Source organism: Scyliorhinus canicula, chromosome 7 (genome assembly GCF_902713615.1).
Source record: "Scyliorhinus canicula chromosome 7, sScyCan1.1, whole genome shotgun sequence".
Lineage (NCBI taxonomy): Eukaryota > Metazoa > Chordata > Chondrichthyes > Carcharhiniformes > Scyliorhinidae > Scyliorhinus > Scyliorhinus canicula.
The window spans coordinates 45,061,195-45,205,373 of record NC_052152.1 but is presented as its reverse complement, the minus strand read 5'-3'; the positions used below and the strand labels follow the sequence as shown (position 1 = coordinate 45,205,373).

The following is a 144,179-nucleotide window of genomic DNA, read 5'->3' as shown; positions in this document are numbered from 1 at the left end:
TCCGCCATTCAATGAGATCATAACTGATCTTTTGTGGACTCAGCTCCACTTTCCAGCCTGAACACCATAACCCTTAATCCCTTTATTCTTCAAAAAACTATATATCTTTATCTTAAAAACATTTAATGAAGGAGCCTCTACTGCTTCACTAGGCAAGGAATTCCATAGATTCACAACCCTTTGGGTGAAGAAGTTCCTCCTAAACTCAGTCCTAAATCTACTTCCCCTTATTTTGAGGCTATGCCCCCTAGTTCTGCTTTCATCCGCCAGTGGAAACAACCTGCCCACAGCTATCCTATCTATTCTCTTCATAATTTTATATGTTTCTATAAGATCCCCCCTCATCCTTCTAAATTCCAACGAGTACAGTCCCAGTCCCAGTTTTGGAACATAAACAAAAACTTCGGCAACACTGCCATCTTTACCGTCTGGACCCGACCCGCTAACGACAATGGCAGCACATCCCACCTCTTAAAATCCAACTTCATTCCCTCCATCAATTGAGCCGAATTCAACTTATGCAACTGGGCCCAATTCCACACTATCTGTATCCCAAGGTAGTGAAAATTCGCCCCCACTAACGAAAGTGGCAGTTCCCCCAGCCGCCTCTCTTCTCCCAGTGCATTAATTGGGAATACACTTCTTCCTATATTCAGCTTATACCTTGGAAAGCAGGCAAACTCTCCCAAAATCCCCATGATTCTATCAAAGCTCCCGACCGGGTCCGAAGTATACAACAGGAATCATCTGTTTACAAAGAAATTCGGTGCTCGAACCCCCTCCCCTCGCTAAATACCCCTTCACTCGCTCAACCCCTGTCAGCGTCATTGCCAGTGTCTCAATCGGCATGGCAAAGAGCAGTGGAGAGAGCAGACACCACTGCCTTGTCCCCCAGTGCAATCCAAAATAATCCGAAGTGACCTTGTTTGTCTGAACACTTGCCTTAGGTGCCTTATACAGCAACTGAACCCAATCCACAAACCCCTGTCCAAACCCGAATTGCCCCGACAATCCGAACAAATATGTCCATTCAACCCGGTTGAAAGCCTTCTCTGTGACCATTGCCACACCATTTCCACTTCTTGGCCCTCCGCAGGCATTATTATAACATTAAGCAACCTATGTACATTCGCCAACAACTGCAACCCTTCCACCCTTCACCATCCCTGTCTGCTCCTCACCTGTCACCCCCAGCACATAATCCTCTATCCGCGTCACCAGCATCTTCGCCAATGACTTTGCATCTACATTCTGCAGTGAGATCGGGCAGTATGATCCACATTGCTCTGGGGTCCTTGTCCTTCTTTAGAATGAGCGATATCGAAGCCTGAGACAACGTGGGGGAAGCTCCCCCCTCAACATCAACTCATAGCAGGGCCGCCAGTTCCAACCCAAACTTCTTAGAGAACTCGACTGGGAACCAATCCAGACCCGGGGCCTTCCCTGCCTGCATCGATCCCACGCAATCCATTACCTCCCTCAGCCGATCAACGCCACCAGTCCCTGCACCTTTGCCTCCTCAACCCTCAGAAACTCCAACCAGTCCAAAAATCGCCTCACTCTTTCATCCGCCACAGGAGGCTCCAAATTGTACAATCTCCAGTAAAAAGCCGAAAAAACCCATTCACCCCCTTCGGCTCCGATACCACAGTGTCCCTATCGTCTCTCAGCCTCCCAATTTCCCACACCACCGCCTGTCTTCTCAAAAGGTGTGCAAGCATCCTGCTAGCTTTCTCCCTATGCTGATATACTGCCCCTCTGGCTCTACGCAATTGCCCCACAACCTTTCCTGCGGACACCAACCCAAATTCCATCTGGAGCCTCTGCCTCCCCTTTAGCAACACCGCCTCAGGCACCACCAAATATCGCAAATCCACCCTCAGAATATCCTCCATCAACTCCAACCTCTCAGCCCACTCCACCCTCTACCTATGGGCCCGACTCTATATAGATTCCCCCCTTACCACAGCCTTCAGCACCTCCCACAACATAGAGGCGGAAACCTCCCCCATCTTATTCTGCTCCTCATAATTCTGGACAGCCATCTTCACCCTTTTGCAAACCCCCTTATCCGTCATCAATTCCACATCTAACCTCCATTGGCGCAGCCCATTCTGTAAACTCTATGAGTCGGATGACTGCGAGATCTTGCAACTGTTGCAGTTCTGCATCTACCTTAAGGAGTAACCGTGTCGCGTCTTTTCATCCGACGTCACTTCGTCCAACGACACTTCGTCCACGTCTTTTGGTCCAACGTCTTTTTGTCCGCCCGTCTTTTGGTCCAACGTCACTTCGTCCAATTATCCAATTACAAATTAACTCCGTATAAAACCATTTAATTGATAAAATACAAGTACAATACAGCAAGTGAATTTAATTGCTAAAATGCAAGTAATTGATAAAATGCAAGTAAAATGCAAGTTGAAAAATGCAGTTTAAAAATCTAAAAATGCAGTTAAAAAATCTAAAAGTTTACTAATTACTTAAAATTCCCGAAATTACTTAAAATTGATGTAAATTGTAAGCAACATTCCTCAAGAAATCAATTTTTTGAGGCGTTCAGTTATTTTCTTATATCGCGTACATGAAGTCGACTGATCTCCCCGAAGAATTTGAGCCTTTTTGCCTATTATGAACCCTTCCTCTTCCTTCAGAGTTTTGATTAACCTCCAGATATTCAAATGAGCTCCACCCGCCGAACGCTTTATGGCAGAATGAAACCCCTCAGCAGCATTATTTGTTCTCGGTAGATCTTGTAGAACACGCTGATTAACATTCCATACAGCTGTCGGGAATGCAGGTGTTTCTCTCCTTCGTCTGGCACCACGTCCTCTCACAATGCCTATGTAAGTCAAGTCGAAGTAAACGATGAATTCAGCAGGTATTTCTTCATCGTCTATCAAATCTTCATAAGCCTCTTCGACATCTTCAACGGGGAGGAAAGCTAATGCTGAAAAACATCGAATTTTAAGATAGAATTCAGAGTCTGTATTGTATTTTTCTTTGAGGCCTAAATCGGTAATTTTTCGAAACACAGATTGGCTCAAATGAAACAAACATGCCACGACAGATGAATTAAGGAATGATGAATCAATTGCCTTGTGAACTGCAACTTCGAAATCTGCCATGATATCAATCGGATCTGCATTAGGTTGCGTAATTTTCAATTGGTCAAAGAATAATTCGTATGTCTGCTTTCTTTTATTCGGCAGTAATGCAAAGACCCGTGGAAAACTGCTTCCTTTAACTTGTACATGAATGCAGAACAGTTGAAACCACTGTTGTGGCACAATCTTGAATGTCCCATCGCATGCCCAATGACGATATGATGCTAAATCCTGAAGAGCACTTTCTTTTTTTTTTAATAAACAATTTTATTGAGGTAGTTTTTGGCTTTATAAACAGTTACAGACATCATCAGAAAGGAAGCAAAAAAGGCAAAAATGTGCAAACATCCACGTTCTTTCAATACTTCCACCGTAACATATTGCACAAGCCCGCTCCCCTCCCATCGGTACTACCCGCCATATTTTCCCTCCTACTCTACTCTAACCCCCCCCCCCCCCCCCCCCCCCCCCTGCTGACGCTCACTCTCCCGCAAAGAAGTCAATAAATGGTTGCCACCTCCGGGTGAACCCCTGCACAGAACCCCTCAAGGCGAACTTGATTTTTTCCATCCCCAGGAAACTCGACATGTCCGCTAGCCACCACTCCGTCTTCGGGGGCTTTGAGTCCCTCCACACCAATAGTATTCGTCGCCGGGCTATCAGGGAAGCAAAGGCCAGCACATCGGCCTCTTTCTCCCCCTGGACGCCCGGGTCTTCCGAAACCCCAAAAATTGCCACCCCTGGGCTCATCACCACCCTTGTTTTTAGCACCTGGGACATGACCCCCGCAAATCCCTCCCAGTACCCCCTCAGCTCAGGGCATGCCCAAAACATGTGAACATGGTTCGCTGGTCCTCCCGCACACCTAGCGCATTTGTCCTCTATCCCGAAAAATTTGCTCATCCGAGCCACCGTCATATGGGCCCGGTGAACGACCTTAAATTGGATCAGCCCGAGCCTAGCACATGTCGCGGTCGAGTTTACCCTACTCAGGGCCTCTGCCCACAGCCCATCCTCCATTTCCCCGCCTAGCTCCTCCTCCCATTTAAGTTTCAGTTCCTCTGTCTGGGACCCTTCCTCCCTCATGAGCACCTTATAAATACCCGAGACTCTACCCTCCCCTTCATCCCTCCCAGAGACTATTCTGTCTAGGATCCCCATTGGCGGGAGGCGCGGGAAAGATGGGACCTGTCTACGAACAAAGTCCCGCAACTGTAGGTATCTAAAATCATTTCCCCTTACCACCCCAAATTTCTCCTCCAAGCTCCTCAAACTCGCGAAGCTCCCTTCCAGGAACATATCACCCACCCTTCCCGCCCCTGCTCGCCGCCATACTCGGAACCCCCCATCCATACTGCCGGGGGCAAACCGATGGTTGTCGCAGATTGGCGCCCAGACAGACGCCCCCATCTCCCCCACATGCCTCCTCCACTGGCCCCATATCCGCAGGGTCGCCACCACTACCGGGCTGGTGGTGTACTTGGCCGGCGGCAGCGGTAGAGGAGCCGTGACCAGGGCTTCCAAACTGGAGCCCCTGCACGAAGCCGCCTCCACCCGCTCCCACATAGACCCCGTACCCACCATCCACTTCCTTATCATAGCGATGTTGGCCGCCCAGTAATAATTGACCAGACTCGGCAAAGCCAGCCCTCCCTCGCTGCGGCTCCTCTCCAACATCGCCTTCTTTACCCGCGGAGACTTTCCCGCCCAGACAAAGCTCATGATCAGCCCGTTAACTCTTTTGAAGAAGGACTGTGGGATAAAGATCGGGAGGCACTGAAAAATAAACAAAAATCGAGGGAGGATTGTCATCTTTACAGTCTGCACCCTCCCTGCCAGCGACAGCGGGAGTGCATCCCATCTCCGAAACTCTCCCTTCATTTGCTCCACCACCCTGGCCAAATTTAACTTATGCAGCCTGCCCCAGTCTCGTGCCACCTGGATTCCCAAATACCGGAAATTTTCCTCAACCAGCCTAAACGGTAGCCCTCTCAATCTATTCTCCTGGCCCCTTGCCTGGACCACAAACATTTCACTCTTGACCGTATTTAATTTGTATCCTGAGAACTGGCCGAACTCCCTCAGCATTCCCAGTATAGTTCCCATCCCGGCCACTGGGTCCGACACGTACAGGAGCAGGTCGTCTGCATAAAGAGAAACCCTGTGTTCAACCCCGCCCCTCACCATCCCCTTCCAACCCTCTGCGGCTCTCAGCGCCATCGCCAGCGGCTCTATGGCCAGCGCAAACAGCAGCGGGGAGAGCGGGCAGCCCTGCCTGGTCCCTCGGTACAACCTAAAGTACTCCGACACTTCTCTGTTAGTCCTGACGCTGGCCCTCGGGGCCTGATATAATAATTTGATCCAATCCACCAATCCCTCCCCGAACCCAAACCGTCCGAGCACCTCCCATAGATAGTCCCACTCTACCCGGTCAAAGGCCTTCTCGGCGTCCATTGCCACCACTACCTCCACATCTCTACCCGCCGGGGGCATCATTATCACGTTGAGCAATCTCCTCAGATTGGCCGCCAGCTGCCGACCTTTAACGAACCCAGTTTGATCCTCCCCAATCACCTCCGGTACACAGTCCTCCATTCTCCCCGCCAGTACCTTTGCCAGGAGCTTGGCGTCTACATTAATCAGGGAGATTGGCCTGTAGGACCCGCACACCTCCGGGTCTTTACCCCGCTTCAATATCAGAGAAATGGTGGCTTGTGACATTGTCGGCGGCAGGGTCCCTCTGTCCCTTGCCTCATTGAAAACCCTCGCCAAGACCGGGCCCACCAGCTCAGAGAACTTCCTATAAAACTCTACTGGGTATCCATCCGGCCCCGGGGACTTCCCCGATTGCATGGCCTTTAGGCCCCCCAATACCTCCTCTACTCTAATCGGGGCGCCCAGCTCTTCCACTTGCCCCCCCCCAACTGTTGGGAATGTTAACCCGTCCCGAAACCTTTTCATCCCCTCCGGTTCTTCCGGCGGCTCCGAAGTATACAGCTTACGATAGAAGTCCCGGAATACCCTATTCAATTCTGCCGGATCCTCCACTTTGCGCCCCCCCTCGTCCCTCACTCTACCTATTTCCCTGGCCGCCTCCCTCCTCCTGAGTTGCTGCGCTAACAGCCTGCTAGCCTTTTCCCCATACTCGTACACCACTCCCCTCGCCTTCCTAAGCTGTTCCACGGCCCTGCTCGTGGATAGTGCCCCCAGTTCCGCCTGTAGCCTCCGCCTTTCCCTGAGTAAAACCTCCCCCGGGGACTCCGCGTGCTCTTCATCTATCCGGCCCATTTCCCTGACCAATCTATCCATCTCTGCCCGGTCTGCCTTGGCTCTGTGGGCCCCAATTGAAATCAGCTCCCTCCGCACTACTGCCTTTAGCGCCTCCCACACGGTCGCCGCTGAGACCTCCCCAGTGTCATTCACCTGCAGGTAATTTTTTATACATTTCCGAAGCCTCTCGCAGATCCCCTCCTCCGACAGCAGTCCCACATCTAGCCTCCATTGCGGGCGTTGATAACTCGCTCCCCCGAACTGCAGGTCCACCCAATGCGGGGCATGGTCTGAAATGGTAATTGCTGAGTATTCCGTGTTCTTTACCTCCCCCATACAGTCCCTGCTTATTACAAAGAAATCTATCCTGGAATATACTTTATGGACGTGCGAGTAAAACGAGTAGCCCCTTCCTGTTGGCTGTCCCTCTCTCCAGGGGTCCATTGCCCCCATTTGCCCCATAAACCCTTTCAGCTCCCTTGCCATTGCTGAGAGTCTACCCGTTCTGGGACCCGACCGATCCAAAGTCGGGTCAAGGACCATGTTAAAGTCCCCTCCCATTATTAGCTTGCGAGAATCCAAGTCCGGGATCTTCCCCAGCACTCTTTTAATAAAGTCCACATCATCCCAGTTCGGGGCATATATATTCACCAGCACCACCCTTCTCCCCTCCAGTCTGCCCCGTACCATCAGGTATCTGCCCCCCCTGTCTGCAGATATGCCCTCTGCCTCAAATTGCACGCGCTTGTTGATCATGATTGCCACCCCTCTGGACTTCGAGTCCAAGTCCGAGTGGAAGACCTGGCTAATCCAGCCCTTCCTTAGCCTGGTCTGGTCTGACACTTTCAGATGTGTCTCCTGCAACATAATTACGTCCGCCCTCAGGGCCCGCAAGTGCGCGAACACCCGCGCCCTCTTAACCGGCCCATTCAGTCCCTTGACGTTCCAGGTGATCAGCCTGGTCGGGGGGCACATCCCACCCCCCCCACCCCGCCGGTCAGCCATAGCCTTTCTCGGGCCGGCCCCTGACCCGTGCGTCGCGCCATTCCTGGCCAGCCCTTTGGCTGCCTCCACCCTCGACCTCCTTTCCAGTGCCTATTTCAAGTCCCTCTCCCGTCAGCAGAACAACCCCCCCCTCCCCTAACCCCATCCCCCGATACCCCCACCCCCGCCATCTACTGGCTGTTACTTCCCCCCCCATCTGACTTCCTTGACTAGCCAATCTGCTAGCCCGGTGACTCAACACTCCGGCGCCTTCCTGTCCCATTCCCCTTGTTTCCCCGCCCTCCTCCCCACCCACTGGGGCAAGCCAGTTCCAGTGTCTTCCACGAGCTGCACAAAAAGCCCAAACAGGAAAAAATAAAAATAAAAAAAAAAATTAAAAAAAAACCCCCATAAAAAGGGAAAAAAAAACCACAGAAAAAAGAGAAAAAGCACATAAATGTCCATGAACAAAGGAAAGAGTCTCAAATGTTCCGCTTGGCCCCTTTGGCCCAGCAAACCGTTGAGCAGCGGTCCAGGCACATTCGGCGTTCCTTCCCACAGAAATCCTCGGGCCCTAACTCGCGTCCTTGGGGCCTCCTTTCGGGACCAGCCCCAGGTCCCTCACAAAATCCATCGCTTCTTCGGGCTCGGAGAAGTAGTGGTGTTGACCCTGGTGCGTGACCCATAACCGGGCTGGGAACAGCAGACCAAACTTCACGTGCTTCTTGAACAGCACCTCCTTGACATTCTTAAAGGCTGCTCGCCGCCGAGCCACCTCCTGGCTTAGATCCTGATAAATGCGGAGAACACTGTTGTTCCACGTGCTGCTCCTGGCGCTCTTTGCCCACTGCAGCACCCGCTCCTTGTCCACGAACCTGTGGAACCTAATCACCATCGGGCGGGGGGGTCCGCCCGGCCGCCCCTGCCTTGCCTGCACTCTGTGTGCCCCCTCCAGCTCCAACGGTCGTGGAAAGGCTTCGGCTCCCATCAGCTGCTTCAGCAGGTCTGCTACAAACGCTGCAGCATCAGCTCCCTCCGCCCCCTCCGGGAGGCCGACCATCCTCAGATTGTTCCTGCGGATTCTATTCTCCAGCTCCTCCACTCTGTCCAGCAGTCTTCTCTGCCGCTCTTTCAGGCCGTCCACTTCTACCGCTGCAACCGTTTGCGCATCCGCCTGCTCCTCCACCGCCTCTCCCAGCTCCTTAACTTTCACATCCTGGGCGTCCATCCTCTGGTTCAGCTGATCCACCGCTTTCTGGATTGGGTCCAAGCTGTCCCGCTTCAGCGCTTCAAAACTGGACTTCATTACCTGGAGCATGTTATCCAGCGCCAACTGGATTGCTGAGTCCGGGGTCCGTGTGTCCGCCATCTTAGGTCCCAGGTAATTTTCTTCAGGTCCTTGTCTCTGTCCCTTTTTCTCCTTCTTCTTCTGCCTTCTGGAATCCCGCTGTTCCATATGCCGCAGCCCGCTCCTCAGCGCCTTCGCTGCCGCTTTCCTTTGCCCAGCACCTTAAATTTTTACCCCCTCCTGGGCATCTGAAGTGGGTCCAAGCTGTCCCTCCTCAGCAACTCCAAACTTTTTTTTCCCTTTGTCCTGGAGGAAGGAAGGTCCGTGGGTCCGCCATCTTACCCTGCAGGTCAGCTTCCTCCTTGCCTCCGTCTCTCTCTCTTTCTTCCTCACCTGCTGGCCTCCCACACTTTCATTTTCTGCAGCCCGCTCTCCTCTTCTGTTCCCGGCAGCCTTTCTGCCGCCTCCGTGGTCCCGCTATCGCGGGGAAACAGCTGTTCAGTCCCGCCGGAGTGAGAGCCCACCGAATGTGCGGCTCACTCGGACATCGCCGCCACCGGAAGTCCCTGAAGAGCACTTTCTGATGCGAATACTAGTAAGCGCTGTTGATCCTCGGCGCTCGAATCGTATCTCAGAAACTGTTCGCCATTGTCAAGTCTACAATATTTTTCAGGTATTTCAAAACCGTGTCTAGCCGCTGGATTAGTGGGAAATCCAGAATTTTTTTGTCGGCACCTTTGAATAGTTCTTGAGACGACGGGCAACCTAGGGAGTTGAGAGCCGGTATTTTCTGATAGCTGCGTAAACTTGGCCGCTAGTATGCTACGCGAACTTGCTGCTATGTTTTCCACTGCTTCATGCTTTATTTCTGCAACTGCTTTTCTAGCATTTAACGAATCAACATCAGCTGGATGAAGGTGCTCATTAGAGAAATAAATAATTTTCGGCTCATTGTTTTCCGTTACCGTGTGAATCCGCACTGAACATAGCCTTCTTTTCTCACATCTCCAGTATTCTTTTCCTAGGTTTGGACTGCTCGAATGAAAATCGTAGATATAGTTATTTCCATCAGCTACTTTCCTTTTACTCTTCATTGACACAATGAACTTTGCCATTTCGGGATGGGCGAATTAAGAAAGAGAACGATAATATCTATCCTTTAACGAGGCTCGTTAAAGGAAAGAGACCGGTAATAAAAATCCTTTATTGCATAAAAAGCTAATGTGGGGAGTGGAGTGGAGTGCTACAAGTTACAAAAAGTCAAGTTACAAAAAGTCTTAGACAAAAAAAATTATTAGTAAACTTTTAGATTTTTTAACTGCATTTTAAGATTTTTAAACTGCATTTTTCAACTTGCATTTTACTTGCATTTTATCAATTACTTGCATTTTAGCAACTAAATTCACTTGCTGTATTGTACTTGCATTTTATCAATTGAATGGTTTTATACGGAGTTAATTTGTAATTGGATAATTGGACGAAGTGACGTTGGACCAAAAGACGGGCGGACAAAAAGACGTTGGACCAAAAGACGTGGACGAAGTGTCGTTGGACGAAATGACGTCGGACGAAAAGATATAGCACCGGAGTTATGCACACAGAAGAGACCTCGCTCGGAAGTACCTGGGTTGAGCAATAGGATAATCCTGCCCAGACCTTCTTGAAAAACCTCTGAATATTTGTTCAACATGTCATAAAGATCGCCAAAGCCCATTCAAAAGATTTGCTACCCATCGAATCGAAGGACCCTTAACCAGCCTTATGCCAGTAAACTTGTACCCGGACCATGTACAGCTACTCGGGGCAGGCGGACCACCTGCTGTCCATATGCCACCCACCAGTGTCACAGTGGTCCCCATATAGGTGGCCTGTCAAGCAGCCGTTGTCTCCTGGGTATCTCCATGCAAAGCCCTCATCTGGGGTGATTGCTGCTGTTGTTGTGGGAGGGCATCCTGCGTCACACAGGGCAGCCCTGACCCACATGAGACCTTCGACCACAATAGAGGCACGGCGGCCTGCTCTCACTGTCATCCTTGGGCGATGTATCCCACTGGACTGCACCTGCAACTTGGACTCAGCCAGTAATCTGCCTCGGGACCCAACCAGTCATGGGAATTCTGGCCAGACCCTCACTGTCCCATCACCGATATGGAGTCCAAACGGAAGGGCGACCCAAACTATGCACACCATAAAGGAACTACCTTTGTAGTTTCTGAACACCCTTCTCCACATGTTCGCGAAAGAGGGAAATTTCAAGGGCACACTTTAAATCCAGTGACGTTTCCGTTAACAGCTTGCGTCGAGCGGCCGAATTATTGATACCACACACGAGTCTGTCCCGTAGCATTTCTGAGTGGTCAGCCCGAACTCGCAATGCTCAGTTAAGCACCACAAAACGAGTCAAAAGTCAGTAACTGACTCACCAGGAGGTGGCACAATGGTGCAGGGGTTAGCACTGCTGCCTTACAGTGCTGAAGACCTGGGTTTGATCCTAGCCCCTGGCCACTGTTCGTGTGGAGTTTACACATTCACCCCGGGGGCAATTCTCCGAGCCCAGCGCCGGGCCGGAGAATCGCCGCAACCGCGCTAGGATGCCCCTACGCCGGCACGCGATTCTCCGAGGTGCGGAGAATCGGCGCCATTTGTGCCGGCATATTTAGCACGGCCCCGGCCACGGGCCACTGGAATTGGTGGGGCCGCCGATTCTCCGGCCCAGTTGGGCTGAGCGGCCGCGCCGATACGACGGAGTCCCACCAGCGCCGTTCACCCTTGGTCGCTGCCGGCGGGAACTCTGCGGGAACGGTCGGGGGCGGCCTGTGGGGGGGGGGGGGGGGGGGGGGCTCCTTCACGGGGGGGGGGGCTCCGATGGGGTCTGGCCTGCGATCGGGGCCCACCGATCGGCAGGCCGGCCCCTCCCCCGGGCCTACTTTCTGGCGCGGCCGACCCTTGAACACTGACTCCATCTTGAGTCGGAGCTGGCGTGCTAAAGAAGTCCCCCGTGCATGCGCAGGATTGAGCTGGCCCAACTGCGCATGCGCGGGTTGGCACGGCGCCAAATGGGCACTGCGAAAGGAGGCTGGAGCAGCGTGAACCGGTCCAGCGCCGTACTGGCCTCCTATAGGGGCCAGAATCGTACGGAACCGTGCCCAGTTCATGCCGTCGTGAAACGTGACGGCGTTCACGATGGCGCAAACTGTTGGACCCAATTTTGGAGAATCGCCCCCCCCCCCGTGTCTGCGTGGGTTTCACCCCCACAACACAAAAAGATATGCAGGTTCAGTGGATTGGTCACGCTAAATTGCCCCTTAATTGGAAAAATATAATTGGGTACTCTAAATTTATTTTTAAAACACTGACTCACGGGGCAGCATGATGGCACAGTGGTTAGCATTGCTGCCTACAGCGCTGAGGACCTGGGTTCGAATCCCGGACCTGGGTCACTGTCCGTGTGGAGTTTGCACGTTCTCCCTGTGTCTGCGTGGGTTTCGCCCCCACAACCCAAAGATGTGCAGGTTAGGTGGATTGGCCACGCTAAAATTGCCCCTAAATTGGAAAAAATAATTGGGTACTCTAAATTTAAAAAAACATAAAGAAAAAAAAAACTGACTCACCAGGGGAGTGTATTTCCATGTTAAATCAGTACCTTTGCATAATCATAGATATTTGAGGTCGTAGTAGTCCGAAACCATTGCCACGAGTTCATCAAACCTGGAAACCGGTGCAGCCTGTTTGCTCTAACAATTCCAAATGTTTGGGCCCATCAAACCTGCACCAAACCCTCTGAAAGAGCGTCCTACTCAGGCCCACTCTCCCACCCCATCCACGTAACCCCACCTAACCATTCTGCACTACGGGGCAACATAGCACAGCCAATCTACCTAAGCTGCCCATCTTTGGATCGTGGGAGGAAACCAATGCTATTGAAGGAAACCCACAGAGACATGAGGAGAACATACAAACTCCACAGTCACCCAAGGTCAGAATCAAACCTGGGTCTTCGGTGCTGTGAGGCAGCAGTGAAACCGTACTGCCTATAGGTCAGAAGGAGAACTTTTTGTCAGTCTTCCATCAATGTACCATTTGTTTGAAAGAAGTACCTCGTGCGCTCTGCATACAGATTCCAATCCTCCAGCCCTACATCGAAGGCATCCAAATGACAAACAGCGGCATTTTAAACGATACAGCGTTCCGCACTCAATACCAGTTTCCGGTCGATAGGAAATGTAGCCATCTCAGATGGGCACCTGCAAAGGATCATGGGAATTATGGCCAACCCAGGACTCAGACGGACTCAGAGCTTGTGTGTGTATTTGCAACCCAGAGAGCTAGATGCGATCGAAACCCCCGCTCGTTTGCATTCTAATGGCCCATTTCCCCAGAATAAAAGAACTGTACTCAGTTAACCGATACAGATACAGACTATCGGCGCCACTCCCATTACTCAGGAAGCCCAAACAGCCACGGTCAATGACCGCTAAGGACACACCCAGCCATCAAGGCACCCGCCCCTTTATTGGCCAAAATCGAAGGCAGTGATCGAAGCCTGTCGAATTATTGGGTCCAATTTAAGGACCGCCCCAATGAGTGCGAAATCCCAGAGGGATAAGAAGAGACACAGCCATGTGCTCGGTCTCTCTTGAATCTGGCCTATGCCAACCCAAGTGCAGCATAACGACCAGACAGACAAGTTCAAGACTGACGATCGCTACTAGACGGATGAGCCCAGCAGAAACAGAGCCACTTCTTCCACCCAGCCACGCAAAATCCGGACAAAGGCCTTGTCCATCTGCATAAAGCCGGTTGCCCTGAAGTTAAGTATAGGTTATTGTAGTTGTTAGGTGTAGTTTAACTTGTAGTGTTTTGTGTTGCATGTCAAAGTAATCCTTCTTTGAACTTGAACTGACTAACTGTTGTGTGGTCCTTTGATCGATATCTGGTAAAGCCTTGTGGTGGTATCATTTGATACCTGGGACTCTAAACAGCATAATTATTAATTGGCAACATTATTGGTGACTCTGGTGGCGATTGGCAACAGCAAATCAACGGATGAGTCCGAAGTTTCTGTAGATCCTCATCGGCAATATAATATCTCATAAGGAAGCTGTCGTGAATGAAGGTGAATTTGTTTTACATATTTACAATGACGTGCTTGGGACAGCATCTCAGTCCCAGTGCAGACCTTGCTGGGTGAATAGATCTGATCAGGCCCTGAGTTAAGCCTGCTTTTATCCCCTGTCTGAACAAGCCCTAGGTGGTTGGCCTCCGCCCCTACCTAGGGAGCTCGTAATCCATGAGTCCCACAGGGAGATCAATTATTGTTACCCCATGGTCCTCATGGGGGTTATAACTGCTGTGTTATGTAATTTGGAATAACATAAGCTGCCACTTGATGCAGTTTTGAGTATAAGATGCTCCAGACTTTGAAGTGAGTTCAATGTGTTCTATTGAACTATTAGCACAGTTCTCAATGAGTCTGACTCTCTGCTAATCTAAATGTAGTAACTCAGTCTAACTGAACCAGCCTTGCTCTAAGCCACGTGCTGGGGTGTGATGCTGAGGATACACCCTGTCTCACTCTGTAGATGTTGGTCTGTAGAAAGAGGCGGGGTGTGAGTGCCTCATCCCTTTTATAGTGAGATACCACCCCTGAGTGTCCTGACTGCTCATTGGTCGTGCCTATTTTATGTGTTCATCAGCTTCATGTTTGCATATCATGACAATAACAATAATCACTTGCTGTACCTGCATAACAACTTCCTAACTTTTGTGATTCATGTACCATGTTCTGCAATCTCTTTCGATTTAAATAATATTTTGCTTTTCTATTCTTCCTGCCAAAGATAAGCTTACATTTTCCCACATTATGCTTCATCTGCCCAATCTGGTGTGGCGGGATGGAGAAATCCACCCGTTATCTCATGTTAACAACTTACCTTCCTACCTTTTCTTGGTGTCATCATCAAATTTATATATTATGCATTTGATGTCCTCATCCAAGTCATTAATATAGATTGTAATTAGTAGAGGCCCCAGAACTGACCCCTGTGGACTTCACACGTTACATCTTGCCAACCTGAAAATGAGTCATCCATCCCTCTACTTCCTGTTAGCCAACTAATCCTCTATCCATGCCAATATGTTACTCCCTACACCGTAAACTTATATTTTGTGAAACAACTTTTGATGCAGCATCTTTTTATTTTTAAAGTATTTTATTAAGGTTTTGCAGAATTTTTCATAATAAAACAGTAGTAACCATAATAAAACAAACTAGAGAACATTAACATAGTGCAGAAAGAGAATATACAATAACAATTAAATAGACATTACCCCACATGTCTTCCCACACCATCCCAATTAAGCATTCACGCCCCCCACCCCCCCTACAGATTGCTGCTGCTGACATTTTAATTTTCCCCGAGAAAGTCGACGAACGGCTGCCACCTCCGAGAGAGCCCTGGCGTCGACCCTCTTAAGGTAAACTTTATTTTCTCGAGGCTGAGAAACCCAGCCATGTCAGTAACCCAGGTCTTTACACTCGGGGGCTTCGAGTCCCTCCACGTTAATAAAATCCGTCTCCGGGCTACTAGGGAGGCAAAGGCCAAGACGTCGGCCTCTTTCGCCCCCTGAACTCCCGGGTCTTCTGACACTCCAAAAATCGCTATCTCTGGACTCGGCACCACCTGTGTGTTAAGCACCTTGGACATTGCCCTCGCGAATCCTTGCCAGAACACTCTAAGCTCCATGCATGCCCAAAAGATGTGGACATGGTTTGCAGGGCTGCCCTTGAACCTCGTAAAACTGTCTTCTACCCCACAAAACGTGCTCATTCTCGCTGCCGTCATGTGTGCCCGGTGGACCGCCTTAAATTGAATTAGACTGAGCCTGGCACATGAGGAGGAATTAACCCTGCCCAGGTCCTCTGCCCACAGACCCGCTTCCAAGTCTTCACCTAGCTCCTCCTCCCACTTGCCCTTGAGCTCCTCCACCGGGGATTTCCTGGTAGATATCCGACACCCTCCCCTGCCCACCCAGGTAGCAGAGACCACCTTGTCCTATATCCTCAGTGGCGGTAGCGTCGGAAAGGCCATTACCTGTTTTTCCAGGAAGGCTCGTACTTGCAGATATTTAAAGGTGTTTCCTGGCGGCAGATTAAATTTGTCCTCTAGCGCCTTCAAACTGGGAAAGCTTCTGTCTATGAACAGATCTCCCATCCTTCTGATGCCTGCCCCCCGCCAACTCTGGAACCCACCATCCATCCTACCCGGGACAAACCTGTGATTGTTGCATATCGGGGTCCAGACCGACGCTCCCTCCACCTTCTTGTACCTCCTCCACTGTCCCCAGATCCGCAGTGCCGCCACCACCACGGGACTTGTGGAGTAACGGGTCGGCGAGAACGGCAAAGGAGCCGTTATCAAAGCTCCCAGACTAGTACCTTTACATGACGTTGCCTCCAGCTGCTCCCCCCCCCCCCCCCCCCCCCCCCCCCCCCCCCCCCCACCATCGGCCACTTCCTAATCATAGCTATATTGGCTGCCCAGTAGTAGTTGCAAAAGTTCGGCAGCGCCAACCCCCCCCCCCCCCCCCGACTGTGCTCCAACAGCGACCTCCTTACTCGCGGGGTCTTATCCGCCCACACAAAGCCCGTAATGATCCTACTCACCCGCTTAAAAAAGGCCTTGGGGATGAAGATGGGGAGGCACTGAAAGACAAACAATAATTTGGGGAGGATAGTCATTTTCACGGTCTGCACCCTTCCTGCCAGTGACAGTGGGAGCATGTCCCACCTTTTAAAGTCCCCTTCCATTTGCTCCACCAACTGGGTCAGGTTGAGCCTGTGCAGGGCATCCCATTTCCTGGCCACCTGTAGACCCAGGTGACGAAAACTTTTCTCTATCATCCTGAGCGGCAGCTCTTTCAGTCTCTCCTTCTGCCCCTTGGCCTGGATAACAAACAACTCGCTCTTTCCCATGTTCAGTTTGTACCCTGAAAAACTACCAAAATCCCTCAGGATCCGCGGAACCTCCCCCATCCCCTCCACAGGGTCCGAAATGTACAGGACCAAATCATCCGTGTATAGCGAGACCCGATGTTCCATCCAACCCCCCGAACCAGTCCCCACCGGTTCCTCGAGGCTCTCAGCGCCATAGCTAGTGTTCAAAAGCTAGGGCAAATAGTAATGAGAAGAGGGGACACCCTTGCCTCGTTCCCCGGTGAAGCTCGAAGTACCCCAACCTCAGCCGGTTTGTACATACACTTGCTACAGGCGCCTGGTACAGCAATTTCACCCAGCCAATAAAGCCTTCACCAAACCCAAACCTCCCCAGCGTTTCCCACAGGTACTCCCACTCCACCCGGTCAAAGGATTTTACTGCGTCCATCGCTGTTACCACCTGCGCCACCCCTCCCTCTGAGGGCATCAAAATAATATTCAAAAGTCTCCGGACATTGGTATTGAGTTGTCTACTTTAACAAACCCAGTCTGGTCTTGCTCTACACCCATGGGACGCAATCCTCAATTCTTGTGGCCAGAATCTTAGCTAGCAATTTGGCATCCATGTTTAAAAGCGAAATCGGCCTGTATGACCCGCAATTTTCCGGGTCCTTCCCTCGTTTAAGAATGAGTGAGATCAAAGCCTGTGACATTGTAGGGGGGTGGGCTCCTTTCTCTCTAGCCTCATTGAAGGTCCTCATCAGGAGCAGGCTCAGTATTTCCAAAAATTTCTTATAGAATTCTACCTGGTAACTGTCCGGCCCGGGGCTTTACCCGATTGCATGCCCTCTATACCCTTGACAATCTCCTCCAATTCAATCGGGGCCCCCAGCCCCTCCACCAGGTCCTCTTCCACCTTTGGAAACCTTAACTAGTCCATAAATTGCCTCATCCCTTCCACTCCCGTCGGGGGCTCCGACTCGTATAGTTTACTGTAGAATTCCTTAAAGACTCCGTTAACCCCCTGGATCCAAGACCGTGTTCGCTGGCCGCCTCTCTCTTTCGCAGTTGGTGTGCCAGCATTCTACTCGCTTTCTCCCTATACTCATAGACTGCCCCCCCCTGCCTTCCTCAGCTATGCTACCGCTTTCCCTGTGGTCAGCAGTTCAAACTCCGCCTGCAGACTCTGCCGCTCCCTCAGTAGCCCCGCCTCAGGGGCCTCCGCGTATCTCCTGTCCACTCGGAGTATCTCCTCCACCAGTCTCCCCCTCTCGGCTCTTTCTCTCTTTTCCCTATGGGATCGAATTGAGATGAGTTCCCCTCTGCCAACTGCCTTCAGAGCCTCCCAGACCGTTGCCGCTGCTACCTGACCCATATCGTTTGTTTCCAGGTAAACCTGGATGTTCCTGCTAATCCGCCCGCAAACCTCTTCGTCCGCTAGCAGCCCCACATCCAGTCTTCAGAGTGGGCGCTGCCCTCTCTCCTCACTAAGCTGCAGGTTCACCCAGTGCGGGGCATGGTCCGAGACTGCGATTGCTGAGTATTCTGTCCCCGCCACCTTTGGGATTAACGCCCTGCTCAAGACAAAGAAGTCTATGCGGGAATAAACCTTATGAATGTGGGAGAAAAAAGAGAACTCCTTCGCTCTCGGCCACACGAACCTCCAGGGATCCACCCCCCCCCCCCATCTGCTCCATAAAACCCTTCAGTTCCTTAGCCACTGCTGGTCGCTTCCCTGCCCTGGACTTCGACCGGTCCAGCCCGGGCCGATGACTGTGTTAAAGTCTCCCCTCATGATCAGGTGGTGTGACTCTAAGTCCGGGATTTTGCCTAACATGCGTCTCATAAATTCCACATCATCCCAATTTGAAGCATAGACGTTCACAAACACCACCCGGACCCCCTCCCACTTTCCATTCACCATTATATACCTGCCCCCCCCTTATCTCCCACAATTCTCCCAGCCTCGAATGGCGCACCCTTACAGATGAAAATTGCTACCCCCGCGTGGTCTTCAAATCCAGCCCTGAATGGAACACCTGGCCTACCCACCCCTTTCTCAATCTCGTGTGATCTGCGAGCTGTAAATGTGTCTCCTGAAGCATTGCTACGCCTGCCTTTAACCCCTTTAGATACTCGAACATGCCGCGTGCTCTTTTGACCGGCCCATTCAAACCCCTCACATTCCACGTGATCAGCATGGACGGGGGACTAAACCCCCCCCCCGCCGACTAGCCATCGCCCTTTCTTGGCCAACCTTGAGCTCGCGCCCTTCACTTCCTCGAGCCACTGCCCACGACCATCAATTGGTACCCCAAAATTGATACCTCCTCTGTCAGTAAAGCAGCATCCCCACTCCCCTCCCCCCCCCCCCCCCCCCCCAACAGCCCCACGACCCAAAACCCCCCCACCAAGCACCAGCTGGGCACTTGCTCACCCCCCACTACGCTCCCGAGAGTCAGCTGACCCATGCTGACCCTGGCAGCTCCCGCCTCTGGTGCCGATTATCCGCATCCTTCTCCTCACGTGAATAAACCAATTAATTAAACTACCTCTCCAGCCCCAGTGAGTAAATAATAATACAAAACAAAAAATAAACAGAAGACACTAACATTGCCCCGTGAGGAGACACTTGTTGAACCAAGGCTCAAACTCCCCAAACATTCGCACTAAGTACAGGGCACCCCCTCCGTATCGCAACTTTGCCTAAAATGCTGCACCCTCCAGCCACCACCACAGCCCTTACCCGCACCCAACATTGCATACAATCTTATCTTAGAAACGGTACCGTGTTACCCAGCCCCACCGCCGCATTCCACCAAAGCTTAACTGTCCTTTAATTCGAGTCCAGCTTTTCATGTTTGACGAATGACCACACCTCGTCCGGCGTCTCAAAATCGTGATGCTGTTCCTTGTACGTGACCCATAGCCTCGCTGGGTGTAGCATCCCAAATTTCACGCCCTTGCTGAAGAGGGTCGCCTTCACCCGGTTGAATCCAGCACGCCTCTTGGCCAGCTCCGCACCCAGGTCCTGGTAGATGCGTATCACGCTGTTCTCCCACCTGCTGCTCCGTTCTTTTTTTGCCCACAGCAAGACACGTTCCTTGTCCAAGAAGCGATGAAATCTCACCACCATGGCCCTCGGTGGTTCATTTGCCTTGGGCTTCCTTGCGAGGGCTCTGTGCGCCCCGTCCAGCTCCAGGGGTCGAGGGAATACCCCCGACCCTATCAGCATCTCCAGCATCTTGGACACAAACGCTCCCACATTCGACCCTTCGGGGAGGCCCACAATTCTCAAGTTCTGTCTCCTGGACCTGTTTTCTAGGTCCTCCAGCCTCTCCTGCCACTTCTTCTGGAGGTCATCCTGTGCCTCCACCTTAAGGGCCAATACAACCAACTCATCCTCATGGTCGGATAGCTTTTTCTCCATCTCCTTAATCGCTTTCACTTGTGTTGCCTGAGTTGCAATCATTTGGTCTATTGATGCCTTCATCAGCGCCAGCATGTCCTTTTTAAGATCAGCAAAGCAACCCGTAAGGAACTCCTGTTGCTCCCGTGCCCACTGCGCCCATGGACCCTGGTCTATACCAGTCACCATGCCGTGCCTCGGCGCCCGCTCCGCACGCTTCTGTCTGCTGGGACTTAAACACTTCACCCAGCCACTCCTGGTCCAGCTATCCATACAACAGAGAGGGAATCCTTTTGGCAGTGTTCGCTTCACCAATCTGCCCCAAAAAGTCCGTGGAAACTCCTGAAAAAGGTCCGAGAGTCGGTTCCAGACGGGAGCTGCCGAATGCGCGACCTACTCCTCCATAGCCGCCACCGGAAGTCTCGTCACCACTTCTTCAATGGTCTTGGCGAGATCTTTTCACAGCTGTTCCCTCTGCTGCTAGAATTCAGCTTTAAGAAAGGCCCTCAAGTCAGTTTGAAGCTTTAAGCTCACCCTTCCCCCGCCTGCATGCTGGAAGAGGCTTTTTTCTTTACTGCAGCTCCAGCCAAATCTCTCACTGTTTCTGCCGGGTCTGGTAACTAAGAGACATACCATTCCTGTGGGAAAGTACTCCTCCAACATTCACTACGTCTTTTCATTAAAATTCCACCCCGTATTGATTAAAAAAGCTCTTTTCTGTAACCTTGGGCAGGAGCTGCCTTGTGTGTGACCGCTTACTCCATGATCCACACCGGAAGCCCTTGATGCAGCATCTTAACAAATGCGTTTTGGAAATCCAAGTACAGCACATCTACAGATTCCCCTTTGTCCACATTGCTTGTTATCTCCTCAAAGAATTTTAATAAATTAATAAAACATGATTTGCCTGCTGAATTGCTATGCTAATGTGATTCCATTAAGATTTTCTCTGTAGCCTGCGATAAACTCTTTAATGATGGGTTCCAGCACTGTCCTATGAGAGATGTTTGGCTAACTGTAGTTTCCTGCTTTCTGGCTCCCTCTTTTCTTGAATAAAGGTGCTTGGCTGGATTCTCCGCAGCCCCGCACCAAAATCGCGTTTGGCACGGGGGTGGAGAATCAAAGTTCCCGACCTAATCGGACCTGGCGCCGCTCCCGCGATTCTCCGGGCCCTGGAGAATCGCACGTCTGCGCATTACGCCGCGCAGCTGGGGGGCCATTGCCAGAGAGCCTCCCATGATACTCCGCACCCGACCAGCCGAGTTACAGATGGCGTGTAATTAATGTGGTATGGCCGGTCAGGATTCTCGCGTGACAGCTGCGGACTCAGTCCGCGGCTGCCCTGGTGGCCAGGGCAGCGATCAGGCCGGTCCGATGCAGCGGTGCGCGGCCGATCGGGGGGAGGGGCCTACATTGTCTGTGTTGGTCCGCGGTCCGAGTCCGCCGCTGGACGCCGCCGCCGTGCGGAAGTGGAACCGGAAGTGAGGGGGCCTGTATCTGCAGCCAAAGCTGTTAGCTTCACCACGGTCCCTGCTAGCCCCCTGCAGGTAAGTGAATCCAATTTATTCTTTGCAGGAAACTGGGGAATGCAATGCCGGCGTTTTTACACCGGCGTGGGGACATAGCCCCATTTTGGGAGAATCCAGCCAGCTATATTTCCTACTTTCCAATTTGATAGGACCCTTCCAGAATCTGAGGGATTTTGGATGGAAGTTAAAATTTGATATTCTTGATTCTGTGCCGATGAATGTAAGACAAATCGCTTTGACAGGATGTCTCTATTTCTGCAGCTATATTATACTGTTGCTAGGTCATTTCTGATGTGTTAGGCAGGTTGGTTCGACGTTGACTGCAACTGGATGCAGTGAAACTAGAAACAGACGTCTGACACAGGAGATGATCCAACACTGTTTTATTTAACTAGTGGACTGCTGTACATGTTCAGCTCTGGGTTGGCACTCTACTAATCTAACTGATGACCTCTTACTGGCTTGACCAGACTTACTAGCTACCGCATGGTAATAGTGCTCACTAGCTTGTGCACTCTGACTGTCTCAGTAGCTGGGTCCTGAGAGTGGGAGAGTCTTAATGCCCTGTGGGCTTTATAGTGGTCATGTCCTGTCTGGTGATTGGTTGTTCTGTGTTGTGTGTTCATTGGTCATCCTGTGTGTCAATCACTGCCTGTCTGCATCTCGTTATATACATGATATACAGTGGATATTATGACAATTTCCTTGCTTGATAAATTTTTTTCATGCCTGAATTTTGAAACTTGATAAATTGTGAGGCTCTACCACTTGAAAGCAATTGTTACAGAGGCAAAAGATAGCCCTGTACCTGATCAAACTACCAAACAGGAGTTATTGTTCATTTTCTGAGGTGGCACAGTAGCACAGTAGTTTGCACTGCTGCCTCAGTGACAGGGACCTGGGTTCAATTCCGACCTTGGGTGACTGTGGAGTTTGCACAATCTCCTCATGTCTGCGTGGTTTTCCTCTGGGTGGTCCGGTTTCCTCCCACAGTCCAAAATTGTGCAGGTTAGGTGGATTGGAAATGCTAAATTGCCCCTTAGATTGAGGTTACAGGGGAGGGGATGGGACCTAGGTGGGGTGCTCTTTCAAAGGGTTGGTGCAGACTTGATGGACCAGATGGCCTCTTTCTGTACTGTAGGGACTTTGTGATTCTGTGAAGTTTTAGAGCAAGACTTTCCTCACAAGCTAATGTTATATTACAGCCCTGCTTGGTATTGCATTAGTCGAGCCGTGAATTACTGCCAATATATGACATATTGGAGATGACCTGTAGGGGGTGCCATTGTGTTATGTCTGTAACACTTGTTCCTCTGGCTATCCAACAACCGAAGTATTCAAATGAACAATGCACACGAGGGGGAACAAAATCGTTTCAATTTGCACAACATGCAGATATATTTTTTTCACGTGTTATCTAGCAAGATAGTCTGTGAATTTCTATTGTCGCATTGCTTAATGGATGTCTTTTTAATGCATAACGTTATTCAAATAAACTATATCAGAAGATTTTAAGAAATGATCAACTAATTCGTGTCATTGCTATGTTAGAAAGGGAATTTATAATTTACAAAATATTCAAATTGCTTAGAATCAAATTTTAAGCTTTCCTTGTGATTTCTGAGTAGCCTAGTTTGTGGGTTTGTTAAAAATAATAAATCCTGTAAATATCAGTGATGGCTCTCTGAAGTTACCCATTGAATAGGTCAGCCATAGCCAGTAAGATAACTCGGGGTGAAATCCCACTCAGGTGAATGTAAATGATCCAAAATCCAGGTTAATTCAACTGCTGATCTCAAATCTTGTAGGCTGGTGTTCAAATTCTCTTTAGAATTGGAGGGGTTAAAGTTATTCCGTCCCTTCAAATTAGATCTCACCTGGATCCTTGTTTCCAAAGGAAACCTTGCAGCAATCTAGTGATAATGATAGGGTTGTTTATATAAATGAGGAAATGTGGACTTAGTTCCATCCCGTGAATACACCTCATTTGCTCAGCATGTTGCAATGGATAGGAATATAACTTGTTTCAGTAGAATTTTTAAAAACTTTCATATGTTAGTGCTACGCAGCATTGCAGCATGTCACATTGTTGTGATGGTGTCACTCAGCACCATTTTATAAAATCTATTGCTCTCCAGTCTGTTCAAAAGATAATTCTATTTATAGTCGATATAGATTATTTTTTTCTTCACCTACCAAGAAAGCTTTTGCTGCAGGAATTTATCTGGGGCTGTTCCTGTACAACCACAGTAAACCTCTCTTGTGTACAGAAATGGGGTTTCTGCTGAAATTTCACCAAAAGGTACAGTAGTGGAATGGATGAGGTCCTGGGAACATTTCTAGCACACACCTTTCCCAAGAACCGTCTTTCCCACTAACTTGAGCACAATCTTGTTCTCTATGATTACTATACTTGATTTTCTGTAGTATTCTAGATTTCATTCTTTCCAAAAGCTGCCCTCTCTCTTAACAGCATAGTAAGAGCCCATGCACTGATCTTGCAGGTATTGATCAAATTCTCTCAGAACAGTCAGAAATTTTATCCACTGAGCTGGCCCATGTTAACCAGGAAGGCCCCAGGTTCACTCATAACAAAAAATTTGCATTTATATCGTGCCTTTAACGTAATCTAACATCCCAAGATGCTCCACAGGAGTGGACTGAAACAAAATTCTCAGTCTGTGCTGAATTAACTGGTCCCTGTCAGTTCAATGGTAAATGCTCAAGAAAGGGCCTTGAGGCCCTGAGTAAAGGAGAAAAAGATGCTCATGGCTTTTATCTTGTAAATCCACATGGAAATGCATAAGTATGGACAACAGAGGGGAACAAGTTCAAAATTGCCATGATGCTTCCCCAGCCCCAGTATTGAATAGCCTGTAAACTGTCACTGTCGAATCTTATACATGAGAAATAGGCATTAGGGTGAAGAGCTGGAGGCAAGTGACAGTTGCAGAATTGCACCTAGCAAGTAGACAATGTCTCAGTTTAATATAATCATATATCTCAGATCCAGAAGTGTATGAAATCATGTGAAAAGACAGAGGGTATATGTCTCAACGACATCGCACACTTGCGGAATATTTCAGTCGACGGCAGGTGAGAGAGTCAGAAGCACGCCCGCCAACAATCGTGCAGGCAATTTAGCCTGTCTGTTTTTACGTTTGGTGGGCGGGTCAATTGGCCAAGTGACCTTCGTTTTGGCTTCTAACCTCAATCCAGGGCAGGATAAATTGTCCAAGCGAATAACATTTAAAAAAAAGACATTGGGCTGGATTCTCCGCCGGCGGGAGGCTCTGTTTTGCTGGTAGCCCAGGGGTATCCCGACGGCGTGGAGCTGCCCCTCAATGGAAAACCCGATTGACCGGCCGGCGTAACGGAGCGTCCCGGCGTCCTGAACCAGCAATGTGGCACAAAGGTCTGCAACTCCCCTACACAGCTCGGGGCTGTCCCCTGAGGGAGCACATTAGAATTGCCAGCCCGCAGCCCTCCCTTTTCTCTGCACCCACCCTCTTGTCGGCCTCTACACCAGCGCCAAGCCTTTCCCAATATGTGTTTGATGCTGGCTGCTGTCAATTGGCCGGCCAATGAAATCACGTTCTGGGGCTAACTGTGGCCAGAAGTGTATTTTGCGCCAACTTCCAGGTCCACCAAGTGTGCACATCCGACAGATGGAAAATTCAGGCCTATAAATTACTGCAACACAATTTAAAATTCCCACCAGTGTTACCTTACACAAGTCGGGATTAATTAAAAGTTGCAATGTGAACCATCGTTCTCTTTATGCAGGTATAAAGTTAGAAATACACAAACAATGATGTTTAAAAACCTTTCAAGTCATTCGGCAAATTTGAATTTACGCCTCCCCTTTACTTGAAGAAACTTAATCACATTTATTATGGCACAATTTAACGTACTGCTGGGCTGGTTTCAAAAGTAACTGGGACTACAGGATTAGTACAGATTTGAAATTTGAACTTTTAGACAATTGAAATTTAAAGTTTGAAACTAACCCAAGGTTACCACTGGAAACTGACTTTAATAATTATTTTTATAAATATACAATATCACAAAAGAACCCTCATTCCTTCACATGACTGACCTTTTAGGGAAGGATCCAAAAGTATTCCTCTCACTGTAACAGAATGTCTTCTCCCTCTATATTGAGCTCCCCATTCTTTGAGCTATTGAGGCAATTTACAGCATTTTAGTTACCAGCCCCACGACAGACTTGGTACTTGAACACACACAGTACAAAGCAAGTTGTCTAATAATACCACAACCTCTTTTATAAAAAAAAGTAATATACAGTGTAATTCTATTCATCTGATCCTGTCTCTTAACTGAATCAAAATGTTATTGTCATTATCATATTAATTTTTGACTCCACCTTTTAAGTTAAGCTCTTCTGATTTCTTTGGCAACAACTGCAACCTGCTATTTTGTGTTACGTACCCTGTACACCTGTAATTTAATGAGGCACTTATCCCCAGTGAGTACAATGGCTTACTTAAACCTCCCACAGTGGCAGATTCTAATAGAATGCATAGGCTAAGCGGATAAATTACAGCAATTTTGTCAGTTTAATATTATAAAGAAGAACAATCTATTTAACCAGTCACATTTCATGGAAAATACCACAAGTCAAGCTCCAAACATGATCTATGCAAGTTATTTTTCACATTCCCTGTCTATATCTAATTTCAGAGTTAACCTTGTAGAGTCTAAGTTGATGTTTGGATCAGAATTGAGAATGAAGCCTAATCTTACAGTAATTTTGACTTTGGGCATTAGTAACAAATTGTGATATTGATTCAGCCGCCACTGTACATTTCATTTGAATTTAATTTCTATTGACTGCAATGTGTAATGAAAATCAGGAGAGATATATAATAGGCGGCTGAATCGATATTATCCATTTTACACTATTCCCCCAAAGTCAAAACTATTCTCAATGCATTCAGTTTGGATCATTTGAGTTTGGAATGACTTATCCTCTCAAAAATTGTCGGTAACCGTATGTTACATAAATGTTCTTTAACCAGTAAAGTTTCTTTAAGGGAACCTTTGTATTATTAGAAACATTTCTAAATGTTTGGATTCAATAGTGCCATCACTGCCAGTTTAGCTCAGTTGGCTGGACAGCTGGTTTGTGATGCAGAGCAAGTCCAACAGCACAGGTTCAATTCCCATACCAGCTAAGGTTATTCATGAAGACTTGCCTTCTCAACCTGCTCCTTGCCTGAGGTGTGGTGATCCTCAGGTTAAATCACCACCAGTCTGCCCTCCCCCTCAAAGGGGAAAGCAGCCTATGGTCATCTGGGATTATGGTGACTTTGCCTTTTATTGCCCAGACTGAGGAGCTCATGTAAGAACTTTAGATATAAATGATAAATACCTGCAACTAAGCCACATAGGTTGAGAAAAATGTCAGTATGAATGCACAGAAGATCAGCTTGTATTGCTATTATTTTCTAAAATGAAGTGGTTAACCTTAACTGCAAATGTTCTAAACTGGGCAAAGTCTGACGACCATGAATTAATCAGAATTGCCCTATTTCATGTTATTTTAGGCTTGCAGGTTGTTTTGATTCTGATCCAAGTATCAAATTCCAATATCTTACTTAGTTCTCTTTTTAAGTTATTACATTCAGCCGACAATCAACAGTCTTTGCTTGTAGTTGAGGGGCTTCCTGTATGTTTACATTTGCCTAAGGGAATACTATTTGTTCTGCCTAGGTGGCTACCATTCGGTACACTTGCAAAGCACGCGAGTTCTGGATATGTTTTTTGCAATGTGTTATTCAACATATTATGGATAAGAGAGCAGAGCAAGTGAATGAGGTCATTTGGCACCTTCTGGCTGTGTTGACACTTTACTCAAAAAATTAAAAATTAACCCTATTGTCCTGCTTTCTACAGCCCTCATTTATTTTCTTTCAAATCTATATGCATTTTTAATAAACTGCAGTGGTATCTACTTCAGTTACTGTGGCAAAGCATTCCAAGCTTGAACAACTTTCTGGTTAAAGCACTTTCTCCTAACCTCCATATTTTTCAAGTGACAGTTTTAAATTTCTGACTCTCATCACTGGCTGCCCAATCAAGATCACAGAATCTCTACAGTGTAGAAGGATGCCATTTGGCCCATCTAGTCTGCATTGATGCTCTGAAAGAGCACCCTAATTCCGCCCTATCGCTGCAATCTTAACCCCACCTTACCCGCACAACCCTGGACACTAAGGGACAATTTAACATGGCCAAACAGCCTAACCTGCACATCTTTGGATTGTGCCCACACAGACACAGGGAGAACGTGCAAACTCCTCACAGACACTCACCCAAGGCCGGAATTGAACCCGGTCCCTGGTGCTGTGAAGCAGCAAGGACTATGCCAAGTGTCAGCCACAGAAATATTTTTTTCCGATTTCTTCTATCAAAGTCTTCCATAATTTTAGCAATGATAGAAAATGTTTGAACATTTGTGTTTCTGAACATGAGTGATGGAAATGCTGGAAGACGACTGTATCTATCACGAGGGGTGTCATCAAGTCTTTGATGTCAGACACAGTTTATCTCAGTCCTAACCTTTTAAACATTTATCAATTTTCACATATGTGAATGGAGTTTCCATTCACAATTTTCACATATTTGTATGGCTTCATTGACCGACATGCCAAATTAAAGTCAACGAGAGATGAATTTTTGTGGTGGGTTAAAGGATAACTGGGGAGTGGATGAATACTATCCAAACACATTTTAGATAAAAGACAAGACTCTCTCGAGGGAGAGTTCATTGAATGTATTAGAGATTGTTTCTTGGAACAATATGTTGTGGAACCAACCAGTGAGCAGGCTACTCTGGATTTGGTATTATGTAATGAGGAAGGATTAATTGATGACCTCATGGTTATGTATCCTCTAGGGCAGGCATTGTCAAACTCGGGGGCGCGGGCGGGTGTCGAGAGGGTCGTGGAGCCGTCCGTTACGGCGTTCCCGATCTCGCAAATCTGCACGCAACAGCCGCAGCAACCGGCTGTTAATAACGCTGCTGCAAGCGGCCTTCAAAATGGCCACGAACATGTTAAAAAAATGCAGCCGCACTGCGTATGCATGCCAGATCATCGGTGCGCATGCGCAAAAACTATGCGAATGCGCGCCGATGATTAGGCACGCGTGCGCAGTGCGGCTGAAAACAGTCGCAGCTATTGTTTTACAAGTTCGGGGGGGTTTTATTCATTTTGTTTTATTCATTTATTTTATCTATTTAATTTTTTTTTCATTTATTTTATTCATTTTATTTTTACTTTCTTTTACAAGTTCGGAGGGGGTTTCTGATAAAACTTTACAGGAAAAAAGTGCAGAACTTCCATACTTTCCGACACTGGAAGGCTTCACCTTCATCCCACAGGTTCCATTGGAGGAGCGTGTACGAGTGGAGTGTGGAGTCCCACACTAACATTCTGGAATTAAAGAAAGGTAATTACATAGGCATTGAGGACAGATTTGTCCCGAGTAGAGTGGGCAAGAAGACTAAGCAAGCAGGTTAAGGACAAAATAAAAAGGCAAATGGAATGTTAGCGTTTATTGCAAAAGGATTGAAGTATAAAAGTAGAGAAGTTGTTGCAGTTGACGAGGGTGTTGGTGAGACCACATCTGGAGTATTGTGTCCATTTTTGGTCTCCTTATTTGAGGAAGGATGCGGTGGCATTGGAGGCAGTCCAGAGGAGGTTCACTAGATTGATTCCAGGGATGAAAGGGTTGACATACGAGGAGAGATTGAACAGTTTGGGCTTATACTTGCTGGAGTTTAGAGGGATGAGAGGAGATTTGATTGAGGTGTAAGGTAGGTATAAAGTAAACATAGACCAAATGTTCCCCCTTGTGGGGCAATCTAGAACAAGAGGTCACAGATATAGCTTGAGAGGCGGTAGATTTAGAACTGAGATGAGGAGGAACTACTTCTCGTAGAGAGTGGTGAATCTGTGGAACTTGCTGCCCCATAGTGTGGTGGAATCTCAAGAAGCAGATTGATATATTTCTAATAAAAACACGTTAAAGGAATATGGGCAATGGGTGGGCAGGTGGATTAGAGACTAGGAAGAGATTAGTCATGATATGATTAAATGGTGGAGCAGGCTCGAAGGGCTGAATTGCCTACTGCTGCTCCTAATTCTTATGTTCCAATGTTCGTATAAAGACAAAAACTAAGGTATAACATGTTGCAAAGGCCAATAGTAAGCTGGAAGGTTGGGGAACTTTCAAACATAGACAAAGGGTTAGTAAAAAAAGGAATACAAATAGCAAAGGTAAATTACAAAAGAAAGTTAGCGCAAAATATCAAAAAGGATAGCAAAAACTTCTATAAGTACATAAAAGGAAAGAGTCGCTAAAATGAATGTTGGAAGATGACACTGTAGAGTTAACAGTGGGTGATACAGAAATGGCAGAGATGTTAAATTAATATTTTGTCTCAGTTTTCATGGTGGAGGACACTAGTGCCATCCCTGTATGAATTGGTAATTCAGAGGTAATGAAAACGATGGACCTTAGAACCACCTGCTTTAATAGGGAAACAATATTCAACAAACTATTGGGATTGAAGGCAGACAGGTCCCCAGGGCCTGATGGCCTACATCCATGGTGTAAAAGGAAGTTGCAGCAGAGATAGTGGATGCATTAGTTATAATTTTCCAAAATTCCCTGGACACAGGGAAGATTCCAGTGGATTGGAAAAATGCTAATGTAACATCCTTATTCAAAAAGGGAGGGAGATAGAATGTAGGAAATTACAGACCAGTTAGTTTAACATCTGTTGTTGGGAAATTGTTAGAATCCATTATGAAGGAAGTAATATCAGGACATTTGGAAAGTCAAAACACTATTCCTCAGAGTCAGCATGGTTTCACGATAGGTAAATCATCTAATTTGCTAGAGTTCTTCGAAGATGTAACAAGCAAGGTATATACTGAGAATCCTGTAGATGTAGTATATCTGGACTTCCAGAAGGCATTTGATAAGATGCTGCACAGAAGATTAATACACAATAAATGTGATTAATTTTCTTCAAGTAAAGGCGAGGCGTAAATTTAATTTTGCCGAATGATATTAAAGGTTTTTAAGAATCTTTGTATGTGCATTTCTAATTTTTCATCTGCGTAAAGAGAACGATGGCTCACATTGACTTGCAACTTTTAATTAACCCCGGCGTGGGATTAGAGGTAATTTTTTGGCTTGAATAGAAGACTGGCTGATGGAGAGAAGACAGAAAACTGGAATAAATGGGTCTTTTCTGGATGGCAAGATGTAACTAGTGGGGTGTTATGGGGTATGGTCCTTGGGCCCCAACTATTTACAATCTATATTAATGACTTGGATACAGGGATAGAAAGTTCTATTACTAAATTTGCAGAAGACACAAAAATAGGTGGGGCAGTAAGATGTAACGAGGAAATAAGAACCTTACAAATGGATATTGATAGGTTAGATGAGTGGGTCAAATTGTGGCAGATAGAGTTTCATGTGGATAAGTATGAGGGCATCCATTTTGGTCAGAAAAATTATTACCTATATTGGGAGAGACTTTGGGGTGCTCCAATGCAGAGGGATCTGGGTTTCCTCGTGCATGAGTCACAGAAAACTAGCATGCAAGTATAGCAGGTAATGGAATGTTGGCATTTATAAAAGCATGGAAGTGTTGTTGCATTGGTGAGACCACACCTGGAGCATTTTGCACAGTTTTGGTCCCCTTATTTGAGAAAATATGTAGAGGCATTGGAGGCAGTTCAGAGGAGGTTCACTAGATTGATTCCAGAGATGATGGGCGGTATTCTCCGCTAAGGCCAAAAATCGCGGAGGCCGTCGTGAACTCGGCCGTGGTTCACGACAGCCTTGGGGCCCGCTCCCCGCACCTAATTCACCCCCACCCGGGGGGCTAGGAGCGGGCCCCCGTCATTCCCGGCCGCGACCTCGGCCGCCAGAAGTGACGCGCGAACGACGCTTTTCATTATGTCATCAGCGCATGCGCGGGTTGCCGGTTCCAACCCGCGCATGCACGGATGACATCACCGCGCAGACGGCACGAACCCGCGCATGCGCAGTGCCGTCTTTCTCCACTGCCGCCCGGCAAGACGTGGCGGCTTGATCTTGCCGGGCGGCGGCGGGGAAAGAGTGCGTCCGTTTTGGACGCAGGCCTGACGATCGGTGGGCACCGATCGCGGGCCTGTGTCCTCCGGAGCACAGTCGCGGTGCTCCCGTCCCAATCGGGCCCCTGGATGCCCCAAACCGGCATCTGGCGCCTGTTTCATAAATGCAGCGACCAGGTGTGGTTGCTGCCGTGGTGAAAAGGGCGTGAAGGGCCGGCTGCTCAGCCCATCGGGCCTGGAGAATCGCCGTTCGCCATGAATAACGGCGAGCCGCGATTTTTCCGAGAGGAGGGGGGGAGAATCGCGGGGGGGGGGGGCAGGGAGGTGTAAAAAATGCCGGGAGGCCCTCCCGCGATTCTCCCAGGCCGCTTGGGGAGCAGAGAATTCCGCCCGATGGGTTTGTCTTATGAAGCGTGATTGGGTAGTTTAGGCCTACAATCTCTTAAGTTTAGAAGAATGAGGGGAGAACAAATTGAGGCACATAAGATGATAAAAGGTATGGATAAAGTAGATGTGGAGCGGATACTTCCTCTTGTGGGGAATTCTGGAACATCATCTCAGGACAAAGGGTAGTAAATTTAAATCAGAGATGAGGGGGAACTACTTCTCCAAAAGGGTCGTAAATCTGTGGAATTTTCTATCTCAGAGTGTGATGGATGCTGGGACAGTGAGCAAATTTGAGGAGTTAGACAGATTTTTAATTAGTAACGGGTTGAAGGGTTATGGAGTGCAGCAGAACGGTGGAGATGGCACCATGATGAGATCAGCCATGATCGTATTGAACAGTAGAGCAGGCTCGAGAGGCTACGTTCCCTGCTCCGCTCCTATTTCTTATGTTCTAAGAAAGAGCTAATCTGTCTAATTCCACCTTGCAACTCTTGGTCTGTAGCCCTGTGGGTAACAGCACGCCAAGCACAAATCTGGTGTTCTTGATTAATAAGGAGATCAGGGGTTATGGGGAAAAGTCAGGAGAATGGGGATGAGGAACAAATCAACCATGATCGAATGGTGGAGCAAACACGATGGGCTGAATGGCCTGATTCTGCTCTTATATCTTATGGTCTTAAGACATGGAAAACTTTCTGTAATAGCCTGTAGTAACCTGCACAGGACTCATCTAGCTGGGGATGATTGGACTGAGTTAACCCAGCACTAGCATAAAAGGCAGGCAGCTGTAGAGTCAGCTAAAGAGGAATGAGGACCCGGTGAAAGCTAACCGGGCCTTGTGAATGTATGATACTGTTGCTGAAATAAAGGACTTTTAAAAAGCTCGTTAGACTCCCCTGGCTTTATCACACTTTCCTTCATTGGAACAAGAACTAAACCTGGGTTCCAGAGATAAAAAGGTTTCTATCGACAAAAGAGTTTAATGCAGTAAAGCAATTGCTAACAAAAACTATACCCTCAAACAAAATGTATGTTTTAAGGATTAAAAGAACATCTTGTTTCAGAAGTTAATTTACGTTTATTTTTTATGTAAACAAAACACTTTTATAGATGTCTCCCTTCTTCCAGTCTCTAATAATTCTGCACTGCCTTTCATCCTCCCACTCAATCTCAATTCCACACATGCAGGATCAAAAGAATCTACATAGGCTATAGATTTGAGTAAGATTCAACCAACATAATTGGTGATTTCTGTTCCATTATGCCTCACTTACCTTTCATCTCTCGTGAAGAAAACTCCAGAACACCTGTTGCAGCTGAAGGGGTACATTTCATTAATTTGCAACTAATGGGAAATATTTTATGTCATTTCATTAGGTTATCAAATACTCTTCTTCAAAGTTAAACTTCACTTGAAGGAAGTTCTGAGGGAAACAAGAAATGTGATGCAGTCGGGGTGAGAAGCTTTAATGTCCACCATCACAAAACATCGAGCTTACTTCTACTGATCAAGTCTGCTGAACCCTGAAGGTAAAAGCTGCCGGAGGGGGTGGGGGGGGGGGGGGGGGGGGGGGGGGGAGGTAGTAGTGGTAATGTCACTGGAATAGTAATCCAGAGGTTCAGGTGACTCCTCTGGAGACAGGGGTGTAAGTCTCACCACAGCAGCCGGTGGACTTTGGATTCAGAAACAAATCTGGAATTGAAAAGCCAGAATGGCGACCATGAAACCATCATGGTTTGTCATATCAACCCACCTGGTTCACGAACATCCTTTAGGGAAGGAAATCTGCCATCCTTGCCTGGTCTGGCCTACTTGTCACTCCATATCCACAGCAATGTGGTTGACTCTTAACTGCCCTCTGAAATGGCTGAGCAAACCACTTAGCAAACAGCAACGAATGCTGATCTTGCCAGCGATGCGCCCATCCCATGAACGAATAAAGACTGAACCTGTGTTGGACAGTATGGGAATCAACATAAGGAAGTATCCTATTTGGCCTCACCCTCACCACATTAGCTGTTGCAGATATAAATGGCCACAATAGTACTTGAAGGAGTGACCATCATAAAATCCTTATGAAGACATGTTGTGCAGTTATGAAGTAAAACAGGTCAAACAACCTCCAGCTGTAGTACTGCCAACCCAAGTAACTGGTAAAAAGGGTAAGGTAAACAATGCACAATGGCTAATTGTCAACTGTTTTTTAAAAATAAATTTATTGTACCCAATTCATTTTTCCAATTAAGCGGCAATTTAGCATGGCCAATCCACCTACCCTGCATATCTTTGGGTTGTGGGGGCGAAACCCACGCAAACACGGGGAGAATGTGCAAACTCCACACGGACAGTGACCCAGAGCCGGGATCGAACCTGGGACCTCGGCGCCGTGAGGCAGCAGGGCTAACCCACTGCGCCACCGTGCTGCCCAAATTGTCAACTGTTAATCATATCTTTTGCGAACATACCTGCTGTGGAGGGGGCCACGGCTGAGCCAAAAGTTTTCCTCGCATTTTCTTTTAAGTTCTTCCCCCACAGCTTTAATTGTGCTTCGTCCCATTCCTGTGCTAGAGAAGGCAAACCTCTACATTTTCTAATGAGCTCGGATTCAAAATACTGGGTTGGAGTCACAGTGCATTGGGGCAGCCAGCAGAAAGCCTGCCCTTTCTCAATTCCTGCCGTAAAGCCACCCTGGGGAATATCCTGTACTCTGAGAGTGATGAAACATTAACTTTAATGTCTCATCCTGTACCATTTTAAAAACATTTTATTATAGTCTGTTTAAAAATGATTGTCTATAATCTATTTTAATTTTCAGCTATAGTCTCCTTATACATTTAAAAAAAAAGTATTTTTATTCCAAAGTCTCAACATTTTTACATTTTACAATAGCAATCCACCCAACACATTGAACCCCCCCCCCCCCCCCTCCCACACACCCATAACTTTCCCTCTCTCCTCCCTCTCTCCTCCCCCACCTCTCCCTCCCTCCTCCCCCACCCCTCCTTCAACAGTCGATGATAACCAACTCTCCAAAATTCAGAATGAACAATCCCCAGCTTTTGTGGAACCCGTCACTCACCTACGCGTGGAGCAAATTTCATCTTCTCCAGGGCTAAGAACGCCAGCACAGCCCCCGGCCACACTGAAGCACAGGGCGGAGAAGCTGACTTCCACTCCAACAAGACCTGCCTGAGAGCAATCAGCGAGGCGAAGGCTAAAACATCTGCCCCACACCCATCTGCAACTCCAGCTGGCCCGACACCCCGGATATGGTTTCCCAGGGCCCGGGCTGTACTTCAACCTGCGAAACCTCTGAGATAGTGCTGAAAACCACCCTCCAAAACCTTTCCAGCTTTGGGCAGGACCAAAACATATTCACATGATTCACAGGGCCCCTCCCACATCGCTCTCAGACATCCTCCATCCCCTCAAACAGCCGGCTCATCCTTGACTCTGTCAGGCGCGCCCTGTACACCACCTTCAGCTGATCAACCCCAGCCTTTGTCACCTTATAAATGGCGGGTCTGATTCAGAACAGTTATATCCCGGCTTCAAAGGTGATAGACTTCACCTTTCAAAATACCAGTTGAAGGTTGCAGATCTTATTGAAATATTCTGGACCAGTCGCTTGCACCCCAAGTGAGAACATTACATGGATGCACTGTTGCTGCTATCTTGGAGTCATTTCCAGAATCACTCGGACTCATGCTATTTTTTGAAGGCAAAACATTCAAGCATGCTATTGTGACTTTTAGCCTAGTTTCTACATTGTTTGTTTGGAGTTGACCACAAATACAACAATATTGCATTTCAAGGTTGAAGTCTCAGAAATAACATAATTATGCCAATCCTCAAACATAAGCTTTGCCTAAAAACAGAAAGTGCTGGCAAAACTCACATCTGTGGAGAGAGAGAGAGAGAGAGACACACATAGAGCTAATGTTGAGAGTCTAATATGACTCTTTGGAACTCAGAAGAAGAAAAGCCGTCATATTGGACTCAAAATGAAGGAAATCTGCCATCCTTCCCTGGTCTGACCTACATGTGACTCAAGATCTGCTAACGGGAACAGGTTCTTGCTATTTATTCTGTTTAGACACCTAATGATCTTCAGCATTTCCATAAAATCTCCTCTCAAACTTCTCTGAGAACAACATAGGGCAGCACGGTAGCACTAGTGGCTAGCACTGTGGTTTCACAGTGCCAGGGTCCCAGGTTCGATTCCCCGCTGTGTCACTGTTTGTGCGGAGTCCGCACGTTCTCCCCGTGTCTGTGTGGGTTTCCTCCGGTTTCCTCCCACAGCCAAAGACATGCAGGTTAGGTGGATTTGCCATGATAAATTGCCCATGGTGACCAAAAAGGTTAGAGGGATTATTGGGTTACGGAGATTGGGTGGAAGTGAGGGCTTAAGTGGGTTGGTGCAGACTCGATGGGCCGAATGGCCTCCTTCTGCACTGTATGCTCTATGTTCTAATCCCAGCTACTCCAATCTAACAACATAACTGATGTTCCTCAACCATAAAGCCATTCTTGTAAATCTCTTATGCACCCCTCTAAAGCATTCACATCACCCCTAAACTGTGCAGCCTAGAATTGAACAAAGTAAACTAGTTGAGGCCAAAGAAATATTTTAGAAAGGATCATCATAACTTCAATGTTTTATGTACTTAATTAATCTATTTATAAAGCTCAGGATCCCATATGCCTGTTTAATCACTTTCTCAACCTGTCCTGCCAATTTTAATGAGCAGTACACTCAGGTTTTGTGTCACCTGTACATTTCCACTTGTCCCCTGTGCATCCAAATCTAAAACATTAATATAAATCAAGGAAGGTGACATCCGGTTGCGGCTATGCAGAGCTAAGTCACACATTCGGCAGCTCCCGCTTAGAACGGACTTTTGGGCTCTTTTCAGGGCCCCCAACGGCAATTTTTCGACGTTTCCCGGTGTGGGAAGAAGTTTGCAGCATTCCCCCGACAGTGTTTGGCTTGGACCAGGAGCGGGGCGAGTGGTGAAGCCAAAGAAAGTGCGAGGGAAGAAAAGCAAGATGGCGGCGGGCGGAGACCAAGCAGCGTGGATGCAGTGGGCGGAGGAGCAACAGGAGGGTCTCCAGCGCTGCTTCAGGGAGCTTAAAGCGGACCTGCTGGAGCCGATGAAGGCTTCCATTGATAAGTTGCTGGAAGCCCAGGCGGCCCAGGGGGTGGCAATCCGCGAGGTCCGATAGAAGGTCTCGGAGCACGAAGACAAGATCTTGGGCCTAGCGGTAAAGGTGGAGGCGCACGAGGCGGTCCTCAAGAAATGGCAGGAGCGGTTCAAGGAGATGGAGAATTGGTCGAGGCGGAAGAATCTGCGGAACCTGGGCCTCCCGGAGGGTCTGGAGGGGTCAGACGTGGGGGTGTCTATGTGCTCACTATGTTAAACTCGCTGATGGGAGCGGGGTCCTTTCAGGGGCCCCTGGAGCTGGAAGGGGCCCATAAAGCGCTGGCGAGGAGGCCCAAGGCTAACAAGCCGCCGTGGGCGGTGCTGGTGCTGTTTCACCGATTCGCTGATCGGGAGTGTGTCCTCAGGTGGGCCAAGAGAGAGCGGAGCAGCAGGTGGGAGAACGTGGAGGTTCGAATTTATCAGGGCTGGAGTGCGGAGGTGGCGAAGAAGCCGGCCGGGTACAACCGGACGAAGGTGGTGCTGCACAGGAAGGGGGTGAAGTTCGGCATGTTGCAGCCGGCGTGTCTGTGGGTCACCTACAAGGACCGGCATCATTATTTCGAGTCCCCGGAGGAGGCGTGGACCTTTGTTCAGGCCGAGAAGTTGGACACAAACTGAGGGTCGGGGGGGGGGGGGGGGGGGGGGGGGGGGGGGGGGGGGCATTGGGATGGTTGGGGTGCTGAGGTTGTGTTACACTTCGAGTGGGGGTTCTTTTTGTTCGTTCTCTGTTCTTATTTTTTCTTGTTTTTTCGCAATTTAGGGTGGATGGTGGGGGTGAGTGGGGCACTGATTTGGTTAGATCCGTCGGGTGGGAAAGTGAAGGGAGGCAAATAAATGGAGTGGGAGGTGGAGGGTCGGTAGGGGGGAAGGGGCCCCACGGGGGAGAGGAAGGCCCGAGATGGGGGTGAGAGGACTGGGCCTGTGAATAGGAGCTGCGCCAGAGGAGGCGGGACCGGGCAGGTGGAAAACGTGGGCTCTTTTCCCAGGCTGAAGACTGGAAGGGGCGGGGCCAAAGCAGGGAAGTGCGGGCTTTTTCCCGTGCTTGGAATGAAGAGGGAGGCGGGGACCCTGTGGGTGGGCAATGGAGGGGGAGGGGACGTCCCACAAGGGGAGGAGTCGAAGGAGGGGCGGGAGCGGCCGGGGTCAGCAGGAGTCGGCTGACTTGCGATAGTGCAACGGGGGGAGCAATGCAGCTAGAAGGGGTCCTAGCTGGGAGGGGGGCGGGGGGGAGAACCGGGTTGCTGCTGGTCAAGGGGGAGATGGAGCGCGTAGAGGGGGTCGGGACAGGGGTCTGCCGCCGTGGGGAACGGGCCAAGTGTGGGGTGTGGGCGCGTGGCTGGCCACGGAGGGGTTATGGCTAGTCGGCGGGGGAGGGTGGCGGGCAGCCCCCTGGTCCGGCTGATAACCTGGAATGTAAGGGAACTGAACGGGCCGATTAAGCGGGCCGGGTGTTCACGCACCTGAAGGGCTGAAGGCGGATGTGGTCATGCTCCAGGAGACGCACCTGAAGGTGGCGGACCAGGTAAGATTGAGGAAGGGGTGGGTAGGCCAGGTGTTCCATTCAGGGCTAGATGCAAAAAGGCGGGGTTGCCGATTCTGGTGGGAAAGAGGGTTTTGTTCGAGTCGTCGAGCATTGTGGCAGATAATGGCGGCAGGTACGTAATGGTAAGTGGTAAGTTGCAAGGGGAGAGGGTGGTGCTGGTTAATGTTTACGCCCCGAACTGGGACAATGTGGGTTTTATGCGGTGCATGCTAGGCCGAATCCCGGACCTGGAAGTGGGGGCCTAATAATGGGGGGAGACATCAACACGGTGTTGGATCCGACACTGGATCGCTCCAGATCCAGGACGGGCAGGAGACCGGCGGTGGCGAGAGTACTGAGGGGGTTTATGGACCAGATGGGTGGGGTAGATCCTTGGAGATTTGAAAGGCCAAGGGCTAGGGAATTCTCATTCTTCTCACATGTTCATAAGGCCTATTCCCGGATCGATTTCTTCGTTATGAGTAGGGCGCTGATCACGAGGGTAGGGGATACCGAGTACTCAGCGTTAGCCATTTCAGATCATGCCCCGTATTGGGTAGACTTGGAGCTGGGGGAGGAGAGAGACCAGCACCCGCCGTGGCGCTTGGATGTGGGACTGTTGGCAGATGAGGAAGTGAGCCAGCGGGTTTGCGGCAGCATAGAGAGATACCTGGAGGCTAACGACAACGAGGAGGTTCGAGTGGGGACGGTCTGGGAGGCGCTTAAGGCGGTGGTCAGGGGCGAGCTAATCTCCATTCGGGCCCATAAGGAGAGGAGAGAGCAGATGGAGAGGCTGGTGGGGAGATGGTGAGGGTGGACAGGAGGTACGCGGAGGAGCCAGAGGAGGGACTATTGCGGGAGAGGCGCAGCCTCCAGGCTGAATTTGCCCTGTTGACCACCTGGAAGGCGGAGGCGCAGTGGAGGAAGGCCCAGGGGGCGATCTATGAGTATGGGGAAAAGGCAAGTCGGATGTTGGCGTATCAGCTTCGGAAGCGGGACGCAGCTAGGGAGATTGGGGGAATTAAGGACAGGAGGGGGAGTGTGGCACGAGTAGGGTTGACATCAATGGGGTCTTCAGGGACTTTTATGAGGAACTGTATCGGTCTGAGCCCCCACAGGAGGAGGGAGGAATGGTCTGCTTTCTGGACCCACGGAGGTTCCCGAAGGTGGAGGAATGACTGGTGGTGGGTTTGGGGGCTCCGATTGGGCTGGAGAAGCTGGCCAAAAGGATAGGGAGTATGCAGGGGGGAAGGCACCGGGTCCAGATGGTTTCCCGGCCGAATTTTACAAAACATATGTGGATTTTCTGGGCCCATTGTTGGTTAGGACCTTCAATGAGGCAAGGGAGGGTGGGGCTTTGTCCCCGACGATGTCCAGGGCACTTATTTCCCTGATCCTGAAGCAGGACAAGGACCCCCTGCAGTGTGGGTGTTACAGGCCAATTTCGCTGTTAAATGTGGATGCTAAGGTGCTGGCGAAGGTCTTAGCCTCAAGAATTGAGGATTGTGTACCGCAGGTCATTCACGAAGACCAGATGGGGTTCATGAAGGGGAGGCAATTAAATGCGAATGTGCGGAGGCTCTTGAACGTCATTATTATGCCGGCAAGTGAGGGGGAGGCGGAGATAGTGGCGGCGATGGACGCCGAGAAGGCCTTTCATCGGGTAGAGTGGGGGTACTTGTGGGAGGTGCTGAAGAGGTTCGGGTTTGGGGAGGGGTTCATCAGGTGGGTCAGATTGTTGTATGAAGCCCCGGTGGCGAGTGTGGCTACGAACAAGAGGAGGTCTGAGTACTTTCGGCTGTATCAAGGGATGAGGCAGGGGTGTCCCCTGTCCCCCCTGCTCTTTGCACTGGCGATTGAACCCCTGTCTATGGCACTGAGGGAGTCGAGGAACTGGAGGGGGCTGGTGCGGGGCGGGGAGGAGCATAGGGTATCGCTCCATGCGGACGACCTGCTACTTTATGTCGCGGACCCAATGGGGGGGATGCCGGAGGTAATGAGGATCCTCAGGGAGTTCAGGGAATTTTCAGGGTATAAGCTCAACATGGGGAAGAGCGAGCTGTTCGTGGTTCACCCAGGAGACCAGGAGAGGGGGATTGGTGAGCTCCCACTAAAAAGGGCGGAGAGGAGCTTTAGATATTTGGGGGTCGAGGTGGCCAGGAGCTGGGGGGCCCTGCATAGACTTAATTTCACGAGGCTGGTGGAGCAGATGGAGGAGGAGTTCAAGAGGTGGGATGCGCTACCGCTGTCTTTGGCAGGTAGGTAGGGTGCAGTCAGTGAAGATGACGGTGCTCCTGATGTTTTTGTTTCTGTTCCAGTGCCTCCCCATTCTTATCCCGAAGGCCTTTTTTAGACGGGTCAATAGGAGCATAACGGGGTTTGTATGGGCACGTGGGACTCCGAGGGTGAGAAGAGTATTCCTGGAGCGGAGAAGGGATGGGGGGGCTGGCGCTGCCCAATCTCTGTGGATACTACTGGGCCGCTAATGTGGTGATGGTGCGCATGTGGGTGCTGGAGGGGGAGGCGGGGGCATGGAAGAGGCTGGAAACGGCGTCTTGTGAGGGTACGAGTCTGGAGGCGCTGGCAACGGCGCCGCTGCCGCTCCCTCCAACGAGGTATACCACGAGCCTGGTGGTGGCGGATACCCTCAAAATCTGGGGGCAGTGGAGGCAGCACAGGGGGGAGTTGGGGGCGTCGGTGGGGACCCCGATATGGGGAAACCATCGGTTTGTCCCGGGGAGGGTAGATGGAGGGTTTGCGGGGTGGCACAGGGCAGGGATAAGGAGGTTGGGGGACCTATTCATGGATAGAAAGTTCGCGAGACTGAGTGAGCTGGAGGAGAGGTATGGGCTCCCCCCAGGAAACGCCTTTAGGTACCTACAGGTAAGGGCGTTTGTTAGGCGCCAAGTGGTGGGATTTCCGCTGCTGCCGCCACGCATGGTACAGGATAGGGTGCTCTCGGGGTGTGGGTTGGAGAGGGGAAGATTTCGGCAATATACCAGGTGATGCAGGAGGAGGAGGAGGCCTCGGTGGAGGAGCTGAAAGGTAAGTGGGAGGAGGAGCTAGGGGAGGTGATCGAGCAGGGTACTTGGGCAGATGCCCTTGGGAGAGTCAACGCTTCCTCTTTGTGTGTGAGGCTCAGCCTCATACAGTTCAAAGTGTTGCATAGGGCACACGTGACCGGGACAAGGATGAGCCGGTTTTTTGGGGGTGAGGACAGGTGTGTTAGGTGCTCAGGGAGCCCAGCAAACCACACCCATATGTTCTGGGCATGCCCAGCACTGGAGGAATTTTAGAAGGGCGTATCGAGGGTGGTAGGGTCCTAGGTTAAACCGGGCTGGGGGTTCGCAGTATTTGGGGTTGCAAAGGAGCCGGGAGTGCAGGAGGTGAAAGAAGCCGGTATTCTGGCCTTTGCGTCCCCGGTAGCCCGGCGGAGGATTCTTCTTCAGTGGAGGGATGCGAGGCCCCCAAACGTTGAGGCCTAGATCAATGACACTTCGGGGTTTATCAAATTGGAAAGGGTGAAATTTGCTTTGAGGGGATCGGTACAGGGGTTTTTCAAGCGGTGGCAACCGGTCCTAGACTTCCTGGCAGAACGGTAGACAACGATCAGTGGCAGCATCAACCTGGGGGGGGGGGCGGTTATTTCAGCTTTGTTTCTATATATTGGAGGTTTTGACTGGGTGTATATATTTGCTATGTGTTTGGGCGGGCGTTAATTTATTATTTTTGTTACTGAGTTTCCTTTACATTTTTTGCATTTTGTACTTGATACTTTTGTTGTTGATAATTTGTGAAAACTTCAATAAAAATTATTTAAAAAAAAAAAATAAATCAAGGAAGGTAATTGTCCTATTCAACCCTGAGGAGCCCCTACTCTATGCCTTCATCCAGTCTGAAAAACTACCAATAACCATTACTTTCAGTTTCCTGTATCAGTTCCATGTATCCATGTTGTTATTGTCCCTTTAATTCCATGGGCTCCAATTTTCCTGATAAGCTTATGTTCCATTTTAACAAATGCCTTTTTCAGGTCCAGAAAGACCACTATATTATTCATAATCAACCATATTGCCCTCATCAACATTTGACATTCTCTAATTTATTCACATTTCTCCTGGTGACTGTTGATTTTGTCCTGGATTGCTTGCTATGGTATATGGCTGTTCATCTTGTGATGTTGCACTTTTAGAAGGAATGAGGTTCTCGCTGAGGAATTGTCACCATGCACATCCTGTAACATTTGCTGAATGTATAAAGGCCCTGAAAGACAAAAGCAAGGTCTATGATTTAGTCGTTGTAAAGTCTCAATCTTGAAAATCCCCCTCCATCTTTTCATTGTTCAGAGGCACTTCCAAAGAATCCCTACAGTTCAGAGGGATGCCATGCAGCCCATTGTGTCTGCACCAATTCTACTGAGAGCACCCCACCAAGACCCACTCCCCGCCCTATCCCCATAACCCCTCCTGACCTGCACACATTTGGACACTAAGGGGCAATTTAGCATAACCAATACACCTAACCTGCACATCTATGGGAGGAAACCCATGCAGGCATGGGGAGAATGTGTAAACTCCACACAGAGAGTCACCCAAGGCCAGAATCAAACCCAGGTCCCTGGTGCTGTAAGGCAGCAGTGCTAACTATTGCGCCACCTTGCCTTCTGTCACCATCTATGTGATTTCCTGTTTCTTGCTCTTAGACCGCGGGGGACACAGATGTTTCACTTAACTCCAAAGCTGTCTTCTCTGCAGTTGGACTATTTGTGGTAGGCCACTCTGGTTCTTTCCCGCTTTCTTGCATTTTGCACTCTGTTCTTCTATGAGGGGTGAATAAACAGATATGAGTGAATATTCACATTATGGATGAAGTACACTTGGTGAGGGTGACTAGGAGACAGATGCATCATATTGCATAAGGATTGGAGGTGAGTGATGACAATGGATCGAAAAATATGGAGGAGATGAATCACTTGGAAAATTAAGGTTGGGTGCTTCTGAAATTTGGGGGACTGTGAACATGATGGAGAACTCTTAGTAAGGTAGAGTCATAAGGTCATACAGCACAGAAAGAAGCCCTTCAGCCCATTTGTGTCTGCACTGACCATCAAACATCTATCTACTCTAATCACATTTTCCAGCATTTGATCCATAGCCTTGTATGCTATGGCGTTTCAAGTGCTTATCTAAGTGCTTCTTAAGTGTTGTAAGGGTTCACACCTCTACCAATCCCACAGCCAGTGAGTTCCAGATGCCCACCATCCCCTGCGTGAAAAGGCTTTTCCTCAAATCCCCTTACCTGAAATCTGTGGAAGAGGGTGAGGCTTAAACTAGGGGATGTAGGTCACTCAGCAAATATACTCACTTTTCCGTACCTGGTTGGATCATTAAACCACTTTCTGCATTGTTTCTAAGACCTGGCCACCATGGGTGGGATTCTCCGACTCCCCGCTGGGTGGGAGAATCGCCGGGGGGGGGGCTTGAATCCCACCCCGCCTCGACGGCGGCTGCTGAATTCTCTGGCGCTGGGGTTTTGGCAGGGGCGGGAATCGCTGCTGTCAACCTCCGCCATGGCCGGCGCAGAGAAGAACCCCCCTGCGCAGGTGCTGGGATGACGCCAGCACACGCTGGCGCTCCCGCGCATGCGCCAACTCGCGCTGGCCAGTGGAGGCCCTTCGGCGCCGGTTGGCGCAGGCGCCAAGCCCTTCCGCGCCTCCAACCATATCGACGCCAGCCTAGCCCCTGAAGGTGCGGAGGATTCTGCACCTTCCGGGCGGCCCGACGCCGGAGTGGTTCATGCCACTCTGCGCTGGTACGGCCCGCCCCATGTTACTGTTGCTCACTTGCTCAATTGCCTTCAATCACATCTTCTTGGTGAGAGCCATAGGTTTCTTCCTCCCATTGCTGGTGATAAATATGTCCCTTCTGTTGCTGAAGGCACCCATCAGAAATGTCTATTGTGAACACCTCCAATTCCCTATTGGAAATTGTCCTACTAAGCTGAGTTCACATTATGTGGTTGCACATCATAGGTCACTGCACCCAGAAGTTAAAATCAATTGGTTCAATTGAGATGTGATCATAAACTTTTGACTTGCTTAATTGGCTTCTGGGTGTCGCACACTGAAATCTACCTCACTTCTTGGTAGCTCCCAATATTCTGCTTTCCAAATTATATTTTTTCAGGAATTTAATGTGAATGAAGGAATTATTACAAATTCAGATTGTTTGTTCAGCGGTTGTTAGTAAAAAAATAAATTCTGACAATGAATTATAAAAAAATTTTAAAATGCATATTTTGGGGGCAGAATGGTGGCACAGTGGTTAACACTGCTGCCTCCCGGCACTGAATGCCGGCCCTGGGTCACTGTCCGTGTGGAGTTTGCACATTCTCCCCGTGGGTCTCATCCTCACAACACAAAAAATATGCAGGGTAGGTGGATTGGCCATGCTAAATTGCCCTTTAATTGGAAAACAAAATAATTGGGTGCTCTAAATTTATTTTTAAAAATGCATATTTTGTTTTTTAATCCCATTGCTCTTCATTTTCAACAGAATGGTCCACTTGCATTATATGTTCAGCCCTGTTTCTCACATCATCCCTTCACATCTCAATAATGGAACAGCTCATGTGAGACAAATGAGATACATTCACGAGTTAACATTATGCTTTAATTAGGAATCTTGCAGCTGTCAGATTAAAAAAAAATGTGATGCAAGATCATTCATTTCTTGCAGTTGAATTTCATGATTTTTGTCAATTCCCAACCATCAACATCCTATGAGTCAACATTGGTCAGAAACACGACTGGACCAGTCATGTAAATATAGTGTCTTCATATAAGAAATAGGAGGAGAGTAGACCATGCAGCTTCATGAATCCATTCTGCCTCTCAGTTTGAACATGTCTGATCTGCCTCAATGGAGGCAGGAAGTGGGATAGTGGGAATATATGTGGGATAGTAGTAAAATATGTGGGATAGTGGGAATATATGTGGGATAGTGGGAATATATGTGGGATAGTGGTAATATATGTGGGATAGTGGGAATATATGTGGGATAGTGGGAATATATGTGGGATAGTGGTAATATAGGACGGATAGTGGGAATATGTGGGATAGTGGGAATATATGTGGGATAGTGGGAATATATGTGGGATAGTGGTAATATATGTGGGATAGTGGGAATATAGGACGGATAGTGGGAATATATGTGGGATAGTGGGAATATATGTGGGATAGTGGGAATATATGTGGGATAGTGGGAATATAGGACGGATAGTGGTAATATAGGACGGATAGTGGGAATATAGGACGGATAGTGGTAATATAGGACGGATAGTGGGAATATATGTGGGATAGTGGTAATATATGAGGGATAGTGGTAATACAGGACGGATAGTGGGAATATATGTGGGATAGTGGGAATATATGTGGGATAGTAGGAATATATGTGGGATAGTGGGAATATAGGACGGATAGTGGTAATATAGAACATAGAACATAGAACAGTACAGCACAGAACAGGCCCTTCGGCCCTCGATGTTGTGCCGAGCCATGATCACCCTACTCAAACCCACGTATCCACCCTATACCCGTAACCCAACAACCCCCCCCCCCCCTTAACCTTACTTTTTAGGACACTACGGGCAATTTAGCATGGCCAATCCACCTAACTCGCACATCTTTGGACTGTGGGAGGAAACCGGAGCACCCGGAGGAAACCCACGCACACACGGGGAGGACGTGCAGACTCCGCACAGACAGTGACCCAGTCGGGAATCGCACCGGGGACCCTGGAGCTGTGAAGCATTTATGCTAACCACCATGCTACCGTGCTGCCCCCAAATGTCCCCATATATGTGGGATAGTGGTAATATAGGACGGATATTGGGAATATAGGATGGATAGTGGTAATATATGAGGGATAGTGGTAATATAGGATGGATAGTGGTAATATAGGACGGATAGTGGTAATATATGTGGGATAGTGGTAATATAGGACGGATAGTGGTAATATAGGACGGATAGTGGTAATATAGGACGGATAGTGGTAATATAGGACGGATAGTAGTAATATAGGACGGATAGTGGTAATATATGTGGGATAGTGGTAATATAGGACGGATAGTGGGAATATATGTGGGATAGTGGTAATATAGGACGGATATTGGGAATATAGGACGGATAGTGGTAATATAGGACGGATAGTGGTAATATATGTGGGATAGTGGTAATATAGGACGGATAGTGGTAATATATGTGGGATAGTGGGAATATAGGACGGATAGTGGTAATATAGGACGGGTAGTGGTAATATAGGACGGATAGTGGTAATATAGGACGGATAGTGGTAATATATGTGGGATAGTGGTAATATAGGACGGATAGTGGTAATATATGTGGGATAGTGGTAATATAGGACGGATAGTGGGAATATATGTGGGATAGTGGTAATATAGGACGGACAGTGGTAATATAGGATGGATAGTGGTAATATAGGACGGACAGTGGTAATATAGGATCGATAGTGGTAATATATGTGGGATAGTGGTAATATAGGACGGATAGTGGTAATATATGTGGGATAGTGGTAATATAGGACGGACAGTGGTAATATAGGATGGATAGTGGTAATGTATGTGGGATAGTGGTAATATAGGACGGATAGGGGTAATATAGGACGGGTAGTGGTAATATAGGACGGATAGTGGTAATATAGGACGGATAGTGGTAATATAGGACGGGTAGTGGTAATATATGTGGGATAGTGGGAATATATGTGGGATAGTGGGAATATAGGACGGATAGTGGTAATATATGTGGGATAGTGGTAATATAGGACGGATAGTGGGAATATAGGATGGATTATGGTAATATATGAGGGATAGTGGTAATATAGGACGGATAATGGTAATATATGTGGGATAGTGCTAATATATGAGGGATAGTGGTAATATATGAGGGATAGTGGTAATATATGTGGGATAGTGGTAATATATGAGGGATAGTGGTAATATAGGACGGATAGTGGGAATATATGTGGGCTAGTGGTAATATATGAGGGATAGTGGTAATATAGGATGGATAGTGGGAATATATGTGGGATAGTGGTAATATAGGACGGATAGTGGTAATATATGTGGGATAGTGGGAATATAGGACAGATAGTGGTAATATAGGACGGATAGTGGTAATATATGTGGGATAGTGGTAATATAGGACGGATAGTGGGAATATAGGATGGATTATGGTAATATATGAGGGATAGTGGTAATATAGGACGGATAATGGTAATATATGCGGGATAGTGCTAATATATGAGGGATAGTGGTAATATATGTGGGATAGTGGTAATATATGAGGGATAGTGGTAATATAGGATGGATAGTGGGAATATATGTGGGATAGTGGTAATATAGGACGGATAGTGGTAATATATGTGGGATAGTGGGAATATAGGACAGATAGTGGTAATATAGGACGGATAGTGGTAATATATGTGGGATAGTGGTAATATAGGACGGATAGTGGGAATATAGGATGGATTATGGTAATATATGAGGGATAGTGGTAATTCAGGACGGATAATGGTAATATATGTGGGATAGTGCTAATATATGAGGGATAGTGGTAATATATGTGGGATAGTGGTAATATATGAGGGATAGTGGTAATATAGGACGGATAGTGGGAATATATGTGGGCTAGTGGTAATATAGGACGGATAGTGGGAATATATGTGGGATAGTGGTAATATATGAGGGATAGTGGTAATATAGGATGGATAGTGGGAATATATGTGGGATAGTGGTAATATAGGACGGATAGTGGTAATATATGTGCGATAGTGGTAATATTTGAGGGATAGTGGTAATAAATGAGGGATAGTGGTAATATATGTGGGCTAGCGGCCCAAAGGCCAAAGTGAATGCTCTGGAGACATGGGTTCAAATCCCACCATGGCAGCTGATGGAATTTAAATTAAATTAATAGCTCTGGAATTAAAAGTGAGCCTCAGTAATGATGACTGTGGAAACCATTAAAAAAAATCTTTAGAGAAAAAAGTCTGCCATGTTTACTTGGTCGAGCCTACATGTGACCCACAGCAATGTGGTTGACCATTAATTGCCCTCTGAAACGGCCTAGCAAGCCACTCAGTTGTATCAAGCTGCTGCAAAGTCACAAAAAAGGAATGAAACTAGATAGAGCACATGGCATCAACCTAGGCACCAGAAATTACAATGGAAACCCAGCCCTTTCGACCCTGCACAGTCCTCCTGACTAATATCTGGAGACTGTTATACTCCTCTTGCTCAATGTGGGAGCTCAGGGAGCTGATGTCCCTGGCTCATTCACGTGTGGGAAGTGTGTCCAGCTGCAGCTCTTGTTAGACCGCATGACGGCTCTGAGCTGCGGATGGACTCACTTTGGAGCATCCGCAATGCTGAGGAGTTCGTGGATAGCACGATTAGCGAATTGGTCACACCACAGATTAGGATTGGTGAGGGAGACAGGGAATGGGTGACCAAAAGGCAGAGAAAAAGCAGGAAGGCAGTGCAGGTGTCCCCTGCGGTCATCTCCCTTTAAAACAGGTATACCGTTTTGGATACTATTGGGGGAGATGGCTCACCAGGGAAAGGCAGTAGTAGCCAGGTTCATGGCATCGTGGCTAGCTCTGCTGTACAGAAGTGCGGGAAAAAGATTGGAAGGGCTAGAGTCATAGGGGATTCAATTGTAAGGGGAGTAGATAGGCGATTCTGTGGTCGAAAACGAGACTCCCGAATGGTAAATTGCCACCCAGGTGCACGGGTGTGGGATGTCTCAGATCGGCTGCAGAACATTCTGAAGTGGGAGGGTGAACTGCCAGTTGTCGTGGTGCATATAGGCACGAACGATATAGGGTAAAAATGGGATGAGGTCCTCCAAGCAGAATTTAGGGAGTTAGGAGCCAAGTTAAAATGTCGGACCTCAGTGGTATTAATCTCAGGATTGCTACCAGTGCCACGTGGTAGTCAGAGTAGAAATGAAAGAACAGGCAGGATGAATGCGTGGCTTGAGAGATGGTGCAGGAGGGAGGGGTTCAGATTTTGGGACATTGGGTCCGGTTCTGGGGGAGGTGGGACTACTACAAATTGGACGGTCTACACTTGGGCTGGACTGGAACCAATGTCTTTGGGGGTGCTTTTGCAAATGCGGTTGGGGAGGGTTTAAATTAATGTGGCGGGGGATGGGAACCAAATGAGGAGATTAGTGGACTGTAATGAGGTAGTAACTAAAGCCTGTAAGGAACTAGATCATGAAGTCAGCGTGACTAAGAGGAAGAGTAGGCAGGGAGCAGATGATGAACGCAAAGGGATTGGTGGTCTGAGGTGCATTTGTTTTAATGCAAGAAGTGTAGTAGGTAAAGATGAACTTAGTCTTGGATTAGTACCTAGGAGTATGATGTTATTGCTATTACTGAGACTTGGTTGAGGGAAGGGAATGATTGGCAAATAAATATCCCAGGATATCGATGCTTCAGGCGAGATAGAGAGAGAGGTAAAAGGAATGGAGGAGTTGCATTACTGGTCAGAGAGGATATCACAGCTGTGCTGAAGGAGGGCACTATGGAGGACTCGAGCAGTGAGGCGATATGGGCAGAGCTCAGAAATAGGAAGGGTGTGGTAACAATGTTAGGGCTGTGCTACAGGCCTCCCAACAGCGAGCGTGAGATAGAGGTACAAATATGTAAACAGATTATGGAAAGATGTCGGAGCAACAGGGTGGTGGTGATAGGAGATTTTAATTTTCCCAACATTGACTGGGATACACTTTGTGTCAGAGGTGTAGATGGAGCAGAATTTGTAAGGAGCATCCAGGAGGGTTTTCTAGAGCAGTATGTAAATAGTCCAACTCGGGAAGGGGCAACTGGACCTGGTGTTGGGGAATGAGCCCGGCCAGGTGGTTGAAGCTTCAGTCGGGGATTACTTTGGGAATAGTGAAAACAATTCTGTAAGTTTTAGACTACTCATGGACAAAAACGAGAGTGGTCCTAAAGGAAGAGTGCTAAATTGGGGGAAGGCCAACTATACCAAAATTTGACAGGAGCTGGGGAATGTGGATTGGGAGCAGCTGTTTGAAGGTAAATCCACATTTGATATGTGGGAGGCTTTTAAAGAGAGGTTGATTAGAGTGCAGGACAGACATGTCCCTGTGAAAATGAGGGATAGAAATGGCAAGATTAGGGAACCATGGATGACAGGTGAAATTGTGAGACTAGCTAAGAGGAAAAAGGAAGCATACATAAGGTCTAGGCGACTGAAGACAGACGAAGCTTTGGAAGAATATCGGGAATGTAGGACCAATCTGAAACGAGGAATCAAGAGGCTAAAAGGGGTCATGAAATATCTTTAGCAAACAGGGTTAAGGAAAATCCCAAAGCCTTTTATTCATATATCAGGAGCAAGAGGGTAACTAGAGAAAGGTTTGGCCCACTCAAGGACAAAGGAGGAAAGTTATGCGTGGAGTCAGAGAACATGGGTGAGATTCTTAACGAGTACTTTGCATCGGTATTCACCGAGGAGAGGGACATGACGGATGTTGAGGTTAGGGATAGATGTTTGATTACTCTAGGTCAAGTCGGCATAACGAGGGATGTGTTAGGTATTCTAAAAGGCATTAAGGTGGACAAGTCCCCAGGTCCGGATGGGATCTATCCCAGGTTACTGAGGGAAGTGAGAGAGGAAATAGCTGGGGCCTTAACAGATATCTTTGCAGCATCTTTGAACATGGGTGAGGTACCGGAGGACTGGAGAATTGCTAATGTTGTCCCCTTGTTTAAGAAGGGTAGCAGGGATAATCCAGGTAATTATAGACCGGTGAGCCTGACGTCAGTGATAGGGAAGCTGCTGGAGAAGATACCGAGGGATAGGATCTATTCCAGGGGTGGGCAAACTTTTCCGTGCAAGGGCCACATTCAGAAATTCACAATTCACAAAGGGCCGCATAGTATATTAAGTAAAATAATTACTTCACCCGGTTATGATTCTGGGCGCCTCATATAGAACATAGAACAGTACAGCACAGAACAGGCCCTTCGGCCCTCGACATTGTGCCGAGCAATGATCACCCTACTCAAGTCAACGTATCCACCCTATACCAGTAAGTAACCCAACAGCCCCCCCCCCCCCATTAACCTTAAAAAAAAATTAAAAAAAAAAAAAAAAAATTAAAAATTTTTTTTTTTTTTTTTTTAATGACTTGGTGGGCCGCAGAAATACCTTTGGCATGCGGCCCGCGGGCCGTAGTTTGCCCACCCCTGATCTATTCCCATTTGGAAAAAAATGGGCTTATCAGTGATAGGCAACATGGTTTTGTCCAGGGAAGGTCATGTCTTACCAACTTAATAGAATTCTTTGAGGAAGTGACAAAGTTGATTGATGAGGGAAGGGCTGTCGATGTCATATACATGGACTTCAGTAAGGCATTTGATAAGGTTCCCCATGGTAGGCTGATGGAGAAAGTGAAGTCTCATGGGGTCCAGGGTGTACTAGCTAGATGGATAAAGAACCGGCTGGGCAACAGGAGAAAGAGCATAGTAGTGGAAGCGAGTTTCTCAAAATGGAGAACTGTGACCAGTGGTGTTCCACAGGCATCCGTGCTGGGACCACTGTTGTTTGTGGTATACATAAATGATCTGGAGGAAGGTATAGGTGGTCTGATTAGCAAGTTTGCAGATGACACTAAGACTGGTGGAGTAGCAGAGAGTGAATACGGGCAGCACGGTAGCATGGTGGTTAGCATAAATGCTTCACAGCTCCAGGGTCCCAGGTTTGGTTCCCGGCTGGGTCACTGTCTGCGCGGAGTCTGCACGTCCTCCCCGTGTGTGCGTGGGTTTCCTCCGGGTGCTCCGGTTTCCTCCCACAGTCCAAAGATGTGCGGGTTAGGTGGATTGGCCATGCTAAATTGTCCGTAGTGTCCTAAAAAGTAAGGTTAAGGGGGGGGTTGTTGGGTTACGGGTATAGGGTGGATACGTGGGTTTGAGTAGGGTGATCATTTGCTCGGCACAACATCGAGGGCCGAAGGGCCTGTTCTGTGCTGTACTGTTCTATGTTCTATGAAGGGGACTGTCAGAGAATACAGCAGAATATAGATAGATTGGAGAGTTGGGTGGAGAAATGGTAGATGGAGTTCAATCCGGGAAAATGCGAGGTGATGCATTTTGGAAGATCCAATTCAAGAGCGAACTATACAGTAAATGAAAAAGCCCTGGGGAAAATTGATGTACAGAGAGATCTGGGTGTTCAGGTCCATTGTACCCTGAAGGTAACTGTGCAGGTCGATAGAGTGGTCAAGAAGGCATACGGCATGTTTTCCTTCATCGGAAGGGGTATTGAGTACATGAGTTGGCAGGTCATGTTACAGTTGTACAAGACTTTGGTTCGGCCACATTTGGAATACTGCGTGCAGTTCTGGTCGCTACATTACCAAAAGGATGTTGATGCTTTGGAGAAGGTGCAGAGGAGGTTCACCAGGATGTTGCCTGGTATGGAGGGTGCTAGCTATGAAGAGAGGTTGAGTAGATTAGGATTATTTTCATTGGAAAGACGGAGGTTGAGGGGGGACCTCATTGAGGTCTACAAAATCATGAGAGGTATAGACAGGGTGGATAGCAAGAAGCTTTTTTCCCCAGAGTGGGGGACTCAATTACTAGGGGTCATGAGTTCAAGGTGAGAGGGGAAAAGTTTAAGGGAGATATGCGGGGAAAGTTCTTTACGCAGAGGATGGTGGGAACACATTGCTGGCAGATGTGGTAGAGGCGGGCACGATAGCGTCATTTAAGATGTATCTAGAGAGATACATGAATGGGCAGGGAGCAGAGGGATACAAATCCTTAGAAAATAGGCAACAGTTTTAGATAGAGGATCTGGATCGGCGCAGGCTTGGAGGGCCGAAGGGCCTGTTCCTGTGCTGTAATTTTTCTTTGTTCTTCTTTGACTGGTGCAAATATTGGGAAAGCTGTCAAATCACAGCCTGACATTGTCATACTCACTGAATGATACACAACAATGTGCCAGACACCACCAACCCTGGGAAAGTCTGGTTCCACTGGCAGACAGACCAAACAGAGGTGGCTGCATAGTGGCGATTCCTCTTGCCGATTACTATCTACTGTCTCCACTGCCACCCCCCCCCCCCCCCCCCCCCCACCCCCAGCTCCCGCACCCCCACAACTTTCTCAGTTGAGAATCAGTACTGCTCCATGTTGAAACTGTTGTGGAGAAAAGTACAGCTGTTCAGCCTTTGTGTAATTCACTCATGAGAAACCAGATGGAGACTCTTGGAGTAAAGGGTCCAGTTTATTCAACCTGTAGCTAGGGCCTCTGGCATTCCAAGTGGGACACCGGGGAAGCCCAAATTTAATGATAGTACCGACAGTTATACTTCAAGATTTGATTACAAGAAATGAGCATATACCAATCATTTGTTACTAGGTATCTATGTTCAATCAGGAAATCAGGATTAATGATTAAGGTTATCCAGCAGAGGGCAGCAGAGCAGAGCTACTGATCAGCTGTTCTGGGGGAATTTGCATACGTGCAGTGCGGTCAGCCTAAGTTGAAGGTGGTTTGTGGAGGGGCTGTTGGCAAGCGGGAGCAGGGTTTGAGGTAATATCAGGTAAGCTCTTCCTTTCTTTTTCTTTTTCTTGTTTTTTTTAAATCTAGAGGTGATGTCAGGGAAGGCAGTACAATGCTCCTCCTGCAGAATGTTTGAGGTGAGGGACGCCGTCAGTGTCCCTGCTGATTTCATCTGTGGGAAGTGCACCCAACTCCAGCTCCTCAAAAACCGTGTTAGGGACCTGGAGCTTGAGCTGGATGAACTTCGGATCATTCGGGAGGCATAGGGGGTCATAGATAGGAGCTTCAGGGAAGTAGTTACACCAAAGACTGGAGATAGATGGGTAACTGTAAGAGGGACTGGGAAGAAGCAGTCAGTGCAGGGACCCCCTGTGGTCGTTCCCCTGAGTAACAAGTATACCGTTTTGGATACTTGTGGGGGGGACGACTTACCAGGGGTAAGCCATGGGGTACGGGCCTCTGGCACGGAGTCTGTCCCTGTTGCTCAGAAGGGAAGGGGGGAAAGGAGTAGAACATTAGTAATTGGGGACTCAATAGTCAGGGGCACAGATAGGAGATTTTGTGGGAGCGAGAGAGACTCACGTTTGGTATGTTGCCTCCCAGGTGCAAGGGTAAGTGATGTCTCGGATCGTGTTTTCCGGGTCCTTAAGGGGGAGGGGGAGCAGCCCCAAGTCGTAGTCCACATTGGCACTAACGACATAGGTAGGAAAGGGGACAAGGATGTCAGGCAGGCCTTTAGGGAGCTAGGATGGAAGCTCAGAGCGAGAACAAACAGAGTTGTTATCTCTGGGTTGTTGCCCGTGCCACGTGATAGTGAGATGAGGAATAGGGAGAGAGAGCAATTAAACACGTGGCTACAGGGATGGTGCAGGCGGGAGGGATTCAGATTTCTGGATAACTGGGGCTCTTTCTGGGGAAGGTGGGACCTCTATAGACAGGATGGTCTACATCTGAACCTGAGGGGCACCAATATCCTGGGGGGGAAATTTGTTAGTGCTCTTTGGGGGGGTTTAAACTAATTCAGCAGGGGCATGATAACCTGGATTGTAGTTTTGGGGTACGGGAGATTGAGAGTATAGAGGTCAGGAGCACAGATTTGACTTCGCAGGAGGGTGCCAGTGTTCAGGTAGGTGGTTTGAAGTGTGTCTACTTCAATGCCAGGAGTATACGAAATAAGGTAGGGGAACTGGCAGCATGGGTTGGTACCTGGGACTTTGACGTTGTGGCCATTTCAGAGACATGGATAGAGCAGGGACAGGAATGGTTGTTGCAGGTTCCGGGGTTTAGGTGTTTTAGTAAGCTCAGAGAAGGGGGCAAAAGAGGGGGAGGTGTGGCACTGCTAGTCAAGGACAGTATTACGGTGGCGGAAAGGATGCTAGATGGGGACTCTTCTTCTGAGGTAGTATGGGCTGAGGTTAGAAACAGGAAAGGAGAGGTCACCCTGTTGGGAGTTTTCTATAGGCCACCTAATAGTTCTAGGGATGTAGAGGAAAGGATGGCGAAGATGATTCTGGAAAAGAGCGAAAGTAACAGGGTAGTTGTTATGGGAGACTTTAACTTTCCAAATATTGACTGGAAAAGATATAGTTCGAGTACATTAGATGGGTCGTTCTTTGTACAATGTGTGCAGGAGGGTTTCCTGACACAATATGTTGACAGGCCAACAAGAGGCGAGGCCACATTGGATTTGGTTTTGGGTAATGAACCAGGCCAGGTGTTAGATCTGGAGGTAGGTGAGCACTTTGGAAACAGTGACCACAATTCGGTGACCTTTACGTTAGTGATGGAAAGGGATAAGTATACCCCGCAGGGCAAGAGTTATAGCTGGGGGAAGGGCAATTATGATGCCATTAGACATGACTTAGGATGTGTTGGTTGGAGAAGTAGGCTGCAAGGGTTGGGCACACTGGATATGTGGAGCTTGTTCAAGGAACAGCTATTGCATGTTCTTGATAAGTACGTACCAGTCAGGCAGGGAGGAAGGGGTCGAGCGAGGGAACCGTGGTTTACCAAAGAAGTGGAATCTCTTGTTAAGAGGAAGAAGGAGGCCTATGTGAAGATGAGGCATGAAGTTTCAGTTGGGGCGCTTGATAGTTACAAGGAAGCGAGGAAGGATCTAAAGAGAGAGCTGAGACGAGCAAGGAGGGGACATGAGAAGTCTTTGGCAGGTAGGATCAAGGAAAACCCAAAAGCTTTCTATAGGTATGTCAGGAATAAAAGAATGACTAGGGTAAGAGTAGGGCCAGTCAAGGACAGTGGTGGGAAGTTGTGTGTGGAGGCTGAGGAGATAAGCGAGATACTAAATGAATACTTTGTCAGTATTCACTCAAGAAAAAGATAATATTGTGGAGGAGAATGCTGAGACCCAGGCTATTAGAATAGATGGCATTGAGGTGCGTAGGGAAGAAGTGTTGGCAATTCTGGACAAGGTGAAAATAGATAAGTCCCCGGGGCCGGATGGGATTTATCCTAGGATTCTCTGGGAAGCCAGGGAAGAGATTGCTGAGCCTTTGGCTTTGATTTTTAGGTCATCATTGGCTACAGGAATAGTGCCAGAGGACTGGAGGATAGCAAATGTGGTCCCTTTGTTCAAGAAGGGGAGTAGAGATAACCCCGGTAACTATAGGCCGGTGAGCCTAACGTCTGTGGTGGGTAAGGTCTTGGAGAGGATTATAAAAGATACGATTTATAATCATCTAGATAGGAATAATATGATTAGGGATAGTCAGCATGGTTTTGTGAAGGGTAGGTCATGCCTCACAAACCTTATCGAGTTCTTTGAGAAGGTGACTGAACAGGTAGATGAGGGTAGAGCAGTTGATGTGGTGTATATGGATTTCAGTAAAGTGTTTGATAAGGTTGCCCATGGTCGGCTATTGCAGAAAATACGGAGGCTGGGGATTGAGGGTAATTTAGAGATGTGGATCAGAAATTGGCTAGTTGAAAGAAGACAGAGAGTGGTAGTTGATGGGAAATGTTCAGAATGGAGTTCAGTTACGAGTGGCGTACCACAAGGATCTGTTCTGGGGCCGTTGCTGTTTGTTATTTTTATAAATGACCTAGAGGAGGGCGCAGAAGGATGGGTGAGTAAATTTGCAGACGACTCTAAAGTCGGTGGAGTTGTAGACAGTGCAGAAGGATGTTGCAGGTTACAGAGGGACATAGATAAGCTGCAGAGCTGGGCTGAGAAGTGGCAAATGGAGTTTAATGTGGAGAAGTGTGAGGTGATTCACTTTGGAAAGAATAACAGGAATGCGAAATATTTGGCTAATGGTAAAATTCTTGGTAGTGTGGATGAGCAGAGGGATCTCGGTGTCCATGTACATAGATCCCTGAAAGTTGCCACCCAGGTTGATAGGGTTGTGAAGAAGGCCTATGGTGTGTTGGCCTTTATTGGTAGAGGGATTGAGTTCCGGAGCCATGAGGTCATGTTGCAGTTGTACAAAACTCTGGTGCGGCCGCATTTGGAGTATTGCGTACAGTTCTGGTCGCCTCATTATAGGAAGGACGTGGAAGCTTTGGAACGGGTGCAGAGGAGATTTACCAGGATGTTGCCTGGTATGGAGGGAAAATCTTATGAGGAAAGGCTGATGGACTAGAGGTTGTTTTCGTTAGAGAGAAGAAGGTTAAGAGGTGACTTAATAGAGGCATACAAAATGATCAGAGGGTTAGATAGGGTGGACAGCGAGAGCCCTCTCCCGCGGATGGAGGTGGCTAGCACGAGGGGACATAGCCTTAAATTGAGGGGTAATAGATATAGGACAGAGGTCAGAGGTGGGTTTTTTACGCAAAGAGTGGTGAGGCCGTGGAATGCCCTACCTGCAACAGTAGTGAACTCGCCAACATTGAGGGCATTAAAAAATTTATTGGATAAGCATATGGATGATAAGGGCATAGTGTAGGTTAGATGGCCTTTAGTTTTTTTTTTCCATGTCGGTGCAACATCGAGGGTCGAAGGGCCTGTACTGCGCTGTATCGTTCTATGTTCTATGTTATATCATCCATAGTATATGAGAATAATTAACCACTCACATTCATGCTTAATTAAACTATCCAATCATTACAAACGCATGTATATATTTGCAATTAGTGGTATTGGTGGTCTGATATCAAGGGTGTAGCTGTCGATCACCTCACCTCTGCCATTTTAATGGTTCCTGTATGCTATCCATCTATCCTCCCCGCTGTTATCAGCAGACAGATTAGAGCCACAGCAAATGGTACATTTGCCCACATTGAACAACAACCTTTGAGACTTGCAAATTCCATCCCAGGAAAATGGCCTGTTCAGAGACAACTTGTGCCCTTGTATTATTACCCTTAGCAGTTTGTTTCTAACTGTGCAACTCTGTACCTTCTCACAGTATAATGGAACTACAGGTTTTAAACTGTCTTCAGTGTAACATCTATCATCTAATGCAGCCCAAATAGCCCTCTTCAAACACTAATTGGAAAAAGGACTGAGGTGGAAAAGGTACTGAATGTACTCCGGTGGAGGGCTTCCATCTCCATCTCCAAGTGGCTTAATACTGACCAAACTGGCTAAGTCTTAAAGGACATAGGTGCTAAACTGGGTATGTAGCAGGTGGTGAGACAACCCACAAGAGGAAAACAAATCACTTTACTCACCGCTCCGTTGCAAGTGTATCTGTCAATGGCAGTATTGGTATGAATGACTATTGATCAGTCCTTGTGGAGACATTTGGGCTTTAAGTTCCGAATTCCCCAGTGTTCAGTGAAGGGAGGGGTGGGAACCCCAAAGATGCGCGAGGGAATCCCTCTCAGAACTTTACAGGTAAGGGTTTGCATGCCAATTGTCTAGAAATGCTAATCAGTGCAGTAAGAAAAGGGGACGCAGCCTTCTTGAATCTACAACTGCCCTGGGGTTGAGAGGAGTCTCTCAATGCAGGCCCCAAGCAGCCCCAGCCATCAAAAGTTTCAGCGCAGTTTTCAAGACCAAGGAAATGCAATAGATTCTTCTATTTCCTGCAAGCCATCTCTTTCCGATACTTGTCAGAAGTGATGGGTCAAAGTCTTCACATTGAGGATACCCTCTAACGGGTTGCGGGGCACTACTACCATGCCAAATGGAATATGTTTTGAAATATATCCAGCAACTCAAAACTAAGAATCCATGAGACACTATGGGTCATTCGCAGCAGTAGAATTCCACTCAACCACAATCTGTAACCTTATGCTCAGCATATCCCCATTCTACCATTATCATGTCGGGGGATCAATCCTGGTTCCATGAAGAGTACACAAGGGCATTCCAGGAGCCGCACCAAGCATACCTAAATATGAAGTGTCAACCTGGTGAAGGTACAACAGAGGACTATTTGCATGTCAAACAGCAGAAGCCAATTAACAGCCTATCAGTCTACTCTCGATAATCAGTAAAGTGATAGAAGAGATCATCAACAGTGCTCACCAATAACCTGCTCACAGGCACTCAGTTTGGGTTTCACCAGGACCAATCAGCTGTTGGCCTCATTACAGCCTTCAACCAAACATGAAGAAAAGAGCTACACTGAAGAGATGAAGTAAAAATGATTGCCCTTGACATCAAGGCTGCATTTGACTGTGACATCAAGGAGCTGTAGCAAAACCAAAGGTCAATTTGAATCAGGGGGACAATTCACCCCTGGTTGGAGTCATACAAGGCACAAAGGAATATGGTAGTTTTTGTTGGAGGCCAATCATCTCAGTCGCAGGAGTTCCTCAAGGTAGCGGCCTAGACCCAACCATCTTCATCTGCTCCATCACTTACCTTCCCTCCATCATTAGGTTAGAAGTAGGGATGTTGGTTGATAATTGCACAATCTTCTGAAGTAGTCAGTGTCCAAATGCAACAAGACATGGACAACATTGAGACTTAGGCTGACAAGTGGCAAGTAACATTTGCATAATGCAAGTGCCAGGCAATGACCATCTCCAACAAGATATAATCTAACCATCTTTCCTTGACATTCAACGGCATTGCCATCTCTAAATCCCTCAATAGCAAGATCCTGGGATTACCATTGACCAGAAACGGAACTGGGCTAGCCATATAAATACTGTGGCTACAAGATCAGGTCAGAGTCTCAGAATTCTGCGACAAGTAACCCACCTCCCGTCCCACCAGAATCTGTCCATCGTCGACAAGGCACATTCCAGCAGTTTGATGGAATACTCTCTACTTGCGTAATGAGTGCAGCTCTACCAACAGGCAAGAAACTTGACATCATCCAGGACAAAGTAGCCAGCTTAATTGTTACCACATCCCACCGTCGCACGGTGGCAGCTGTGTGTACCATCTACACTGCAACAACTCACCAAGGCTCCTTCAACTGCACTTTTCTAACCTGTGATTTCGACCACGGACAAAGGCAACAGATGCATGGGAATACCACCACCTCTAAGTTCTTCTCCAGGTCACACACCATCCTGATGTGGACATATATCATTGCTACTTCACTGTTACTGGATACCACCGCATACCAGGATACAGATCAGGAGGATGATTGAATAGTCTCTACGACAGATTTGGATGAGTGCAGCTCCAACAATACTCAAAAGGCCCTTTCAATCCTCTTGATCAGCACCTCATCCACCACATTAGCCATGCACTGCATCCGTCTAACAGAGAAACGCCACGGCTACAATGTTCATCATCTACAAAAAGCACTTTTCCCCAAAACACTTGACCTCTACCATCTAGGACAAAGGCAGCAAGTGCATAAAAGGACACAGCCTCCAAATTCCATCGTGACGTTGACGTATTTCCTTCACAATTACTCGGTCAAAACTCTGAGATTCCATACCTAACAGTACCGTGAGAGGGTCTTCACCGCACTGTTACAGGCAGGAGCAGAGTTAATTTAAACAGCACCAATTTCTCCTCCCACCACCCACCCGTAAACAGAAAGGGGTTTTTGATTTGTATCCCTTTTTATAAGCGGTGGCCTATTTCCCAACCCTTCGCTTTTCTTGTGATCCGATTTTCTAGTAATAATCCCACAGCAAATTTGAGTTGGGATGAACTAAAAAAGGATTAGTTTATTGCATACATTCAAAATGTGAGAGGGTCGTAACGTTGCCATCTCACTCAGACAATAAAGAGAGAGATAGAGAAAGGACGGTTTTACAGTGCAGAGATCACAGAGAAATTAGACATTGGAACAGGGTGTCAGAGTCCAGAATCAAAATCCAATGAGGTATTTGTTCATGGAGGTCAGCGGGCTGAAAACCAATGTTGTGGAATTCACTTTTCTGGTGGTGTGGACTTCACAAGATGGGATATGCACGCATAGATTTGTCTTGTAGGTGATGGTACAGAACTTCCAGCAGAAGCTGGGTAGATGAGGAAAGGGCAAGGGTGGCCTGCTAGTCAGCTGTAAAACAGCAGACTGATTTATGCAGTTTATGGAGCAATATTACTTGCTCCATAAGCCAGATGCCCATGTCACATGACTCCTATCCCACCACAGGTCTTTGACAAAGGATTTATATCCATCACCTGGATTCCAAAGCCTGTTAAATGTCTCAGCCATTAGGAATTGACAGCAAGGTTTCTGGAGCTTTTGTCTTATCAGATAATCCATCTCCTTCTGACCAGCCTCGGTTATTAAATGTAGATGACCTTTGTATAGCTTTCTTTGAAGACAGGCTGTTGTTTTGATCCCAGTTGATGTTACTACTGGATAAGCCAGATCCCAGGTGGAACCTGGCTTGATAGATCCTAACTTATATATTTTGATTAGGTACATTGAAGAACAGTCATGGACTGCCGATAAACTTTTAACAAAAGAATAAAACATTTATTAAACATAAGATGAACTATAATACACTACCCCTTCACCCCAACTATACCTTCACAGATATATACAGATATGTGAGTATAACACAAGTTACATAGTTGAATAGGGGAGATGGTGGTGTAGTGTTATTGTCACTGGACTAGTAATCCAAACACCCAGGATAATGCTCTGGGACGTGGGTTCAAATTCCGCCACGGCAGATGATGAAATTTAAATTTTAAAAAAGAAATCTAGAATTAAAAGTCTAATGATGACCATGAAACCATTGTCAATTGTTGTGAAAACCCATCTGATTTGCTAATGCCGTCCTTACCTGTCTGGCCTACATGTGACTCCAGATCCACTGCATTTTTTTTCATGTGGGGTCCCTTTAAGAAAAGTGTGTGTTATCAAATGGCTGCAGTGATGTCATTGTGTGGGTGGAGCTGGAATGCGATTCTGCTTTTTACTTTCATTTTGAGCTGCAAGATCTTTCTAGCTCTGTGTTTTAGTTACGCTTTCAGTTGGAGAGCTGCATTCAAACCAAACAGATATATACTGGTCTCTCTCTATGTTAAACAAGGTGTTTAGATCACTTGATAATTTAAAAGTGATAACTGTTTTCTGCAGAAAGTTCAAACCTACTGTCTTTTAAAAAGTGTTTTGGCTTTCGGATGTTGTGAGGAAAGTTACTAAGGGTTACCTATAGAGTACTGTATCTTTTTTTTGGGGGGGGGGGTTATCAGTGTTGGTAGTTGGTAAGATGTTTAGTGTGGGTTTATAAAATGTTAACTGGATTCATAGAATAAACATTGTTTTTGTTTTAAAATACTTCAATTCTCTGTTGCATCGCACCTGTAAAGTGGGCCCTTGTGCTCCCCATAACCAAAATCTATTAAAAGTTGTGGATCAGGTGAATTCCAAGATATACTTTGGTATTCTCTAAACCCTGGCCCATAACATGTGGTTGACTCTTAAAATATGCCACTCAGTTTGAGGGCAATTAGGGGCAACAAATGCTGGCCTTGCCTGAGACGTCCACATCCCATGAAAGAATAAAGAAAAAAACACAATCTACCTCATAGTCTAATGATCACAGTAAGTACACAGTCCATGTAAACCAACAGGTGACATGTAACCAGACCCCCACACTCTGAAACCAAGTGGCAGATACCACCCAAAACAATTCATATGGCTTTCTTATTAATTTCCCCAGAGGCTTGTCATACCATGAGCTAACCAGTCTCACTGAAACTCTGTTTTCCACACGTGTGTTGCCAATCTCTGCTCTCTAAGAACATGCCTTGGAATCTTCCCCCAAACAAAACTTTCTCTCAGATACCTTCACCAAGGATCCACCTGTAGGGTTTCAACCTCTCCTTTCAATATCCCTCTGCCCTAAATCATCATATGCATTCAAGATTCAGCTTACACAGGTACCCATCTATGCCAACAAGCTACCACTGTTTCAGAGGCCCTCTATAAGGAGTCACCAACCTTTAGATTACCTTGGATTTCAGGTTTCTCACAAGATGGTTCCTGCAGCTGTCTCTTTAATTCAGAGTCCTTTCTCTGCACTTTGATTTCCCTGAACAGTACCTTGTTAATACTCCTGCTCTTTGTTCCTGGAACGCTCTTTTGTGCCATTCCCTGGTCCAAAGAACTTTCTATTCTTTAGCTTGGCCCTCTGCAGTCTCTCTTCATGTCTTCCTTTTTCCAGCAATTTCTTTTGAGAACTAGTTTCTCCTGGGTAATCTAATTCCAATTGATTAATATGCACTTGCCTATTACGTAGTTTACTATGTACGTACTGTGTACGTTCCCTCGGCCCCAGAAATATACTTTTCACTGTACTTCGGTACATGTGACAATAAATCAAATCAAATCGAAATCAATCAAAAACTTGCTGTTTCAATGTGGCCCCTGGTTGATAAGCAACAGCCTAGTTTTTCTGAAAACCCTGTTTGCTTTGATAGAATCAGAGAATCCATAGAACCATAGACTCCATACAGTGCAGAAGGAGGTCATTCAGCCCATCGAGTTTGAACTGATCTTCTGAAAGAGCACCCTACCTAGGGCCACTCCTCCACCATAACCCTGCAACCCACTGAACCTGGACTCTCAGGGACAATCTTATCTCACCAATCCACCTAACCTGCCCATCTTTGGACTGCAGGAGGAAACTCACGCAGACACAGGGCGAAAGTGCAAAGTTCAACAGTAAGTTACCCAAAGCTGGAATTGGATTGGATTTGTTTATTGTCACATGTACCGAGGTACAGTGAAACGTATTTTTCTGTGTGCAGCTCAAACAGATCATTAAGTACATGAAAAAACGTAATAGGGCAACACAAGGTATACAGTGCAAATACATAGACACAGACATTGGGTGAAGCATACAAGAATATAATATTAGTCAGATCCATAAGAGGGTTGTTTAGCAGTCTGGTAATAGCGGGGAAGAAGCTATTTTTGAATCTGTTTGTTCGTGCTCTCAGACTTTTGTATCTACTGCCCGATGGGAGAAGTTGGCAGAGTGAGTGAGCGAGGTGGGAGGGGCCTTTGAATATGCTGCCCGCTTTCCCCAGTCAGCGGGAGGTGCAGATGGAGTCAATGGATGGGAGGCAGGTTTGTGTGATGGACTGGGTTGTGTTCACGACTCTCTGAAGTTTCTTGCGGTCCTGGGCCGAGCAGTTGCCATACCAGGCTGTGATACAGCCAGATAGGATGCTGTCTATGGTGCATCTGTAAAAGTTGGTAAGAGTTAATGTAGACATGCCAAATTTTCTTAGTTTCCTGAGGAAGTATATGTGCTGTTTTGCTTTCTTGGTGGTCGTGTCGACGTGGGTGGACCAGGACAGATTTTTGGAGATGTGTACCCCATGGAATTTGAAACTGCTAACCATCTCTACTTCGACCCCGTTGATGCTGACAGGGGTGTTTACAGTACTTTGCTTCCTGAACTCAATGACCAGCTCTTTAGTTTTGCTGGCATTGAGGAATAGGTTGTTATCGCTGCACCAATTCACTAGGTTCTCTATCTCCCTCCTGTATTCTGACTCGTCGTTATTCGCGATCCGGCCCACTATGGTCGTATCGTCAGCAAAGATGTAGATGGAGTTGGAACCAAATTTTGCCATGCAGTCGTGTGTGTACAGGAAGTATAGTAGGGGGCTAAGTACGCAGCCTTGTGGGGCACCGGTATTGAGGACTATTGTGGAGGAGGTGTTGTTGTTTATTCTTCCTGATTGTGGGCTGTGGGTCAGAAAGTCGAGGAACCAGTTGCAGAGTGAGGAGCCAAGTCCTAGGTTTTGGAGCTTTTTTATGAGCTAGGCTGGGATTACGATGTTGAAGGCGGAACTGTAGTCAATAAATAGGAGTCTGATGTAGGAGTCCTTGTTGTCGAGATGCTCTAGGGATGAGTGTAGGGCCAGGGAGGTGGCGTCTGCTGTGGACCAGTTGTGGCGGTATGCAAATTGCAGTGGATCAAGGCGTTCTGGGAGTATGGAGGTGATGCGCTTCATGACCAACCTCTCGAAGCACTTCATTACAACTGACGTCAGGGCCACCGGACGGTAGTCATTGAGGCACGTTGCCTGGTTCTTTTTTAGCACCGGTATGATGGTGGTCTTCTTGAAGCAGGTGGGGACTTTGGAGCGGAGTAGGGACAGATTAAAGATCACATCTGCCAGCTGGCCCGCGCAGCTCTGAGTGCACGACCAGGGATCCCGCCTGGACCTGTCGCCTTCCGAGGGTTCACTTTCAGGAATCCCGATCTGACTTCGGAAGTTGTGATGGTGGGTATGGATGTGTTATGGGCTGCTGGGGCACTCGACAGTGGATCATTGATTTCCTGCTTGAACCGAGCATAGAATGCATTGAGTTCATCGGGGAGGGGTGTGCTGCTGCCAGAGATACTGCTCTGCTTCGCTTTGTACCCGTTAGGTTGTTTAGGCCTCGCCACAACTGCCGAGAGTCTCTAACCCTAATCTGTGACTCTAGCTTGATTTGATATTCTCTCTTGGCATCTCGGATGGCTTTGCGGAGGTCGTACCTGGATTTCTTGTATAGGTCAGGGTCGCCTGACTTGAACGCCTCAGACCTGTCCTTCAGTAGGGAGTCAATCTCGCGATTGAGCCATGGCTTCCGGTTCGGGACGTACGTACTGCTTTCTTTGGCACGCAGTTGTCCACACATTTGCTGATGAAATCTGTGACGGTGGTGGCATACTCATTTAGGTTGATCGCTGGACCAGTTTATGGTCTCTAAGCTTTCTCGTAGGAGCTCTTCTGTTTCCTCGGACCAGCACTGCACGACCTTCTTAGATGGATTCTCCCGCTTGAGTTTCTGCTTGTATGCCAGGATTTATGGGCTGATTTTCCAAAGTGCAGTTGGGGGATGGACTGCACCAGATGGACTGTAAGAAAGCAGCTCACCACCACCTTCTTAAAGCAATTAAGGATGGGCAATAAGCTAGTGCTATCCATATTTCATGAACAAATAAAACAAGGTACGACCTCTGTAAAGCCATCTGAGATGCCAAGGGAAAATATCAGACCAAGGTAGAATCACAGACTCGGCGGTTGTGGCAAGGCTTAAACAACATTAGAGGCTACAAAGCGAAGTCGAGCAGTATCTACAGTTGTATAAGACTTTGGTTAGGCCACATTTGGAATACTGCATACAGTTCTGGTCACATTACCAAAAGGATATGGATGCTTTGGAGAAGGTGCAGAGGAGGTTCACCAGGATGTCGCCTGGTATGGAGGGTGCTAGCTATGAAGAGAGGTTGAGTAGATTAGAATTATTTTCAATATAAAAGACAGAGGTTGAGGGGACCTCATTGAAGTCTACAAAATCATGAGAGGTATAGACAGGGTGGATAGCAAGAAGCTTTTTCCCAGAGTGGGGGACTCAATTACTAGGGATCACGAGTTTAAGCTGAGAGGGGAAACGTTTAACGGATATATGCGTGGAAAGTTCTTTACGCAGAGGGTGGTGGGTGCCTGGAACACATTGCTGGCAGAAGTGGTAGCGGCGATACGATAGCGTCATTTAAGATGTATCTAGAGAGATATATGAATGGGCAGGGTGCAGAGGGATACAGATCCTGAGAAAATAGGCGACAGTTTTAGATAGAGGATCTGGATCGGCGCAGGCTTGGAGGGCCGAAGGGCCTGTTCCTGTGCTGTAATTTTTCTTTGTTCTTTGTTCAAAGTGGTGTCAAACAGTTCTGTAGTTCTGTTTTCTCCATCCCTCCCTCCCTTCTTAAATAGTTGGGTTGCATTTGCTACTTTCCAGTCTGCAGGAACATTTCCTGAATATATAGAATTCTGAAAGATAACCACCAATGCATCCATTATCTTTATAGCCATCTCCTTCAACACTCAGCGATGTAGCTCATCTGGTCTAGGGGATTTATCGATTATCTATCCAATAAATTTTGAGTAATACCTCTTCATTGGTACTAATTTCTTTCAGTTCCTCATTTTTTACTAGCCCCTTGGTTCCCTGGTATCTCCAAAAGATTTTCTGGACCTTCCTCCATGAAGACAGACACAATAGGCGAGATCCATTGGCCACGCTGCACCTAAAAAGTAGCTCGCCACAGTGTAGCATGGCCGTTGAAAGCCGGGATGCCCGCTCCCGGGATTTACTGGCTTGCAACGCTTCGCGAGATTCAACGCAATCTCGTAAGACATTGCAATGGGAATCATTTTTCCGCAAATCTGCATATTGGAGCGAGGCCTTACTCTAACGCGCAGATTCCTGATGTGTTGAGGCTTTGGGATTCAATTCCTTTGGGCGAGCACTGTTTGTACTGGCCCCCACAAACGGGGACCAGACGGGGACCTTTCCATGTTGCATTTGGGCTGGGGGAAGTGGAGGTCGGGGATTGGGACGGCATTTAAAAGTGGCATCCCGATCTCTCGCTACAATGGGGAGTTCCGGCGTATGGAGCCAATTGCAGCTTCGGCCCCACATTCCCTATTCAAAGTGAGTGGCGCTGAATAGCCATGTGTTTCTCGGCACTGCGAGTGCCATGCAGCTAAAGACGCTCGTTCGAGGACTCTGTTCCCTTTTGGGAAGATCACGCCCAAAGTAATTGTTTAGTTCCTCTGTCATTTTCCATTTCTCCATATGTATTCTCTTGTCTCTGTCTCTAATGATCCACATTTGTCCTTGCTAATCTTTTCCTTTTCATATATATCAAAAGAAGATTTAAAAATTCACCTTTATGTTTCTTGCTAGCTTGTAGTGATATTCTCTTTTCCCTTTCTTTATCACTTACTTGGTCATCTTTTGCTGGATTCTAACTTGCTTCCAGTCCTCGGACATACCACTTTTTGAGAACCTTATAAACCACTTCTTTTGATCTGATGCACTATTTAACTTCTTTTGTTAGCCATTGTTGATTTACCTTCCCTGTTGGACTTTTGGGTCTTGAAGGTATGTATTTATGTTGCAGACCATGTAATACTTGTTTTAATACAAGCCATTGCTTGACTACGATCATATCTCAATGTATTTTCTTAGTCTACCATAGCCAAATTTCCCCTCATACCGTCATAATTTATTTTGTTCAATGTAATATTCTAGTTTCAAAGCGAACTATATCACTTTCAAACTTAATATAAAATTTCATCCTATTTATGGTCACTATTTCCTAAAGACCCCTTTACATCAAGGTTATTAATTAGCATTTTCTCATTTTTTAATACTAAATCTAAATTGGCTTGATCCCTTGTTGGTTCTTCAACATATTGCTTCAGAAACCTATCTTGCTCACGAGGGAGATAGCACAGGTGAAGGGTAACAAGGGCGGACTGGCATCCAAACCAAAAAAGGTCACTGAAGCATTCGAGAACTTCTACCGAGAGCTGTGGACATCCCCCCCCCCCCCCCCGATGGGTACTCGGGGATGAAACTATTCCTCGATAGACCGGACGTGCCAGTCGTGAGGGATGATAGGACAAGGGGGGCTGGAAACACCACTAGGACGGTGAGAAGTCAGGGAGAGTATCAGCTCCATGAAGGTGGGGAAGGGGCCTGGACCAGATGGATTCCTGGCGACCTCTATAAATAATATGCGGCAGCACTGGCCCCGCACTTGCGGGAGATGTTTGCGGACTCACTAGCAAGGGGCACCCTGCCTCCAACGTTGGTACAAGCCACTTTATTGTTGATACCCAAGACAGACAAAGACCCAACCAAATGCAGACCCTACAGACCCAATTCGCTGCTCAATGTGAATGCGAAAATACTCACAAAAAGCCTGGCCAGGCAACTGGAAAACTGTGTACCAGAGATGGTTACAGAAGACCAGACGGGCTTTGTTAAGACAACTAACAAGCGAACATCAGACGACTGCTAAACGTGATAATGACCCCATCTGGGAAGAGAGCACCAGAGGTGATCACCTCCCTGGACGCAGAAAGAGCCTTTGACATAGTCGAGTGGAAGTATCATGTCATGTGAGAGTACCTTTAAGAAATGGGTGTTTATAAATGGGTGTGTATGTAAGTATCTGTAGTGAGAGTACCTTTAAGAAATGGGTGTTTACTACTGCAGTGATGTCAGAGAGCGGGTGGAGTTGGGCTGTCAGCTTTTTACTTTTGTTTTAGGCTGTTTACTGCAGGGTGTGTTTTAGTTTTGTTTTCAGAGCTGAATAGCTGCAGTCACAGCCAGAAGGTTTTGGAGCCTTCTCAGGCTGCAAGCTCAACCTGAGCAAGAGTGAAGTCTTCTCTGTGAACCCGAAAGAAGGAGGGACAGAGCTGGGGGGGATTATTATTCAAGCAAGCCCAGTGCAAATTCCATTATCCGGGGATCCAGATTGCCCTCGCCTGGACACGGATCCACAAGAGCAACCTGACCAGTTTGGTGGATGAAGTCAAAAAGGACTCCTAGGTGAGGGTACAGAAAATCAAGATGAACTTGCTGCCCAGGTTCCTCTTCCTGTTCAGATCTATACCGATCTATATCCTCAAGGCCTTCTTTAACGCAGTCAACAAAATTATTATGCCGTTTGTGTGGGGAAGAACCCAGGGATCCCCAAAAATGGTCCTACAAAGAAAAAGAAGATGGGAGGCTTGGCCCTCCCAAACCTACAATACTACCACTGGGGCAGCCACACCGGAAGGGTTAGGGGATGGATGGAAGAACCGGAAACGGAATGGGAGAGGATGGAGGAAAGTTTGTGGACAGGGACGACCTCCGAGCCCTCTCCACGGTGGCACTCCCATCCAAAAGACTACAAGACATAGGAGCAGAATTAGGCACTCGGCCCATGACTGATACTTTTCTCTTCCCCATTCTCCTGTCGTCTCCGCATAACCCCTGATCCCCTTATTAATCAAGAACCTATCTATCTCTATCTTAAAGACACTCAGTCATTTGGCTTCCTCAGCCTTCTGCGGCAAAGAGTTCCACAGATTCACCACCCTCTGGCTGAAGAAATTCCTCCTCACTTCTGTTTTAAAGGATCGTCCCTTTAATCTGAGATTGTGCCCTCTTGATTCAGTTTTTCCTACAAGTGGAAACATCCTCTCCACGGCCACTCTATCCAGTCCTCACAGTATCCTGTAAGTTTCAATAAGATCCCCCATCATCCTTCTGAACTCCAACGAATACAGATCCAGAATCCTCAACCGTTCCTCATACGACAAGTTCTTAATTCTAGGGATCATTTTTATGAACCTCCTCTGGATCCTTTCCAAGGCCAGCACATCGTCCTTTAGATACAGGGGCCCAAAAATGCTCACAATACACCAAATGAGGTCTGACCAGAGCCTTATACAGTGTCAGAGGTACATCCCTGGTCTTGTATTCTAGCCCTTTCGCATGAATGCTAACATTGCATTTTGCCTTCCTAACTGCCGACTGAAGCTGCACGTTAACCTTAAGAGAATCGTGAACAAGGACTCCCAAGTCCCATTGTGCTTCTAATTTTGAAAGAGAAGTGTTGGGTGAAAAATTCCATTTGAGTTTGAGACTCCAAAGTCAGTTATGAACTTATAGCTGACTCAAAATGAAAAAGACTTTTCTGTTGTACCTGACCTGTGACAGTACATTAAAAACACACCAAAAGTCCATGAAGCTGTCAGCATTCTGCAGTGGCATCTACCAGGACCATACAGTGTTGAGTAAACATTTTTTTGCTATTGCTCGACAACTTACATGTGCAAGGTTTTCTATTCTCACAACGGTGAAGACGGCACAAAGGAACTGGCTGAATTCTGCGTCTGATATGCGCAATGCCCTCTCCTCCTGTGAACCTGATTGGACTGAGATTGTGAGGATTAAAGGTAAGCAAACGTAGAGTGTGTCACTAAGGTTGGCTGGCATGGGTCCCAAAGGTCGACCAGTTGGCAAAAATGGGTCCCAGGAGAATATGTGTGGCAAACAGTGATCTAAATTGTTACGTCTGATGATGGTTTCAGAAAGTAAATTAAAGCACATTTAAAAATAAACTTTCACAAACAGATCTATTTAGAAAACTCCCTGAAAAATGTATCTTTTTCAGGCGAACATTGCTGATCTCAGTGATATTGTAAATGTGAAATCAGTAAGAACTCTCAAAGTATCATCTATTACACACAACAGACAGAGCTTTCCAGCCCCTCGCACCACTGGTATTTTCCAGTCCTGCCAAAGTCAATGGGCTTTTGAACGTCTCGCCGCCATGACAAATTCCGTCCAATTACATACATATGCATTTTGGCAGCTTCACTTTAGCAATATGCGTACATTATGGTGCAACCTGGGAGGCAAAAGATGATCCAATCAAAAATGAGCAATGGGGGGGGGGGGGGGGGGGAGCTAACAGTGCCACAAAGTCTCTGCTTCAAACACAATCTACATTTAAATATAATTAGATTTTTTCTTTGCTGCGAGTCACTTTCATGTGTCATTTGATTTCATTTACAGTCCCAAATTTTAGAAAATGGGTTAGTATGTAAAAACATGATCAGAGTAACCTTGATAAAGCCAGGGCACTTCAAAACTCTTGACTTAGTTCACAAAGTCACAGAATAATACAGCACAGAAGAGGCCCTTCGACCCATCGAGTTTGCACCGGAGTAGTGAGGTCTTGCTTCAATCGTATAAGAGTTTGGTTAGACCCGATCGTGAATACTGTGTGCAGTTTTGATCCCCTTACCTCAGAGACACTGTTATTGCCATAAAGGGAGTGCAGTAAAAGTTCACCAGACTTGTCCCGTGATGTTGGGACTGTCGTTTGGGCACACTGTATTGTCTATAAATTTGAAGAATGAGAGGTGATCTGACTGAAACCTACAAAATACTTAAATGAATAGACAGGGTAGATGCAGGTGAGATGTTTCTCTTGGTTGGGAAAGCGACAGACAAGGTGCACAATTTCAAAAAATAAGGAGGAAGCCACTTATAATAATAATCTTTATTATTATTGTCACAAGTAGGTGTACATTAACACTGCAATGAAGTTACTGTGAAAATCCCCTAGTCGCCACACTATGGCAGCTGTTCGGGTATACCGAGGGAGAATTCAGAATGTCCAATTCACCTAACAAGCACATCTTTTGGGACTTGTATGAGGAAACCGTATGAGGAAACCGGAACGCTGGGATGAAACCCACAGAGGGAGAATGTGCAGACTCCGCATGGACAGTGACCCAAGGTAGGAACTGAACCCTGGTTTATGAGAAATTTCTATACAGAGGGTTGTGAATCCTTGGAGTTCCCTACCTCAGAGCACAGTAGAAGTTCAGTCATTGAGTATATTTAAGGTAGAGATTAATAGATTTCTGATTAACAATAATGTAAAAGTTATGGGGTTAGTCTGGGTAAACGACATTGAAGTGTCCAATCAGCTATGATCGTATTGAATGGCGGAACAGGCTCGACAGGCTGAATGGCCTACTCCTGTTTCGACAGCCAGATCAAGAAGAAAACCTGAAAAGATTAAGGAGCTATTGGTTAACAAGAGGATTTTTGTTTTCACGTTTTGACCGACTTTGTCCAAAAACATCAGTGTAAAGGTGCCGCATTTTCTGCTGAAGTCAGTGAAAACACAGCAATAAAATTGGTTGAACCACCACACTATAATCTAACCATGACCGGGGGCAGAATGATTCAACCTTGGTGTTTAACAAAGTGACTATATTGTCCCAGTGCAGAAAAAAAGGCAGCAACTGAACAGCCTCCTACAGAAAGAAGTCTTACAACACCAGGTTAAAGTCCAACAGGTTTGTTTCAAACACGAGCTTTCGGAGCACGGCTCCTTCTTCAGGTGAATGAATCTGAATTCTTCAGATTCACCTGAAGAAGGAGCCGTGCTCCGAAAGCTCGTGTTTGAAACAAACCTGTTGGACTTTAACCTGGTGTTGTAAGACTTCTTACTGTGCTCACCCCAGTCCAACGCCGGCATCTCCACATCATAGCCTCCTACAGGCCATTGATTTTATTGGGCCACAGGCCTGCGTGTTGTTGGGAGAAGATAATAACTTAACTCATCATCACAAATAGTGGTTTCATCAATAATCTGAACATCAGGATAACAAAATGTTGATCGGTTAATTCCGTGATCCTGCACTCCCAGTGTGGTGGTGGTGGGGGGGGGGGGGGGGGGGGGGGGGTGCGCTACACCTTACGAGGATTGAAGCCTTCTCACCAACCTCAACTTCAAAAGAGAGGGGCCCCGGCTTGGAACAGAGGATCATGGAATTACTCCTTTTTAGTTTTTAAAACGTTTCCAGAATATTTCAAAGCATAATTCGTAACTTTTATTCAGCTCTGCAGTGAGCACCGTCAAAACCATTTATTATGGCTCCAATCACCTGACAGAATTTGTAGACAAATTGATTCCTGTTTAATAACATCATGAGACTGTTTTCTGCTGCTTAACTATAAATACCTGAAAAGCGACCTGCGTGGGCAGAATTCAATTCCCTCCACTGGAAGTGAGGCATTTCAGTGGGTGGGAGGGTGCCAGATGGGAACTCCATCATCATCCCACCTCTGACTCGATTAAGTCCAGGGTACCCAGAAGGAAAAATCAGTTCGGACCAGTATTCCTACTTCCCTGCTTTACTGTTGTTCAGCTTTAAAGTATACTAGACCAGCTGAGACCAGTATTCTTATTTCCCCAATTAACTGATTTTTCCTTCTGTGCGGGCAGGCTATTGGCGGCTTCTATGGTCCCTCATACAAAAGCACTCGAAGCCACCCGGAATCAGTGAGGACGGAGTGGAGGATTTGAGGACTGAGAGCCACCCCTCTGCTCCTGCTCCTGACTTCCCTTCCTGGCATTTCCCACCCCCGCATCCCCATCCTGCCTTCACTCACCTGTGGCTTGAAGGCCCGTGCTGTTCCTGGGCCTCTGGTGGGTGCATTGACAGCAGCTCCCATTGCTCTTGCTCGCACTGTCTGCAATGGAAATGGCCTCTGACTAGCCTGCAGTTCTCGGGGGTTGGGATTTCCAGGGTCCTTGATCCTGATTGGCACTTTATGTGGTGAGCCTTCCCCTGAGGAGGAGGTGCAAGGTTCTTTCCGGCTCGCAAAGTGGCAGGCGAGGCAGCCTCACTTGGATTAAATATTACCAGTGTTTCAAACCGAGTCTAAAGGCCAGATCTAATAATAATAACCTTTAGCCCTCTCTGGGGCTGAGAGCAGATGCGGGTGGGCACTAATACTACGTTTCAGTTGGCGATTCAGTCCCCCTTCAGAGGTGGTGCATTGGGAAGCCGGACTAACCAACTAGACATGGCAGAAAGCAGATCATGCCTGTTTATGGCCATTTAAAGGAGGCAAATTTGAATTGCTATCAGCCTCCAGGTTCCTATAGATGGCAGGGGCCAGTTTAGCAGCCCAGAGATCGCCTCCAGATGGCAGCACCCCAGGCAGGCTAATGGGCCCTCTCTGCCTGGCTGGGTGCAGCAGCAACTGCAGGCCACCCTGTAGAGAGGACTCCCAACCTCCCCAAAAGCAGTGGCGTGGCTGCAAAAGCCAATTTTTAAATTTATTTTCAAAAATATGGAGAAAAGACTTATCCATGTAGAATCTCTCTCTCTCTCTCGCTCTCTATTGGTCTTTCCAGGGAAAATCACATTGAGTGACTGTTTCCCACGCAGTGTGAACTTCTGACCCTATGGACTTCTGACCCATGTGAACCTGACAGCAGGGTTCCGAGGCCAGATGGAAAAATCCTCTTCTAACTCTGTTCAAAAACGAAAATCACCCACGCTATGAATATATCTGTAGTTAGTTACTTTGTTTATTGGTGTGTATTTTGAACCAAACAGAATAAATGAGTTTCTGACAACAGAAAAAAAGCTCCGAATCCCAAACAACACTGCCTTCAGTATTCAATCTCCTAAAATTCCCATCCTGTTATTAGCTTTGCACAAGTATCAACAAATTCACTTTCCATTAGAATGAGCTGTTCTTTAATCTCATTTGTACCATGTTTGGAGGAATTCCCTCACAGGACCCCATTCGTTCTTATAAGCAGCTAAATTCTGGCATTAGAAAATGAAAGACCAGCCCAGCTACAGACTAGAAGGCAGCCACCACCCCTCCCACCCCAACCCATTCATTTTAACAGCACTGGATTAAATTTAAAAACAAACTGTAAAGCTCAGAACACACCAAACACATTTTTGTAATTTATCAGAATTTCTACAAGATAATTTTGTATTTCACAGCAAAGGGCACTCTTCCAATGGTATTCAACACCAGGTTAAAGTCCAACAGGTTTGTTTGGAATCACTAGCTTTTGGAGTGCAGCTCCTTCATCAGGTGAATCAGCTGCCCTCAGGTAAAGGAAGGAGCTGCGCTCCGAAAGCTAGTGATTTGAAACAAACCTGTTGGACTTTAACCCGGTGTTGTAAGACTTCTTACTGTGCTCACCCCAGTCCAACGCCGGCATCTCCATATAATGGTATTCAAGTGATGGGGAGTGTGCCTCTAATCTCAATAACTGTTTCAGGTGGCTGATAGGCCTGTTAAAAACATCAATGTAATTCTTTGAATCTGTAAAACATTCCTGCCATCCCAAACTTACCTAAACTCTGAAGAATCCCAAATCCTTTCAAACCCCAAGTATGAATAATAAATCTTGTGACTAGAATTTTAAAATCGGAAAGGTGACCACTGTCCAATTCCTCTTAAGTAGTTTGTAGCTGTGTAACCATATCCTTAGCTCCAACGCCTTCACTGTAGGTGATTATCTACTTTATCACATTCCCTCTGATTCCATTTCTAACTTGGTTTCATTCCCTTTAATTTCATTAGTTATGCTCAAGTTTCACAGCTCTGAACAGCAACCTGAATGGTAACGTGGGATTGAAAGGGGGGGGGGGGGGGTTCGGTGCAGGGGCATCACTCCAAATATAGGAACTCTTCTCACTTATAATCTGCTACTCGCGTCAGAAAGCAGTTGTCAACTAGAATTCTCATAATCAACATGGTCTAACAATTCAAGCAGAGAACAAGACTCCCACTATTTAATCCAGCTGTCAAGTGCCTTCCTACTTGGCGTTTTTTAACTTTACATACAGAATACCCTTAAAAAAAAAACTTGTCTCATCAAATGCAAATATTAACCTTTCAAATGGAACAGATACAGATTTGGTAATTATTATACATTAAAGCAGTGCTTGGTACAATATTTTAAAAGTATGGTTATTCAAAATAGCTCTTTGCACATCCAATATTAATAAATACCAGACTACTTCACAGTTACTGGCATAAAAATATAGTGCTTTAGTACAAATATTTAAGAGTCCATGATAATACTCAAAGATTATGAACACTGTACAATCCATTATACACAAAAGCTGATATGAAGGTCTGAACATTACTGTAATAGCAGTAAGGATTGTAGTCAACAAGACCCTGGTTTGTTGGATTAGGTAAATTCAAGTGTTCCAGGACTACAGTGACCCAGTCTTTACAGTGGATTTGTTTACTTCCCCAAGCATTTAACCAAGGAGCACTTTTTGCATCCGGTGCCGTGGAACGTTGAATTCATCTTCAGAGTCACAGTCACTCTGTGAATTTGAGCTGCATGGTGAGAAACACTGTGGGGAGCACAGGTAGTGCATGAGCGGGAGGCGGTACTTGCCACAGAAGTCGACAAACTTGATATGACGAACACAAGAGTCAAAGTAAACTCCTAAGAAGTAGGAATAAAAAGCACAGTATAATTGAAGTCAAACAATGTTTATTTCTGCCACTCACCCACCCACAGAGATCTCACTTTCTTCTATCGCCGGTGATACCTGTAAGATTTGTAAACTTCTATACGCCCACTGAGAATTCGACCCTGAAACTGACTGATTCAAGACTCTTTACGTTAGTCTTATCTTCTTCATCACTTGAGGTGCAGTAGATATTAAATAAAGCAAGTGAGCTGAAGATTCAGCGGGTTTCCAATCTACATGAGAATCTAATGCTAGAGCTCCCTGTGGTTTAAACAATACACTAACTATAAGACTCTGGTCCACATCACTGGATACCCTGGATTGGAAGTCACCTTCCAAGCACACAAATCTTTTATCAGAACCTACATTTGAAGACCTTGCTTAAACATGTGGCCCATAGGGTGACACAGTGGCACAGTGGTTAGCACTGCTACCTCACAACTCCAGGGACCCAGGTTCGATTCCGACCTTCAGTGATTGTGTGAAATTTGCATGTTCTCGCCCCTCTGCGTGGATTCCTCCAGGTGCTGCAGTTTCCTCCCACAGGCCAAAGAGGCGGATTGGCCATGTTCAATTGCCCCTTAGTATCCAACAGTTAGGTGGGGTTACAGGGTTAAGGAGGCTTGGTGCAGACTTGACGGGCAGAATGGCTTCCTCCTTCACTGAAATGATTCTACGATTTTGACCCTATGATATCCATTATATTGTCTGTTGAAAAGCTGATATTGACCCTGACATTTATGATGACAATTGCTAGAAATTATTACCTGCCAGCCAGGTATGTCAGCATGCAGCCTCGTGTCCAGGGACTCTGATTAATACTAAATTAGCTCGCAGAAAAAAACAAGTATTTCTGAAGCTCTGCCTGATGTTCCATGAAATACATTATATCTGTGCTGTGGTAATACTGGTGGAGGAGACCAGATGGACATGGGAGGAGGAGCTGGACATGGAGATAGGAGAAGGACTCTGGATCAAAGCACTCCACAGGATCAACTCCATCTCCTCTTGCACTGGTCTAAGCAGCTCATGCACAGAGCACACCTTACTAAGACACGTATGAGCGGGTGGTGGAGTATCGGAGGTGGAGGATAAGTGCGAGCGAGGTCAGGGGGCGCCAGCCAACTATACCCACATGTTATGGTCCTGCCCAGACTCGGAGTTCTGGATGGCCATTTACGAGGCCATGTCCAGGGTTGTAAGAGTCAAGATGGAGCTGTGCCCATCTGTGGCGGTCTTCGGGGTGTCAGAGCATCCAGAGCTCTGGAATGGGATGGGGGCGGGTGCCCTGGCCTTCGCCTCAGCAGGCGGAGACTTCTGTTAAGTTGGAAGTCGGCAGTGCCACCCAGGGCCTCAGAGTGGCTCTCAGAGCTGGCCATGTTTCTGAAACAAGAAAAGATAAAATTCGCAATACAGGAGTCCAAGGAGAGATTCCATGACACATGGAAGAAGTTCACAAACCTCTTTGCCGACCTGTTCGCAACTAGCAACTAAGCGTGTGGAGGGGGGCAGATATGAAAGGGGGTAGTAGGAAGGGGGGTTGGAATGGGGATTGTGTATAGCAGAGGTGAAATGGGATGGAAGGCCATTTGCAGGAGGAGACATGGATCCATCACACACATATCAAACCGGGAAGGCGGACCATCCTAACGTCTCTCGAGAACTCGGGGGGGGGGGGGGGGGGGTTGGAGAGAACATGACATCCCCCCTCCCCCCCCCCCCCAGCAAAACAAATGTAATTATATAATTTTTGGCATAATGCTAAATATGAAAGTTGTGTACAATTCCTATTAATAAAAGTTTAAAATTCCAATAAGAACACTTAAAAAAAATGTCTGATACACACTAATGTAAATAATGTAAGGAAATTATATGACTGGGACCATTGTCACAGACGCAGTGGCAAGTTGTGATACTTGTGTTGGTGCTGTTATTGTTTTGGTTACTATTATTGTTTTTATATTATTCTGCAAAGTTTTGATATGTGCGAAAAATCTGCTAAAAATATTTCAAAAAGAAAATACTGGTGGTAATGCATTCATACATTTTACAGTCAGCTATGCTGCTCACCATATCATTTGCAAGTGTTCTTTAAGTTTCAGCTGGCCAAGACAGACAGAATGTGACGTGTTGCCTCTCAGGTTGCTGCTTTAGGCAGCCATAGGTAGTTAAAACTAACCTCTAAATTTTCTATGGTACTTGAAAAACTAGAGAAATCAATGCATACTGCTCGGAATAGGAAACATAAAACAGGAATAGGTCATTTCGCGCCTCAGGGTTGTTCCATTATCCAAAAGTTGATTTACCCATAACCAATTTTAACCGCCTTTGCCCCTCCCTATCTTTGATGAACAAAATGTATTTGTCTCGGATTTAAATATAACAATTGATCGAGCATCAATTGATGTGTCCAAAGATGTACAGGTTAGGAGGATTGGCCATGCTAAATTGCTCCTTCGTGTCCAAAAAAGATGTGTAGATTAGGTCAAGGGGTTATTTGGATAAGGCAGGGTCGAAGCTTGGGCGGTGTTCTTTCACATAGTCTGCGCAGACTCTTTTAAAAAATTTTTTAAGTCCCCAATTATCTTTTCCAATTAAGGGGCAATTTAGCGTGGCCAATCCACCTATCCTGTACATCTTTGGGTTGTGGGGGTGAAACCCATGCAGACACGGGGAGAATATGCAAACTCCACACAGACAGTGATCCAGAGCCCGGTATTCGAACCTGGGTCCTCAGCACCGTGGACAGCAATGCTAACCACTGTGCCACAGTGCTGCCCTAGTCTGCACAGACTCGATGGCCGAATGGTGTGCTTCTGCACTGTAGATATTCTATATGTTTGGAAGAGAGTTCCAACCTTCTCCCACCCTCTGTGTATAAAAGTCTTTCTTACAGAACTGTTTTACTCCTGAAAGGTCTGCCTCTAATTTTTAGTTAATACCTCCTAGTTTCAGATTTCCCAAACCTGCAGAAATAGTTTCCCCTTATCTATCTTATTTGTTCCTTTAATAATCCTGAAAACTTCAATCAAGTCACTCTTTCAAAACTACAGGGAGAACAATCCTAAACAATTTAATCTCTCCTTGTAACTCCAATTTTAGGACTACTTACATGCCAAACAGCATGTGCAGCAAGTGATAGACAGAGAGAACCAATCCCACAACCAAAGTTCCTGCAGTTCTGCCACATCCAGTCGTGAATGGTGGTAGACTATTTAATAACTCACTGGAGGAGGAGGCTCCACAAATATTCCCCATCCCCAAAGATGGAGGCGCCCAGCACATCAGTGCATAAAACAAGGCTGAAGCATTTTCAGCCTTAATCAGCCAGAAGTGCCAAGTTGATGATCCATCCTGGCCTCCTCCGGAGGTCCCCAGCATCACTGATGTCAGTCTTCAGCCAATTTTATTCACGTCACCCGATATCAAAAAAATGTCTGAAGGCTGTGGATACTGCAGAAGCTATAGGTCCTGACAATATTCTGGCAAATGTACTGAAGACTTGTGCTCCAGCCCTAGCCAAGCTGTTCCACAAAGCTACAACACTGGCATCTACCCAGCAATATGGAAAATTGTCCAAGTATGTCCTGTGCACAAAAAGCTGTTCAAATCAAACCGGCCAATTACCATCCCATCAGTGTACTCTTGATCATCAGTAAAGTCATGGAAGGTGTCATCAACAGAGCTATCAAGTGGCACTTGCTTAGCAATAATCTGCTCACTGATGCTCAGTTTGGGTTCCCCCAGGATCACTCTGCTCCTGACCTCATCACAGCCTTGGTGCAAACAGGGACAGAAGAGCTGAAATCCAGAAATGAGGTGAGAGTGACTGTTCTTGACATCAACGCTGCATTTGATTGAGTGTGGCATCAAGGAGCCCTGGCAAAACTGGGTCAATGGGGATAAGAAAAACTCTCACGCAAATGAAGGTGGTTGTGGTTATTGGAGGTCAATCATCTCAGTTACAGGACATCACTGCAGGTGTTCCTCAGGATAATGTCCCAAGCCTATATTCAGTTGCTTCATCAATAACCTCCCTTCCATCACAAAATCGAAGTGGGGATGTTTGCAGATGACTGCAAAAGTTCAGCACCATTCGCGACTCCTCAGATACTGAAGCAGTCCATGGACAATATCCAGGCTTGGGCTGACAATGGCAAGTAACATTTGTGCTGCACAAGTGCCAAGCAATGACCATCTCCAACAAGAGAGAATCTAATCATTGCTCCTTGACATTGAATCGAATTACAATCGCTGAATCCCCAACTATCAATATCCTGGGGGTTACCATTGACCAGAAACTGAACTGGACTAGCCATATAAATACTATGGCTAGCAGAGCAGATCAGAGGCTGGAATCCTATGGCGAGTAACACACTCCTAACTCCCCAAAGTCTGTCCACCATCTACAAAGCACAAGTCAGGAGGAGTGTGATGGAACACTCTCCACTTGCCTGGATGAGTGCAGCTCCAACAACACAACAACATTTGACACCATCCAGAACAAAGTAGTCTGCTTGACTGGTACCCCATCCACTAACTGTCACTCCCTCCACCACCTATGCAGAGTAGCAGCAGTGTGTACCATCTACTAGATTAAGTACAGGAACTCACCAAGCCTTTCCAGACAACACCTTCCAAACTAATGACCATCTAGAAAGACAAGGGCAGCAGATATCTGGGAACAGCACCAGCTGGAATCCCCCTCCAAGCCACTCTCCATCCTGACTTGGAAATATATCACTGTTCTTTCACTGTTGCTGGGTCAAAATCCTGAACTCTCTCCCTAACAGCACAGTGGGTGTATCGATACCACATGCACTGCAGCCGTTCAAGAAGGCAGCTCACCACCACCTTCTCATGCGCAATTAGGCATGGGCAATCAATGCTGGCCAGATCCCATGAATGGATTTTTAAAAACATGCATTTAACGAATTGAAACCTAAAGGGCGTGTGAGCCAAGGTTGGACAGCTCTTTTTCCAGCTGGCATCGATATGATGGGCTGAATTTTGAGATTTGCACATGTTGTCAAGGTGATAATAAGGAAACCTATACTATATTCTAAATAATGCTCTCTATGTTGGAGTACTGTGAACAGAGCCTGAATAACGATTCCATTTGTACGCTGACCATTCTCATCCCAACAGGAAAGCAGATAAATAAGTGCTGAAATATTTTAATAAATTCAACATGTGACTCCTGTGGGCAGCACGGTAGCATGGTGGTTAGCATAAATGCTTCACAGCTCCAGGGTCCCAGGTTCGGTTCCCGGCTGGGTCACTGTCTGTGCGGAGTCTGCACGTCCTCCCTGTGTGTGCGTGGGTTTCCTCCAGGTGCTCCGGTTTCCTCCCACAGTCCAAAGATGTGCAGGTTAGGTGGATTGGCCATGCTAAATTGCCCGTAGTGTCCTAAAAAAAAATTAAGGTTAAGGGGGGGTTGTTGGGTTACGGGTATAGGGTGGATACGTGGGTTTGAGTAGGGTGATCATTGCTCGGCACAACATCGAGGGCTGAAGGGCTTGTTCTGTGCTGTACTGTTCTATGTTCTATGTTCTATGTTCCTTTTCTCATGCTAGAGGCCAGATGAGCCTGCAGCATTAAGCAGATTCACAGAACAGGTAGGCCATTCAGCTTCCCAAACCTGTTCCGACACCAAATTAGATCGTAGCTGATTTGTGTCTAATCTCCGTCTACCTAGCTTGGTTCTATTACTCTTAATAGCCTTGCCTTACAAAAATCTATCAATCTCAGTTTTCAAAGTTTCCATTAACCTAGCCTCAATGATTTATTTCGGTGAGGTGGGAATAAATTTCCACTATCTATTGTGTGAAGAAGTGCTTGCAGGGAACAAATTGTGGGTTAAAAGATCGAACAAAAATCTAATGTACCACTTTCTTACCTGCACACTTGGGATTTGGGCATTTGCTGGCTGAATCCAAGTAGCTGACCAAGTTCCCAGGCATGTCTTTCAGTGTATAGCATAAGTTACGGGATTTCACGATGCGGCCAGCCAGCTCAAGTAACGATGGCGGAAAGTAGATTAGGTCTTTCACAAATCGCACAACAAGTGGGTTGCCACGTAGACTGAGTTCCTGCAGATGGACCAGGTTGAGGATCTCTCGAGGAAGGTATGTAAGTAGGTTATTGTGAAGACTGAGTGACCGTAGTGAGTTCAGCCTGAAACAGAAATAACAGCGCATTGAGTGATTTGTCAAGGCCAGTGGTTTAAAAAAAAACTTTCCCAGTGGAATAAACAGAAGGAAAAACTTTTTTTGTAGTTATTAAGTGAAAATGGGGCCCGTTAGCTCAGTTGGCTGGCATGGAGTTGAGAACAACGGCAACAGCGTGGATTCAATCCCCATTCCAGCTGTGGAAAAACTGGAAATCTGCTCCCGAAGGTGGCAGACATTGGCAAACACCACTGACAAAAGGTGCCACGTGAATGGCTCACGATGAAGCACCAGTAAGACAATGAGCCACGGACCCCCTTCAGGCAGAACATACATGAATGAATTAAACGAAACACAAATTACACACATTCTGCCCAGCTAAAACAACAATATTTTTATATGGTGCCTTTGTTAACTTACTGTGCAAGCTGTGGTGGGAGTCCCTGGATTCGGTTGTCACACAGTCCCAGATAGCTGAGGTACGGCAGGTTAGCGAGTTCTGGAGGGATGGATATAATTCCATTCCCACCTAGATACAACAACTCTAAGCTGTGGAGGGGGAAGAAAGAAACAATGTTAACAATTATTACAGCTATATGAACAATTTTAAAAGTTTTAATTTGCATTAACCAGTGGAGAATTACAGTAGGATTAGTGGAGACACTTTGCAAAATATCATTGTTTTTCCACCTGTCCAAGAATGCTTTCTCGCCCCAAAGCAATTGAAACGGAATGGTAAAAATGTTCCCAGAGGCACCTGGTCCTTGGTAGTGGACTGGTTGGAGAGTCATTGCATTTTTTTATGGATAGATCTGATGTTTGTAATAGTGTCCAGATTATACATGAAGTGTCCATAAGAATATCAGAAGTTGGAGCTGGAGTAAGCCATTTGCCGTTTTGAGCCTGCTCCACCAGTCAACAAGATCATAGCTGATTTCCTACCTGAACTCCACATTCCTGCACTATCCCCATATCCCTTAATTCCCTTTGCGCTCAAAACTCTATCAACTTCTGTCTTGAATACATTCAACAATTGAGCAGCCACAGCCCTCTGGGGTAGAGAATTCCAAAGATTCACAACCCTGTGAATGAAGGAATTTCTCCTCACCCGAATTTCTCTTCACCTCAGACTAAATGTTTGACCTTTAATAAGACTGTGACCCAGGGCATTCTGGAGTCCCCACCTAGGAGAAACATTTTCTCAGCATCTACCCTGTTAAGCCCTTGAAGAACTATAAATGTTCCAATAGATCATATTTCGTTCTTCAAAACTCCAGGTAATATAAGTCTAGAAAATTAAATCCCTTCTCATTGATCAGATGACTGAACCCAAGAACTAGTCTACTAAACCCCTGTGGTATACACTCTTGGGCAAGTATGTCTCCCCTTATGTAAGGAGACCAAAACTGCACATGGTAGTACTGATGTGGTCTCACCAATTCTCTGTATAATTGTACTAAGACTTCTTTAGTCTTACATTCAAATCCCTCTGAGTGTAAGACAAAAGCTGACATATAATTTGCCTTCCTAATTGCTTGCCTGTCTGTTAACTGTCTGATTTATAAAGAAGGACACTCAGATCCCTCTGAATGAAAAAATGTCCCCATCTCTCCTCATTCAAAATGCTTTTTCATTTTTCCTATCAAAGCCGATAACCTCCCACTGTCGTGTTGTATCCCATCTACCAGGTTTTTCCCCACCCACCCAACATCTCTGCAGTCTTACTTTCTGTCTTAACTTTGTATGACCAGCAAACGTGGCTACTTTGTACTCAGTCTCCTCATTAAAAAGTCATTCATATAAAGTGTAGCCAGCTGAAGTTCAAGAACTGATCCATGTGGTACCCCAGGAGTTACAGCTGGTCAACCTGGAAATGTCCAGATCATTCCTATTCTCTTTTCTCTCCATTAACCAATCCATAGTCCATTTTAATATGCAACCCAATCCCATGAGTCCTAATTTTATGAAATAAAAACTTGATTGTTGCCTTAGCATATGCTTTTTGAAAATCCAAATACAGTACATCCACCGGTTCCCCTCATCCATCTTACCATTTACAGCCTCAAAAACTTACAGATTCACCGAAAAACATTTTTATTTCATATCTGTGTTGACTCTGCTTAATCATATTATTTTCTAAATGCTTCGTTATAACAACCCTAATTATACTGCCATTTTTCAACTACTGCTGTTATGTTAAATGGCCTGTAGATCCACAATTTGTTTTTAACTCATTTCTTAAATTGTTGAGTTACCTTTGTCACTTTCCAATCCTTGGGAACTGTTCTAGAATCTTACAAAATTCTGGAAAATCAAAAACAACACATTCGCTATCTCTGTAGCCTATTCTTTTTTTTAAAAACTCTTGGATGTAGCTCATATGGCCCAGGGGATTTATTAATGCCACCTAGTCCTATTAATTTCTCCAGTACTATTTTGTTACTTGCATCAATTTTTAAAAATGTTCCTTACTCTTGCTAGACCGTTGGTTCCTCATTATTTGAAAATGAAATGAAATGAAAATCGCTTATTGTCACAAGTAGGCTTCAAATGAAGTTACTGTGAAAAGCCCCCAGTCGCCACATTCTGGCGCCTGTTTGGGGAGGCTGGTATTGGAATTTAACCCACGCTGCTGGCCTTGTTCTGCTTTACAAGTCAGCTATTTAGCCCTGTGCTAAGCCAAGCCCATATTTCCTGATATTTGTGTCTTCCACAGTGAAGACTATTAGAAAGGTAGTTTGGCGTTTTAGGGAGCGGTCTAGAGACTTGCATGGTTAAACATAAACCATTTATTGGTAATCTTTAACTCTGCACATTTTCAAGGTACTGCTGTGCATGGTTGCTGTCTCCATGCCATCTCCTTCCAGACTCTACTCCACAGACCGTCTCCCATCGTGTGACTCTCTACATCCCTATGTGGGCATTACTGTTCTCAGTCCCACATTAACCCGTACTCTGGTGAACACCCTTATCCCACAAAGACAGGTACAAAGTATTTATTTAATATTTTGGTCATGTCTTTAAAACCCCAAGTGTTTAGTAACCACTCTTAGTTCAGTTGCATAGTTGTTTTTTAAAATAAATTTAGAATACCCAATTCATTTTGCCAATTAAGGGGCAATTTAGCATGGCCAATCCACCTACCCTGCTCATCTTTGGGTTGTGGGGGCGAAACCCACGCAAACACGGGGAGAATGTGCAAACTCCACACGGACAGTGACTCAGTGCGCCAGATACCATCCTGCTAAGACTTTACTTCTGGCACACACTCCTGTCCATGTTAATGTAGAATAAACAGATCGTGAAATCAGTGTGTTCCAGTGGTGCTATTTCTCAAAGCTCCAGCACACATGCCTCATACTGCACAGCTGAACAAACATTCTGCGCAGGAAGGAACCTTCCTCCCACCATCAACACTATTAAAAGTACGGCCTCAACCGGGATCTTAGATTCATGTGTCACTACATTTAACCCCCCACCATCTGGCCTGAGCTTGCAAAATTCTACCACCTGTCCTGACTTGAAACAATTCACACCTCTTTAACCTGTGATTATCCCTCTCTCCAGACACACCGTCTGGACCTGTAAAGACTTAATTCCCTGCAAAGACTTGCATTTAAAGTATCATCTTGCGTCACTGGCTTTGTCGATATATGCTGTGTAACCTACCTCTTCACTCACCTGATGAAGGAGCTACATTCCGAAAGCTCGTGATTCCAAATAAACCTGTTAGACTTTAACCTGGTGTTATAAGACTTCTTACTATTAAAAGAGCTCAACAGCTGTTTTCTGGTTAGCTGTTGATTGGTTTCCACTGGCTATTACTGAGTTTTAAGTTTTGAAGTTTGGACTTCAGTTGCCATAGCCCAAGAGGAGTGGTGTGGTAGGTGCTGAAGGCCTTAGTGTGACTTCAAGGATTCACTTGCTCCAACACACTGTTGCAGAAGTTTACATCCTCCTTGGTCTGCAGCACGCAGCATGTCTAATCCCCTTAGAATCTTATAAGTTTCTAGGAGATCCCCTCTCACTCTTCTAAACTCCAATGAATATAATGCTAATTGACTTGGTCTCTCTTCACATGACAGTCCCGCCATCCCAGCAATCAGCCTGGTTAACCTTCGCTGCACTCTCTCCATAGCAAGAATATCCTTCTTCAGATAAGGACACCAAAACTGCACACAATACTCTAAGTGTGGTCTCATCAATGCCATATACAATTGCAGTAAAACATCCCTATTCCTATACTCAAATCCTCTTGCTATGAAGATCATCATACCATTTGCCTTCTTTACTGCCTGATGTACCTGCGCGCTTACTTTCAATCGAACAATAGAACATAACAGCGCAGTACAGGCCCTTTGGCCCTCGATGTTGCGCCGACCTGTGAAACCAATCTAAAGCCCATCTACACTATTCCATTATCATCTATATGTTTATCCAATGACCATTTAAATGCCTTTAATGCTGGCGAGCCCACTACTGTGACAGGCAGGGCATTCCACGCCCTTACTACTCTCTGAGTAAAGAACCTACCTCTGACATCTGTCCTATATCTATCTCCTCTCAATTTAAAGCTATGTCCCCTTAGCCATCACCATCCGAGGAAAAAGGCTCTCACTGTCCACCCTATCTAATCCTCTGATCATCTTGTATGCCTCTATTAAGTCACCTCTTAACCTGCTTCTCTCTAACGAAAACAGCCTCAAGTCCCTCAGCTTTTCCTCATAAGATCTTCCCTCCATACCAGGCAACATCCTGCCTCTATTAAGTCACCTCTTAACCTTCTTCTCTCTAACGGAAACAGCCACAAGTCCCTCAGCCTTTCCTAATAAGATCTTCCCTCCAGGCCTGGCAATATCCTGGTAAATCTCCTCTGCACCCTTTCCAATGCTTCCACATCCTTCCTATAATGAGGCGACCAGAACTGCACGCAATACTCCAAATGTGGCCGCACCAGAGATTTGTACAGCTGCAACATGACCTCATGGCTCCGAAACTCAATCTCTCTACCAATAAAAGCTAACACACTGTACGCCTTCCTAACAACCCTATCAACCTGGGTGGCAGCTTTCAGTGACTGATGCCCGAGGACACCAAGGTCCTCGTGCATCAGTGGTCTTCCTATTTTTACTACCAAAGCGAATAACCTCACATTTATCCACATTATACTGCATATGCCATGCATATGCCCACTAACTCAGCCTATCTAAATCCCCCTGAAGCAGCTCTCCTCACAGGTCACCCTCCCATCCAACTTTGTATCATCTGCAAATATGGAGATAATACATTTAGTTCCCTTGTCCAAGTCATACATATATAAAATAAACAGTTGGGGTCCCAGCACAGATCCCTGTGGTATCCTACTAATCACTGCCTGCCAATCTGAAAAATACCTACTTATTCCAACTTTTTGCTTCCTGTCTGCAAACCATCTTTCTATCCATCTTAAGACACTACCAGCAATCCCATTTCATTTTTCATTTTCATTTTTTCATTTCATGCACTTTACGTTTACATAGTAATCAGCTTTGAGACCTTGTCGAAAGTCTTCTGACAATCTAAATAAATCACATCCACTGGTTCTCCCTAGTCAACTCTACGAGTTACATCTTCAAATAATTTCAGTAAATTTGTCAAGAATGATTTCCCATTTGTAAATCCATGCTGACTTTGTGTAATTATACCACTGCTTTCCAAATGTTGCGCAATGAAATCCTTAATAATGGACTCTAGCAACTTCCCTACTACCAACGTTAGGCTTAATGGCCTATAGTTCCCTGTATTCTCTCTACCTCCCTTTTTGAATAACAGGGTTATATTACCTACCCTCCCATCTGTGGGAACCATTCCAGAGTCCAAATACTTTGGAAAATGACCACCAGTGGATCTACTATTTATTTTAAATTTTAAATACCCAATTCATTTTTTTTCCAATAAAGGGGCAACTTAGCGTGGCTAATCCACCTACCCTGCATAGGTGTGGGGGTGAGACCCACGCGGCCACAGGGAGAATGTGCAAACTCCACATGAACAGTAACCCGGAGCTCGGATCGAACTGGGTCCTTAGTGCCATGAGGGAGGAGTGCTAACCACTCGACCCCTGTGCTGCCTGGATCTACGATTTAGAACATAGAACATAGAACAGTACAGCACAGAACAGGCCCTTCGGCCCTCGATGTTGTGCCGAACAATGATCACCCTACTTAAACCCACGTAACCCGTATACCCATAACCCAACAATTAACCTTACACTACGGGCAATTTAGCATGGCCAATCCACCTAACCCGCACATCTTTGGACTGTGGGAGGAAACCGGAGCACCCGGAGGAAACCCACGCACACACGGGGAGGACGTGCAGACTCCACACAGACAGTGACCCAGCCGGGAATCGAACCTGGGACCCTGGAGCTGTGAAGCATTGATGCTAACCACCATGCTACCGTGAGGCCCCTAGGGCCATTTCCTTAAGGGCTCTACTGTGAAGATTATCAGGCCCTGGAGGGTTGTCCGCCTTCAATCTCATTAATTTCCCCATTTTTCCATTTCTTTACTAATATTAATTTCCTTCAGCTCCTCACTGAAACTTGTGTTTCTCAGAACTTTTGGTACATCATTCATGTCTTCTTTGCAAACACAGAAGCAAAGTATGAATTTAGTTCCTCAGCCATTTCTTTGTTCCCTGTTACGAATTCCCCCCTTTTATGACTGTAAGGGGCCTAAATTAGTTTTTAATCAATCTTTTTCTCGCTATATACCTATCGAAACTTTTACAGTCAGTTTTTATGTTCCCCGCTAGCTTATTTCCATAGTGTAATTTCTCTTTCTTAATCCCTTGGTTTGCCTTTGCTGAATTTTAAACTGTTCCCAATCATCAGGTCTTTTTTTGCTTTTTCCTGTTATTTTGTATGCCTCTTCTTTGAATCTAATACTATCTCTAATTTCCCTTGTAAACCCAGTTCCCTTTCTACGCTTGCTCAAATAGGAATAAACAACTTTTGGAATTCGCCTGTTCATTCTTTGAATGCCTGCCATTGCCTATCCACTGTCCTTCCTTTCCCAGCCCATCGGGTGGGATACAGCACGCAAATGTCAGGCGAGATTCGGCATCCAAATGTTGGGTGGGATACAGCACCAAAATGCTGGGTGCCTTCTGCTCGTACTGCAATGGATCCATGACATCAGCTATCAGATGCTGCATCATGGACTAGTTCTTGATAACCATGCTGAAGAGGACCGGCTCCAAGCTCTGCACATAGCCCTGTCTTCTTGAATTGCTACAGATACACCCACAGTGCTATTAGGATACAGAAGCCAAATATCAAGTTGGTGCCGGAGTCCTCCATTCTCCCTGACATTGACTGCAGGCATTCCAGCAAGTGTTCCCAATGCCCCAAGAATGTCATTGTGTGTTCCCATCTGCCATCTGTAAGCTGTCTCACTGTGCTCATCTGAGTCCTCTGCAGTAGAACCTGTGTGACCACGACGTCAAGCGAGCTAGCACCTGCATGGTCTAACCTGGCCACAGGCCACTCATGTCCTGTGTTTCAACACATGTTGATCCCACCCCTACATTATCCTCTACAGAGTCTGTATCCAAGCTGGTGACTGCGAATGTGAGAATGAACTACTGTGATAGATGTATGCTTACATCGTGCTAATTGCAAATCAGAAAAAGCTGTCAGATGAGGGAGAAGTGGGATGAGAGATGGAGGATTTGGTAGAAGCAGCTTTGATATTTCGGCCGGCTTATGGCTTTAGGCTTTAGGCTAATTAAGTAGCACTAGCCTCACATCAAATTGGACCCCACACTGGGTGTGTGCAGCCATTAAACAACACATTTATGGGCTGCAAGCCACTATCATTAACGCGCAGCATGGTGTTTGCATGATGCCTGCATTAGAAGTAACAGGCATGGGCTAATAATGTATCACAATCCCAGTGTTGGTTCCTATGAAACCATCGCAAGTTCCCTGATTAATATCCTCTATTTTGTCAAATTAAATTGCTGCAAAGTCCATAGAGCCATTTCATCAACGTTAAAAGGTGCTCTCTACATACATGTTTTATTGTTGTTATACAGTTTAAAAGAACAGAGCAATATGGAAAGCAGAAATTAGTTTTTGGAGCATTAGAGTTTCTCTGCAGAGCAGGTTAAGAGGTTGTCGTTAAGAATGGAGGTGCTCAGCATTTAGAGAAATTCAGAATGGAAAAAGCGGACGGAAGTATATGGCAGTAATGTGAACCAAGCTAATATTTTTATTACAGATGATTGAAAAGTAAGCTCCATTGTAATATTGAAGCATCGGTACTGTAAAGGGCTGATTATGCTGTGGCACACTTCCAATGGGGAGCGCCAACATAGAAATAGTGATATCGAGCCCTACCTCCAAAGAATCACACAGGGAGCCTGGCCTTGTAAAATAATCACAACATTTTATGCAAAAAAGTACAATCAAATACTTTTTATAGATTAGCAACAGACTTTGGATCTCAGTTGCCAATGCACACTGAACATGAAGGTCACGCTGACTTGCTGTCAGTCGCACTTTGTTTATGTATTGCCTAGTTTTGCAGCCTACTTCTGACTTGATAAGACACCACTACGTGGATGTGCAAAGGTCTACTCCCATTTGACCAATGGAACTGAAACACACTCAATATGGCCTTTTACTGCTAGGTTTGACATTAAACTAGGATTTAATGGGCTGCTTCAAGGACATCTCAGACCCTTTTTGAGTTGTATCTGGACCTAACTCTAGAATTAGAGTGTGTGCTTTTCGCTGACAAGGTGACAGCAAAACCGTCCCCGTAATGAAACCCAAATAAGTGGGGAAAATAAGCAACAAATGCTGCAAATACTACAGCTGACATTGCAGTAAACCATACGTAAGATATGGCTTGGACATCAACCACAAGCAGTAATTTACATAATATGGTGAAGAACCAGGTTTGTGTTCTTTTGTGATACTTTGCATGGTAGCATAGAATAAAAGGTGATAGGGAAAGCAATAGCAGCTTTAAATCTGAATGAAAACTGACACACAACTGACCAACAAACCAAAACACAAACGGGCAAATCCACAAACGGCATGGAAATGAGATGGTACGAATTCACAACAGAAAACAAAATTTGAAATCCAGTCATGGAATGTAGCACCTATGTGCCAAAATACACATACGTCTGGACACAAAACTGCAAAATCCTAACCTTTGGATAATTAAACACAAACTTTGAGACTTAACAGACACAAAACAATGAAAACGATTAACCGTAGAATGCGAAGCAAAATTATAACAGCACATCCAGCCAGTCCACAAGTACCTTTTCATCAAGATTAGACAGTTAGTTTGCTGTAAAATATGTCATAATGTCAATTCAAATGTTCTCAAAAACACTGAGTAAAGAAAATTACAACAGATTTTCAGTGGCGACATGTAGGAGGAGGTTGTGTATTAGGTAGCTCCTGCCAGGGTACTTGTTCTTTTGGCCCTTTTCGCCTGGTTCCCGGGGTTCTGGTGGAGAATCTGTTTCTATAAGAAAGTAGAGGGGTCCTAGAGGAGATGTATCTCAAAAGACTTCCCAACTAAGAAATCTGCAGCTGGAAATCCTTCTCTGGTTTGGAAGCTTTGCGCGAGCCTCAGCGGGGAAGATGACGGTAGAAGGTCAGGCAGCCATAGCCACCCTGAACACGGCAGATATGCTAATGGGGCATTGGCCATCGAGTTCAAAATACAGTTTGCGAAGCATTTCGAGAGACAATGCAGGGTGATGCTCGAACCTCTGCATAAGTCGATTGAAGAGGTGCTGAGTCCTGCTCGTGAGAAATTGGAGAGGACTTTGGGGGTTGTAAAGAAACATGGTGAGGTGTTGAAAGGGGTGGAGGAGGCTTTGTCAAGGCACAGGGACCAAATCGCCTCGTTGGAGGCCAAGGTCTCAGAGGTGTGACAAAGAACAAGAACCTGAGGGTGAAGGTCAATGAGAACTGGAGAATCGGTCGAGGAGACAAAACCTCAGGGTCTTTGGGGTGTCAGAGGAGATGGAGGGCCTGAAATCAACTGTGTGTGTTTGTCAGATGTTGGGTAAGATGGTGGGGGAAAGGGTACTGGCATCCCCTCCAGAACTGGATAGGGCCCATCGAGCACTCCGGTAGAAGCCTTGGGCAAATGAGCCACCAAGAGCGTTGATAGCCAGATTTCACAGCTTCCAGGAGAAGGAGCAGGTCCTGATGTGGGCCAAGGAGAATCGTTACCCGAGATGGGAAGCAAGCCATGATAGAATATATCTGGATCTAGGTGCGGAACTGGCAAAGAAGGCCAAAGCGGCATTATACAAGAGTGGAGTGAGATTTGAAGTGGTGTACCCTGCGAGGCTACGTTTTACCTTTGGGTCAAAGGACCATTACTTCAGAGGAGACTGAAGCGTTTGCTACAGAGCACAGGTTGGGTCAAATTAAACGGGCTCTGTGTGGACCTGTTATGGTTGTTTACAGGAAGGTTTTTTTGGGGTATTTGGTACTCTGTATTGTGTAGGTATTTGTGGTTATTTTGTTTTATTGTGGGTTGGGATGGTGTTGTTTTGTACCAGTTGTGTGATGTGAGATGTGAGGATAACTGTTTTGTGGGATATTGTTTCAGGCAATATTTCTCATCTCCGATCCTGTGCCCAAGTTCTGACATCGACGTCAAAAGCGGCACGAGCCACTCCGGCATCAACGGGCCTCCAGGCCCCAGGTATTCACCTTTTCCTAGGGGGCTAGTACGGAGCCGGACTGGTATCCGCTGCTCCGGCGTACCATGGTCGGCGCGGGCCCGCGCATGCGCACCATGGCTGCCGCGAGTCCATGCATGCGCGCCACGGCCAGCGCAAGTCTGCGCATGTGCGTGGGTTCCGGTCCCTGGGCAATATGGCGGAGATCAGTACATTATTAGTAAGGGATGAGTGACACTATGGGAAGAAAAATGGTTAATGGGAAGCAAAGCAGCAGGTTAGAACATGGGAAGGTGGGTTCAACTACATCAAAAAAGATAAAGGGAAGAAGGACTCAGGGGATGTTATCAATGGAGGTGTTAGGATTCAAAAAGAAGGTATCAAACTAGCATTAAGGCACTTCACCTGAATGCTCATAGCATTCAAAACAAGATAAACGAGTTGACGGCACAAATCATCGCAAATGACTATTTAGCGGCCATTTCAGAGACATGGGGCGGGATTCTCCGACCCCCCCCCGCCGGGTCGGAGAATCACCGGGGGGCAGCGTGAATCCCGCCCCCGCCATATTCTCCAGCACCGGAGATTCGGCGGGGGCGGGAATCATGGCGCGCCGGTTGGCGGCCGCTCACAGCGGCCCCCCCCGGCGATTCTCCGACCCGCGATGGACCGAAGTCCCGCTGGTTCTTTGCCAGTCCTGCTAGCGTAGATCAGACTAGGTCCCTTACCGGCAGGACCTGGTGGCGTGGTGGGCTCCAGGGTCCTGGGGAAGGCGTGGGGCAATCTGGCCCCGGGGAGTGTCCCGACGATGGCCTGGCCCGCGATCGGGGCCCACTGATCCACGGGCAGGCCTATGCCATACGGGCACTCTTTTCCTACACGTCGGCCGTGTCAGCCTCTGCGAACGGGTAGGTGAACCCCTCCCCTGCGCATGCGCGGGGATGACATCAGCAGCCACTGGCGCTCCCGCTCTTGCGCGGATCCGCGCCTGCCAGTGGAGTCCCTTTGGCCCCGGCTGGCGCACGCCAAAGGCCTTCTACGCCAGCCGGCGGGGCGCAAGCCACTCTGACGCCAGCCTAGCCCCTGAAGGTGCAGAGGATTCTGCACCTTTGGGGCAGGCCGACGCCAGAGTTGTTCATGCCATTCCGTCCCGCCGGGGCCCCCCGTCCCGCCGGGTACGGGAGAATCCCGCCCATGGTTGCAGGATAGGAGTTAAATATCCAGCGCTTTCAAACTATTCAGAAGAATAGGCAGGAAGGGTGTAGCATTGATATTTAAGGATGACATCATGGCAGTTGTGAGAGACGAGAAATTTTCGATAGAGAAAAAGGTTATATCCATTTGGCTGGAAATTAGAAACAGTAAGGAGAAAAGATCATGGATAGGCATAGTCTACAGGCCACCAAATAATAACATCACGGGGGGACGGCAATAAACAAATGAATAACTGATGCATGTAAAAATGGTATGGCAATTATCAAGGGGGATTTTAATCTACATGTCAATTGGTCAAACTGATCATTGGGATTGGCGGATTTGGGGTTTTGTCGGTGCATGTCCAAGGCCATTGCTAAGTATGTGAAATTCAATAAGAATGATTCGGTCTCACCCTCCATGCTTTGGGAGGCCTTGAAGATGGTGATTAGAGGAGCGATCACATCCTACAAGGTGCGTAAGGAGAGTGAGGAAAAGGCGGAACAGCAGAGGTTGGTTGATGAGATCTTGGAGATGGACAGCGGGTACTCATGTAACCCGACCCCCGGAGCTCCTGGTGAGCAGGAAAAAGCTGCAGACACAATTTGATCTGTTGTCTGCAGAGAAAGCGGTGAGACAATTCTGGTGCTAAAGGGGGATCTTTTATGAGTATCGAGAGAAGGCCAGCCGTCTGTTAGCTCATTAGCTGAGGTGGTAGGCAGCATCCCAGGAGATTATTCAGGTTAGGGATGTGAGTGGGAGTTTGGTTTCTGCCCCAGATTAAGTTAATACGGCATTTGAGGCTTGTTCGGAGCCCTCCGTGTGGGGGGGTAATCATGTTGAATTTTTTAGGCAGATTGGAATTTCTGGTGTTAGTGGATGAGATACAGGAAGAGTTGGAGGCTCTGTTGGGCCCCGAGGAGAATTTGACTGGTATTGGGCAGATGCAAATGGCCTGGTCCTGATGGGTTTCCAGTCAAATTTTATAAGAAGTTTGCAAATCAGTTAGTTCCATTGTTGGCAGACATGGTCAACGACTCTCTGTCTGGGGGTCCCTGCCTGCTACAGTATCGCAAGCCTCCATTTGTTGAAAAAAGATAATTACCTCATGGAGCGTGGGTTATACCAGCCTATCTTGCTGCTAAATGAGGATGAAAGCTATCGGCTAAGCTATTGGCAGTAAGGCTGGAGCCCTGTCTTCCTGAGGTGATTATGGAGGATTAGACAGGCTTTGTCAAGGGGCAGCAATTGTCAGCCAATATCCAGAGGCTGTTGAATGTGGTTCCCTCCCAGTCGAAGGAGCCAGCACTGGAGGCGCTCGCGTCTTTGGATGTTGAGACTGCATTCGACGGGATGGAGTGGAGATACCTGTTCCAAGTCCTGGAGAGGTTTGGTCTCGGGCCAAAATCGATTCCATGGGTACAGCTGTTATATAGGCCGCCCTTGGCAAGTGTTTGTGCTGATACCCTGAGTTCAGGGTACTTTCAATTGAAAAGGGGGGCCAGACAGGGATGTACGATGTCTCCCCACTTCTTTGCGTTAATGATTGAGCCCTTAGCTATAGTGTTGAGGCCTTCGGCTAAGTGTGAGAGTGTAAAGAGGGGAAGGGTGGAGCACGGGTTGTCCCTTTATGCTGATGATCTGCTACTTTACTTTACAGACCTGGTCCCCAATATAGGTGATTTAACGGAGCTTTTGCGGAGGTTTGGTTCATTTCCGGGCGACAAGTTAAATTTGGAAAAGAGTGAATGTTTTCCAGTTAACCCCTTGGGGAGGGGAGCCAACTTAGGGGTATTGCCTTTTCATTTGGTCAGCTCGGGCTTCAGGTATTTGGGAGTCCGGGTGGTCCACGATAGGGCCCGGTTGCATAAATTAAATTTTGCAAGTCTGGTGGACAAGGTTAAGCCTAATCTACAAAAATGGGACAATCTTCCTCTGTCCCTGGAGGGCAGAGTCCAATTTATCAAAATTAATATTCTTCCAAAGTTTGTGTTTTTATTAAAACGTATTCCTATTTTCCTCCCTAAAGCTTTTTTTGGGAGGGTCAATAGGTTGATTTCATCTTTTATATGGGTGGGCAAAACTCTGAGGATTCTTAGAGTGATTATTCAAAGGGATAGACAGCCGGGGGAATCTAGCATTGCTGAATTTGCTTTATTATTATTACTGGGCGGCTAATGCTGAGAAGGTGCTGGGGTGGTGCAGTGACCCAGATCCCTGTGGGGACAGATAGAGGTGAGGCTGTGTAAGGGCCCAGCCTTGGTACGTTGGTAATGGCCTCAATTCCGTTTTCTCCAGCCACATACTCCTCGAACCTGGTGGTCGTATTGAGGATATGGGGACAATTCAGGCAGCATCTTAACCTAGGAGCCGCAGCGTGGCTGGCCCCTATCTGTGCCAGTTTTATTTGGCCTGTTGAGTTTGGGCGCAATGTTCGGCTGTGGGAAGGGAAGGAGCTGGATACATTTGGGGATCTGTTAACAGAGGGACCGTTTGCCAGCTTGGAGGAACTGACGACAAATTGAGCTGTGTGTGTTTTTGTTCAGGTACCGCCAGATAAGGAATTTTGTGCAGGTGGCCTTCCCAACATTTCCTGAGGCACCACAGGCGCATCTGTTGGAAAGGATAGTTTCGCTGGTGGGGTCGGAAGAGGGGAGCACATCTCGTATTGGTGGGCAAAATGTGCCTAAGGACTCAGGTTTGGCGGATGGAGTGAAGGCGAAGTGGGAGACAGAGCTGGGCCTATAGTAGATGAGGAGGTGTGGAGTGAGGCCTTTCACAGGGCAAACTCCATGTCTTCATGTGCGTGGGCCTGATCCAGTTTAAGGTGAGGCACAGGGCGTACCTAACTAAAACTAGGTTGAGTGTTTTTTTTCCTGAGGAAAAGATCGGTGGGGGGCTGGCCAATCACACATATGTTCTGGTCATGCCCTAAATTGTAAGCTTTTGGGTCTCCTTCAACACCGTGTCGATGATTCTGAATATTGAGAAGAAATCTTGTCCTTTAGTGGCCATTTTTGGGGTGTTGGACTCGCGAGGGCTGCAGACGAGAGTGAAGACAAATGTCCTTGCTGATTGCCCGGAGGCCAACAGAACTCGTTAGTACTTTGACCAGTGTTTAAAGGGCAGTTTACACTATTACTAAGTTTAAGTAACACACAGAAGTACTTTTAACATAGATCCATATTTAAAGGCGACTGGTTAGCAACAACTGAAGAAGTCAAATTAAATTTTTGTTTTTGGTAAAAAAATTACAACTGGAATCTTACCAATATTATGCAGCTTAAATTCTGCTCTCTGATTTTCTGTGATATTGCCCATACTTTATGAATTGTCTTCCAATGTGGTACATGTAGTTCCATGTTTAAACAAAACACATACTACAATGAGTATGTCTCACTTTAATCAAAGGAACATGGGCCAATATGTTTGCTGATGACGCCTCGGTCTGCAGCTGACACACAAAACTTAACAGTGGCTGAAGAACCTTTTTTTAAAAATGGCATTAAACATGCAAATGTTTCCTTGGCAATTACTGGGAAGTGAAATTCTTTAACAATCTTTCCAATAGAATGAAGGCAGCAAATCAGTGTACTGCCTAACACTCCAGTTGGTCCAGGTGAGAGACATGGGACGGGATTCTCCCCTACCCGGCGGGGCGGGGGGTCCCGGCGGCGGAAGAGAAAGAGTGCCCGCCCGCCGATCGGTGGGCCTGGCCACCGTGGGGGCACCCACCAGGGTCTGATCGCCCCGCGCCCGCCCCCCCAGGACCCCGGGGGCCCGCTCGCGCCGCCGATCCCGCCGCCACCAGAGGTGGTTCAAACCTTGGCGGTGGGAGAGGCCTCCCAGCGGCGGGACTTCGGCCCATCGCGGGCCGGAGAATCGCCGCAGGGGGCTCGCCGCTCGACGTGGCGCGATTCCCGCCCCCGCCAATTCCTGGGTGGCGGAGAATTTCTGCTACGGCGGGGGCGGGGTTTTCGGCGGCCCCAGGCAATTCTCCGACCCTGCGCGGGGTCAGAGAATTTCGCCCCTTAAGAAGTTCACTGTTAACAACACAAAATAATTATTTTTAACTTCAACATTTGGAGCCTCCTAGTATCAGTTAACGTTTCAAGGAATTGGGTGGCTGAATTCAGTGGGTCACCAGCAGCTGTTAAGGCAAATGTTGCCACGGGTGCCAGGAGCCAAATGAGTTTGCAGCGTTAGACACGCCAGAAGCACTGGGCATGAGCCCAATTAGCTCCTGTATTTTCCAATTCTACCAACTGCTCTTTCCAAAGTCAGACAGTGTCTGGAAATATTCAACTCGGCATAAACATATTCAAAAGACACAAAAGGATCTTATCTGTTCTATTTAAGAGAGACACAAGCTTTAAAAAGCAGTACATCACATTCCCTGCTGTATCAAATCAGCCAACATCATCATCATCACAAGGTTTCTCCCCAAACACAGCCTTGAGTTTTGTTCAAGACATTCTCAACTCCATTCCAATCACAACAGATTAATCTTGTTCCCTCTTATAAAAACTAGGAGCCGAAGTAGACCGTCCAGCCCTTCGAGCCTGCTCCGCCATTCTATAAGATCATGGTTGATCTTTGTGGTCTCAGAACCACTTACCCGCATTCTCGCCATATCCCGTAATTCCTTTATTTTTCAAAAAAACATCTACCCTATCTTTAAATATATTCTATGAAGTAGTGTCTACTACTCCTTTCGGTAGGGAATTCCATACTTTAACCACCCTCTGAGTGAAGAAGTTCCTCCTTGATTCAGTCCTAAATCTGCTCCCCCTAATCTTGAGGCTATGCCCTCTTGTCCTACTTTCACCTACCAGTGGAAACATCCTTTCTACTTCTATTTTATCCATTCTCTTCAAAATTGTATATGTTTCTATTAGATCCCCCCTCAACCTTCTGAATTCCAGTGAATATAATCCCAATCAACTCAGCCTCTCCTCATACGATAACCCCCTCAACTCCGGAATCAGCCTAGTGAACCTCCTCTGCACCCCCTCTAGTGCTAGCACATCCTTTCTCAAGTGTGGAGACCAAAACTGCACACAGTACTCCAGGTGTGGCCTCACCAGCACCTTGTACAACTGCAACATTATCTCTCTACTTTTAAACTCAATCCTCTTCGCAATGAAGGACAAAATTCCATTTGCCTTCCTAATTACTTGTTGCACCTGCAGACCAACCTTCTGTGACTCATGCACAAGTACACCCAGGTCCCTCTGCATAGCAGCATGCTGCAGCTTTTTACCATTTAAGTAATAATCCGTTCTATTGTTACTCCTACCAAAATGAACGACTTCACACTTATTGACATTATACTCCATCTGCCATACCTTTGCCCATTCACTCAATGTGTCAATGTTCCTCTGTAAGGTTTTACAGTCCTCAGTACACTTTGCTCTGCCACACACGTTCGTGTCATCTGCAAACTTGGATACCTTACACGTAGTTCCCAACTCCAAATCGTCTATATAAATTGTAAATAATTGTGGTCCCAACACCGATCCCTGAGGCACACCACTCGTCACTGATTGCCAGCCAGAATAGCACTCATTTATTCCCACTCTTTGTTTCCTGTTAGACAACCAATCCTCTATCCATGCTAGTACTCTACCCTTAACACCATGCATCCTTATCTTATGCAGCAGCCTCTTGTGCGGTACCTTGTCAAAGGCCTTTTGGAAATCTAGGTACACCACATCCACTGGGTCCCCTTTGTCTACCTTGCTCGAAATGTCTTCATAGAATTCCAAGAGATTCGTCAAGCATGACCTGCCCTTCATGAATCCATGCTGCGTCTGTTCAATGGGACAATTTCTATCGAGGTGCCCTCCTATCTCTTTCTTGGTAATAGACTCAAGCATCTTCCCCACGACAGAGGTTAAGCTAACCCCATCTTTTGTCTACTTCCCTTTTTAAACAGTGGCGTCACATTTGCTGTTTCCCAATCCTCTGGGACTGCCCCAGTGTTCAGCGAATTTTGGAAAATTACCGCTAGTGCATCTGCTATTACTCCAGCCATCTCTTTCAGTACCCTGGGATGCATTCCATCAGGGTCAGGAGACTTAACTATCCTGAGGTCCATTAGCTTGCCCAACACTTGCTCTTTCGTGATAGTAATGGTTTCCAGGCCCTTACCTACCTTCTTCTCTCGGTCAATTGCTGGCATGTTATTAGTGTCCTCCACTGTGAAGACCGATACAAAATATTTGTTCAATGCCTCCGCCATTTCATCATATCCCAAAACTAAATGACCGCTCTCATCCTTGAACGGACCAATGTTTACTTTAGCCACTCTTTAGTTTTATATAATTATAAAAATTTTTGCTATCTGTCCTTATATTCTGTGCCAGTTTTTTTTCGTGTTCTATCTTACTTTTCTTTATGGCTCTTTTTGTGGCTTTCTGCTGACTGTTACAGTTTTCCCAATCTTCTAGTTTCCCACTTATTTTGGCCACTTTGTAAGCCTTCTCTTTCAATTTGACAGCCTCATGTACCTCCTTAGACACCCATGGTAGATTACCTCTTTTCTTACAATTCTTCCTTCTCACTGGAATATACTTTTGTTGAGCACTATGAAAGATTTCTTTGCAAGTACTCCACTGCTCCTCAACTGTCCTACCATAAAATATTTGTTTCCAGTCTACTTTAGCGAGGTCCTTCCTCATTCTATCGTAATCCCCTTTGTTCAAGCATAGGACCCTGGTATTGGATTCTATCATCACACTCTCCATCTGTATACTAAATTCAACCATGCTGTGATCACTCCTCCCAAGAGGATCCCTAACGATGAGGTCATTAATTATTCCTGCCTCATTACACAGGACCAGATCTAGGATAGCTTGCTCTCTCGTCGGTTCCATTACATATTGTTCCAGAAAACTATCCCGGATACATTCAACAAACTCCTCTTCAAGGCTACCCTGACCGAGCTGATTTGACCAATCTATATGCAGATTAAAATCCCCCATGATAACTGCTGTACCCTTTTCACAGGCATTAGTTATCTCTTCATTTACTGCCCGTCCCAGTGTGATGCTATTATTTGGTGGCCTATAGACTACGCCTATCAGTGTCCTTTTCTTCTTAGAATTTCTAATTTCTATCCAAATGGATTCAGCCTCATTCTCCATAGAACCTGTATCATCCCTCAATGCCACACTGATGTTGTCCTTGATTATTAGTGCTACTCCACCTCCCTTACATACCTGTCTATCCCTCCGAAACGTCTGGTACCCCTGGATATTTAACTCCCAGTTGTGACCATCCTGCAACCATGTCTCCGTAATGGCTATCAAGTCATATTCATTCGCGATGATTTGTGCCGTTAATTCATCAACTTTGTTACGAATGCTACAAGCATTCAGGTAAAGTACCTTAATGCTGACTTTCTTATCATTATTAGAGAAATTGGACATCATGAGATGTCCTAAATTATCCTTCTTTTTTGCTTAATTCCTAGTCTGCCTTGAGCTTAAACCCACCTGCACACATGCTAACCTGCTGCTTATCCTTCCATTTAACTCCCTACTCCCTGTCGCTTTCCCTTTCCCTTCCCCCCGACTCAGAAGTTTAAAGTCCTACTGACCACCCTATTTATCCTTTTTGCTAGAACACTGGTTCCAGATCGGTTCAGGTGGAGACCGTCCCAACGGTACAGATCCCCCCGGTTCCAAAACTGGTGCCAATGCCCCATGAAATGGAATCCCTCTTTCCCACACTAATCCCTTAGCCACATGTTTACTTCCCTAACTTTCTGATCCCTATGCCAATTAGCACATGGCTCGGGCAGTAATCCGGAGATTATGACCCTCAAGGACCTGTTCTTCAATTTCCTTCCTAGTGCTTGATAATCCCCAAGCAGGTCCTCCACCCTAGCCTTGCTTATGTTGTTAGTCCCAACGTGGACCACAACAACTGGATCCTCCCCCTCCCTCTCCAGTATCCTTTCAAGCCGGTCGGAGATGTCCCGCACCCTGGCACCAGGCAGGCAACACACCATGTGGGACTCCCTATCCGGCTTGCAAAGGCTATCTGTCCCTCTAATTATAGAATCCCCTATAACAACTACTTATCTTTTTGCTCCCCCCTCTTGAATGGCCTTTTGCACCATGGTGCCATGGTCAGCTGGCTCATCCTGTCCACAGCCCTTTTCCTCATCCGCACAGGGAGCAAGAATCTCATACCTGTTGGACAAGGTCAAGGGCTGAGGCTCCTGCACTCCTGAACTCCGAATCCACCTACCTGCCTTACTTACAATCACACTCTGTTTTTCCTGAACACTTACTTAATTTGAATTACTTAATCTACCAGGTGTGACTGCCTCCTGAAGCAAAACGTCCAGGTAACTCTCCCCCTCCCAGATGTGCCGCAGAGTTTGAAGCTCAGACTCCAGATCATCAATTCTGATCCGGAGTTCTTCCAGCAACCAACACTTGCTGCAGATGTGGTCACTGCCGTTCACAATGGGATCAGCCAGCTCTCACATCATACAGCTACAACACATCACCTATCCAGCCATCTCTACTTATTTAATTAACATTTACAAATTTATGTTAAATAATTTCTAGTACTTCTCTGCTAAATAAAAGCTTAATTCAACTACTATAATACTCAATAATAAACTTATACCAAATAAGAGTAAAAAAAAAACAACTTTACCGTATCAAATTGGTTAGAGGAGGAGGGCGGGTGGGAGACAGAGATAAGCAGGCAGTGTGAACACAAGGGTTTGTAGGAATTATAGGTTTCCCCATGGTAAAGGACGCACATACCTCACAAGTACTTAGCCATTTTCATAAACCCTCAATGTGAAATTTCATTCCCTCAATGTGAAGCTGGTGTACGACCGCAGGCATCATTAAGGTGAAAGTCTAGTATCTAAGCAGCAATCACAATTCCTTCAGTCTGCAGCAGTTTTCTTTGCAATCTGTATTTGACCCACTACAACAAGTCAAAGGCAGGTGACTGGGCGACTAGAATTTTCTACTGAGGACATGGTTCATAACTCCAATCCCAAACACTCACGCAGATGCAGAGCAGGCCTACCCTGATAGCCATGTTGCTATAGGAACTTTAGAGAGCACACGATCAGCACTCCAAGCAATGCCTCTAATACCTGGATTGCTGTGGAGGAGCCTCCAGTATACAGCTGAGGGTCTTTGCGGTAGTATACTGCACAATTTGGTTATCAGGATCCTTGCCTCCAGTTATCCAAGAGGCTGAGGAGCTTGGAGGGGGATTGGGGGGGGGGGGGGGGGGGGGGGGGGTTTGGACAAAGCCAAGGGATAGGATGTGGGAGAAAGGCTAATGTAGACAGCTTGTTTCTGCCCAGGCTCTACAGAGTCAAACATCTCCTAGTAACCTTAATCACATATCCCCATCCCATACACAAAGTCATATGTTCCTTACCTTTGCTCCATTATAGATCAACCAGAGATTGTGGGTTAGAATTGGCAGAAATATCAGAGGGGAAATGATAGGAAATTTCTTCACACACACGGTGCCTAAGAACTGAACACACTGTCCAAGGACTAATTTGCAGGGTTATGGGGAAAATGCTGAGGTGAAGGACTAGATTGCCAGAGAGCCAGCAATCTAGGGGTGATAGGCAAAATGGTCTCCTGTGCTGTAAGATTCTATTATTATCCTTCTCACAACACAAAAATAAAAAAAAACACCAGAAACGAGCATCTCAATTAAATTTCTAAATTGTAATTATTATATGATATCCAAAGTAAACTAACCATCCTTGTGCATTCCTTTGGTGCCCATCTACTAAGTGTCTTTATTTATTCAAGACCTCCCACAGTCCAAAAACATGCAGGTTAGGTGGACTGACCGTGCTAAATTGCCCATTGGTGTCAAAACGGTTAGGTGGGGCTGTGCTAAATTGCCCATTGGTGTCCAAACAGTTAGTTAGGGTTACTGGGTTACGGGGATAGAGTGGAGGATGGGCTTAAGTAGCTGCTCTTTCCAAGGGCCAGTGCAGACTCAGTGGGCCGGATGGTCTCCTTCTGCACTGTAAATTCTATTCTTCTATAAAGGTGATTCCTAGTGGCTGAAGCATGGCTAGTGCACATCTACTGCCATTCAACTGACAAAACCACAAATGGCTTTGGAAAACAAACTTAAGACCTAGAGGCCTTCAGATTGCATCACCTCAGCCTGGGCTGGCTGGCTGACAGGCAAGGACATTGGCATAAGTGTCAGGAGTGAGAGTAGGAATTATGTCAATCGAAGAGAGGACAGCAGGTTCCTCTACCATGGAGCCACTCCCTTCTCTCAGTCCAGCACTTCAGCAATCCTTGGAGAACAAATGATGGTCTGCTGTGATATCCTGGATACCCCTTTTTACAACAGTATCCAGAGCTACAACGGCAGCAGTCTGTGCTTCCTATGCAACACTCAGACCATTGTAGGATAGTATGTTGAATTGGAGGTTGTTTGCAATGGCATTCTGAGATCAGATATTGCATCTTGGTGGGGTCCTGTGAGTTGTGCTGATGGAGGTGACCCAGGATGTGCTGATGGGCAAAGGCCACTGGCGCCGCCATCCTGCACAGCCACAAGCCTTGACCTTGGGTGCGTTCAGCCCCCCCCCCCCCCCCCCCCCCACCACACAGGTGCCGCAACACCCAGCTGACGGAGACCATCTCTGGGAAGGGACAAGGTGCACACATGCCAGCCCCCGTGAGGGCATGGTCAGCCCACGGTGGAGCAATGAGGAGGGATGGGCAAAACTAGGCGGTGGACGGATACTTTGGGCAGAGGTCAGGGTGCCTGCGTGTCTGTAGCGACACCAGCCAACTGGAGCACACATGGATCCCATGGCACCTGGCTGTCGCGGTGTCTCTGCGCCATCCTTAAACATGTTGTATCTCCCCCCCCCCCCGATCCTAATGTTTTTTGGGAACCAGCCAGCGATGTTTGCCACCGTGGCGGGAGCCGCTGCCCTTCAGGTGGCCGTTTGGCAGCTTCGACGCAGGCGGCTCACAGCAGCTGCGGCAGCGGCAGACGGACTGGCTGCAGAGGGCCCCCCGTGCCACCCGCTCAGACTGCAGGCCCACCCGCCCGACAGGTGCAGGAGGAGGCGGAGGGGGACGATGACCACCACATCGTTGGGGATGCACAGGACAAGGATACCGATCTTGATGGGGCGCAGGGGAAGGAGGAGCAGGTGGTGGTGCCAAGGCGCCCCATGAGGTCTCGAGCGTACCGTCACCACATGTCCTTCGAGGTCCTGCCGGACAGGGCATGCAGGATGAGACTCCGGATGAGTAGAGAGACCGTCGCACATATATGCCACCTCATGGCACACCTGGCACCACGTGGAACGGGGGGAGGACATGCTATCCCAGTGACCGCCAAGGTGACGGTTGCCCAGAACTTCTACCCGACGGGGTTGTTCCAGGCGTTGAGCGGGGAACTGTCCGGTATCTCACAGGCATTGGTGCATCCAAGCAGTCACTGACACCCTGTATGCCATCGCTGACCGGTAAATCCAGTTTCCAGAGGATGCCGAGCAGCAGGATTCGCCTCTGTGGACAGGATACCAATGTCCAGGGGGTGATTGATGGAGTGGACGTCGCCATGCGTCCACCATCGGAGAACAGGGACATGTTCATGAACAGAAAGGGGACCTACTCCATGAACAATCAGGTGGTCTGTGACCACCGCATGAAGATCATGCACATGTGCGCCCAGTACCCCGGCAGTGTGCATGATGCCTTTATACTTGCACAATCCTTCATCCCCGCCATGTTCGAGGGACACCCCCCTCCCTCCAGCTGAGGGGCTGGTTGCTGGGCGACAGGGGTTACCTGTTGCGGTCGTGGCTGATGACGCTTATACACAGGCCACAGACCAATGAGGAGACCCGCTACAATGAGGCCCATGCAGCAACAAGGGGTGTTGTGGAGAGGTGCTTTGGCCTCTTGAAGATGCTCTCCAGGTGCCTGGACCGCTCTGGAGGGGCACTCCAGTACCATTCAGAGAGGGTCGGCCGCATAGTTGTTGTCTGCTGCGTCCTGCACAACATAGCCCAGCACAGGAGCGATGGCCTGGGGGATGAGGCACAGGGGGACCGCGATGAGGGTGACGCGTCTGTTCATGAGGAGGAGGATGGGGGTGGAGGCACAGACGAGACATGGGGCTGGATATGGTTGGGAGGCTGCACGACACCACCGGCTTGACGAGCGAGCACGCTAGGCGTTGATCGCCGCACGTTTCACCAACTATGGGGAGGGCATCACTGAGCAAGGCACTTGCACCACCGCTCTGCCCCAACGCATCACCCAGCAGCCCCCCCACCTCCCACAACATTCGACAACCCAAGCTCTCACACCACCACTTTCACAGCACCTTACACCTGCGGCACAACGGGACGGTCTCACACAATTGCTTGTGTAAGCGGGTGTGATCAGTGCCATGTTGAATGATGACAACCCGCTCTGCGATGAGCTGTGAGCTTCGGATCGTTAGACAATGTCTGACTCATGGCCACAGCTACACCCTCCACCTGGGTGGTCCCTGTATGCGTCACGGACACTCCATCACATGCCCTTTGGGTAGCTGGCGTCGGTGTTCCGAGGATGACGGGGGGTTGGGGGGCTACCACTATACCTTGGTGTTTCCCCAGACGGTACAGCAGGAATGGAGTCGGACTGCTGAGACTCCTGCCCTGCGACTTGGCTCCCCGTCGACGCGCGTTTCATGGGGCGGCCCAGCCTGGATGGGCCAGGTTGCTTGGCGGGCGTGCTGGATGGCGTGGTGCCACCCTGTTCTGCCTGCTGCCCACCAGATGTACCAGGGACGGAACGGGGGGAGTCCGAGTGTTCCGGGACCTCCCTTGCAGGAGTCACCGGAACGGGCCCGAGAACCTCCTCCTCCCTCAGGTAGCCTGGTGGCCCTGAGCCTCACAATGGGACAGTGGTGCGAGCGGGGACATGCGCCATGGCACCACCTACACCTGGCGCTGCCAGTCCTGGAGGCCCGCTGTGGCATAGACCAGGGTCTGAATGTTTGCAGCGATGGAGCTCAGGGAGTGTGCCATCTCTATCAGGGACTGTGCAACCTCCCTCTGGGCTTGTGAGACGCCATACAGCACGTGCGCAAGGCCACCTATGCTCTCAGCGATGGCCTTCTGAGACTGGGCCATGACCTGCTGAGACTCGGCCAGACCCCGGAGTGCGGCGGCAATGTCCACCTGGCTCTGGGACATGACTGCCTGTGAGAGGGCAGCCCTGTCCTGGGTCTCGGATGACGCGTGCACATGAAGCCTCACGCCTTGCAGAACCTGACCCATGGCCGAAACCGTTGCCCCCAGTGCCTCCATCGCGGACGCCACCCGTGCGGTGTCAGCCTGGGTGGCAGCCATGACCGGCACCACTCCCTGCTCCTGGATGCCGATGGACTCCTCCAACTGCATCTGCAGATGCTGGAAGGAGGCTGTCATATATTTGTCCACTCCCTGGGTTTCTGAATGCTTCGAGTCTGTGGGTGGGTCTGGTAAGTCCAGGAACCCTGGAACCATCTGGGCGGCAGGTGGGTGCTGGGCCTGAGTTGCCCTACGACCATCCAGCCCCTCGGCTGCTCCTACCTCCACCTGCTGTGCCGGTTCGGCTGTGTGGTACTCACCAGTCAGTGTCCCAGAAGCCTCATCACTAATGTGCCCAACCGAGGTGAGGGTATCTGCGATGGTGGAGGGTGTGGGTGACAGCAGTGACGCAAGGTCCATGACCTATCGAACCCCAGGTCTGGGTTCTCCTGGATCGAGCCTTGGACCAATGGACGTGGTCCCCGGCCCAAGTGAGGGGCCATGTCTGGTCTGCCCATCATCTGTTTGGCCGTCCTCTGTGCGTCACTGTCCAGAGTCCCCGTCCGCTCTTTGTCTGTCTCATGGCCGTCAGTGGCCTGACTGTCCGTCCTGTGTTCATCAATGTCATTTGTGTCGGTCTTCTGTGCGTCTGTCTCCTGTGGAACGGCTTCCGAAGAGGGCCCTCCTGTCCGTATTCCTTCCCCTCCCTGGCATGCGTCCCTGTGGGCGGATGGACGTGGACCTGGACGCAGGGGCTTCTCCGAGACGTTCCGGGACAATCGGCGGCTGGCCCTGGAATACACAATACAGCATGTATCGTTAGACACACAGAGTCAGGTGTGAGGGGATGGAGGGGGCAGTGTGAGGGGTTGGAGTGCGAGGGAGGGGGTTTCGGGGGTGGAGGGGGTAGTGTGAAGGGGTGCAGTGTGAGGGAGTTTAGGGAATGGAGGCGGCAGTGTGAGGGGATGGAGTGTGAGGGGGGGTTAGGGGGTGGAGGAGGCAGTGTAAGCGGGTGCAGTGTGTGTGGGGGGAGGGGGGGGAAATGTGAGGAGCTGAGGGAGTGTAGCCAGGCAGGGGAGTCTCACTTGGTACTGCACCTCTGATCTGACATGGCGCTACTTCCCGGGTGGCGGTTCCCCCAGCGAGGTCCAGAGCCCTCTGCTCATGGACGGTGAGGGGGTGCAGAACAAGTGATCCCCCTCCGGTTCTTGCACACTCATGATGGTTGTGGGCTGTCTTATCCTGCGGAGGGGGGGGGGGGGGGGGGGGGGGGGGGGGGGGAAGCATCAGAGTTAGGCGGTCAGCAGCAAGACGCGCAGATGTTGGCAACATTATGACTGGGGAGGGCACTGGGCACACGCCATGGCAGCTCACAAGTGCAGTGTGGTTCCCCCCACTTTGTGGGCGGGGGGGGGGACTCTCGGGGTTCTCACCCTGGCTGCCCTTATGATGTCGTGGAGCTTCTTGCGGCACTGCTCTCCCGAGCGTGGGGTGTGCCCCACAGCGCTAACGGCGATGCCCACATCACACCAGCTGCACCTCTCTGTCGGGGCTTGTGCGCGGATCGCACACATAAAATGATGCGGCGCCACGTCATCCAGGCGTAGCGCGATGATAGCGCCACTCTGGCGCCACGCCCACTGCGATTCTCACAGCCCCGCTGCTGGCCCCTTTTCGGGGCCTGAATCGATGCTGCCGGCGGCCCGTTAGCACCGTCGTGAACCGTGACGGTGTTCACAATGGCGCGGACACTCTGACTCGCCATCGGAGAATCCCCCCCCGGAATCCCAAAGTGTGCACAAAGCCCGATGTCAAGCTAGTGTTTCTTGATATTGTTGGCTTCTAACAATATTGTTAGCATTTGCTTTTTTCATCCATATTTTTCATCCTTCTACTTTAGCCTGGTCCATCATATTCCTCATCTGACTCCACTGCAACAGAATTATTGTGCAACTGCATATTCTGGAGAGCCAACACCCTCTCCTGCACACGTGTTCAGTGTCTGACCCCACCTCTAACCTTGCCCTTAAAACACACGTGGTTTGTTGGCCTCTGAGCCGCTCGCTCCAAGTGACAGTGTCTTTTCTTTTTAATGTCTTCAGTTCTTGGGAATGTGAAATGAAAAAGTGTCCTCACTTGGGGGATATAGGCTAGCGCCCATGTGTGTGGGGGAGGCCATTTCCCATGCATGGGGGTGACCCACAATCTCACTTAGAGATTGAGGCATGCTTTCAAAATAGTGGCCCGACCTCCAGGTTCAGCTCCCCAGTGCTGAAAAAAATTCTAAGTATGGGCTAAACCGGCGGAAAACTCCCCAGGGCCCAAAATAGCGACTTAGGACGCGATTCTCCACCTCGTTGCACTCTCACTCGAGCGAAACAAGGCTGGTGAATAGCGGGAGAGGCTGAAAACGAGAAACGCGTCAGGAACCAAACAGTCTGCGATGCAACTGGCTGGCTCCCGTAGGCGAAATCGGGATCCCGCTCTAGCATGACGAGAGACCAATCATCAGCCTCCCCAGCAAGTGCTCACGCTGGCGCCAATTGGTACTCCTTTTGAAAAACAGGAACCTGGTGGGAGGGCTTCAGTGGGGAGCCGAAGAGGTGAGTAACAATCTTTGCTCGCAGGCAACGAGCCCGGGGATGCAGGGCTTGCCGCCCCAGTGCTCAGCAGGGGTTAGGGGGCCCTCCACAGAGGTGGGCTGCAGGGTGGGAGAGGGGGCAGGGCCAGCAATAGGGGTCAACCACTCGCGGCACCACCATGCCAACCCCTGGATCGTATGTGCTCATTCCAGGAGCAACCTTTGCCCCTGCCCGTCTGCCCCACCGACCATCCATATCCCCCACCGACTGCCGAGGCCTCTGGCCGTGAGGCTGAAGGCTATTTCTAATAGGGAATTGGCAATCATGTTTAAGTGTGCATATCACACATCTCAAGTGGATTTCCATGGGTGGACGGGCCATGTAGGAGCCATTGCCTAGCATCGCAAACAGACCGTGTTGTCTGGACACTACCTGAACACTGCGGGAGGCAAAACCACACATGCAGCAGCCAACACCCGAACATCCAGGGTCTGTCACATCACTCCAGGTTGCTGGAACTGTTTTGGCACTTTCAGCGGGTCACTGTCGAGGGCGGAAGGGGCAGGGGTGGTGATGATAACCCGCAGAGCGTTGAGCGCTGGTGCTCCTCAATCTATGCCAGTCAGATCCCTGCCTGTCTGCTGAGTGATTGCTCATACCCATCACCTGCACACGGTGTGCCCGGGGATGAAGGGGGAGGAGAGGGGAAAGAGAGAGATGTCTAGAGAGTGGGCCAAGCGTTCAGAGCTTGGCCCGCATAGCGGGTAAAAGTGAGAGTCATCATACTTGTTATGCTTAAGGATGTTTAACGTGTTTTACAATTCCCTTCTGTCCCAATGATACCCCCCTCACCACCACCCCTCTTTCCCCTTCCTCTCAGTGATCCTCCATGTGCTTGGCCCTCCTAGCTCTACTGCTACATCTAGGTGTCCCCAGGATGCACAGAGATGGAGGCAGTTGGTTGCTGGCCTCGTCCCATGGCTCGGAAAACATGCACATTACAGATTCACTTTTCAAAACAAAAAACTGCCACCATTCTCTACTTCCCCTTTAAAAAGGTGCAGATTGCCTTTAAGTAGAGCTAGCCACTCTGGTTTCTCACATTCTCAAGGGAACAATGAACAGCGCAGGTAATATTGGCTACACACAACAATGATTTAAAACAGCAAATGGTGTGAATTTAACATGCTGCCTGAATCACAATGAAGGCTTGTGGGTCCATCACATACCTTGATGCCCAAGCTGATTTTCAGTTAGCCAACTTAATGCCTCCATCTTTAAAAGCCATTCAAATCGGCCTACCTCAGTGGATTATGTTTTGTAAATAGTGGCAGATGAGCATAACTCTTGAACGTTCCAAGGTATACCAATAGTAAGCACAGTTGGGTATTTAGTTCTATGCACTCATTGACAGTTTAGCATATTCAACAAATATTACTGTCTGGCAGGTTCATGCATGTTGTCACAGGAATAAAGGGAGAACGTTGTAACTGAAACAAAGACCATTCTGTCTGGGAGCCAGCAATCCAGAATTCAAGGCCCGCTGAATCCCATTTATCCACCATCCCATTCCCAGTACTTAGTGAGTGAGGGACAAGTGTGCCACTCCCTTTGGGGAACCGTATGAAAGTTACTGTAATATCCCACACGGGTCGGAGCAGAACGGTGGCGCAGTGGTTAGCACTGCTGCCTCACAGTGCGAGGACTCTGGTTTGATCCCAGCCCCGGATCACTGTCTGCAAGGAGTTTGCACATTCTCCCCTTGTCCGCATGGGTCTCACCCCCACAACCCAAAGATGTGCAGGGTAGGTGGATTGGTCACGCTATTTTGCCACTTAATTGGAAATAAAAGAAATGGGTACTTTACATTTTTTTTAAAAATCCTACACAGGATTAGTGGGTGGGAATGATTCATCTTCACCATGGTCCTCGTGGAGTACGAGCTCCCTTGCTGAGGGGCGGGGAACTCTATTAACCATTGTGTAAAAGGTCGGCCAGTAAGGAACCGACAAAGGGAAGGAACCCGGTCGGCAATGTACCGGAGTAGTGTACATATCATTATTGTAAATAAACCTAGTCCTTTATTTTAGTTGGTGTGGACTCCCCTTGTCCTTATTAAAGTTACCAAGAGGATTGTATTGCTTCTCGGTCAAAGGTCCTCGCCCACATTAAGAAAGAGGAGGAGAATTGCTTTATCTCCACTGATATGAAGCTTAAGTCAACAGGCTACATACAACAAAATCAAATTCAGCAAATGGTAGAGTAGTTTCAGAAGGCAATTGGTAGTACAGAGCTATCTTACTGCACAGCAACTTCAGTTCATGTGGGAAGAAACTCCAGGGAAAGAGTTCAGTTCAAACAGACAGCAGAGGAGTCGGCCTTCAAGTCTGCTGACTGGAATGAACTGTGCACGTCAGCACAATGAGGCAGCCTGCAGCATACCCAACTCCTTTGTGGTAAATTCTATTAACATAAGGCACTGACTATTGCTTTTATTCAGGGAAATTTAGAAATGCATACCCATGCGGAAGAGTTCTCCCAAACTTGATATGGGCGAACAGTATGGATTTTAAGGAGCTGACGGAAAAATATCACTTAGAACTTAACAAAGATTCAATGCACTTGAACACTCTGGAAATCGTGACATTAAAGATGAAAGAAAGATTGTAGGTTTTTGGTGAAACTGGTCTGATGGAGCACAGAAACGTTTTTCTCAACTACCACTGATGGAGCAGCAACCAGCCTGAACGGTATATGCAAATAAGAAATCCACTGCGTAAGGTACACAATTAAGTCAATGGAAAAAGAAAATTGAGCAGAGTGTATAACATGCAGCTGTTCCACGGCTGCCAGTTTTCCACCCAAGGCCAAAGTGAAATTAACCAATTAATCACTGTGCTACAAGCAAGGAATTCAGAATTAACTTTTGTACCCAGACATAAATGCTGGCCTGGACTGGCTTGGCTGAATAGCTTGTTTCTCTGCAGCATTTTTAATGCAACCCCATATAAAAAAAAATCAAGGACACAGTATCCTTGTAAAAAATAATATTTACTCTTTTTCAAGGAACTTCTATTAATGTATCAGTTATTTACGTCTTATAAAGCTGAGAACGTGGGATGAACAATGCCACCTTCACAAACAGATATTAATGAGCAGGTAGCAAGCTCTCTGCCCAAAATGCAACCTCAACTGTGTTCAATAAAGCTGTTTTGAGACACCCACAGCAGGCTAGCAGGAAGTGGGAGATCTATCTGGCAGGTCTCTATGGAGCTAAACTCTTGGCATTTAAAAAATACTTCCCCAATATAAACTGGAGAAGTACTTTAAACAAAACACTATCCCTCCTGGGTTCAGATCATTCATCTCATTTCTGTTTCTGGGATCTTACTCTATGAAAATAGGCCACCATATTTGCTCAGATAATCAACTGCAACGGTACTTCAAAACAACATTGAATGTGAAGAGCTTTGGCTGGTTACAGAGCAAAATAAAAATCACTTAGCAGCAAGACTTTCCTCCCTTCCTTCCTAAGTCGCATGCTTGGCACTGAGACCTCTGCTCTCACAGGCACGACAGCAAGGGAAAGCTCAAGGTTTACCCGCTAATAGATTAGAAGAACCAAGATATGAGGAGGAGCATTGAATGGTGTGCCCCAGAAATCAGTGTGGGGAACATCCCATGCTCCAAACTTACATCAATGACCCAAATCGAATTAGATGGACAGTGGAATTGGAAGCAGCAGCTAAGAAATTACAGACTTGAAATGAATAAAATGTGTAAGTAAACAGCTAAAATAGACTAGTGGAAGTAACTACATAAAGGAAAGTTGCACATCATGCTTACTCCATGAACTCTGCTGAAATAACCAAGAAGAAAGTCAACGTGACATTTAATAATTCAAATATTTCTGAATAATATTTTTTCATTTTCCCCTATTTAGGGATCTTTTGTGAGGGCCACGAAGAATCCAGCACGGGTTGGAGGATAGAAAGAAATAACATTTATTTACATGGCATACATATATATATATAAAAACAAAATATATATATATTTTTTTTATTATATATTTTATATATATATATATATATATATATATACATACACACACACACACATACATACACACACACACACACACAAACAGCAGCAGCTGCTCCTTTGCTGTTCACTCTCCTCTAGCCGGTTCCAAACTGGCCAGTTTTAGTTACGCAGGAAACCTGCTAATGATTTCTCCGCCCCTCTCATTGGTGAAGCTCATACTCCCAAAGGATTGTGGGATTGCCATTAGTCCCCAGCCAATGGTAAGCAGGCAGGTTATAACATCCCTCACCCCCAAAGTCCAAGGAATCCACCGAAGACCCTGGCGAAGGAGGGCTTTGGACTCGTTTTGCCGCAGGCCGGACACCATTTGCACAAGGTGCTGGATCGGGCAGCACGTAACGAGACGGAGAACGGCGCTTCCGTGATGAATGGCGTAACGGTTGTACATCCACGGCCCGTGGGCTGGAGCATTCCCCCTCTAAGGCGTCCTGTGTCTCCATCTCGGAGTCGCAGTCCGCTGCCTCAGTCATCTTGGCGTCTCTATCTCCACGCGGTTCTGCAACGACCTGCGCAGGCCGAGTGCGGCACCAGAGGAAGATTGTGAGGAATACTTTCCACTGTGTCTGGTCTCTGTGGCTGTAGAAATTAGCTCTGGGGGTGGGGAATCTTTGGAAGGGATAGTCTTCTGGACCGAACGTGATCTACATGTATGCACTGGAGACGACGACCCTGGGCTTGCACCTGGTAAGAGATAGGGCCCGTTTGGTGAAAAATTACGCCAGGGACCCACTGGGCACCACAAGCAAAATTCCGAACGAACACTGGGTTACCAGGTGCAAACTGCCGAATCGGCTGGTGCCGAGAAAAACCACGTCCCTGCCGTTCTTGTGTGCGGCGTACTTTTGCGCCAATGTCCGGGAAAACCATGCTAAGGTGAGTGTGAAGTCTCCGGCCCATTAGGAGTTCAGTGGGAGCTACCCCAGTCACCGCACGGGGGGGGGGGGGGGGGGGGGGTCCTATATGAAAACAAAAAACGAGCCAGTCTCGTGTCCATCGACCCGGAAGACTGCTTCTTTAGGCCTCCTTTTAAATGTCTGCACTGCGCGCTCCGCCAACCCATTTGAAGCCGGGTGGTATGGGGCGGTGCAGATATGGCGTATGCCGTTCACCTTCATGAACTTTGCAAACTCCTCACTTGTGAGCGGAGCGCCGTTGTCTGTGACCAGCACCTCGGGGAGGCCATGCGTACTGGAAGACAAACGCATCTTCTCAATTGTTGCGCAGGACATTGTGCCAACCAACTTATGCACCTCTAACCATATAGACGGGGCGTCGATTAATAGAAGGAACATGGATCCTTGAAAAGGGCCGGCGAAATCTGCATGCAAGCGCGCCTAAGGCTGCCCTGGCCATTCCCAGTGATGTAGGGGCGCGGCTGGCGGAAGCTTCTGATGCTCCTGGCAAATGGAGAAGTTTTGGGCCACCTTCTCAATGTCGGTGTCGAGGCCTGGCCACCAGACATAACTCCAGGCTAACATTTTAATTTTGGTCATACCCGGATGTCCATTGTGCAAGTCTCTCAGTACTGTACCAGCTTCTGTCCTTTTTCCGGGACAATCACAAGCGTCCCCACAAGAGGATGCCGTCTTCCACACTAAATTCTGACAGCTTGGAGGAAAATGCCCGCAACTTGCCTGAGGGCTGTCTATGCTGCCCACCATTCAGGACTATGTGGCGAACCTTTGACAGGACTGGCTCCGTCTGGGTCCACTCACGGATCTGTCAAGGTGTCCATAAAATTTAGGGTTGCAACCACCTCACCGGTCGTGGGGGTTGACATGGGGCCGGTGGATAAAGGCAATTGGCTCAGTGCGTCAGCATTCGCTATCTGGGTTCCCGGTTTGTGCTCCAGAGAATACAAGTAGGCAGCGAGCAACAAAGCCCAGCGATGTATCCGTGTGGAAGCAATGGGCGGTATTGGCTTATCCTCTCAGAAAAGTCCCAGCAGAGGCTTATGATCAGTCACGATAGTGAAGTGGCGGCCATACACGTACTGGTGGAAGCGTTTCACCACACTGACCACTGCCAGACCCTTCTTCTCGATTTGCACGTACTTCTTTTCCTCTGCAGTCAACGTGCGGGAAGCGAAAGCTATCGGCCGCTTGGCCCCGTTCTCCATCATGAGGGACAGGACACCCCAATACAATACGGGGATGCATCACATGTGATGAGCAAAGGCTTTCCAGGATCATAGTGGATTAGTAACCCAGACAATGACAATAGTTGTTTTACCCGCCGGAAAGCAGTTTCTTGCGGCTGACCCCAAACCCAGGTGTGATTCTTCTTTAGCAGAAGGTGCAACAGGGCCAGTGTAGTTGCCAGATCGGGGAGGAACTTCCCGTAATAGTTTACGAGGCCGAGAAACGAACGAAGATGCGAAGTGTCAGTCGGGCGGGGGCCTGTTGAATTGCGTGCACCTTCTCTGTGACGGGGTGCAAACCTTCGCGGCCCACCCAATAACCCAGGTAGACTACTTCCTTCGCCTGAAAGACGCACTTTGTGCGACGTAAACGGACTCCAGCCTCCGAAAAGCGTCTAAGGACAGCCTCCAAATTTTCAAAATGTTCCTGCTCTGACATCCCTGTAATCAAAACGTTGTCCAAGTAGACAGCGACACGCGGTAAACCTCTCAAAATGCCCTCCATGACGCGTTGAAAAATAGCGCAGAGGATACCCCAAAGGGCAACCGTGTATATTCATACAGGCCCCGGTGTGCATTAATAGTTACATATGGCCGGGAGGCAGTGTCCAGCTCCAACTGTAGGTAGGTGTGACTCATATCTAATTTCGTGAATGAGAGTCCACCTGCAAGCTTCGCGTAGAGATCCTCTATGCGAGGCATTGGATATCGGTTGAGCCGGGAAGCCGTATTCACTGTAAGTTTATAGTCGCCGCACAAGCGGACTGTGGCATTTGGCTTCATTACAGGGACAATTGGTGCTACCCAGTCAGCGAAACAGACGGGCCGGATCATACCCAAAGTCTCTAAATGAGTGAGCTCCCCTTCTACCTTCTCGAACAAGGCGTAAGGCACAGGGCGCGCCCGGAATTAGCACGGCGTGGCTCCTGGATACGGGCTACGGCCCCTTTTATTTTCCACAAACCGGGCTGGAATACATCTGGGTACCGTCCTAGTACCTCAGTCAACCCTCCGGAAACTGTTTGGAGGATGTGCTGCAGCCACAAAGGGCAGCACGGTAGCATTGTGGATAGCACAATTGCTTCACAGCTCCAGGGTCCCAGGTTCGATTCCGGCTTGGGTCACTGTCTGTGTGGAGTCTGCACATCCTCCCTGTGTGTGTGTGGGTTTCCTCCGGGTGCTCCGATTTCCTCCCACAGTCCAAAGAGGTGCAGGTTAGGTGGATTGGCCATGCTAAATTGCCATTAGTGTCCAAAATTGCCCTTAGTGTTGGGTGGGGTTACTGGGTTATGGGAATAGGGTGGAGGTGTTGACCTTGGGTAGAGTGCTCTTTCCAAGAGCCGGTGCTGACTCGATGGGCCGAATGGCCTCCTTCTGCACTGTACATTCTATGAAAATAATTCTATGAAATGGTGCAACCAGTCCCAACCCAACAGGCTGGGCCCGTGGCCATGCACCACGATAAGTGGGAAAGGCCCCTCCTGGCATCCATAAACAACAGGGGTCAGCGTAGTTCCTGCAATGTCCAATGGTTTCCCTGTGTAGGTGGCCAACCTGGCCTGTGTGTCTGTATACCCTGCTTGATGCGGTCGAATGTCTTCTGGGTGATCACGGAGACTGCAACACCAACTCCATCTCAAGCGGGTGACCATTGACCTATACTGTCACCTTAATGGCGGCCATGCGAGGAGCTGCCACACAATGCAGCTGCAGGCAGTTGTTCTCCGTCTCCATGTCCTCGGGAGTAGTCACCTCAGGTTCATCCAAATGGCCCCTGGGCTGGCCCCAGTTTCGGTCAGAACAACGGCACCTCTGTCGCCCCCAGGACCGGCATCCGCGACGGGGTCGGCACCCACAAGTCTGACACGGACATGGATCCTCATCCATTGGTTTTGGAGAAGGCTCCCTTCGGGGAGGAATGTCCGACGGCTACTGGCGTCGATCCTGACGTCGCCTCGCCCAAGGTACAGCAGGTGTGCGAGGGGATGCTTTCGGGTGGAAGGGGTTGCGCCCAAGGCATGCACCTCCATTCCCTGTAGCTCCTGCACTCCTCGTTCTGCGCTCTTCCGGGACAATACTATTTGAATGGCCTGTTGAAAAGTCAATGTTGACTCAGCTAACAACCTTCTCTGGGTGGCCGGACTGTTAATACAACAAACCAAACTGTCACGTAACATTTCTGACAAGGCCTCACCATAGTCACAGTACTCTGCAATCCTGCGTAGCCTGGATAGAAACTCGGCAAGAGATTCTCCTGGGGTCCTCTCAGCGGTATTAAACTGGTAACGCTGGACTATCGTGGACGGGGTTGGGTTAAAATGTTGCCCCACTAAGTTCACAAGTTCATCAAACGTTTTGGTGTCCGGCGCAGCTGGGTACGTAAGGCTCCTAATCACCCCAAACGTATGCGGGCCGCAGGTTGTGAGCAATGTGACCACCTGGCGCTTGTTTTCGATGATGTTGTTTGCCCGGAAATAGTAACGCATCCGTTGTGAGTACTGGTTCCAACTTTCTAGTGCAGCGTCAAAAATATCCAAACGTCTATACAGAGGCATGGTGCAATAGAAAACAACTTCCAACCTGTATCCAACAAAAATCAAGGGAGGTGGCTTCAGCAGTGTAGATAGCTATTCACTTTAACCCTCGTCGCCAGTTTTGTGAGGGCCACAAAGAATCCAGCACGAGTTGAAGGACAGAAAGAATGAACATTTATTTACATAACATATAAATATATATATAAATATATTATATATATATATATATACACACAACAGCAGCAGCAACTCCTTTGCTGTTCACTCTCCTCGAGCCGGTTCCAAACTGGCCAGCTTTATTTATGCAGGAAATCTGCTAATGATTTCTCCGCCCCCCCCCTCCTTGGGGAAGCTCATACTCCAAAAGGATTGTGGGATTGCCATTAGTCCCCAGCCAATGGTAAGGAGGCAGGTTACAACAGAATCCAATTCAAAAAGTTCAAGTGCACAGTAGCATTTGACAAAACCAACAGAATGTTAAATTGTATTACAGATATCAGAATGAGTCATGATCAAACTGTACAGATTGAAAATAAGTGGAACCTGATATGAAAATGGCAAAGAACTGAAAGGCACTACGGTCAATTGCTGAACAACAGACATGAATTGAAAAAATAAATGCTTAAAATATTGGAGTAAATAAAAACTTCATATGGGATAATTATGAACTGTGAAACTGCGATATGGAGTAATAGTTAAGTGGGTTGTCCAGTCACATTTAGATTTAAATTTAAAACCCAGGCGCAGACCATCTTTCCACCCCTTGGCACTGCATAAAATAATATGCCCTGGTTATGTGACCAAGGTTGTTTATTGCAAATGGTTTTCAGATTCTGTTCAGAGTTTTATCAAATCCCATTCCATCTGACTGAGATTTTCACCTCGTAATGCATCGCTCTGCCAGGTTAGGGTAACTGGTAATAAAAACAGAAAGTGCTGGACTAACTCAGCCGGGCTAGCGGCATCTGCGAAGTGAGAAATTCCAAGTCCATTCACACCAACAGGATTTTCCAGTCCCGTTGCAACGATGGAGCGTTAAATTCTCTGTTCTCACTGGCAGCTATGGCAGGGCAAATGCGGATTGGAGAATCTGGGTCAGAGTTAATGTTGAATCCAATATGACGCCTTTGGAACTAGAGATTTAGGGACGTGATGAGTTTTATGCTGTTGAAAAACAGGGAGGGGCAGGTGGAGCAAAAAAGGTCAGGGATAGGTTAAAGAGTGGGGAAGATTAAACGACAGAGATGTCATGGAGCACAACGCAAAAGGACTGGTAATGATAGTATTAAAGACACAAAGCATTAGTCCACAGTAGGTGTTAAGAGCAGTGTGAAAATGGCGGCACGGTGGCGCAGTGATTAGCACTGCTGTCTCACAGTGCTAAGGATCTGGTTTTGATCCAGGCCCTAGGTCACTCTCCATGTGGAGTTTGCACATTCTCCCGCGTCCGCGTGGGTCTCACCTCCACAACCCAAAGTGGTGCAGGGTAGCTGAATTGGCCACGCTAAATTGCCCCTTAATTAGAAAAAAAAAATTGGGCATTTTAAATTTATTTTAAAAAATAGCAGTCTGAAAGCAAAAAATTGAGAACAAGATACAGATTGGCACTTAGTAGAAAATAAAAATTCTAAATGGAAGACAGAGTGCATCGTCTGAAGGCGTTGAACTCAGTGTTGAGTCCAGAAGACTGTAAAGTGTCTAATCAGAAGATATATGCAAACATATGAATTAGGAATGGCGGGACGCCATTCGGTCCTTCAAGCCTGACCCGCCATTCAATATGATTATGGCTGATCTGATCGTATTCCCACATTCCCACTTACTCCTGATAGCCTTTCACCCCCTTGCTAATCAAGAATCTTCTTACCTCTGCCATAAAAATATTCAAAGATTCTGCTTCCATTGCCATTTTAGGAAGAGTTCCATGTCTCAGGAGCCTTTGAGAGACAAAAATGCTCTTAATTGGGAGATCCTTTAATTTTGAACAGTGACTAGTAGTTCCAGATTCTCCCACAAGAAGAGACATCCTTTCCACATCCACCCTGTTAAATCCCCTCAGGATTGTACCTGTTTCACTTAAATTGCCTCTTACGCTTCTAAACTCCAGTGGGTAGCAGCCTAGCCTGTCCAACCTTCCCTCAACTCTATTGGAGATATATTTTATTACCTGAACTGAGTTAATTGAAATTGCTTTTGCCAAGTACTTACAGTTACTCTGAATAACTGGTCTTTGTGTGCACCACAAACAGAGGATTGTTTCCTAAAAAAATAAATTGTTCTTTCACCCATTAAACTAGCATGACCAAGTACTTAAGAAATCGTTAAGTTTGTGGGACAGAGTCAAACATTCCAGAGGTGTAATACGGGTGAAATATTCCACTTAACAAATTCCACTCCATTCAGAAAGCAATAATTAATCTTCTTGATGTGCAATAGAAGTGTAGCAAACTGCATATTTAAATGTCCTTTTTAAAATAATAAACGAGTTCATCAAAAAGTTACAGCTCAGAATCAGAAAACATTTCTCAATTCACAGTAGCCCTGCTGGTAGCAAATGAGATACAGGAATGTAGCAAAATGTAACTAACCACTCGATGGCATCACAGACACTATTGTGATGCTTGTCACTTCTGCCTGAACACTGGTGCCTTGATGAATCTAAAAGAGCACAGGAGCGAAAGAACTGACACAGCTTTTAAGTGGCCGGCAAGCCAGGCTGTTGAAACAGTGCCACACTGATTAGAGCAGTGTTTTTCAAACTTTTTTGCCCGGGACCTATTTTTACCAACTGGCCATCCTTCGGGACCCACGCCTGCCAACCAACCTTCATGACTCACGCCAGCTAAACTTTGAGACCCATGCTGACCGAACTTTGTAACTGACTTTTTTTTGCTTACCTTTAATGCGCTTTGTCATTCAATGTTACATTTCTGCTAAGGGATTTCAGCTGATGGTTTAAGTTTTCGCTGCCTCCTTTGAAAAGAATCAAACTCGCCATATTTGAAATGCTTTTGAAGTTTTGAATGTTTAATCTTTCATTTGCCAGTACTTCCCTGCACATAACGCACATGGGCATTGAAACATGATTTGCATTGGCACAATTAATAAAGCCATACCTCAAGAAATCATCTTTATGGTGCTTTATTTCCAATTTCTGCTTCTTAATGGGCTGTTCATCAGAGGCCCTGAAGCTCACAGGAGCACTGCTTTGCCCTGCCATGGATTCTGCTGAGAAGCTCTCTGCAGCAGATTCAGTTGTGAGATCCTGACCTATTTGTGTCAATGGCCCTCTTTTCCTTATTACACACTGATCCACCTTCAGTTCTTCACACAACCCTGTTGCTTGCTTGCTGGCTGCTACTAAATGGAGGAATCTCTGCTCTGCAGCCAAAGCACAGATCGCGTGACATCAGTGGACATGCTGGGTGCTTGACCTGCTCTCTCTCACCACTTCTGGTGTGAAGGCTCTGCCGTTTTTAATAAGAGATCTGATCCTGGGCACACCGATGCAGGAGGAGGCGGTACTAGGACAGCGCGCTGATATTAGGACGAGACGGTACTGGGATAGTGCACTGACGTCAGGGAGGTGACATTCTTCCCCACTGGGCATCGAGTCTGTGCACTGCCGGATCGGCCTGAGGGGGCAGGCATTAGGCCGTCATTCTCTTTTTTTTTCCCAACAGCACATGGTGTCCCATAAGTTTAAGTTTGAAGGCTGATAACTTATAATACACCATTATCGTGAGACGATTGTAGAGGTTTCAAACTTCACACAGATATCACAAGATGGAGTTTAAATTCCACTTGCCCTGCCCTAGAGGAGAAACACATTAACTTCTTTTCTGCGATTGCTGTTAGTGTCTTCTTCTTAAATCTCAGTTTGAAGAACAAACAAATTGCAGCAATCCCTGTTCATGTAGCTATCATATAATTCCTTTTCCCTGCAATGCTGTAGGCATTGAAATACTTATGGAAGCCAGTGAACTGGTGCTGATTGCCAGCACTGTAACCTGCCATTCACATCCCTCATACAAACTTCATTCGGCCTCTCTCTGTGTCCTTCACAGGCCCAGAGCTTCAACAGTCCCAACACCAGAAGTACCGCCCTCGCCTTCTTCTATTGGTAAGCGGAACAAGTAGACGTTTGGAAAACTAATCGCCCATTGGATAATCTGGGTTCCAATCAGGTGGAGCAAGGCAAAATGCTGCGGCTGCTGGCAGATGCGGCCGGCATTCTCAATCAAACAGGTGGCCCCGGATGTTGGGCGCTCCTCCCGTAATCGGGAGCACCATGACCGATCGCTTTGCGAGCCTATCGACACCCGCCAACGACCCACCCACGGGTTGCGACCCTGAGTTTGAAAAACCCTGGATTAGAGCCAGGGCTGAAAAGAAGTTGCTTCTTTCAGACCTACCTTGAAGTCATTAGAAGGTCAAACATTTACTTTAGAACTACCTAATGTGTACCACATTGTGTATTTCATCATTCACTAAAAGATGAATAATTTGTCTTGTAATAAATTTGAGGTTGCCTTTTTTCATTTGACTACTACTCAAACGATATCATTACTTGTAATCATGCAAACGGCAAAGAAGAGTGATAACATCAAAGAGAAAATAATAAAATTTACATTAACATCTGAAGCAGATTCTTATTTAATCCCATAACTGGTGCAGCATGCCTGTCAGAAACAGCTTATTCTGTTTTGGCACAAGATGATCTATCAGTGGTTCGTTAATGTGGTTCGTTAATGGGGGCAGCACGGTAGCATGGTGGTTAGCACAAATGCTTCACAGCTCCAGGGTCCCAGGTTCGATTCCCGGCTGGGTCACTGTCTGTGTGGAGTCTGCACGTCCTCCCCGTGTGTGCGTGGGTTTCCTCCGGGTGCTCCGGTTTCCTCCCACAGTCTAAAGATGTGCGGGTTAGGTGGATTGGCCATGCTAAATTGCCCGTAGTGTCCTAAAAAGTAAGGTTAAGGGGGGGTTGTTGGGTTACGGGTATAGGGTGGATACGTGGGTTTGAGTAGGGTTATCATTGCTCGGCACAACATCGAGGGCCGAAGGGCCTGTTCTGTGCTGTACTGTTCTATGTTCTATGTATCGTGCATTCTTGTCACAGTTTCAGAGTTGAACCCTGTCATTATTGTAATAACCTGTACAGAGCACACGGGGCTGGTTTGATTGTTTTCCCCGTGTGGCTCAAGGAGTATGAGCTCCTCGCTAACTATCGGGCAATTACCATGTGTATAAAAGGTCGGAAGATACGTTAGGACATGATTCTATAGCTAACAGCAGCCATTGGAAATACCACTCGTGTCAGCCCAGCTAGCAAAATGTCAGTAAACTATCATATGCAAGAACACAAACATAGAAGAGTAGGCCACCAGGCCCTTCAAGCCTGCCTCGTCATTCAATATGATCATGGCTGACCTAGGGGATCAGGGGAGAAGGCAGGAGAATGGGGATGAGAAAATATCAGCCATGATTGAATGGCGGAGCAGACTTGATGGGCCAAGTGACCTAATTCTGCTCCTATGTCTTATGGTCTTATGCCGGCCTCAACTCCTTTTCTCTGCCATTTCCCCATAACTTGATCCATTAAATATTTATCCATCTCCACTTTAAATACTTCTAATGATCCAGCTTCCACCACCCTCCATGGCAGAGAATTCCAGACATTCACCACCCTCTGCAAGAAGAAATTTCTACACATCTCAGTTTTAAATGACTGGCCCTTTATTTTGCAGTTATGTCTCCTGTTTGAGAGTCTCCCACTAGTGGAAACATCTCACCATCTACCCTGTCAGGATTAAAGTCCAACAGGTTTATTTGGAATCATGAGCTTTCAGAGCATAGCTCCTTCATTAGGTGAGTGAAAAGGTGAAAAGGTAGGTTACACAAACACAGCATATATAAACAAAGCCAATGATGCAAGGTGATACCTTGAATGCGGTCTTTGCAAGTAATTAAGTCTTTTCGGTCCAGATGGTAAAGACTGAAGAGAGGGATAATCAAGGTTAGGGGTGTGAATTGTCTCAAGCCAGGACACTTGGTTGGATTTCGTAAGCCCATTCAGGTGGTGGGGCTGAATGTGATGAGACATGAATCCGAGATCCTGGTTGAGGCTGTACCCATGTGTGCAGAACTTGGCTATCAGTTTCTGCTCGGCGACTCTGTGTTGACATGCATCATGAAGGCCACCTTGGAGAACGCTTAGCAAGGGCATTCAGCCTCTAATCTTCGGGTAAGCGTTCTCCAAGACGGCCTTCAGGATGCAGGACAATGCAGAATCTCCGAGCAGAAGCAGAATTGGCCACAATGCTCCAGCTGGGACCTAATGAGTGTTTTAAAGATTTAGTATAACTTCACAGCTCTTGTGCTCTATGCCTCTATTTGTAAGACACACTCAGTTTGGGTTCTGCCAGGGTCACTCAGTTCCTAGTCTCATTACAGCCTCGGTCTAAACATGGACAAAAGAGGTGAGGTGAGAGTGACATCAAGGCTGCATTTGACTGATTGTGGCATCAAAGAACTCTAGGAAAACTGGAGTCAATGGAAATCAGTGGGAAAACCCTCCGTTGGTTGGAGTCATATCCAGCACAAAGGAAGATGGCCTTGATTATTGAAGGTCAATCATCTTAGTCCCAGGACATCACTGCAGGAGTTCCTCAGGGTTGTACCTCGGCTCAACCATCTTCAGTTTCATCATCCCAGGCGATCTCGGCCCCGGGTCACTGTCCATGGGGAGTTTGCACATTCTCCCCATGTCTGCGTGAGTCTCATCCCATAACCCAAAAGATGTGTAGGATAGGTGAATTGGCAATGCTAAACTGCCCCGTAATTGGAAAATATTAATTTTTAAAAATCAATGACATTCCCTCCATCATAAGGTCAGAAATGGGGAAGTTAGGCAGCACGGTGGCCTAGTGGTTAGCACAACCGCCTCACGGCACTGAGGTCCCAGGTTCGATCCCGGCTCTGGGTCACTGTCCGTGTGGAGTTTGCACATTCTCCCCGTGTCTGCGTGGGTTTCGCCCCCACAACCCAAAAATGTGCAGAGTAGGTGGATTGGCCATGCTAAATTGCCCCTTAATTGGAAAAAATAATTGGGTAATCTAAATTTATAAAAAAAAAAAAAAGAAATGGGGAAGTTCAATGATGATAAACAATGTTCAGGACCATTCATGCCTCTTCAGATAATGAAGGGGTCCCTGCCCAGATGCAGCTCGACCTGGACAACATTTAGGCTTGGGCTGATGTGTGGATGTATGCACCAGGCAATGAGCAGGAGAACCCATCATCTGCCCATTACATTCAATAGCATAACCATCATTGATTCCCCCAATGTCAACACCCTGGAGATTACCACTGACCAGAAACTGAACTGGACAAGCCATACAAATACCTTGGCTACAAGAACAGAGCAAAGGCTTGACATTCAGTGGCAATTAACTAACTTCCCACTATCGATAAGGCAATCGTCAGGAGCATGATGGAATACTCTCCACTTGCCTGGATGAGTGCAGCTCCAACAACACTCAAGAAGCTCAACACCATCCAGGACAAAGCAGCCCGCTTGACTGATACCCCATCCACCACCTTCAACATTCACCTCCTCCACCATCAATGCAGTGGCAGCAGTGTGAACCATCTGCAAGGTGCATGACAGCGATTCACCAAGGTTCCTTCGACAGCACCTTCCAAACTTGTGACCTCTATCACCTAGAAAGACAAGGGCAGCTGATGCATGGAAACAACGCTGGAAGTTCCCCTTCGAGCCACTGACCATCCTGACTTGGAACTATATCACCGTTCCTTTACTGTTGCTGGGTTGAAATGACGGAGCTCCCTGCCTACAGCACTGTGCGTGTACCAATACCACATGGACTTCGGGGTTTGGGGGGAAAATTAGGGGATGGGTAATAAATGCTGTGACACCCACATTCCATAAAAGTCGTGGATTCCATGAACCTCCTCAACTTGTTGACGTACATCCCAGATCTCGGTGTTCCTGTTTCAAAGCGAGTCTTTCGGAACGTCCCCCACCCCACCCCAGAATTGTATGATTTGTTTGTATTGCTTCTTCTCATTGCTCCTACAAAAATGAATCATTTTGCATTTCTCTATGGGTGTGATTCTCTGGCCTTGTTGCTCTCTCGCTCAAGCGCAATGAGAAGCCAGTAAATGACTGGACGGGTCAAAAAAGGTTTACGATGCAATCAGCCTGCTCCCATAGGCAAAATCAAGATCTCACTGTAGCGTGGCGAGAAACCAATTATCACCACTTAAACCCTATTTTCATACAATTAACGGGAGCCACCCCATAACCAACGGCCTCCCATCATTCAGCGGCCTCCCCAGCAAGTGTCACACTGGTGCAGATTAGTGCTCCTTTTGAAAAACGTGAACCTGGTGGAAGATCTTCTGTGGGGAGCTGAGTAGCCATCTTTGCTCACAGGCAAAGAGCCTGGGGGCGCTGGGATTGCCACCCCAGTGCTCAGCAGAGTGTTAGGGGGGGAAGCTCGTCTGGGGGGTGGGGGACATGGGGGAATGGGGGGCAACCGCTCGCGACACCACTGTGCCAACCTCTGGATCGTGTGCACCTGCGCAACACTTGTCCCTGCCCGTCTGCCTCACTTATCACCATGACCTTAACTGACTGCTGAGGCCTCTGGCTTTGTGGCTGAAGGCTATTGCTAATAGAGAATTGGCAATTGTGGTTAAATGAGCACTTGACACAACCCAAGTGGATTCCCTTGGGTGTGAGGGCAATGTGTGAGTCATTGTCTAGCATCCCAATCAAACCTTGATGCCTGGACACTGTGCCTGAACACTGTAGGAGGGAACACCACACACCCGAACACCCAGGGGATGGGACACAGCCCCGGGTACATGTCCACTGCCGAAGTGAGCGCCACGGGGAGAGGGGATGGATGCCTGGAGAGATGGGCAAAGGGTCCGAGCGTCAGCCCGCATTAAGGAAGAAAGTGACAGAGGCATCGTAATGGTTGTGCAAAAAAAAAAAAGGTGTTTCACGTGCTGTACAATACCCTACTCCCGGTGTTGCCCCACCACCCCAACACTCCTCCCCACCCCTGCCCCAATAGACCCCCGTCCACCACTCCCTCCCCAGGTACCCTCATTGATCCCCAATTGCTTGGACCTCCTAGCTCTACCACTAAATCTTGGTGTTTTCCCAGGATGCTGACTAGAAGTGCAGGCAGCCACCTGCTTACCTCGTCCCATTGCCTTCGATGCCCCAGGCAGCTGTCCTCTTGGGCTGGAAGGCCCCGGCTCACTTGTCGGAGGCACATGCATAGCAGTGCTGCCCTGCCCTGTGTGCTGACCTTGAGACGTGGCCTCATCAGAGGAGTGGAACGTGGGGAGCTGCTGCCCACCGTTGCCACTCCACGGGACGGGTTTGGGTTGGCACCCAGGCCCCCTCCTCCCGATCGGTGCACTTAGGGCACTGGGGTCCACCTTGGGATGGAGGGACAGCTGGTTCAAGCCCTGGCTGTCCCTGCGCTATCTGGCTGCGTCAGTCCTGGCGGTTCCCCAAGGTCCGCAGCATTGTGTCAACGCCCTCAGCGATACTCCTCAGTGACTGGGACATGCTCTGCAGCACCTTGTCCATGCCCATCTGAGAGCGGGACATGTCCCGCAGAACTTCATCAAGGTTGACCTGGTGTTGGATGGCATCCCCCAGCGAGGCAGTCAGTCTGCCGAGGCTCGCAGTCATGGCCGTCAACGACTGCGCAACGTCTTGGGCACCTTCACTCATGGTGCCGAAGTCGTGCACCAGGCTCTCAAATGCTCTCCCCACCCTAGCTGTGTTGGCCTCGGTGCCATGCGTTGCCAGTGCCATCTCCTTCGCCCATAGCCTCCGGGACTCCTCCAAGCGGCTATGCATCTGCTGGAGCAACGCTGACATCTCCCTCAGAACGTCCCAGCTGCTTCCTATCGTCTCCATCAGCTCCGAATAATCCACTTCCACAGGCTCAGCATCTGGCTGGGACCCAGCTGGGTCCTGGGATCCAGCAGACCTCCAACTGCTGTCTCGCTTGGGGGTTCCTGCCTCCACCTGATGTGCATCAGCAGCAATGTGGTGTTCACCAGACTGTGTCCCAGAAGCCTGGCCCTAACATTTCCCACCAAGGTGTGTGTATCTGCCCTGGTGGATGGTGGGAATGGCATCTGTGCCGGGACCATAACAGGTGCATCCTCGGAGCTTTCCTCCACGGTGTTCTCCCCAGAGTCAGGAGAATGTGCCACCCAGGATGGGCAGGTTCCGTCGGCTGGAGGACCTGCGGAAGAATGGACATGTGTGATGTGTTGGGTGCTCTGGATCCATGAAACACATACAGGCCACCAACACTTAAAATAGTACAACACTATTTTATTAAACTATAAACTATTGAACATACTCTGACTGTGGGTTAACACCATGTTAGATTAACTAAAGACCTATGCCTGTCCTAACCAGTCTAATCACTCAGCACATGGTGAGGATCTGTGCTGTAAGCTGTAAGCTCTGTATTTCTGAAAGGCTGCATCCCGAATGAGCGGGAAAACTGATGCCCTCTGTCTTTATAGTGAGTGTGTTCTAACTGGTGATTGGCTGCGGTGTTATGCATGTTGATTGGTCCTATTGTATGTCTATCAGTGTGTGTGTCTGCACCATGATATACTGGTGTATATTATGACAATGTGGTCAGTGGGAGGGATGGGCCAGTCAGTAAGGCAATCACGACTTGCGTTTGACAGGTCCCCGTGTGGAGCCCAGTGTTCCTCACTACTGCGGCGTCCGCCAGCCTCCGTGTGAGTGACGGATCTGTCCTTCGCCACCCAGTCACCTCCAGGGATCGCTCCACGAAGGAGATGAGGATTCTTGTCTGGCACCCCTCAGCCAGTCTGGGCCCTTTTAACGCCCATTGTGGGAGAACTTTCCCTGAGGAGACACAGAGAGGGCATCGTTAGCCACACTCGTGGTTCACAGTTGTGGGACAGGGGGTGTGAAGGCGGGGTTCGGGGGGGGGGGGGGGGGGGGGTAGAGGGAGGACTGGGGGTCGCATGGAGAGTTGGGGGGTGTGAGGTTGGTGTCTACCCACTCATGTTGCCCGGATCATTGACCTTCTTCCTACGCTGCTGACCAGTACTCTTGGTTTATTATTCGAGCTTACAACCGCCGCCACCTCATCCCAGGCAGCACTGGCTGCCCTATGGCTCACCCTCCAGGAGTCTCGGGGGGAACAGGACATCCCTTCTGACCTTCACTAGTGTCCAGGGGCCTCCCCAGGTTAGCATCCCCGAATCCTGGAACTTGTCTGCTGGGCGTCATTGCTGCAAGATGGCAGGGGTCGGCTGGCCAAGTGCAGTTTAAGTGCTGCTCAATCCAATACCACAGTAGCATGGTGGCACAGTGATCAGCACTGTTGCTTCACAGCGCCAGGGTCCCAGGTTCGATTCCCGGCTTGGGTCCCTGTCTGTGCGGAGTCTGCACGTTCTGCTTGTGTCTCTGTGGGTTTCCTCCGGGTGCTCCGGTTTCCTCCCATAAATCCCGAAAGACGTGCCGTTAGGTAATTTGGACATTTTGAATTCTTTCTCCTTGAACCCGAACAGGTGCCGGAATGTGGTGACTAGGGGCTGTTCACAGTAACTTCATTGCAGTGTTAATGTAAGCCTACTTGTGACAATAAAGGTAATTGGCTGGCGAGCCTTCATTTTTTGCGAGAAACCACCAGGCCTCATTAAGTGGACCAATTAACGTTGAATTGCGTTGCCGACCTTGCTGGGCCAAGCGCCGGGAAGCTGGGGGCAATTCCCGCTCGCTACCACACTTAGATATTTTTCCGTTAGAATCGCACCCTCAGTTTAGCTTTGTCTTCTTCAACGTTGACTACGTTTTTTCATCTCAGAGGCAATATTTGAAATGGTGCCCAAGTCCACATCAGCTAAGCAGGAAGGACAAACTTGCACTAATGTTTCTCTTCTCACTACTACTGGAATTTTTGAAAGTTTTTCACAGCCAATGAAGTACTTTTGAAGTACGGGCAATGTTATAATGTAGGAAATGCAGCAGCCAATTCGCCCGTAACAAGCTCCCACAAACAACAATGTGACAAACTGTTTAATGTGATGTTGACTGAGGAATAATTATTGGCCAAGACAATGGAAATAAACTCCCTGCTCTTCTTTAAAATAGTGGCATGGATCTTTCACATCCATCTGAAAGGGAAGATGGGGGTCTTGGTTTAATGTTTCATTCGAAAGATGGCACTTTCAACAGTGCAGCACACCCTCAGTAATGGTGCATCAGCCGTGATTTTTGAGCTCAAGTCCTGGAATGGGATTTGAACCCAGGACCTTATGATTCAGAGCGACAGTGCTACCAAATGGGCCCCAGCTGACATTAAAAAGAACAGTGATCCCAACTCTGATCCCTGGGCATCACCAGTCTCTCCAGCCTGTTCGTTAGGCAATTTGGATACACACAGACATCGCTCCTTCAGCAAATGGGCTTTAGTTTTGCCAACACATCTATTATATGGTACTTTACCAAACTTGTTTTGAAAGTATCGACTGCATTACTTTCATCTACCTCTTCATTACTGCAGCAAAGAATGCAATCAAGGTAGTCAAACCTAATTGGTTAATGTCCACAAATCACAAAGAGTTACTACACAGGTATACGTCTAATTTGTCTCAAGGGGATTCAAATTATAGAAAAGTAAGGAAGTGAAGATTCAGATCTGCAGAGCCTTGGTGGACCCCATCTGGAGTACTTCAGTCAGTTTTGGCTATTGAATAACAGGAATCATATAAAGGCCTTGTATGGGAGATAGCGCAGATTAATTAGAATATTACTAAAGCTGAATTATGAGAACAGGTTACATAAACCTGCCTTGTACTTCCTGAGATTTTGACGGTCAAGGTATTCAAATGATAAAGTGGTTTGATAGCTTTATTTCCTCTGATACGGAATCGAGAACAAGCGAATTCGCAATCTTTAAATTTGAGCTCTGCCATTTAGGAGTACAATCAGAAAGCATTTCTTCACACAGATGGTAAAGGAATTCAATGGACGTTGGGTCAATTAAAAATAAAACATTATGATGCATTTTTGGTGGGGCGAGACACTCATGGGATCTGTGGGTAAATGAAACTGAAGTAACAATCAACTGATCTAATGGAATGGCAGAACACTCTCGCGTAACTCAAAGTCCTAGTCCTATTCCTCTGAAATTAAGAGGGATCTTTGCCAAGTTAGGCTGAAGGATTCTATTCTGGGGTTGAGCAGGGGAATCATCAATTTGATAAAAAGCTGAGACTGGAGTGGGGTATTTTTTATTATTTTTTTTTTAAAAAAAGGACAGGGAGCCATGCCACAAAATGAAAAAGTGAGGAAACTGCAGGGAGAAGATGGTCCTGTACAAGGTTATCGGGCAAAATGTTGAAGACTCCTTCTATTTAGCGCAAGATGGACTATTGCAGATGGGTTAACGTAATATCTAACCGCCCCAAGCCACTTCACAGGATAATGAGATCATTATTTTATCATTATACAAAGATCAGTTGTACTGATTCAACTAAAAATCTGTCCGTAACAATCACTCTATGCATTCCTCTTACTATGACATTGCCGTTTAATGATGCTGCAGAAACAGTGTTGGTCAAGCCTCATCAGCAATAAAAAACACTAAAGGTAGTCAATACTGATTACACACAATTATACCGAAGTTTAAAGAGACGTTGAGCATTGAGACCAGCAGATTCATGCTGTCATTTTGCTCTACCTTCTTCACCCAACTTCACCAAACCCTATTAACGTATTTTGTTTTCCCTTTTGTACTTACTTTCTTTGAATTCTGCAACTTTCTTTTGACATAAATCAGGTTTAAATGCATAGTTTTTATGCGTAGGCAGTACCAGCAGCTAAAAAAATACTGGTTTGTTTCAGCACAGATGCACTTCAGGAAATGCATTTATGCAGACAGGCTTTTATTGGAAGTGATTTCTCCAACCGAGCAAAATGCTCTCAACTTTCAACAGGGGAAACAATGCAATAAGTCAGTGCTGGAATGTATTTGCTGGCTTGTTATCCAGTGGCACTCTAGCTGTTTAAAGTTGCTGACGTTTGCCAAGCACAAAGCGAAACAGTAACAAGGTATAAGCTGGACATGGAGTGGAATCATGCCAAATCTTTGCCATGGATTAAAAACTCACAGAAAGTCTTACAATTAATCAATAATGTTTCCACGTTGTTGAGTACAGAACAGGGAACAACTGGGTCACTAGCTCTTTGACCAAGCTTTTGGTCACCCCTCATGTGGCTCGGAGGTTTCTGTGAAGTGGCTTGAGGCATTTAGATATTGCATAAATGCAAGTTGCTGTTGTCCAACTGTTTTCAGATCTACCTGAATCACTTGATCTAAGCAGAGACAATCGGCAAACCAACTACTGGAAACAACTTCTCCAGAAACTCTGCGACCAGGAAGAGTGGGTGGGCTGGGGCACCAATTAAATTTTAGAAGTGGTAAAAAAATATCAAAAACAAGCTGCTTGCATGACTATAAATTCAAATAGTTTTTAAACATTCAAAATGTCAAATAATTTGCATTTGGTAACTAAGCCTTCAAAAGTGCAAAACAGTTACTGAACTGGTGGTTCTCAATCACTTACTTTAATTAAATTCACGGAGCAAAGTGCAAAGTACCTAAATGGCAGTAGGATTATGCCTTGTATCAGAAATCTCAATAAAATTAATGACTAAAAAAATATCCAGATTAATAAAATGAACCAAAGTACACAGATACAGCACCAGGTGCGAGTATCAGCAGGAAGGTTACTGAGGTAAAGTTATAAAACAAAAACAAGTCACATGCCAAAAGAATAAAATACTGCAGACACAGGGGAAATAAAAACACCGTGCTAGAAATACTCAGCAGGTCTGGCAGTATCTGTGGGAAAAAAATCAGAGATAGCGTTTCGAGTTGAATGTGACTTTTCTTTGTGGCCGACAAAATCCAACTGACAGAACAGATGAAGGCATTTGGACGTGACAGAAAGAACAGATTTGAATAATACCAGGAACCAAGGTGGGATGTGAAAAATAGAGTATACAGGTGTTCAGGTCAGGAAAGGTGTTTGGGTACAAATGATGACTCTTAAATCAGCACGGACTGCCTCATTAGGTATTGACAATTAGGAACTGGAACTAAAAACTGTGAATGCTTTCACTAACATTGTGTAATGTAATGCTATAGCAATACATACACCAAGCTTTTTTAAAATGTGCCTTTCACAACATAGAACATACAGTGCAGAAGGGCATTCGGCCCATCGATCTGCACCGACACACTTAAGCCCTCTTCCACCCTATCCCCGTAACCCAAGAACCCCTCCTAACCTTTTTGGTCGCTAAGGGCAATTTATCATGGCCGATCCACCTAACCTGCATGTCTTTGGACTGTGGGAGGAAACCGGAACACCTGGAGAAAACCCACGCAGACACAGGGAGAATGTGCAGACTCCGTACAGACAGTGACCCAGCAGGGAATCGAACCTGGGACTCTGGCGCTGTGAAGCCACATGCTATCCACTTGTGCTGCCGTGCTGCCCACGGTTCAAGGAGAACAGTTTCTTTGATTCTATAGAATCATTATGACCTTTACTGAAGAACAAATCCAATATGAGCAGCACATGAACACAGACGTTGAAGGGATTCAGAGCGGGCTCCGAGTACAAGGGCTACCACAAGGATGATGCAATCCAATCACACTGCTGCATCATCTCAAAACAAACACATAGATTCAGAAGGTTTGCTTGACATCACTTGTTAATAGCGAGTATTGAGATTTTAGTATCAATCAGCTTGTATGCTAAAATTAACATGCTTTATTTACTCGGTGAAATTCAACTTTCAACACTCTTGTAAAGCAAAAGGAGGTGTTTGACTACAAAATTAGGTGGCGCTGTTCACATCTTTCATTATTTACTGACCCACCAATGCTGTATTGTAGCTGGCGTCCTGTATTATTCCATTCACAATGTAGGTTTGAATATTTTGCATGCTCAAGTCAAATTAAACACATACTTTACTCCCGAATCTATTTCTTCTGAGAGTCATAGAATCACAGAATCACAAAGCACAGTACAAAGCCATTATACTCACCTTTGTCAACTCCGAATCAACAATGGAAAACATGTTCTCTCTCTCTCTCGCTCCATAGCTCTGCTTCAAATATGTATCCAATTTTCGCTGTCTCAACTGCTCCCTTCTGCGAAGGAGCCCAACAACCCCACACAAAAATAAATTTCTCCTAATGTCTCACTTTATAATGACTACTTTAAACTGATAATCTCTTTGTCACAGATTCTCAACCAAAGGAAACAGTCTATCCCCATTCACTCAGTCAAAACCCTTCAAGATAGAAGCGGCATTTGAAATGATGCAATTTTGTAGTATGCATCACGGAATTTTACAGCACAGAAGGTGGCTATTTGGTACATCATGTCAGTGATGGCTCTTTGAAAGAACTGTCCCACATCCCAGGTTTTCCCCCCACAACCCTCGACAAGTACATGTCTAATTGTCTTTTGAAGGTTACTATGGAATCCGATTTCACCACCCTTTTGGGCAGAATGTTCCAATCCTGAATAACACTTAGAACATAGAAGATAGAACATAAAAAATACAGCACAGAACAGGCCCTTCGGCCCACGATGTTGTGCTTAGCATGAAAATATTTCTCCTCACTTTTCTTCTATTTCTTCTGCCAGTTATTTTCAATCCTGTGATTATTGGCCCACTTTCCAGAGAAAATAATTTCTCCCTAATTCCTCAATAACTCCCATTCTGATTGTTTCTTTTAGGTCTTCCCCCATCTATCTCTGCTTTAAGTAGAGCAATCAGAGCTTCTCACAACACTCCACATCACTGAATTCCTCATCTCTGGTATCATACCAGTAAATCTCCCCTGTACTCTCTGCAGAGACTTGACGCCCTTCATAAAGTGTGGTTAGGGGTCTGGCGGAAATGTGGAGAAACCAGACCAGCCACGATTTTATTGAATGGCAGAGCAGGTTCTACACCTGCTCCTCATTTGTATCTTTGTGTGTTCCCAGAATTATACAAATATTCCATCTCAGGCTTAACAGAGATTTATAAAGAATTAGAATGACTTCCCTTAATTTTTGTATTCAATGTTTGTATTTACAAAGTTAAGTACCCTCCAGATTTCTTTCTCAAACACCTTATCACCTTGCCCGGCCACTTTCAAAGACTTGTGACTACTGACCACCCACCCCTCGGATTCTTGTACCACCCTCAAAATGGTAATGTTTGGATTATATTGTCTCCCCATATTGTTTCTCCCAAAGAGCATCATTTCACAATTATCCTCAATACACTGCATCTACCGTGTGTTTTCCTGTATCCTGTGTTAGTCTGTTACTATCATGCTCACTAATTACTACGTATCCTGCGCTCTTTACTTTCCCCTAATTGAATTTCCGGTTCTACAATGAAACAACTTTCTGGAAAAAAAGGTACTGATTAAGAAAAATAGTTAATTTAGGATGATTAAAGAATTTTTTTGCAACAGGTGAATGAAGTATCAGGACCTACACTTTCTACAGAACAACAATAATGATAAATGTACCTTTCAAATAACAGCAATTGATACATCATGGTCAAACAATTAAGCTGAATCATAATTTTGGTAGGTTCATCTATTAACAATGGAATGAAGTCAGAGATTGCACCAGTTTTGTGAAACAGGATGTTCATGTCAGTATGCTGCAATAATCTCATGAACCTGCAATTAGCTTTACCTACTCCGGACTGTCTTCTCGTGAAATTATTTCCAAACATATAAACAGTGAAGCATGCAAACACACAGTCATGAATCACTGCATGAATTTCACAAGACAAAAGTCCACATGGCTGTTCTCTCCTCCCAAGACAAATAAATCTTTATTTCCCACCAAAAAATTGGTGCAATTAATTGCCTCCAAATGCACAACACACAGTAAATTTGGGAAAATTAGGTTTCATGTTGCCTCCCATATTGCAGCCATGTGTGGCTAAAGTATTGGATTTTTGAATCGGTCACGGTGAGTTGACGTGATTCTGAGCTACTGTTCACAGGCATGTTATCTTGGAGCCATCTTGACCCTAACGAAAGCCCTGAGCCCTCTTTGACAAAGCGGGGGGGGGAGTGGCAGTGCTTTTAATCCAAATAATGCCAATTTCAGAATTAGATTTTCTTTCATTAAAATTCAGCACGGTAGCATGGTGGTTAGGATAAATGCTTCACAGCTCCAGGGTCACAGGTTCGATTCCCGGCTGGGTCACTGTCTGTGTGGAGTCTGCACGTCCTCCCCGTGTGTGCGCGTGGGTTTCCTCCGGGTGCTCCAGTTTCCTCCCACAGTCCAAAGATGTGCGGGTTAGGTGGATTGGCCATGCTAAATTGCCCGTAGTGTCCAAAAAAGTAAGGTTAAGGATGGGGGGGGGGGGGGTTGGGTTACAGGTATAGGGTGGATACGTGGGTTTGAGTAGGGTGATCATTGCTCGGCACAACATCGAGGGCCGAAGGGCCTGTTCTGTGTTCTAATTCTGTTATTATGGTTTATTATGGGGCTTTAACTGAACAGATCTCAAAGCTTCAATGCGAGGCCATTAGTATGAGTAAATCTACTGAGTCGGGCTCGGCGCGCTAAAGAACTCTCAATCCCCCCCAAAAGGCCCCCCCCCCCGACTGTTCCCGCAGAGTTCCCGCCAGCACGACCGGGGTGAACGGCGGCGGCAGGACTGTCGTATTGGTGTGGCCGCTCGGCCCATCCGGGCTGGAGAATCGGCAGCCCCGTCGCAAATGGCGCCCATTCTCCGCACCTCAGAGAATCGCACACCAGCGTTGGGGCATAGTGCCGCGGTTGTGCCGATTCTCCGGCCCGGCACAGGGCTTGGAGAATCACCCCCATTATTTTTCAGCTTCAACAAGAAATTCAACTTTCTCATTCCCTCTTTTTCCAAAATGTACATCATTTATCCAAACTCACTTCAAATCAGAAGAAAATGACAATACCAAATGCCACATACACCGCCCTCTTTAAATAGATCAGCGATGGAACATAGGAGTTTAACTTACTTCTAAAAACAAAACTGACATGGATAGGCAGCAAATGTGACAAAACAGTTAAAAAATAATTTTGCTTTCATCTACCATCTGTTTAAATGCTGCGCCGGAAAGGCATCAATGCAATCTCGCGCGACGTTGCAAGGGGAATCCTGTCCACAATGGGCGGGGTCACTTTTTAGCAAATCTGCATATTGGATTACCTGCCGTGGTGTTGGGAGGGGTGGGGGAACCCTCCCATGTTGTGTTTGGGCTGAGGGGGATGGAACCCTCCCATGTTGTGTTTGGGCTGAGGGGGATAGAACCCTCCCATGTTGCATTCGGGCTGGGGGGGGGATGGAACCCTCCCATGTTGCGTTCGGGCTGGGGGGTGTCGGCGATTCTTTCTCGGGCCTCAGAAATCGGGGGCCATTTAAAAATGGTGTCCCGATCTCTCGCTACAATGGGGAGTTCTGGCTAGCGGAGCTCCCCATTGTATAAATCGGGTCTATGGGTAGCCTCGGCCACATGGCCACCGATTAGGCCCCTTATTCAAAGTGAGTCGCGTTGAATAGCCATTTATTTCTACTCACTCAGACTTTGTTCCCTTTTGCGAAGATAGCCCCATTGATTAAAATTTTAAAACTGAAGCCTTATCAAGAACCAGGATACAAGTGACCTACTTACTGACCTGATTTTATGGCTAGATTATAGAGGACTGAAGGCTCATAGCAGAAAATAAAAACATGGTTCCCCTCTGAACTTGGCTTTCCTGTCAGCATTTTCGTTATCAACCTATAAATGCCTACACTGACTATCTTCATAAATAGACTAAAGATCTTTCAACTCATACTTTACTGGATCAAAGATCCTTTAAAAGTACTTTTCACTGGAGAATGTTACCAGTTACTCTTGAAATATATCACGCTCCAAAAGAAGCACAACAGCAATAACTTTCATTAGCATACCATCTTTAAAACACCCCAAGGTAATTCATGAGTGTTACCGAACAGGATTTGACACGAGTCATGCAAGGAGATGTTAGTGAAGGTGACAAAAAGCTGGGGTGAAGACATAGAGTGTTCTCAGCGGAGGAAAGAGAGATAGAGTTGGACAGGTTCAGGGAGGGAATGCCAGAGTTTATGGCCTAGGCAGCTGATAGCATGGCCTTCAATGGTAGAGCGATTAAAATTGGCAATGTGGAAGAGAACAGAATTGGAAAAGTGCAGATGCCTTGGAGGGTTGTAGGACTAGAGCAGGTTACATGGTTAGAGGGAGACAGACCTTGAAGGGATTTGATAATACGGATTAGAAATTTAAAATTGAGGCCTTGCTTAACGAGAAGTCAATGTAGGACAGTGAGTTCAGAGGTGAGATTTAGGATATAGGCAACACTGTTTTAAGATAACCGTATATTTATGGAGGGTGGGGGATGGGAGACAGGCCAGAACAGCATTGGAAAAATCAAGTCCTGAGGTGACAACAGCTTGGATAAGAGTTTCAGCAGCAGCAGAGCAGAGGCAGGGGCAGGGGCAGAGTTAGGCAATGTTATGGAAATGAAATAAGCGGCTTAGTGATGGTCTGGTTAGAAGCTCATCTTGCGGTCAAATACATTAACAAATGTGCAATCTCACATAGTTGCCAGGAACAGAGATGAAATTGGTTGTTAGGGAACGGAGTTTGTGGAAGTAAGCAAAGGCAATGGCTTTGGTCTTTCCAATAGTTGAAGGAAATTTCTGCTCATCCAAGACTGAATGTTGGACATGCAGTCAGACAACTGGGGGACAATGGGTGAGGCAGATGCTTTTGTAAGACCATGCTGTATTTTTGGATGATGCTGTCAAGCGACAGCATATAGGTGAGAAATAGGACGCGGCTAAGTATATGTCTGTGGGGGGGGGGGGGGGGGGGGAAACGACACCAGAGATAAGGGTGCAGGAGTGAGAAATGTAGTCTCATGTGGTCACTTTGCATTATGTGATCAATGTCAACTACATGGGAATAAGTTAAAAGGCGGTAGCTTAAAGACAGTTAACTCAGCTGACACACATCTAAATTTAAATGAAGAATCAAATTACAGAATGTAAACAGTTATCGTCCTTCTTCAGGTACCGTGCCCTAAGAGGGTGCTAGCGACCATGGATGTCCATTGGATTGCTCCATAACCATGCTTGGTAAAGTACTTGTAATGATTTGCCGCTGCCTTCTGCAATATGGCAGGTCAAGAAACCCTCCCTGTCTTTCCACCTGCCATGAGGCGTATTAAAAGGATTCACAGGTTTAATATTCAACCTGTTTTACATTATGTCACATTATGAATGGGCCTTCCACGGTCACCAAATCCTGAAGTGGGACTTGAACCCAGAACTTCTGGCCCAGAGGTAGGGGCGCAATCACTGCACCACAACATCTCCATTTCATATTGTACACATTATATGGAAGAGAGCTGCTTCTTATTGTTATAAGTATCCACAGCAGCATTGCAATGGTCACAAGAGGCTAATATATTTTTCTGTGAAGTCACTAATGAGAGAACAATTAGTAGTGACCAGTATTAAACATGACTAATGGGCAAGCAGGATAAGTTACAGAATTGTAAGCTGTCCCAAGTTGTTACTCAATAACATGCAGCCAGCAAAATACATGCTAACTATTTATTCCAAGGCACTGTTATTTTGGACATTGTAGATAACAGTATGTTTCTGAAGAATGATTAATACTACCTCACAGTACACCTCGTAACTGTTAAGTGTATTTCTTTCAAAATATAACTGGTGAGTGACCTTGCAGTTTCATCACAGCTGTCTTGATCAGTGAAGTAAATGATCGAAAACACAAATTTTATATATATACTGTAATAAAAACTCTTCTAGGGTGTAAAGCAAAGTATAAACTTAGTTCTCAAAAAGATCATGGCTTTCAAAGTGTTGATTGGACACAAACTATCTAATGTTATTATTGCAAAAGGCAGCACGGTAGCACAGTGGTTAGTACTGTTGCTTCACAGCGCCAAAGCACCGGGTTCAATTCCTGCTTGGGTCACTGTCTATGTGGAGTCTGAATGTTCTCCCAGTGTCTGTGTGGGTTTCCTCCGGGTGCTCTGGTGTCCTTCCACAAGTCCCGAAAGACGTACTTGCTAGGTGAATTGGACATTCTGAATTCTTCCTCCATGTACCCGAACAGGCACTGGAGTGTGGCAACTAGGGGGTTTTCACAGTAACTTCATTGCAGTGTTAATGTAAGCCTACTTGTGATACAGTAATAATAAATATTATTATTAAATGTGTGTGTGTGGGGGGGAAAGAGTCTTGCAATATTTTACCTGATTAAATTTTCTATCTTCGGTGGAATCGTTTTAAGTCGGTTTCCCCCAAGTGAAAGAGATTTGAGTCTTTGCAATTCGAGAAGCTGAGAAGGAACCTCTTCAAAACGATTGCCACTGAAGTTGACAATTTCCAACCCCATCTTTCCCAAGTCTTTGGGCAGCGAGAACTCGTCCATTCTGTTATTTTTGGCTATCAAAGTCTTCAGCTTGCCCAGTTCCAGGATTTCATCGCAGATGAAGGTGAGCCTGTTGGAGCTGATGTCCAGGAACAGCAGGTTCCTGAAGCAGGCGACACTTCCAGGGAAAACACTAAATCTGTTGTGTGTCAACAGCAACTGTTGTGTCTCGTTCTGCTTTTCTTCGCTGATGTCTTCCAGAGGCACCGTGTCCAGATCCATTCTGGACAAGTTCAGCACATTGTCTCCTTCCATATTCTCCAAAACGTCCATGGCTGAGCCAGGCAAGGCGAACATTTTAAACTTGCTTGGGGAGGAGGGGGGAGAGGAAGGGGGGTTGAGGGGGAAGAAGGAGGGGGTAACGGTAGTGGAATCAGATGCAGTCTCTGCCGAATGCGGCACAGCAATCCACAGCGCCCAACTCAACTCGTCAGATTTCAATGGAACATTGACTTGTTCCCAGACTGGAAGTGGGAGCGGAGATGCCGCCCCGGAATCGGAATTGATCAGTGCAGCCTCCCGAATTCGACTGACCGAGAGTGTGAGTGTCCAGATTCCGGGGCGGAGAAAGGGCCGCCCCGGAATCTGGATTGTTCAGAGCAGCCTCCCGAATGCGAGTGTGAGTGCCCAGGTTCCGGGGCGGGGAAAAGGCCGCCCCGGAATCTGGATTGTTCAGAGCAGCCTCCCGAATGCGACTGGCTGTGAGTGCCCTGGATCCGGGGCGGGGGAAAGGGCCGCCCCGGAATCTGGATTGTTCAGAGCAGCCTCCCGAATGCGGCTGGCTGTGAATGTGAGTGCCCAGGTTCCGGGGCGGCGCTGTCGATCACTCTGTGGAAAGGTGGCAATGACGGGAGTGACGCACAAGCTGTGAGTAAATCAGGTCAGAGAGTGCAGTGGCAACTGAAGTAAATTCGGAGGAAAACAAAAAAGGAACGAAATTCGGGGCGTGTGAGAACAACTGGCAATCGTCAATATGGGCTGTAAGCTTACTTGCGAGAATTGCTGATCAATAACTTCACAAAACTGTCCCCCCATGTGCAGGAACAGTCTGAGTGCCAAACTGGAGAAGAAATTGCTCCACTAGAAGGCCATTCCGCCCATTGTGTCCGTGCCAGCCGAAAAAACCCTCATTCCACTTTCCAACCCTTGGTCTTGTCGGTTACACACCTGAAGCTCGTAACCCAAGTTTTTTTTCAGTCTTGAATTCTGCCTGGCAAGGGTGGGAGAGGCAGAAATTGGTCGCTTTCAAAATTGTCCCCTCTACTTTCACTGCTGCTTGTAGCTGCTTATACCAAGGGATCTGGCATCCCATGACTCACTTGTACTGTGGGAGATCACAGGTGACTGGTCCCTCGTCTTACTAAGTGTCACGACCGTGCCCTCGATGTCTCACAAATTTGCTGCTCTTCATCTGAGCCATTGTCCTACAAACTTGT

The 144,179-nt window shown here is 47.2% G+C and overlaps 1 protein-coding gene across 1 annotated transcript; it reads right to left on the bottom strand.

The window, feature by feature from the left end:
- Window positions 1-75,408: 75,408 nt before the first annotated feature.
- lrrc58b (leucine rich repeat containing 58b) lies at window positions 75,409-143,402 on the bottom strand. Its single transcript, XM_038801906.1, has 4 exons — window positions 142,565-143,402; window positions 83,951-84,079; window positions 83,260-83,537; window positions 75,409-77,332 (listed from the first exon to the last, which is right to left on the bottom strand). The coding sequence occupies exons 1-4, from the start codon at window positions 143,038-143,040 to the stop codon at window positions 77,139-77,141; spliced, it is 1,077 nt and encodes a 358-aa protein (XP_038657834.1). The 5' UTR covers window positions 143,041-143,402; the 3' UTR covers window positions 75,409-77,138.
- Window positions 143,403-144,179: the final 777 nt, after the last annotated feature.

Excerpts from the sequence above, each read along its gene's own strand:
- lrrc58b (XM_038801906.1), bottom strand. The coding sequence starts at position 143,040 with ATGTTCGCCTTGCCTGGCTCAGCCATGGACGTTTTGGAGAATATGGAA. Across the intron at positions 83,538-83,950 it reads CTCCCACCACAGCTTGCACA|GCTGAACTCACTACGGTCAC; the intron begins GTAAGTTAACAA and ends TTTCTGTTTCAG. Across the intron at positions 77,333-83,259 it reads CCCAAATCCCAAGTGTGCAG|GAGTTTACTTTGACTCTTGT; the intron begins GTAAGAAAGTGG and ends CCTACTTCTTAG.